The 144,179-nt window shown below is 40.2% G+C and overlaps 2 long non-coding RNA genes across 2 annotated transcripts; one reads left to right on the forward strand and one right to left on the reverse strand.

The window, feature by feature from the left end:
- Positions 1–19,355: 19,355 nt before the first annotated feature.
- Positions 19,356–33,037, forward strand: LOC116784763. Its single transcript, XR_004356235.1, has 3 exons — positions 19,356–19,422; positions 27,825–27,891; positions 32,894–33,037. It is a non-coding gene; the product is annotated as an uncharacterized LOC116784763 (long non-coding RNA).
- A 17,258-nt stretch (positions 33,038–50,295) lies between these two features.
- Positions 50,296–61,175, reverse strand: LOC116784705. The gene is made up of 4 exons (XR_004356210.1): positions 61,075–61,175; positions 58,463–58,661; positions 54,462–54,556; positions 50,296–50,658 (listed from the first exon to the last, which is right to left on the reverse strand). It is a non-coding gene; the product is annotated as an uncharacterized LOC116784705 (long non-coding RNA).
- Positions 61,176–144,179: the final 83,004 nt, after the last annotated feature.

Raw genomic sequence — 144,179 nt, forward strand, 5'->3', positions numbered from 1 at the left:
CTGCATTGGTGTCACCTGTGGCCACTACACAATGACTTCAGCTTTCTCAAGCTCAGATAAATAATTAGTGGTTCATTAATGGTTTTATTACTGGCAAAAGAGGAGCCACACAATAAGGACTTTTTGTTTCCACTGGTTATTCCTGTCTCTTTCTTGCCCTGTAATTTTTTTGTACATCTATGACAGTGAAAAAATGTTTCTGTGTGATCAAAGTGTCCCAACTATCCTTAGAAAACCAGATCAGCTCAGTTTCTCCATCCTGGGAATGCAATCCTGCTGCTTTCCTGCCTCTCCGAGGAGGATGTCAGATCACTTTGCTGTGGCTGCCTTACATCTTGGCTGGACTAGTGCAGCTTTCCCTCTTTGGAGACCATCCAGGGAGGATATGCACTGCTTTCAAATTTATTCCAAGTGTCTCCACCACACTTCGTTAACAGAGGCTGGAATGTCCTCTCTCATCTCAGTCACAGAGATCACTGTGCTGATTTTCAGCACAAAGCAACCCACAGACTTGGACATTGTTTCTGCTTCTGTTCAGACAACTTGGTTCTTCCTCTCTCATGGTACCTAAGCATCGTTTCAACCACCAGTAGCACAAGGGTTGCCAAAAATCCATGGGCCACCTTAGTCAGCACTCAAGCTACTGGACTTGCTGATGTCAGATCATAGAGTCATGGAATGGTTTGGATTGCAAGGGACCTTAAAGACCATCCAGTTTCAGCCCTCCTACCATGAGCAGGGACACCTTCCACTAGAGGAAGCTGCTCCAAGACCCATCCAATGTGGCCTTGAACACTTCAGGGATTAAGCAGCTACATCTTCTCTGGGCAACCTGTGCCAGGCCTAACCACCCCCAGAGGGGAGAATTTCTTCCCAATCTGTAATCTAAACACACACTCTCTCAGTTTGAAGCCATTTCTCTTTGTCCTATCAGTCCATCCCTTGTCAAAAGTCCCTCTCAAACAACTCAAAATATACCATATAGAGATGTGAAAGCCACAATGTACATTTACAGGTTATCTGTAAATAAGGAATAGGGAATTTATCCCCAACACTTCCACTATTCCCTAAAACTGGGATTATACCTGTTATGCTTTATTTCCTATTTGTAGCAATATACTGGGCTGCCTAGACCAGCAGGCTGCTGGAAACACCAAAACCTCACACACCACATCCTATTGTGGCCAGTGGCTCCATCCTGGAAAGCCTTTCTGGCTGCTGCCACAACAGAGGGAGGGATAAGGGAACAGGAGGCTGCAGCTCCTGCTTCTAAAGAGGGCTGACACTGGAACAGCAATCCCCACCTTCCTTCTCCCACCTCCCTGGAGGCAGCACGAGCATCAGCTGAAGGAACATGTGTGTTTGCACTCGGATGGATGGCTGGGCTGGGCACACAGCTGGGATAACTCAGTGCATCCCTACGGATGCTAATAGAGCCTTGCTGTCTTGTGCTGCTAAAGAGCTGGATCTGTGAGTATCACACAGGGATTTCTTGTGGATATTTTAGGAGAGAAGTCATCTCAGTTGAGCTTAGCCTTCTAAGGGAGGGCTGTCAGGTCTAAACTAGACAAAGAGGATGTTGAGCATGTCAGAGAGCTATTTGTTGTATTTATTTTAAAGCTATTTTAAAACTAAATCCATACTGAATGCCTTAAAAAATTAGATTACAAGTTTGCAAACTTTATCCCAATTTTCTGACCTAACTTTCTCCCCTATATGGGAAAACAATTTAAAAATAATTTCAATCCTGTCTCAGGATTGTTTCTTAAGTGGATTTAAGATTCTAGTAGTGAATTTACTGTTTCCTCAACATGTTTATCCTTTTTGAAAATCTTAACCAAAACACTAACCTCCTATCACATCCTTCTTCGACTAAGAGCCCATAGTAAATACTTAGGGGTGGGAAGCTTAGACCTGATTGCCAACAACACTAAGAATCTCTTTTGTCAGCCTATCAGTGATTCCTGTCCATTGTAGAAAGATTTTCTTCTTAAAATATGTAATTTTAGAAAAATTGGGGTAGTGGGAAATTTCAGCATACGGCTTAGATCGTTCCCTTGCCCCCTAACAGGATCAGCTACAGTTAAGTGATTCCTGTTAGATGCTTATCTAACTTGTTCTTAAAAACTTGTTAAGCTTCAAAAATCCCTCAGGACAGTCTGTTTCAGGTCTGCAGTCAGCACATTTTAACTGAGATCTCTCCTGAATCTCCCTGGTTGAGTTTTAAGTTTCTTAGTTTTCCACTCCTCAGAAAATATAGAATCATGGAACAATTCGTGTTGGAAGGGACCTTAAAGATCTAGTTCCAACACCCCTGCTACAGTTCATTTTCCTCCTTTTACATATTCAAAGACAGTTGCCATGTCTCTGCATAAATTTTTAGTCCATTTTAGACTAAAATCCAATGAAAGACTTCCCATTAAAGAACAACATTGAGCTGGAGATATTGATAAGGAATGAACAAGCAGAAGTGTGTGCAAGGTGCTGCATACCAAAACAGAAGAGACATTTAGGATCCAAAACACATCCTGGCTGGGGTGACCTTATTGACTTACAACAGCAGCTGCTCAGAAAAAGGAGTAAGAACTTGGATACTTTGGATACAGTGTTTGGAAAATGTCCATATCGATATATTGCATTTTCATATTTGTACTTTCCGGTAGATTTTATGCTGAGGGAGGAAGAAAACTACAAAAATCTGCAGTGGAAAAATTGATATACCATCACAGGGTATAACTAAATGCTGAAGTTTTAATCTAAATGATATTTCACAAAACATGGATCAGGATTTACAAGTAAAGGTGCCAAAAATCCAGCTCTAATGTTAATATTTAGACAATAAATAGGAGGTCTGACTTCTGAAAGAGGCAATATTTTTGTCAGTCCCATTTAAATTAGGTGGACAGCTTTTCTAAAGGCTGTACATAGGTTGGGGAACCCAAATATGGATGGAAATTCTAGATTCTACTTTTAAGAATCTCACCTTAGAGCAGCAGAACAGATGCTGCCTGATGGAAGCACGAGAACCTTGCCACCAGCACCCTTCCAAGGGATTGAAGCACCAGGTTTTAATAAACATTAAGCATTTTTTTCTTAGTTACACTGCATAGGAAAAATGATGTGCAAGAGGGTATATTGAGGAATTTCTTCCTTTTATTTCCATATAATTCTTTTTCCACGTTGTCCAGTGGAAATGTCAGTCTCTCAGGTCTGTACAGTGCCTCATTCCTCCACTAGGTTCTATTTTCATGCCGGTGATGCTCAAGAGAGGATGAAATGTCAAAGTGTCAGCTCAGAGCCACTTCCCCTCACCACACAGTGATGCAGCACATCCCATTCGTACAGCAGTTGCATCTGGCTTTGAGAAACTCCAGGAATTTGAAAATAAGGAGCTTCAACTCTGTAGGCTGAGGGAGTGATGAATCTGACCTGAGGTCATCACACTGCTGGAACCCAGAACAAGTTCAAACCACAACTGATCAGCGTGAACGAAAGCACAGCACAGAGCACGGAAAGAGAAAGGTTCACAAGAGCAACAGGACTTTGCCAGTGATGATTTTCTTACAGAGTTGGAAGTTCGAAGCTTAATAAAAAATGGTCAATTTTCTGATTCTGTGATTTTTGGTTTGTGGAGGAAAATTAACTAACTGAACCATTAAAAGCAGGGATGGGTTATAAACCTCTTATCTCCTTTCCTTCCATTCCTGGATTTTACTAAGTAGCATTGTTTAAAATCTCTGGGAATATCCTGATGTCAAAAGCAAGTTTTCTGTGGACCTGGGTCTTTTTGATATTTTTAAAAGAGATTTTTTTTTTTTCCCTTACAGAAAATGCTTATTGTCTGCTGTCCAGTGTACAGGAGATCATGATTTAAAATCCTACTTGGCCACAGGATCCTGGTGTAAGTCAAGGCACCTTTGTCTTTCAGATAATTTCTTCCCCATAAAAGGTCAACCATGGAGTTCTGCAGTTTGTGAACACTACGGTTGCTGCAGAGATGAGGTCCGTATAGGAAGATAAAGCTCTTTTGACCAAGATAGATATTGCTGGAGCAGAAAATATGATCATTCATTTATCTTTATTGCTACATGGTGGCTCAGGTTTAGTAATGATGCTTTGGAATGAAAAGATGGAAAGCAAAGATGATGGGTGGTTATATATGACCTTAGTGGTGAGTGACATGAAAATCCATGAATACCAAAGCCCAAAATGTTGTCTTCAGCAAATATTCTGTTTTATAACCATCTTTAAAAAATGTATTCATCACGTGAACCCACATAAATACTTTTTAATAAAAAAGGGAGTAAAATCTGTGTGCTGGACCCTTAGACACTGATTAGGTCTGAACCTATTACCGAAATAAAAATGTTCAGATGCAATTTCAGAGGAGTTGAAAAGATTCTTATTAATGGTCCTCTCCCCGCTTACCCTTTAGGTTTCCAACAGCAATTTCTTTTAATCACTGGACTTAATATACTCCAAGGTACTGAATTCCATGTCAACTGTAAACAGGCAGCAAAACATTTACATGTTGGCTTCCTTCAGCAGCTCATATTCAATTCAAGGAGTGAACAATGAAGCAGCGCTGCTGTGCAAGACCCAAATTGTGCTGCTGGCAAGAAGATTCTCAAATAACTGTGGATCTCCTGGGAGAAGGAATATTATACTACGGAATAGAGAGTATTTGCCATAGAGCAAGCCAGTCTGTGGGCTTTTATCACTCTCCTTTCATTCTGTTTATTTATTTGTTTGTACTGTCACCGATGTCATCTGAAACCAAGAAATGCAATAAGGTTAAATCTATTGCAGGGAATTATTTTGATCAGCCAATTAAATGAACCAGTTCACCTTGCCTATGATATGCCAGCAAACGTGAGTATGAGCATTTGGTGCAATCAATCTATTACACATCAATTTTATGGCTGTATAATGAGGTTTAATTGCAGCTTTATTAGTCTGACTAATATTAAGTGCTGGTAATTGCTTTGCATTCAACTTGGCGCTCTCATTTAAATTACACATCCAATATTTAACCATAAATGTAGACCACCTTTTTGTCTAATGACTTTTTACTTCCCTCCTTGTGCTACAAGAAAAGCCCATTTAGGGTGATTTTCCTCTCTTGTACATGTTCTCTGGCCCTGAGGAACAGAGGCTGGAAAAGCTAAATGTTGTTCTTGGTAAATGCACAGGCCTTTGGCATTTGAAAAGTGAACTTCAAATTGCCTTTTGACAGAAATATAATATGTTTTTTGTGTACTAATGAGGACACTGCTAAGGTGTGTAAACACATTTGTAGTCCCACTGAAGTCTATGGGACTACTCATACACTTGAAGTTACGTATATCCTTGGGGGAATGGGAGGGCTAATGCTTGCTACCCTGGGGCACACATGGAAAACAACTCTGGCAGGATGCAGGATGGATTTTGACTGACAAGCCACAAACCCAATGTTCTTGCCAACCAGGATGTTACAATCACAGGCTTGGATGCTCAGACTAGGCTTTAGGAGGAAATTTACTGAGCTTCAGTAAATTCCTTGGTACAAGAAATGAGGAAACCTTTTTGCAGACCTAGTCTTGTTCTGTGGCTTCCTCCCATTTACAAGGACCTCATTGAGGTGATGAATTGCTGGATTGTTCGAGTCAGCAGCAGTTTTGTTATTTCACTTGGCTTCTCCTTGATTTCCTTTTTTTGTTTGAAATAGTCTCCGTTTGATTTTGCAGGGATGAGCTCAGCTCACTGAACAGACATGCCAGCTGCCATTAATATCATCTGATCCTCCAGTAACAGCTGGCTAATATCACCCTGCAAGCACCTCATGAGCTAAAAACAGTCTGTATTTTAGGAAAAGAGGTCTAGTGCTGTATAGTGCTGTAAAATTATATATAGTGCTGGGGTGAGCCACATGGCTGGTTCTGAACTACTGAAATTCTGATCAGGACAAAGCAGAGATTGAATCAGTAAGAATTTATTGTATTTTATTACAGTTCTCTTTCTGGATCCATGAAAGAGTTAATATACTAGAGATCTCGTGAGAGTCAAATATCCACTGTTGGATGTTTACTGGGCTACAAACCAATTACTGAAAATATCTTAGAATCACAGGATGGTTTGAATTGGAAGGGACCTTAAACATCATCCAGTTCCACAGCCCTGCCACAGGCAAGGATACCTTCCACTATCCCAGGTTGATCCAAGCCTTGAACATTTCCAGGGATGGGGCAGCCACAGCTCCTCCAGGTAACCTGTGCCAGGACCTCACCATCTTCACAGTCAAGATTTTCTGTCTTATATCCAATCTAAATCTCCCCTCTTTCAGTTTGAAGCCATTCCCCCTTTTCCTATCACTCCATGCCCTTTTCAAAAGACACTCTTCAGCTTTCTTTGAGAAATATACTTGCTTTACAAGTATCAGGAGCTGAAAACCTGTGGACCCAGAGCCTTCTGAAGCTGGGGCTTAAACCTCCCAGTCACTTGACAGGAACCCAGGCCACAGCCCTTCAGCACCTTTGGTAGTAGTGTCATCCTTCAGCTGAACACAGGGGGTCAAATATGTTTATTCTGTGAAAAAAAAGAAGCCAAGTAAAACTTTCAGACCTCATCATGACCCAAAGCCTGAGCACCTATGAAACTTTATATCAAAAAAGGCTGTTTGATGATGGAGATACCCATATTTGCCATGGTAGCCTAATATTTTACAGTAGAAGGAAGAGACCTGGGCTTCAGGACAGCTTTAGCCCTGGTGATTAGAAGACATATATTTGCACATCCCAAGAGGATACTGTATCTACCACCTTACAGGGAATTCCCATTAAATATGTTTCCAAGAAGTCAGATGTTGAAGTTCAGGTTGGATGGGGCTTGGAGCAACCTGATCTAGTGAAAAGTGTCCCTGTCCATGGCAGGGGGGTTGGAACTGGATGATCTTCAAGGTCCTTTCCAACCCAAACTCAAATTCCATGATTTCATAATTTTGTGATCTTGAGCAGCCATTGGCAACTCCTCACTTCCACTGGCTTCCTATGCAGTCAGCATGTGGTTGTCCTGAGAAGCCTTGAAGTTTTCCAAGACTTTCTGAGACGCTTTGCTCTTCTCAACTCAATTAATAAAACATATAGACAACTGACTCTACATTCCCTTCCTTCCCCTCTCCTTCACTTCCATGACTAGGAACTGAAATTACTGTATCCTGGGTTTCATATTGTGTTCCCCAGCACCAGCAACCTTGACTGAGAAGCCATGTGGGACTATTTGCACCATTTTGAGCTCTGTTACCTGACACTGAAAAGCTTCACCACAGTAATGAAGAACTTCAATATGCAGTTGACCTGAAAGTCAAAAAAGTGTTTCATCGGGGCTGACATGAGTAAAATCTCCCTCCTGAATTTTTGCTGATGTTTCTGAGTGCTTGGGCAGCAATCAGGCACAGGGAGCTGGTCTGTGAGTGAGAAAATGCCATTTTGACACATCGCTGTTTGGAGCTGAGCTGCATTTTTAAGTGTGGGTGTCAGTCTCTTCACTGTCACGTTAAATCCTTACCCATGGTGATTCCTGCTCATCCACGCTGACTGCCAGTGTAGAGGTCAGGAGGGAGCTTCCCCCCTCCCCATGGCAAGTTGGCAGGGCATTTACGTGTGAGGGACTAACTCACCTTCCTTGCAAGCAGTGAGCTGAGGTTCTCAGTCAGGAGCAAAAGGCCAGAACAAAGGTCTGACATTACAGATGGACAAACATTTGCAGCCCTCTGTTGCTTCCTGTTGCTGTTTTAATTTTCTTTGACAGACATTGCCAGACCATTTTAGTCCAGCCCAGCCCAGCTCTGTTTCTGGCAGGCAGAAGAGGAGCAGTGGGAATCCCTTGACAGCAGGTAGGAACCAGAATTCATCTTAGATCTCAGCTACACCTTGGACTTTGTGCCTTGGACCTCAAGTATTCTTTTCAGGGTAAGCTCTGCTCACACATTCCCCTCAAATTAACCAGGATGATTTTTCTCTTTCCCTAATGCAGGTTATTGTCTCTGCAGAAACAACCAGACACCAACAAATAAACCCCTGACTAAGAAGAATCCTTCAACTACCTCACAAAGATCCCTCCCATCACAATCCTCTGCAATGTGCAACACACTAAGTTTAAAGACAGGAAAAAAAATGTGTGTCAGGGCTCAGGGGCAGCCTCCCAAATCATGCTGGAGACTATGGCAAAACCTGAATTTGTCGGAGACTAAGGAAAATATCTTTATATATATAAAGATATATATATCTTTTTGTATCTATATCTCTATCTATATCTATATCTTTATATATATATGTGCCAGGTTGGACAGGGCTTTGAATAAGTTGTTCTACTGGGAGGTGTCTCTGCTCATGACAGGTGGATTGGAATGAGAAGATCTTTAATGTCCCTTCCAACCCAAACCATTTTTTGTTACTATGCTTTTGATTTTATGATTCTACGATTCTATGATTTTGTCACCTTTGAAGGTCCTTTCAAACCCCAAACCTTTTATGTTTCCATGATTTAGGGGAGCTAGAGATCCTGATGTGCTTAAATTCAGATGTGAAGAACCCATATTGTCACTAAATATATATATATATATATATATACATACATACATACACACACATACATATCCTTGTTCTAGATATTTAGTCAATGCATAAATTAGGGAATTACCCAGAGTCAGGCACAGAACTTGACTTTGGAATTCATTTGTCCAAACTTCTCCATTCCCAAACAAGTCTTTAGCCCAGAAAAAGTAGTTCCCAGACATGTTCTGAGAGCTAGCAAGAGCCAGGGACTATTCCCATCTACAAATTTGGATGTGAACAGCTTGTTTTGGGAACTAAGAGAACTATGGAAGTGGTCAAAGCATGTCAAGTGGATTTAGTGCTAAACAATAGGCCCCCTGCAGTGATTCTTTTAGCAACAAAGATGAGGTTGTAGGATAAAGGACCTATTAATTATTTTTGAAATCCAGAAAGGAAAACTTTCCAGGACCAGATCTCAGGTGCTACAGATCAGTATCAGAGCTGTGCTGGTTTACACCAGCTGAGCAGTTATCTTGCATTGTTAAAAACAAACAACTGGACAAATATGGAGCTGCTTATTGTTTTCTTCAAGAATCATTTCACCCCTCCCATTCTTCCTTCCCTCCATGTCTGAAAGTATTTACCACTGCACAGTGAAAGCAAATAAACAAGGAAGGTTAAAATCTAAAAGCACTCATCCAAGTTAATTAAGTTCAGCCAGCCTCAACTACATCATCTGGTAAGATCTGGCAAGTGTGTGTGTGTGTGTGTGTGTGTGTGTGTGTGTGTGTGTGTGTGTGTGTGTGTGTGTTCATGCCTGCCTGGGTATCTCTTCCTCTATTTGGGAAGTATCATCCAAAAGTGCACCCACTTTAAAATACATTATTTCCATGTCTGGTTCTGAGGATTTTTGATTTCTTTCCTTTCCTTTTTTTTTTCTTCCCCCTTGTCTGTTTCTGTTCTTACAGATGCTTTCATATTTTTCTCCAAGTACCCATTATTACATTTTCCTCCTTTTATTTATGATGCCTGATTCCCAGTGTACATTATTGCTGCTCTGTTGGTACTTTATTAAATACGATACAGATACAAGAGTGAGAGTGAGGTTTTATGTCCCACACATGGTGTGTCGTAATTGTGGCGTTTTTACTTTCCATTAAGAAGTAACTCCAGGAGGGGAGGGTGGGGGATTCAGTTCATTACTTCTATAAACCAAAGAAGCAACCCCAGACAAGCTTGATGAGTTGTTAAGTAGTCTTTAAAGAAGTCTTTAAATCACGATTAGATGTCTTTCCTAAAGAGACTCCCCAGTTCAGCCACAAGTTACAGGCCTGAGGAAGGGATCATTGGTTAAATCCTGTGCTTTACAGTATGGAAAAAGTCCAACTACAGTAAAATAATGGTTCTTTCGACCTTTAAATTTATGAGAGTGTAATTAGAAGATAGTGGTTTTAGCTAGCCAAGGACAGTATAAAGCTATAAACACATTCATGATGAAAATATAAATTTATTTATTGAACTCTTAGTCTGAAAAAAAGGACTTGGGACCAAGCGAGAACAGGTAGAGCATAAGAAATCTTTTTCTGGATCTGTAGTCCCTTTGTACCTGGAATTTGTCTGAGAAATTTCTAAGAATCCCTTCTTTTGTGTCACCTTTGAGCACTTTGAAATTTTAAAGTATTTTATGTCCACACTTCACCCACCAGGGAAAGATTGGTCCTATCCCACCTCTAAGCTTCACTATGGACATTTCAATGCAGTGTTGCTTTGCTGAGACTCTCAGAGTCTAAGATCTGAGCAGGACCCAGAGACTTTCAGCTGCATCAGTGTTGGAGTCCCGGCACTGCTAGAAAACACAGAATGATAATGAAATGGGATGATTCTTTGGTATTCATTTTCCCATTATGAGCTCCAGTACTGATCAAAGGCAGAGGGGTGCCAGGAGAGCAGAGCACTGCAAGCCATGAAATGGCCATCACCCAATTATTTCATTGCCAGAACCCTGGCAAGGCAGGACTTCTCCTGTGATCAAGCTCCTTGCTGAATTTTGGCCACTGCCCCTGTTTGTCTTCCCTCAGGACCACTTTGCATCTGAGGACTTTTTCTTTCATCTGTCCAAACTCCATATTTCCTCCCAGTTTTGGCCTGACCCCAGTTCTTTCCTTTCCTGCCTAAAATTCTGACAAGCCTTGACTGCAGACAACATTCACACAAGGATCAATAACTAGGTCTTCTTTCCATGGTGGGACAGTCCATTCTCTCCCACAGATCTCCAAACCACCACTCCAGAGACATATGAAATATTAATGTGAAGCTTGGGTTGCACACAAAAAACCAAAATGAAATAGACAATAAAAATACTTACTGAGCAATCAGGAGGACCTTCCTAACTCCAAAGACATGAAATGAAGCTGTCATGAGAAGAAGAGTGGTACCAGTTGAACAATTTGCTTAATTTCTCTACATTTCTTCCACATTTATAGAACCTTCCCTGTAAGTGTTGTTGTCTGTGTGAGCCAAAGAAGTCAGAAGAGAACAGGCAATGGCAATCCTACAATTTTTTGCTGCCCCTTTTGTTCACACTTTGTTTTGTCTCCTCATTTAGAGGACAGATCCACATCTCAGGAATGTAATATTGGAGAAAAAAGTAGCAAGCACACCTTAAAAACAAGATCAGAAGTAAGGACTCAAAACATGGATCTCTAGAGATCAGATTAGTTTGTTGTGAGATTATGAGAATCTGTATTTGAAGCTTTGAAGTCCTTAAAGTCATTATAGTTTAATAAAGTGACTTCGTATCCTTCATTTAATGTCTGGATCAACAAGATGGGGTTTTCTATTTCCTTGTAACAGAATGTAATTTTGGTGAGTTTACTGGTGTCTTCAAGTTTTACCCATCCAACTAAAAGGAAAGAAAGAAAGAGACCTAACTTTGTATTCCAAAAAAAAACCCTTTAAGTGATAAAGAGATGTTCCAATTGGACTAAGAAGTTTCAGAAACTATAAACCAACATGCAATTGCTAAATCCAGTTGAGTTCAACCCCCGGATACCTTTGATAATCTCTGCTGGCTCTCAATTCTATGTGCCAGAATACAATTTCCACCATGTTTTCAACTATATTTAACCTATCAGACTCAGTCATTTCTCTTTGGATCATTTCAGTCATCCTTATGTAATATTGTGCAGCTGAATGGATAATCTATCTCCTTTATTTCCCTTCCTTTTTACCTCCTTCAATCTCCCCTCTCTCCATAGTTATATTCATTTCAAGTGGGAGTCAGGGTTAAAGCACTTAAAGCACTTTAGAAGGTCTTTTTCTAAAACCTTAATCCAAACAAAGGACCTCTGTGAATCAGCAAGGGGTAACTGAAGCAGGAGAGGTCAAAATCACCACAATTTCAGTCAGAAAACACCTCCTGTGTTTGCCAGCCCACAACTTCTTGCAACTTGTGTGCTTTTAATAGTAATAAAACCTGTGTTGGATGCATTCTCAAAGTGTGGGTCTCATAACCCCTTTTCCAAAAGACCTGAAGAGGCATTTGCTCAAATAGTATAAAATCATAGAAACATAGAATATCCTGAATATTGGGACCCACAAGGATCATCAAGTCCAACTCTTGGCCCTGCACAGGACACCCCAACAATCCCACCGTGTTTCTGAGAGTGTTGCCCAGATGCTCTTTGGCATCTCTCAGGCTTGGAGCCATGACCACTGCCCTGGGGAGCCTGTTCAGTGCCCAGTCACCCTTTGGGTAAAGAATCTTCTCCTAATATCCAACCTAAACCTCCTCTGACACAGCTCCAGTTGTTTCCTCTGGTCCTGTCACTGGTCACCACAGAGAAGAGGTCAGTGCTGCCCCTCCACTGCCTCTCATGAAGAAGCTGAGCTGTAGATCATAAAAAAATGAAGTCTTAAATGTGAACTTAAGAGTTAAGTTTTCTGATTTGCACAAAAATCCATCAAGGACCCCAAAGCAGACAGCACTGAGATCTCCAGAGCCCACTGAAATGATGGAGAGTGAATCCAAACAAACTGTACAAACCACTTAGAGGTAGAGGTAATATTGGCTGTGTTGTTGTCAGCCCCTCTCCCAGTTATCAGCAGCAGAGCTGCCGCCGTCTGCTGAATAACACATTTGTTTATACAGTAGATTGAGAATACAGTAGATTGAGTTTGCTCAGCAAACTCCTTGGGGGTATAAACAATGTGTTTCTGAAGAGGCACAGTGTCATTAGAATAATCAAGACTTGTAGGTTGATAAACAGAGTCACAAACAGAAAGTACTACACAGGCTCTGGAGTGCAGCGCTGTGCTCTGTGTCGAGTCCCCAGGATGATCTGTTCAAACAGCTTTTCCTGTGGTGCAGACACAGGTTGCCACGTGCTTTATAGGGGAAACAAGGGGAAGAAATGGTCATGGTGCATTTTTGTTGAGACCTCATCAGCAGCTTGCTGGCATGTAGCAGAAATCTTTTCACTTCAAAAGGCCCAAGCCCTTTTATTTATGCAAACCATGCAAAATGTATCAATGTGGAAGGATGTCTATTTCCTTTATCAGGGAGACCAGACCAAGGCCAAATTCCTATTTTGTTATATTTATATTTTCCTCATACGCTGTATCAAGGACACTGTCCCCTTTCATCTAAATTATATCATAGGATATCCTGAGATGGAAGGGACCCACAAGGATCATCAAAATCCAATTTCTGATCTTGCACAGGACACTCCAAAAACCCTCCATGTGTCTGAGAGTGTTGTCCAAATGCTCCTTGGGCTCTGTCAGGCTTGGTGACACGACTACTCCCCTGGGGAGCCTATTCCAGTGCCCAATCACCCTCTAGGGGAAGAACCCTTCCCTAATATTCCACCTAGACTTCCCCTGGCACAGTTTCATGTCACATGAGTTAATTAGGTCTACAGCAGCCAAGACTGTGATTATCTAATGAGGACCAGCATTTGGCCTGGGTATTTTCAGCATCCTAAATGCTGTTTCTGTGATCCTTTGACAGCTTTAATTTTGTGACTTCCTTTTGAGCCCAAAGGGTGAAGAATAGAGGGATGTCCACATCTCTGGAAATGTTCAGGGCCAGGTTGATGGGGCTTTGAGCAACCTGGTGTAATAGAATGCCTCTCCTTTTTGTTAGAATCAGATGATCTTTAAAATCCCTTCCAACCCAAACCATTCTGTGATCATATGTGTTGCATCCCTGTGCTGTGTTGCTCTTTCATACCATAGTTTAGCACCACGAAAAAGCATTTCAGGGCACTGAGGCTGTCTTGAGGGAAAATGAAAGTGTTTGAGAGTGAAAATCCTCATGGTACAGTGTTTTTCTTGAGAAAACTCTCTTGCACAGGAGTAAAAAAGCAACAGGATGTGGAGTGAAGCAGAGCCTGGAAAGAATTGTCTTGTAATTTATGGCTGTACTGTGATTTGCCTAACAAAGAGAAACTGGGGGTGAACAGCTAAATGCAATGATGACAATCAGGTGTTAACCCAAGGTAACACTGTAGGAAAATTCTCAAAGATTTCTCTTGGATAATCAAGTCTTTTAGACTTCCCTTAGAGTTGCAATACGGATTAGATGATGTGAGTTGATCCTGAGAGAGCTGGGGATGTTCAACCTGAAGAAAAGGCTCCACCATATAGCACCTTCCAGTACCTACAGAGGACACACAGGAGGAGGAGGGACTTTTTGCAATATCATGTAGTGATAGGGCAAGGGGAAGTGGCTTTAAGCTGAAAGAGGGCAGATTTACTGGATACTGGGGAGAAATTCTTCCCTGTGAGGGCGATGAGGTCCTGGCACAGGTTACCCAGGGAAGCTGTGACTGCCCCATTCCTGGAAGTGTTCAAAGCCAGGTAGGACGGGACTTGGAGCAACCTGGTCTAGTGGAAGATGTCCCTGCCCATGGCAGGGGGTTGGAGCTGGATGATCTTTAAGTCCCTTCCAATGCAAACTATTCTGTGATCCTGTGATTCTATGAAATAAGACATATCTTCAAAAATTACTAAGTGGGATTTAACTCTGATTTCCCTGTCATGGAAAGTAGAAGATGTATAGAAATATGTAGCAAATATTACCTTCTACTTCACCAGCTATATCAAGTGAAGTTGCTATGACAACAGTGAATTGAAAAAGTTCTTTATGACAGCGTCATTTTAATATTTTTTCAAACAGTAAGACCTCAAGTGTGCAACATAAACCAAAAGTCTGCATTTTACACACAAATTTTTTTGGTGCTGATAACGTGGTGAGCTGTTAAGATTAATGCAGTCATCATGAGTTGTTTAAGAAGGGAGAAAGGAAGATAAGGAGACATAAAATTAGTAAAAACATGCCTAAGGCTTTTGACTTCTTGACTTTAGTCTCCTTCTCACAGCACTGTGATGACTGACAGAAATCCTCTGAAGCCTATTAATTTTGTTTTATTCCTTCTGTCCTGTTTTTCCACTTCACTTAGTGCAGATTCTTCCTCTGAAGGTTAAAGATATCTCCTTATGTATATTGCATCTCTTCTCAGAATTCATGTGCAGTTAACTGAGTTTTCTCAGTCTCCTGCTCTTAGTCTCTTACTCTCTCCCTTTGGCCCTCTCCCATTCTTCCCATTGCCCATCCAGAAAACAACCAAAAGGCAGCTACCAAAGAAAGGAATTCTGGCAGGAAAGAGTTCAGGTGAATGGGGTAGTTGTGCTGCTGTCTTCAGGAAGAGATCCATCCCTTACAAACTAAAATAAAAACCTCATGTAATCCAGGGTTCCTTCTCCAAAACACTTCAGGAGTTGACATCTGGATAAAAGACACAGAATCCAGAGTGATTTTTCAGTTGTTCAATTTTACCTCCAAGGCTCAAGTATTGCCGTATCCCACTATCCACTCACCTATATTGCCCAAATTATTTTTGATTTCTCTTCCACGTTTGTAATACTTGACGTACTTCAGACCTTTTCTCTTTGTTTGGTGTCATATAGAATCACAGAACGGTTTGCATTGGAAGGGACTGTAAAGATCATCTAGTGGACCTTAATCTTTATACTCCTTAGATCTGCACCATTTGATCCTCCTGATTCAAACTCATCCCTGAGTTCCCTTCTCTGGGCCTTCCAGTGTCTCTCCTAGTCCTGCTGTAATGTCAGGTGCCTTCTCAAAAGTCACATCACACCACCTTTGTGGAGCTGATGTCTTGACCCTCATGAAGCCAAGTCCCTTCCAGAAGATATACCTACAACTTGTAGGTGTTCTATATTTTCCATTAAGTTGTTCTACAAACCTGATCAAACCCTTTCTGTAACATCTCTGTTCACCACACAAGCTTGTGAAATGTTAAGGAGTGGTGTGTAGAGCAAACATTGGTTCCCATTTCAGGGAAGTGCTGCTGCCTTCTCCTCAGTGGCTGAAATAATCTGGGTGTATTGTCTCTCCCAGTCTTTTTCCCATGTGTGTCTGCATGATCAGAGGCCTGCTGGCAAAAATAATCCTGCAAATTTGAGGTGTTATCCCAATGATCTCCCTCTTCACCTGTTTATACTGGGACACGTGGGCTTTGAGCCCACACCAGCTGGACGTGGAAGCTGACCAGGAACAAACCAGCTCCTGTCTACAGCTTCTACTACAGATGGATGCCAGTATAACTCTTTAGGATGCTCTGGCTACAGTTAAACTAAACTAAACAAGTCCAGGATACATTTCTGAGTATTGACCCTCAATCACAGACACTGCTAAACTGCTAACACAGTCCCTGCTGTGACTTTTTGACTTCTACTACTTCAGACAAATGAAATTGTTTCCTGTTCTTCAAATCTGCAGGCACATGCAACCAAAAGTAACCACCTTGTTGGACTTTCCCAAATATGTAGCCTGGGGAATTTCAGCCAGAGGAATGAGTTCTGTAAGAAGATGTTTTATTTGAGTCTTTACACTGCCTGAATAACAGGGTTGTCCAAAATAATGGATAAAATAAGAGTCAACATGAAGGCACAAGAGGTCTGGGATTTTTTTCCCTGTTCTGTATATCATCTACCTTTGTTCTGGACAAAATATATCATCCCATTTTTTATATTCTACATCTCTTAGAAGGACACAAGATTCATCTGGTTTAAAGTACTCATATCCTCCCCACATTCCTGCTATTTATGCACAGAGCAGGAAACACGTGTGAGCAAACTCTTATAAAAAATAAACAATAAAACAGGGTTTCAGAGTGGAGAATGGGGAAAAAGGGGAAAGTTTGGATCTCTCATGTTCCCTTAGGCCAGTGGCGAAACAGCACAGCCAGTTAGATGAGACAGCTGCTGCAGCAGCTCCAGTGCAGAAAAGCTCTACAGCCAAATAAGTTTGGGATGACCTAAATTCCCCTTGTGCTGTCACCAGCTCTCTTCATTAACGACACAAGATGATTCCTATGCTTTCCCCAACTCCTGCCTCCCCATCCTTCCATTGCTGGTGGTGTGTCATTTGCTGCACAGATGTTTCTCCCAAGCTAATGCAAGGTTATTTTTCAAGTGACTTCTTCCAGCAGATGTTCCCCAGTTCCCAGGTGTGTGCGTTGTCCTCTCCACTGAGCCGAAACTCAGCGATGCACTTGACATATTGCAGCGCTGCTGCCTCTTTGAGCTGCAGGGTCGGTGACATCGCGCATCACTGACACCTCTGCTCCTGCCAGGCTGCTTGGTGACACCTTCCCTCAGCAACAGGCCTCCCTGCTCCTTGCCCTGCTGGTTCTTCACTACCTGGGCTGCACAAAGCAGCTTTCTGTGCTGCCTGAAATGAACTTATATAATTGCTGCGGAGCGTGTGCCCAAAAAGAAGAATTAATTTCACCTATTATTCAGGCAGCCAAGTTCTATTTCCCTGTAGAGTCAGAGAGGAAAGCCAGATGAAATAGCTAAAGGACATTTATAAAACAGTGTTTTGAACATAAGACCTTCTTCTTCCTGGTACCTGGGGAGTCAAGGTCACGTAACCAGACACTGTAGGAAAGCTGGATAAACCACTAAGTTCTTTCCCTCAAAGCCCATAATCTAAGTCCACCTTAACACATCACTAAATACAGGTATTTGTGCCTGTCCTCCTCTCCAATCTGCAACTGTTTTCCTGCACAGTTCAGATGCTTTCCCAGCTTTCATCTCTTGGCATTAATTTAACTTTTTTTTTTTTTTTTTAGACATCGCAGGGGTGCAGACTGGCTCGCAATGACAGCCCTGTTTGGTTCAGCTAATATCTGGGCTAGCTTTAGCCTCAGGCTATGGAACAACTCCTTGTGAGCCTTCTGTGAGATAAAATGATAAGTAGAATCTTTAATTATTATTATTTTTAAATTGATACTATATATTGAACTCAAAGAAGCGGTAGTCTGTATTTAATTAGAGAGAGAAGAAAACCTGACAAAAAATTTCCTCCCTTCACCCCTTCCCCTCATTTTTCCCATCTGAACTCAGTCCCTCAATCAGGTGGCAATAGGCAGAAAAAAGATGACGCCAAATCCCTCAAAAACTCTTTGTAGATAGACAATCTTGGGCCATAATAGGAACAGGACTATAGCTAGGGGATGCTAATATTTTTTTTCAAGCTCTCTGTCTCAGATCGGCACCTTCATTTCTTTTTTTCCCATCATGCTGAAGGCACAGCTCTGTCCTCATCCCTGGATCAACAAAATTCAGTATTTTAACTTCTCACTGCTGAGCTGCAGCAGAGGAGAAAAGGACTTGTGTGTTTACTGCCAGGCAAGCTTGCAGAAGTGGGACCAAGACAAATCTCCTGCCAGACATTTTGGCTACATCCCTGCTAGTCGGCTAAGGAAGTGTCAGGATCAGCTCTCCGTCCCTGAGGCCACCTGGCACAGCCCAGACATTTCCTTAGTGTTAAACAACCTCACCTCCAGAATAAAGTAGCCAAGTCCAACTTGCCTACTGGGGACAGTGCCTGGTGTGTGCTGGCTCCTGAGCTGTGCCTGGGAATTGTCTGGGGCGGCACAAGCCTGGATCACCAGCATGCCAAGGACCTTCAGAACAGTCTCAAAAACTGTCAGATTCCGGTGTTTGCTCCAGTGCAATGGTGCTGATTTGCTAATTGGCACAGCCAGAGCCCAGGCAGGTGTGCACATATCCATGGTTGGACTTGATGTTCCTAAAGGTCTTTTCCAACCTTAATGATTCTTTGACTCTATACACAGACACACACACGTGTGTGTGCATGCAGTAGGCATCAGTGGGGAAGCATGTGACTTTTCCTAATTACACCATAGCCTCATCCCCTTCCCATCAGCTTGTTGAAGTCAAACAGCTTGTGTTGGGTGAGCAGTTGCTTTTATAGGTAGATTTTCCATGTCGTTGCTTGCTTGGTTTTCTTTTGCTAGATTTTTTTCCTCTTCTGCAATTCACAATATTGGTGCCTACTGCTTTTCACAGATTCATTTTACATCTTTATGAGTCATTATAGAGGTGGCCTTCCAGTATCTGAAGGGAGCCTAGAGAAGAGATGGAGAGAGACTGTTTACAAGGGCATGGAGCGACGGGACAAGGGGGAATGGCTTCAAACTGAAAGAGAGTAGGTTTAGATTAGATATTAGGAATAAATCCTTTGCTGTGAGCATTGTGAGCCACTGGCACAGGTTGTCCAGAGAAGCTGTGGCTGCCCCATCCCTGGAATTGTTCAAGTCCAGGTCGAACAGGTCTTGGAGCAATCTGGAATAGTGGAAGGTGTCCCTGCTGATGGCAGAGGGTGTAACTAGATGGTGTTTAAGGTCCCTTCCAACCCAAACCATTCCAATATTCTGTGATTATGACATCTAGAAGAATGAATATGTGTTGGAAGTTAAGTCAGCAGGAACTAGGGGAGCTTGAACAGCAGTGCTCCACCATGGATGACTTGATCTCTCTCAAGTACGTACAGGTGGGGAAAGGTCATTAACATCTGTGTAGACAAGTGCAGACAGATGTAAACTTGCGTTTTAAGCTGTCTAGACATGAACCAACTGCTGCCTACAGTCTGGTGGACACCACCATGATCTGAGATTGCATTTCCATGGCAGCCTGAGCCAGTCTGGCTGTATCTATTAAAAAAGTCCATCATGAGTTGAGTACAGGCACGAGTCTTTGTCCCTTATCATCTCTATGGATACACTTAGCAAAGCTGCCATAGTTTTGATCCAAGTCAACCAACACACCCAGTGCCTGGTGATAGTTCAAGGCTAGCAGGAAAGAAGGATTTGCATCAGTAAACTCTTGGGTTTTGTGTGTGGTAGGACACGGGAACAATCAGTGTCTTGTCATGTGGCTTCAGAATAACTAAGGAATGGTTCTACCGATTTGTTACTGTAGATATTCCTCAAACACTGGCTTGGATGGTTCTGTCACATGCTGCTATCCAGTCACATGCTGCTATCCACCTTGACTCAGGTAATCCAAATGTGGGATTGAGTGATCTGACTGAAAACTAGTTCAAGGCAAGAAACATATCAATTTTAGCAACCAATGCCTGTTGTTCACCACCTTTTCTCAGTGAAAGAAGAGAGAGCAGGTCTGTGGACACAAGACTAGGGAACAAAAGAGCACAGAATCATAAAATCATAAAATGGTTTGGGTTGGAAGGGACCTTAAAGTTCATCTCATTCTAACTCTCCTGCTGTGGGCAGAGAGAGGAGACCTTCTGCTACCCCAGGTTGTTTCAAGCCCCATCCAACCTGGCCTCGAACATTCCCAGGATGGTATCACTCTGTACTTGGATTAATTTAGTCTTTTCTGTATCTGCTGTTTGACTAGAAGAACTGAACATCCCCAAAGATGCCCTGGGAAGTTCCGTGCACTGCATCAACCGGCGGCTTTATAAAGAATAAAACTTCCTTTGGACCATCTCTATCAGGCCCAATAAAATCACACGCATTTTTATAGCCAGACAAGCAAAATTCTAAGTCCTAACTAAACTGCCTTGCCCTTAAACAGGCTTCATTATTGCAAGGTTGCTTCAAGGGTTCAAGATCTGACTGTGTATCTGTCTTCCGACTCTGTTGCACATACAGAGATATAAAAACTAGTCATTTTAGAAATATATTCAAATTCTGCTCTCACATATAAATACACCTAAATATGAACAAATTTTAACATATTTTCTAACTGTATTTATAAATGTAAATATACAGCACAAGTATTTAAAGCACCAGGATTAAAATCTTTCCTTAAGCAAACTGCCTCCCACTGAAAGGACACCAAGAGAATGATGGGGAAATGGGAAGCATTTGAAATGGAGGGTTTGAGTCCCTTAGTTTGTCATATTTGAATGACAATAGCATTAAAATACAGCAAATTAAAATATCCAGGTGTTCTAAGAGACTGTTGTGCTCACAGGAGAAGAAGCAGCAGAAGTGAACAGATAATTATTAGAAGCAAAAAATGTTATTGCTCGTTTGTTTTTACTATTAATTACAAATGCTACTACATCCTGCTACTAACTTATAGCACTCATATACAAGTGCAGAATTAAATCAGTCCATTCAAAATATCAGAGCAGGAAAAACAGCCTTATTTTTAACTTATTCAACAAATGCATCTTTGATGTTCCCATTTGTCCCCTTTCCTAATCTTTTGAAAATAAATAAATAAATAGATTCACGTATACTTAGATTTTTAGTCCAGAAGGGACCATTACAATCATCTTGGTTGTTTCTTTCCCAAAAAGAGACCTTATAATTTTATTCTTGTGTCTGACCCATAACTTTTCTGGGTTACCCTGTATCCTTTCAAGCTGTATATTTTTCTGATTTAAGGACTTCAAGCAACACAGAATCTCCTATATCCGTGGGTGAATTGATTTGATAGTTAATTACGATCATTGATAAGAATTTTGCTGCTCTTTCCAATCAGAAATCTTGTAGATCCAACTCTACAAAATGGGATTTTGGGCATCATTTTCTGCCAAATCACAGAGTCCTCATCCCTCTATAAATTAGTCATGCTCATCTGTAAAGGCTTTGGCCTTCTCTCTTAGTTTCTAAAATTACATTGATTTTGTTAGTGTGTTCAATCAGTCTTTCGATTTTACAACATCCAACAGTCTTTGAGCAGTAAAGGAGAAATTTTTTCCAGAGAGTTTGTGGAAACTGTTCAAGGTCAGATTGGACAGGGGTTGGAGCAACCTGGGGTAGTGGAAGGTGTCCCTGCCCACGGCAGGGGGTTGGCACTACATGGTCTTTATGCTCTCTTTCAACCCAAACCATTCTATGATTCCATGACTCAACCTCCAAAATACTTAGAAGTCCATGAAAACTCACCTGTACCTTACCCCCAAAAGCACTTTGCCTACAAAGTTTTTAAGGATTTTGAGAGCTTTAGATGAAAGCCATCACATAAATGTGCATTATTGCACTGCCATTATTACTGTGCTGTCATTTTGTCTTTGGCCTTTTGGAATAGTTTCAGCCTGCTCTAGCTCTTGCAGTTTAATTTCTTTTCTTTAACACCCCCCATTGAACAAAGGAAGTGTGGGGACATTAAAAATTAAGACTGTTTTTTCTGTATTATCGCTATTATTGCTGCAGGTTCATAGATTACTCCATTATGGCTCCAACTCATTAAATGAGAGCCAAGAATATGCAGAAATAACAGGTAGCATCTGTGTAAAGCAGGACTTGGAGTACTCCTTGCTGAGCAAAGATACTCAAGGAAAAGCAGTTGTTAGGTGGTGGTCTGATCCTACTGGGTGGACTGTTGTACCTTTAATGAGCTTTAATGGGGTTTGCTGCCTGTGTGCTTGGGAAAGAGAAAAACTCCATCTTCAGTTCCTGCTCACACCAGAGCTGTAAGGAATGGGGAGCAGAAGGTAAAGAAAGAGTGATTAAGCATTGGAGTAGCTGACCAGGGAAGTGGTGGAGTCACCATCCCTGGAATTGTTCAAAAATCATCTTCTGGCATCTTCTGAACCTTTGCTCGGTACAAAGACCACAGAAAGAAAGTGTTTAGATATTTAAAAAAAGTTTGCCTTGAAGGCTCTTATGGAGTGAAAAACTCCTTTTATAATCAGTTCTTTCTCATCCTTCCCCTAAAATAAGGGAAAAGGAAAGGCTGTGTAATGAACTTGAACCTAAGATTTTGAGATTTCATGGAAAAAACAACCAGGTCTTTTCTTTGCTTGAGACCCACTGAGAAAAAAAATCACTTTTGGGAAGATCATTCACACCACATGAATTAAAACCTACATAAAAATTTTTGCAGAATGACAACTGTTGATACCAATTTCAACGTCTATAAAATCCAGATACAAGTACAACTAGTGTGAGAAAAGTGTCCACCATTGCCACCACAGAAGAGATTATTCTTCTCTTACTTTAGCAATTGAAATGTTACATATTTCATTTAAGTTAGTCTTTTGGAGATGGGGTAAACACCCTCACAGAGTTGTTTGCCCATCCTAAAATAAATTTCTGAAAGTGATAAGGTAAAACAGTCTCTGGAGAAACATTTCTTTTACCTTTTCAATAGCAGGAGCCTAATTAGAGAGTCTAATTTAACCTAAATGGCTAAACTAGCAGAAATGAATCTCATATCTAGCTCTGCACATTCAATGGTGACTGAAATCTCTGTATCTGACCTCAGATCTGGTTGCAGATCAGGCTGAAGTCATTCACTGGTTGGGACCAGTAGTATTAATAATACTCAGTATTATTATGTGTTATATAACAATAACAATAATGGTTAATTATTAAGGGGACTGTTGTTGAAACTAGTGAAAAAAAACCCCAAAACATTAGTAACAGAAAAACTACAAGAATTTTTTTACAGAAGGCAACCCCAGCTGAAAAACAACTCAATGCAGCTGAACAAAGAACACTTAGAAGATTCAGGCTGCCCCAGTGCAAATTAATTTGATAGCATCTTCTGATTACTGTGTGTCTGACACAGTTTTAGCCTAAGATACAATCTGTCATGCTGGATTGCCACTGTGTGTTCTACACCAGGGAAAATATATATCAGTAAAATTACCATCTGTGTCATTATGTGACTACATAAATTTCAATCTCAGCATATTTGTTAGTTTTAATTCCCAGATATATTTTTTTTCTCTCTGAAACTGTTATTCATGTCAGCCTGTATTGTATAAACCATACTAAGTCTTTAGGGGTCTCTTCTTCAGATGCTGGAAAAAATCTAAGCCTGTGTTATTCGTAAACTCCAGGTCAGGGAGTGCAACACTTTATGTTTTGGTTTTTTTAAAGTCCATCCTTACAATTAAAACTGACACCAGAGGTTAAGGATCACATCTATGGTGGGTTTAAAGCTTAGCAGCTAATCACTCCCTCCCTCTCTCCCTCTCATTATGTCAGGGTTTCTGATGGGTTTCCATTCCACAAACACCATTTGATTAACCTTACCCATGCTCTAACACCTACCTGTGAAGAGATATGGGCTGCAACATGAGGAATGTGGAAAAGTCAGTGGAGGTTTAATTGGATTAATCCCTGTGTTCTACATCCACACTGGCAACCTTCGTGACAGCTCAGCTAACACGATAATGTGCAACAAAGGGATCTGGTATTCAGCAGGGTCCCACACCTTAGCTGGGGGGGATGCACCTGGGGAAGCTCCACTGTGAAACAGAATAACAGGCAGCTGACAACAGCCCTGCTCTGATATTGTCACAAATTGCTGGATCTGAAGAGCATTTCATTTTTTTGATGAGACTCATACTCCGTTTTCAGTGTTTCAAAGGGAGGGTTTTCAGCTGCAAGGTCCTGCCAGGCATGAGCTCTGCACTGCACCTTTTTCCTTTCATGGGAAAAGGAAAATCCCGCTAAGAGGTGGTCTGAGAGTGTTGGCACAGTGTCTGTGAGAGCAAGAGGAGGTGGAGGTAAGGAGCAATGCTGAAATGCCAGCATCATTTTGGAAAAAACACCTGTCCCACTGGTTCCCAGGGAACAACACAGATGTGGCCACACTGGATGGAGGAGGGAATGTCACCATGGATTCCAGCTGGGACTTTGTCCCACACCCACAGGCAGGAGGAAGAGCCCAGCACACATAAATAGTACAGAGCAGTGTTCCTACAGACATGAGCTGCATGGATGGGAAACCTCTGCTACAACCCTGTGTGTGACAAAGAATGCATTTTACCCTGCTATGGACCTCTTAATCCCAGATATTTTTCTCCTTAAAGCCAGCCCTTAATGAAGATATACCTGTGCCAGTCTCCTTGACCTTTGCAAAATCTCCTGACAGTATAACTACACAGTACAGATTTCTTGAAGTTCTCTCCTTTCCTGAAGGCATGGGACTCAACTCCAGATTAAGCCTGCCACTTGGCTGACTACCTGTCTGCTTCTGATCCTTCTAAATGGATTGGCTCATTTTATTTCAAAAAGTGCTGACTCCATCAAAACTCAGTGTCCAGTTTTATTCCAGCCCACTGCAGACCAACCCGAACAGCTTGATAAAAGATAAGTAGAGTAATTTAAATGACCTGATTTCATTGTCCCACATGTATTATAGATTTCAACTTCCAGATTCTGATGAAGTGCACATTCCTCTGTCCTGAAAGATTCCCCTAAACAGTTTTAGCTCTACTGGCAGCTATGAATGGTTATGATATACCCCATTCATCAAGTCCAGAGGGGGTGAGATTCATTCATCTCACTTTTTGAAATGGAAATATTACATATAATGAGGAATTGTGGTCCTTCTGTATGGTCAACACATACAACATCCATATGGTCTGGATGCCCTAAAACAACTCCTGGTATCTATAGGATAGGAATATGGGAGACTTCATGCTTCTAGATAAAGAACTGAAGATCAGAAGGGGCATCATCTTCTTGAATTTCTTGGTCTGGTTGCTTAACTTTACTTCCTTTGCCTTTTCTACCTGAATGTCAACCACTGTGGATGGTATTGGGAGTTACCAATGATCCAGGTAGTAGCTCTAAAGGAGGTAAAATATGAATCATGTCTAAGCACAGTTGTGTCTTTTTGCTATTCCATAAAGCACTTTCTAAAAGATGAAAGAGGGAAAACCACAGACATTGAAAACAGATCTCTCTCCACTCCTGTATCTCAGTCCATGTTCCTCTCTGAGAGTCAATGAAGTGGTTGGGTACTTTAATGACAAGTTAACTATAAGTTAACCAGTGCCAGGACCAGTTCTTTGAATACATTTCTATCTCCTAGCCACATAAATTATTAGTTTCTTTTAACCTCCAAAAGAAAATGTACCCACTGTAAAAAAAAAAAAAAAAAAAGTCTCTTCCTTGTGTTAATTCCCAAATGGTGTCCAGGAATGGTTTAGAAGAAGGTCAATCACATGAGCCAAAAGTAGAAAAGGCAGTGAACTACCATTTTAACAACAGGAATGACCAAGATCCTTTTCCCATGTTCATATACTAGCACTTTTTTACTTCCTAGTGTAGGTGCAGCTGTATATTCACTGTCATATCATGACCCATTCATGTCTGTAAAGCATCACTGCACATAATTCCCAGCTCATGTGAGTCCCAATCTCATAGGCTGTGCCTATTGTTAGAATATACTGAAGAGCAGGTTGTCATGTTCTATAAGACAGGTCTGAATCCTCCAGCCTAGAAAAGACATCAAGATTCTTTCAGCTCTGTGCCCCTGCTACTTTCTTAGCTTTAGTGAGCCTTTCATGGTCTCTGCTCTCGTGTCCTTTGGGACTTTCTCAGTCTTTTCTCTAGCAGTTCTTCAGTTCCTGCCTCAGAGCTTTTTTGTAATAACTTCTTACCTGAAAGTGTCTGTTTTGCCTCTTTTGAACACACACACACACACACACACAAAATACATATTAGAACAGAAATTTGTTCTGTCAGCTTGAAGTAAGGCATAGAATATCAATCATAAATTCATAAGATAGTTTAGATTGGAACTAACTTCTGGATATCATATAGTCCAACCAGCCATCAACACAAGTCCAGCTACCTGGTTGGTTTGGATCAGGTCCAGTCCTTATGTCTCATGTGGTTCTTTACCCAGACTAATTCTGGTGGGTATCCACTCTTTGTATTAGAACAGAAAAGCATGTGAGGCATTTGCCCCATCACAGAAGTTTATTAAAGAGTTTGGTGAATTAATAACACTGATTAATACTGAGAGAGAAGACAGGACTTTCTGACAGGAGAATCACAACCAGTTTGAGATTGCCCATTAGTTTTACACATGGATTTGGGTATATGTGAATTTGAAGACTGATTTACTGCACAATGAATTGAGACTGGAACTACAATGGAAAAAAGGTGGAGGTGGTGGGTAGAAGATGCTGGCAACACCTCTCAGCATATGTGAGACAACTGCTTTCAACACCTGCACTCCCAAGCTTGGATCTCCAATATACCAAGGGTTTTGATCTTCAGACCATGACAGAAGATGTCCATTTTCACTCTTCCCCCGAAGAAAAGTGACTGGTTTTATAGGGTTGAAGGGGGTTTGTATTTTACTGCCTTATTTGTTTGACTGACCTTTTAACCTGTGCACTAATTGCAAGGGGAAACAGAGAGAGAGATTTTACAGCAACATGAGTTTGGACAGAAATCCTGAACCAAACTATAGCAGTAGTAATAACTCCGAGTTTACAGACATCCAGAAATTATGAGCACATTGTACTTTTGGAAAATATATTAGGTGAGGGATAGCTTGTGTCCCTGGGGTAAGTGTTCTACCTCTTCGGTGACCCATAACTCAGGAGTGTGCCAGGCATTAGCACTTTGCAAAACATCTTCATTCTTCATGAACCCATAGCATTCAGAGCATCTTTCTTACTCAGCAGTGATTTGAGTCATTTTATTTTAACACTAACTTGACATGGTCAGCATCACAGATGAGGGGGAAAGAAAGAAAAGCGAGTCAGTGGAAGTGTATCTAATTTTTTATTAAATATATCACTGCTGCAATCTGACTTGTTGTACTGTAAGGGGAAATTACACACCATAAAACAGTCCAGAGAATGGATCTGATGCATAATACAGGAGCCTGCCTGGAGAAGAATCCATGTCACATAAAGCTGTAAATACATACATACAAATTCAGACACGTAGGCACATTGGGAAAACAGATTTTTACACTGTGTGTTGAATGAAAAAAAGGGAAACACGTTGATATGGCTTTTTTATTTGCCTTAATCTCTGTTTGCCAATATCAGAAGGCATCCCCTTGCCTTTATTATGACAGTCACTAAAACATTAAAACAGAGAATTGTCTTCTGTTGATACACAGGAACACCCAGAAACTGTTTCTGTTCCAGGGAAACAAGTCAGTTGGTTTTTAGCATTTAAAGCTACTTCACCAACTTTTCTGATTTAGGCCAAGGTGCCAGAAAAAACAACAGGACTTCAAAGAATCCCCAGTATTACTTTAGGTTCTGAGGAAGGTAAGCAATTTTTATATTCACACATCAAACAGTCTTAGGACGATTTCTCCATATAAAGCATATAATGTATTATATATATTATTTTATCTATCTATCTATATGTATAGATATATATGATAGAATAATTCTCAGGATTTTCAGAATTTGATCTGAAAGGAAATTTTTCTTAGAAAGACCTTACTATTATCAGTGAATATGAAATATTTCATATTTTATTTTTTGGGAATGGTGTGCAGTTGTGAGGAAAATCTATAAACTGAAAATATATTGCCTTAATTTTTTTCTAACTTAGAAGAATCTTCAATTTAAATAATATATAATTTATTTTTACAGTTTTTAAATCAATGCAATTGATCAGAAGTGAAATTTTTTGTTTGTTTATTTAAGTAAAAGAGTTCAGGTTTGGTCAGCTCTTATGTAAAGAGCACCTTTTTATTATCTCTCTATATTTTTCTTAGACATTTTCCTTTGTGCCAGCAACTGCCAGCCCTAAGTAACCTATTTGATGCTTGACCTTTGCATAATTCTCCCACTTTTCACACTTTTCAATGATTGAATTATTTTTATTATTGAATTGTTAAATTATTATTACTGCTAGATTATATATTGCTGAATTAAAACCTTATTATTTTAAGGTTCTGTGACTTGCCCAACATGACTAGGAAATATGAAGTACTCAGTGATAAGGTCCTTAAATTCTCCCTTTGCACCGTGCATCATAGTTTATCTATCAGATCAAGGTGTCACAGCTTGGTATCAGTAATTAACACCAAGGTTTCAACAATTAACTAAAATTTGCCATTTTTTTCCCTGCAAAAATTTTCCTCAAGCATTTTTACCTCTAACTGTGTTCCTGAGAGTTGTCTGTCTTGAGACAGAAAACAAACCGAAGTAAAGCAAAAACAACAAAACAAGCTTGTTTTGACAGCAGAAAACATTTTTTTTTATTATTCAATGAGATGAATATTTTCCATAAACATTCTCACTTTGAACAAAGAGCCAATTTCCATTCAAAGCTCTTTAAAGGGAAAATGTTCAGAGCAGACTGAGCAGCCTTAGGTGACTGTGTTTCACTGATGGGTGAAGGGAATGCTTAAGAGATGTCATGTTCATAAAGCTTTACAGGATCCTTGGGAAAGGCAGCCACTTCCTAAATATTAGGGGCTAATGTTTAATATTATTTTACCTTTGCCTTTTTCCTTTCCTTGTTATAAATCAGAGCCCTACAGAAGGAATGTGCACTTGTATGTGAAAACTACTGGGTTCAGATCATGCTGGGACTGTGCAGAAATGGAATATCTCAATTTATCTATGAAGAGATAAACACGAGCTGGATAGATCAGTTATGACACTGTCATATCAACAGCAATCAAGGGGCAGCAGAAGATAGAGGATCTTTAATTTTAAGTGATTAATTTTAATGGCATGCAGACTCCCATTAATCCTTACACTGCCTGTCATCCTTGGCCTTAATCCCACAAGTACTAAAGTTCATCTCTAGTTTACTCACAGAGGCAGGATAGCTGGGACTGGGTGCAGAGAGCGCAGAGCTCTGCTCAGCAAAGTTTAGCACCTGAAGAAAAGCCAATCAGACTTATCCCTTTTAAGAAAATCAACTTTTTTTATTTTCTGACACAGTAGGGATCAAGGATTCCTGGTTTATGTGATCCACACAGCAGTTATTTTCTATTCCAGTAGGATAAAATTTGCTGGGATATAGATTTTTCAGAGCAATTTCCTGGTCACGGTGTCAGTATCTTCTGGACTCTACATTGATATCACTAACCATAATGCTAATTTTGTTGCAATGAAATTAACTGTGTAAAATTACAAAAGAACAAGCTACAAGAAACTATATGTAAAGTGTAAATACAGTATAAGAACTATGATATGACACATTCTTCTCACTAATAGCTCTGGCTAGATGCATTATACTAAAGCCTATTTAAAGCCCAGTTTTCAAAACCTGAAACAAGAGAGTAAACCCACATTTTTTGCTCGTGTACTCTTCTTTAGCACCAGTTTCTGGAACTGGCTTGTTTTACCAATGAACCATTTTGTCTGTCAGCTTAGATTAGGTCAAATTAGTTCTCATTTCAATAACTGACAAAGATCATCTTTGACAACATCAGTGACCTCACATGTCCTGACAAGGGCACATAGTCAAAGTCTATAGGAAAGGAAGAAAAGTTTTATAAATTGTGTGCCAGAGGAATGTCAGTATTAAACTAACACTTTGATTCTTCTTTGGGTACATAAAGCCCAGAATGAGAGCTTCGTGTTTTCAGTTGCACTTCACAATTGTTTTTGAAGATTAATAAACAGATAGACAGACAGACAGAGACAAGAAGCAGGCAGGCAGGCAAAGATGAACTAAATAGGAAAACAAGTAATAAATTCATTATCTATTGTTACAAATGTCCTGCAAATCCAGGACTGTAATTATTTTAATTTTTTTTCCATTACTACCACAAAATTCAGGTCTATTATTCTAACAAGAAAATCTTTATAAAACCAGCTTAGGCACCTCCTAATTCAATCCTGTCATATGGTGGGACAAGACACAATCTGGAAATTATAGATGTGTACAGATACTTTTCTCACTTGGGGAATTTATTATCGCTATAGTACATATTCTTTAAGTGAAGCACTTCAGTTTCTCTGCTAAACCAAAATGACGGGAGGTTTTTTGCAAGGTGAAACCCGTTCTCGTGCACGTGAGAAATGCCCTTCTGGAGAGTTCCAAAGAAGTTTGTGTCACATCTGTGGTACAAAAGCCTTTGTGCAGGACCCATTCATGAGGGGTAAATGTCATTTCCAATAGAGTAAGTTGTTCAAGGAGGCAGAGGAATGCCTATCATTCCTGTTTCTCTTGACTAGACCTGACATTCATCTGGTGGTGTCAGGGATGGTTTAAGGATAGTGAAATGCATCTTCTGTCCTCCCATCATTCAAAGGAACAAAATGCCTGATAATCCTTTAACCAAGAAGATGCTTCACAGCAAACATGATAGAAGCCCTCAAAACAGGAAGATTTTAAGACAAAGAATTTCTTATCTCTCAGTGCAAATTAACTTTTTTTCCCTTCTGAAACAACTTAAGTCTCCAAACTTTTAACTCTTAATACTCAATTCTCTATATTTTTGTGTTTACATATCCCATCCTATTGTTTCAGGATATATGAAGGAGTTGCTATTTCCACTATAAGACACGGCTATCTCAGGATGGAATAAACCAATTGTGTTCAATAGAGGAACAAATTCTTTAAATTAAAAATTTGTCTGAAAAAGATGATATTATATCTAACAGAAGCTTCAGGATCAGTTGTAAATCCTTAAATTCTCCAGGAATTCTCCACCTTCTCTGTTTTCTCTGAAATCTGAAAACCAAGCATTAAAGATTTCACATATAACTCAGAAATGTTGTTACATAATTAAAGGTTAATTATTTTTAAAGGAGAATTAAAGATATGGATCTACTTGCATGAATATATGTAAATTTTATGGATGTATAGTATCATGCAGTGCATAATACAAAATACAGTAAAATTTCAGCGTGGCTATGGAGAGATGAGTCTATTTGTGTTCAAGATCAGGTTTGCATGGGTTGATTAGTAGTGCCTTTCTAATTTAAACTATGACACTTTTTCCTGACACCCCAGACTACTGTGTCTGATTTCTAGTTTGCATATAATTGTCATATATACCTAGAATTCGGCTTGACAATTCTCTGACCATGAGCCTGGATATCTTTAATATTATGAACTTGGATCTTAATAATATTAAGACAATATTAATATTCCAGAATTGGTTGTATGAGTATTTTATGTTCTGCTCAGTATTTGGCATGGCTCCTACTGGTGGAGATCCAGTTGCTCACCACCTTCGAACAAGCATCCAAGACAAGGTTACGAGCTGACCCATCCCTGGAAATGTTTAAGACTACATTGGATGGAGCTGGGAGCAACCTGGGATAGTGGAAGGTGTCCCTGCCCATGGCAAGGGGTTGGAACCAGATGATCTTCAAAATCCCTTCCAACTCAAACCATTTTGTGATCCTATGATTTACCACCTTACATGCCACTGAATATTACAAGAACAACCGCAAAACCCCAAGAAAGAAGTTGCAATATACAGAGCTCCACATTCCTTTCAGTTGCTGCTTTCAATTTACTGTGAATTTACCCTTTTGTTTGTTTTTATTATTTTTACCTTTGTCCTCCAAAGTGCATGTAGTAACTAGAAAAATGTTGACATGTAAATTATTAATTAGGCTAAATCACTTAATCAGATTTTGATACATTTGAAGATTCATTTCCTTTCCCCAATTAACCCATTAACCCCTCATCTACCGTTTCAGTAAGTAAACGGGAGGCTGTGTAAACCAGTAATATTTATTAAGTGTTGTGCCAATTAGTAAGGAATATATTTTTCCTAGGCAAGGGCCAAACAGCCCTCAGTCTTTTTTTTTTTTTTTTTGTATACACTTGTTTTTTTTTAATTTGGGTAGTGAAAGTGGTAGGTGTTGAAGGCTAAGTGTTGTATGCAATTGGAGGATGTTCAACTCTACTGATCACTTCAGATGGAAACTCTCAGTAGAAGGAGGAATTCCTTCATTTTGGTCAATCTATAAAATGTCTTTTTGGTACTAATGTGCTTGCTGAACTTCACTGCAGAAATGTCATCAACAAACATCTATTTATCCCAAACGGCACATTTTGAAATGATGATCTTCACAATAAAGGCATGTACACAAAATATTGCATAAAAGGGCTCACTGCCTCTGACAAAGATCAAATAAAACTTGGTTGGTTGATCTGTCCATGCCTATAGGGTATTAATGATTATAATATTGCGCTTTAATGGACTATGGACCCAATTTACATAACATTTACATGTCATCTACATACTTTACGGAATAAAAACCTAGTGATTTCAGAGGGAAAAAAATATCTAACACGTACAGATGTACTCTTCAAACTGATTTCTTCTTCACTTTTCAGCAGGAAGATGAGTTTTGACTTCACCCATTCCATCTGGAACCCAAATCCAGAGCAGAGAGATCATTGTTGTGCCCCTGCCAATACTCAGAGTGGGACAATGGCCATTAAATGACCATCAAACCCAATGAGCATTTCGCTTTCAAGGAAATGACTTTTTAAATAAAAATGTAAATGCATTAAATTGTTCCCTTTTTTGAGACATTTCTACTTTTCTGTGTTTCCCAACCTGGGAATCCTTGGCATGGCCGGATACAGAGATTTTTAAACCTCCTCACAGTTGTCCTGCACTTTTGTTCTGCATTTTGGGAAAATGGGAAGTGGGGATGACATAATGGTGGCTCAATCACAGTGCAGACTTTTTGCACACAGTTGCCAGTCACAGAGAACATTTAAGAATATCTGTTCAAGAGAGAAATGTAAAGAAACCCTTTGTTAAGTTCCTGGCGTGTCTTTCTCATTTAAAGCTTGGAAGGAATGCCCAAATGTCCTAAAAAGCTGAGATGTTCAGTAATGTCCCAGTGGTGGCTGAGTTGTCTGCTTTGGTCCCTGGAGGTGGGAGCCATGAGAGGAATCCACAGAAGGTACAGAGAAGCACTGCAAGGTTATTGTGTCTCTGAGCTAAAAAAAAAAAAAAGGTACCTCAGGGCACAGTTTTATGTTTAATCAGCCTGTGCATCTATAAAACTCTGATAAACCAGAAATGAAAATTACCAAGGCCAAAGGGATACCACACTAACCAGGACACATCCTATGCCCAGGATGAAGGTCCGTTATATAAGCACAAAAGCAAAATAATTTTGGAATTCATACAGGAACTGAGAATTTGGATTCTAGGTTCCTGATCTGTGGATGAGGATTTTATAAAATACCTAAAGAATTGCAACCTTCTATTGGAAAACGAACGAGAAGAAGAAAGAAGAAGAAAAAAAAAAAAAAAAAAAAAAAAAAAAAAAAAAAAGAAGAAAGAAGAAAGAAGAAAGAAGAAAGAAGAAAGAAGAAGAAAAAGAAGAAAGAAAAGAAAGAAGAAAGAAAGAAAGAAAGAAAGAAAAAGAAGAAAGAAGAAAGAAGAAAGAAGAAGAGAAAAAGAAGAAAGAAGAAAGAAGAAAGGAGAAAGGACCGGCGGAGAAAGAAGAAAGGAGAAAGGACCGGCGGAGAAAGAAGAAAGGAGAAAGAAAAAGTAAAAAAAAAAAAGTAAAAAGAAGAGAAAGAACAATATACAAGAAAAAAAAAAAAGAAAAAGGAAAGAAAATAGCATAAAACCCCAAAATAATCTAGGACCCAGTGCTCTGGACCTTCTGCTATCCACGTGTAGCAATCTGAAATTCGGATATCGGCAGGAAAGGAACTGCTAGAATTATGTAGCAGGCCGTGGGCGACACGGCTGAGGGAAATTCCATCATCTAAGGACCAGACAAGACCACTGATACCCAAACATGTATATTGTCCTATCTCATGCAGCAGGATATGGAAAGACTTTGTGATGGTGCTGTCAGTCCATGCAGAAACCCTTTGTTTTCTCCCCTCCCTTGTAATCCTTGTTTGGGAAATGTTAACCATCCTCCCCTCAGTGTAATCCAGGTTGCTGGAAATATTAATCCTCTTCCCCACACATGTAATCCGGGATGTTGAAAATGTTAACCATTTTTCCCCCATGTAATCCTTCTTACTGGAAATGCTAATCAATTGGGTTGTCCCCTAGTTGGCATAACCCGACCCTCTGCCCCCGAGACCCTTAAATAGCGTTTCACGTGTTCAATAAGATTCCAGTTTCTACCCCCAAACTGGGATCGTTTTAGTTTTTGGACCTTTACATTCATGGACAGGATGTTAACGAGAGTCAAAAGCAGATTTTTTTCTGATATTCTCATGTTAAATCAAAGGAAGTCAAGTCACCACCTGGGATTTGAAGACAAACTAGCATTTCCATGAGAGTTTTGGCCAGACATACTCTTTACAGCATTATCTGGGACTAAAACCCTAAGAGTTGGTTTGTATTCTTAGTTTTATCATCTCTCACACTGAAAACTGAAGACAAACCTGGCATTCTGCTGACTCAAGGTAACTTAAAGAGGCTACTCCAGTTCATCTGAAACATTCAATCAAGGTCAGGTTGGACGAGGTTTGGAGCAAGTGGAAGGTGTCCCTGCCCATGGTAGGGGGTTGGAACTGGATGAACTTTAAGGTTCCTTTCAACCCAAATCGTTCCATGATTCTATATAGGGTTGATATTGATAGAAGGACCTACAGCATGGAGATCTCTGCATGAACACAAATCCTTTCAAGTGATCCCACTCCAATGGGCTGCATTATTTGTGTTGTGTTAGACCTGATGGAAGTTTATCTGCAGGAATAATGACCAAAAAAGAAAAAACTGATCAAATAAATCTTCAATCTGAAAATTAGTGCGTTAGAATTGTGATATTGTATATTAAACAACCTGTGAAGGGTCAAATGAGCTGGAAGGTGCCGCGTGGTAGAAACTGCTTGAGCACAGCTAAGAAACAGTCCTGACAGAGGAACAGGCTGACTTGGATCTAAAAGACAATGAACAAGCACTTTTGATTAGAGGAGTTCATAAGCAGAGCTTCATCACAACAGATATAAGGAATAAGGAGAATCTCACTGAAAGCAAAGAAATTTGAGAAAAAAAAATGTCACACTTTACAGTTAGGACTAAGAAATTATTTGGTTTCAGCTGATGATACAACCCTGACCCAAACTACGAGAGAGATCTGGAAACTTTAGGGTATGGAGTCACCTTTTACAAATAAAGACATTAACTTTATGGTAGGGAGTACTTTGTCTATAAAGTTAATACAGTCATAGAATCATAGAAAGTTGGTTTGTATTGGAAGGGACATCAAAGACCATCTCATTCCAGCCCACCTGACATGGGCAGGGGGAACCTTTCCTAGACCAGATTGTTCAGAGCCCCTTCCAACATGGCCTTGGACACTTCCAGGGATGGGGCAGCCACAGCTTCTCTGGACAACCTGTGCCGGGCCTCACCATCCTCATAGGGAAGAATTTCTCCCTAATATCCAATCTGTATCTACCTTTCTTTAACTTAAGACATTTACCCATTTCATATCACTGTATGCCCTTGTCCCAGGTCCCTCTCAGCTCTCTTGGAGCCCCTTCAGGTACTGGAAGGTGCTCTAAGATCTCCTCAGAGACTTCTTTGTCTCCAGGTTGAACACTCTCAGCTCTCCCAGCCTGTCTCCAGAGCAGAGGGGCTCCGGCCTTCAGAGCATCTTCATGGCCTCCTTTGCCATTGGTCTTAGCTAAGAAGGTCTGGGCAGAAAGATGCTACTGGGTACAAAGATGAGTTGAGACAGGGCATGGTGGAAGAGACCAGATATGTGGGTAATTCAGGATGTTTTGATAACTACTAAAGGAGAAGAGTGCAAGAGATTGGGCAGGTGCCTGTAAAAGTATGAAAACAGACAAAGAACAGCTTCTTTGTTGGAAGAGTGAGTTGAAAAACGAGTTTTCCAAACAAGAGAACTGTGGAAAGAAATGGGCTGAAAAACAAGTGGAAAAGAAAAAAAAAACCAACAAAACCATTCTGTCTTACAAAGATATTAAGAGACACTGTAGAAAATCTCAAGAAGAAATGGTGTGCAGCTGGTGTGAGAGAACAGAAAATAGAAAGTTCTGTGGACAGAAGGAGGAACAGAAGAGACAGATTGTGGGTTCACAGAGTTCATGGCAGCTCCACAGAGCCATGTGTGGCTGTGGACTTTTGTCGTGGAGAACTGTAAGACCTATGGAATGGGTAGAGAGAAAAAACGTCTGTGTCTTCCGCCAGGAAAAAGCCCACAAGAGACAAGTAATAGACTGTTTGAGAAGAACACACCATTTATCTCTTCTTCTGTAAGTTCCTGGGCACTCTGCTTTTCCCTCTGGGGAAAAACAGGCGTATAAATAATCAATGTGTGACTGGTCCTGCTGGAGACTGGAGACAGAAGTATGAGATTGTGGTGAGATGGGGATTGGCCTCTTCTCCCAAACAACCAGCAATAGGACAAGGGAAATGTCCTAAAGTTGTGTCAGTAGAGGTTCAGATTGGATTTTAGGAAAAACTTCTTGAGTCATCAAGCACTGGAACAGGCTGTCCAGGGAGGTGTAACCAACTCTGGAAGTGTTGAAAAAATTAGTAGACTGGTACTTTGTGATATGGTTTAGTGGGCATGGGGGTAATTGGTTGAAATTGGAATTGATGATCTTGAGGTCTTTTCCAATCTTTGTGATTCTATAATTCTATGAGTAAAAACTTTGGGCTAATAACTCTGTTTAATGACCAAGGTACAGACCATGCTTCCTCCTGCGACAAGTGTTTGAGTTCTGTCACATTTTTTACACTGGAGCCAATACTCTCCTATTGCTATTAGAGTCCATTAGGGTTATTTTGACAACACAGTCACAAGCTGTTGACTTTGAAAATCTGATTAACATATTAATTTCAGTCATTTACACACTAATCAACCTTTATACTTTTTCAGGAGAACAGAAATTGTCCCCTGTATTGTGAGCAGCAGAATTACAACAATGTTCACCACTACCACCACACTTGTTCTGCTTTACAAACCAGACCTTTGATGTAGATTTCAAAGAGCTTTTGTGTAAAATCCTGCTTGACCTTGTTGCATTGTCAACAGCAAACAACTTTTATCTACAATCTCTAGTGACTTTCCTTTCGTTTTTTTTTTAAAACATCAATATGTAATGATACAAAAGGATTTCTGATAATATAATTTTTTGACTGGCAGCAAAATAGCTGCCACTTCACTCCACTGCATATATTATTATGGGTTTATTATCTTGTAATGTTTTTCCTTTTTTCCTTTCCTCTTTGCAGAAAAGGTTTTTTCTAATATCCTTTTAACTGGAAAACATACTCAAGCCCTTTTGCATTTGCTTAGCCTCCACTTATTAAGTCTTCTGTCAGTAAGCAGAGAAGAGAGGAATAAAAGGGTTGCTGGTTGTTCCTAGAAAGAAAGAATGTGTGTTTTGTAGTCAGAGCAGGAATTGAAAAGGGTGGGCTCTTGGGCTCCAATCCATTCTACTGTGAGTTAAGGACTTCATTTTCATTCACTTTTGTTAGGATTAAGGCTGTGCATTTGTATTTCTGTGATGACTGCAATGGCACCGACCCATTCAGGCTGGGGGCTTTCAAGTGGAATGAATACAGCACATGATTCAAATCCCTTGCTCCATCAGAGCTTTACATGTGGGTCTGTTTGGTACAGCAGTGATATGAAGAGTATTTGAGCTGAGCTAAAATCAGTGAAATCGGGATTGTGTAGGTCTCTCCACACGTGATGTACCCCACCACGTCTGATGCACACCTTCTCTGTCCTGTGCTACCATTGCGGTCACCTGATGAAAACCTTCTTTCTCCTCTTTCCTCCTTCAAATCAGGACAGATTCTCCTCACTCATAGCACCATTTACCTTCTCCCAGCACTTCACTTGGGTGGTGCAAGTTTGGCAAATAGCCCCACTGCTGCCTCTCTCAGAAGAGACACGAGAAATCAGACAAAGGCCTGTTGAGTGTATCAGACTTCTCGTATAGAATTGCTCTTTTTGACATAACATCTGTGTTAGTTCAGACTGAAGGTCCAGCCAACCTGTCATTTCACAGATTCATTTCACAGAATCATTTATGTTGGAAAAGACCTTCAAGATCATTGAGTCCAACCTTTGACTGAACAGCACATGGTTAACTAGGCCAGAGCACTGAGTGCCATATCGAGTTTTTTATTGAACACCTCCACCACTTCCCTGGAGAGCCTGTTCCAAAGTTCAGATAAGCCCTGTCACTTTGTTACTGAAATGAGAAATTTTGGTGCAATTCAGGTCCTGGAGTTCTGGGAAGAGCTCTTCTGGGAAATTTGCAGTCTTGGTTTGAGCTACTGCCCTTGTCTAGAGAGTGCTGTACCCAGGAGTGAAATAAATAGATGCAGTATCAATACTTTCAGCAAATGTCTTATTTTCGCAATTTCCCTTTGTTCTTAGCTGTCTTCTTGCCCAAGCCCTTCTAACCAATCAAGTGGATTAACTTCTACGGTGACTTATTACCTTTTTTGGTGGGGACAGTTTCCCATAGTGCAGAGCAGGGACTACACCTCAGTTTTCAAACCTGTCCATTCCAGTAGCTTCTATATTCCCTTGAAAAGTGGAGAAAAATGGTTCAAAATCCTCAGGCTATAAACAACCAAAGGATTGAATGTAGATCCTGGTGTCTCAGTTCCAAGGATTAAATTCCTCTGGTCCCTCAATCGAGTAGAAAAACTAGACCTGCATTGTATCCCTTGCAGGGATGTAGAGAGTGAACAGTGATTTTGACCAAAAAGTCATGATTTGGCTCAGTGTAGGATGCCAGTGCAACTGCTTTCATCCCACTCCTCTTGTTCTTTCCACAGAGGGAACAGACACTGCCCAGATCAAGATCCACCACCATCAGCATCTGCTGAAAGTCTTCAGCCTTTTCTTTTGTGCCGTAAATGCTATTAAATATCTCCTTTTATGTGTTCCATGTCTTCTTAAGCACTCACCATTAAAACAATGAAATTTGGAGGGGAGGGGACGACGACCCCCAACAACGAATCATTCAGTGTAGAAAGGGCCCCAGTCCTGTTAATTCAAATGACATTTTGACAGTAGCATGCTGTCAGCCCAATGGTTGACCTATACAACCAACCTCTAATTATTACTAATTAAAGAATTAATTATTCATGGCAGCATGCGCTATTAGCATAGCAGAGATGTGTTGGAATATGAGTTATGCGCGGTTTATGAATCTTCAGAAATAGATTCTTTAATAAATTAATAAAGGGGCTCTGGGGTTTCATTAAAAGGTGGCTGGAGGGGTTGCAAGCCAGTTTCCAAGGAGACCACAGGTGGTTTGCTTGGATTTTTTTTTTAGTTAAACTTGTTTGGGCCAGATGATTTCCCTTCCCCCCTCCCCCTCTCACTCTGTCCTCACTGCTCTTTCCTCAGGCAGTGAGGAGAACATTTTAATGAAACCCCTGTTGTCCTCTATCGCTTTGATCCCCGTGTGGTCTCCAACCTCCACGTTGGCCAGTTGGAGGATGGTGCAGTTGTGGGTTTTTTTTGTTTTTTTTTTTTTCTATTCTGTTTTTTGTCTATTTTTGATTGAAAGCTCCAACCAGCTCCTCCATGAATAAACAACAGAAACGATAAAAGCACATGGGCAAAGGAAAATAGAACAAACAAAGGAGAAAATAAAGGAAATTGTATAAATTCAAATGACACCATCAGGATAGGAGCAGAGTTAATTACCTTGTTTTCTGTCTGAAGAGCAGATTTGGTGGTTGTTATTATTACTAATTTATACCCATGTTTGTTTCTAACATGATATTTCTAATTCTTTGGGCGTGTTATAGATTTTATTGTTATTAAAGAGAGAGGCGGGAGAAAATTTTCCCTTTTTTTTAATTCTTTTGTTTTCATTCTGTCATGACCAGTGTTACCCAACATTTATTTCACTCTAAGAATGCAGAGGATGATATTAATACCTCCCAGTACTGCTAACAAAACAGTGATATAAATAGCAATAACAATGTTTCCAAGCTTTTGCTCCAACTTCCAGATCTCATTAAAATTCCATCCTTGATTAAGAAAAGCCTCAACAAATAGTACCACATTAAAAAGATAAAATTAAATGTTTCTGATTCATTTCTGAGGGTTTATCTTCCAACCAATGACAGGCATAACGGCCAAAGTGACCCTTGCTGCTACACAAATCCCACCAAAAATTACATACTACTGTCAGGACCAAGCAGATCCATGGTCTTAAAGAGATATGGCCTCCATAAGGATGATTGTGAAGGAGGATCCATTTCCTCTGTCACTGCTCACCAAAATGTTAGGAGAAGGAAGTGCTGTTGGAAGTGATCTCAGACACTGATGTCAGGAAAAGAGGAATTACCTCCATAGTCTGGGGGGGAATTTGGTGTTATGTGCACAGCTTTCCAACAAGATGCAAGATGAATCATACACCTCGTACCTTTGACTTCTTGCATGAAGCCCATCCCTTCTTGGTCAGTTAAAACACAGTTTTCAGACACAGATATTTCCTCCTTTCAGATTGCACTTGATGAATTTACTTGAATTCTTTGCAAGTGGTTCCAATAACCAGCTACTGTGGGGATTATGTGTTCATGTATTAGTTTCTTTTCATGGTAGGACGAATTTCTTTGCTGTGAGAGTGGTGAGGCCCTGGCACAGGTTGCCCAAAAAAGCTGTGGCTGCCCCATCCCTGGAAGTGTTCAAGGCCAGGTTGGACGGGGCTTGCAGCAACCTGGGATAGTGAAAGGTGTCCTTGCCCATGGCAGGGGGACTGGAATGAGATGGTCTTCAAGGTCCCTTCCAACCCAAACCATTCCATGATTCTCTGATTCTATGATTTTGGAGGCAGTGACCACCTATTACTACATCTACATACAGGGTCTAAAGTGATAAGGTTTCAATCTCAGGTAAAGCTGTGGCTGCTCTGTTAATCCAGTCCTACATTTCTGTTGTCTTTTTGATCCTTTTCACTTATCACAGCACTTAGAGACTCTAATAAGGCACTGAGCTTCCACTTTGCTATGTGTGGTATGTCCAGAGAAATGGGATCACATTACAACCTTGCAGCAGTTGGATGAACTTGATCTCCCTGTGTCTGTTTGGCAAATTGACAAGCAGAGCCCATTCCCATTGAAGCCAGATCTTTCAAAGAGTGTGGGTGATCCCAAGTAGCTAAACTAGTAGGTCATAAAATGCCAGTTTCAAGAGCCTAAAAATCTGAATAAAACGCTGTGCTTGGAAAAGACCCATTTCCCACAGAAATGTATCACGTCATGTTACATATTTTGAGACAACTCCTCAAGTCTAACAATGAGTTCTGTGGTCAAATTAAACAGTCAAAATGTGTTAAAGTATGATATCGACATCCCAGTAATAAAACCAATTCCAATTTTACCAATCTTTCAATAACTGAAGTCAGCTAGGATATCCTGGTTTACTTGAATAAAGCAAAATTGTGCATCTGGTGCCCACTTTCCAGATAGGCACATGAACCATTAGGGAAAGGAAGTGCCTCTTATTTTACCCTGAGAAAAAGAAAAAAGTGAAAAACTTTGGTTTCAAATGAAACACATGTGAAATTGCCATTTTAAAATAGGCAGGATAATTCTTGTTTTTCTATATGGATTAAGTCCCTGTCCTGAACAAGATATCTGTCTGGGATGCTTTATAATAATTTTGCTCTTGGCAAGTTTAGAAATAAGCTCAGGACGTAATTCAGAATGGAGTTCCCTAATCCAAATTGGGATTTAAAATATAAAAGGAAAAAAATATCAGTTTAACATCGACATGGAAGATGCTGCGCACCGATCACCTAAAGTTTTAATGAAGTCTAAAGCAAATGACTGAGAAGATTCTCAGAAACCAAGCCAATTTTATTTAAATACCTGAAAAATAATTTATACGCTTAACTTCAGGCACAAAGGCTTGAAAACCTAATGGTTCATCCAATATTACATAGAAAATTAGCATTACTCTTTTCTGTCTATAGCAGTTAACTGGAGCCAGAACAGGGCTGAGATATTTTACCAAAGCCTGCTTTATATTTTAATTTTTGGCTTGCTCTCTGCCAAGGTTTGGGACAGATCTGCCTGGTAATCACCAAAAAAGTGACCAAGAACAGGCTGAGAGTTCACACACAAAAGACCAGGATGGTGCACTCTCATAAGAGGTTCCTGCAACATCTTTACCTCATGTCAGTTTTCATCTTTATGTAAACTGAAACAACTAATTGAAACAAAAATATTTGACCAGAGAAGATGGTTTGAAATATTGTCTCTTTTTTTTTTTTTTTGGGTGGGTGAAAATGTTTTGAATGGTTAAAATGTTTTTTTTTACATTAATGAGATATTTAAAGTTTCACAATTTGAAAACATTTTTTCCATCGTAAGGCACTTGTAGGAACTATTTCTTTTATACAGAGACTGAGAAAAAAAAGGGTTTTAATTACAGAAAAGCAACTCACACAATTCTGCATTTCTGCTTTAATGTGCACACAGAAAAACTGTAGACAGACCATATAGACATGTGTGTAGGTATCATCATATTTTATAACTTAAGGAACAATTTCAACATTTTATTTTTGTCCTGAATCACAGGACCAGTAAAATACTTCCGATTTCCTCTGAATAACTTAATAATATTTATTTATTTCACTCTGTTCCTCAGCTGTCTTTCAGACACCTTTACCACCTGTCAATTAAACTCTTACAAACTCCCCTGGATTCATCCCACGTTGCATGATTTTTGTTCTACATACTTCAGATGTTTCCTACCTCTGGGTAGGAAATATTTCTGGATTTTCAGGACAATATTTGGAATTTCCCAGTGATCTTTACTCCTTCAATATATTTTCCACTTTCCTCCAGATTTATCTTCTGGGATTATTTATTTCTGGTTTCATCAGATATTTTTGATGAAGCTTCTTTAATGGAGTAAGGAATTTCACTTGCTTCTTCTTGCTTTTGTGCTCTGATGATCAGTTTGTCATTAGAGATTTGTGTATGAGAAGCCTTTTTTCTCTGTATTTCGAGCATCTTTTCGCTGAAATGTTTCTTTTTGTCTTTTTTTTTTCCCTGTTCTTATTTATATTTTTTTAATGTTATTTCAACCTAATGAAAACTATGTTTATTTCCTGAAGAAATTTAAGATTTTTAAATTTGGGTTCACTAGCCTCAAAATCTTTGATTTTTTTATAGCATTTTTCTCTGTCCAGCTCATCTGCCCCAAAAGCAGAGGTCTGGGGTGATCTGCTAGCCCAGATGTGGGGCAGACAGAGCTCAGTTATGTCTCAGCTGTAACTGAAAAACAATTGTCCAAACAGTTCCAGCAAGGTTGTTACGGTGTTGCTCATTTAACAAAGATCTGGACCGGAACATGAAATCAAGAGAAATAAATGGATATCCAAGCACTGAAGTTAATTACTAACACAAATGGATGTTTACTAATATATATTGTAGGAGCAGTTTTCACTCTAGGAAAATATTATCAGACCCTATGGGCATCCATTCCCCACTTTTTTTTTTTTTTTTTTTTTTTAATGAGCTCAGGAAAGATTAAAGCCCTAATTAAACACATATTTTATTTCTGTATTTAGGGTTTTGTTTTGTTTTTTAAACTGCATCCTTTTAAAGTAAAACCGACATTCTGGAATTGCTCATATGCCCAGAAGAATTAGATAATCAACAACAGTTTATAACAAGAGTGAGCCAGAACAGAGTATGAAGTTCTATAAAGAGAGTGTGTTTTCCTTCACGTGGCTGGGAGAGATCGGATTCTTTTCTGGGTTTGGAGGTTTATTCTGCAAGTCAGGCTCAGAACTGAAAATGTATTTGCACTTTGAAGTCATTTATCTGAACTGCAGTCAAAGTTGGGAGCCAATTGGTGACAGAGTCAATTTAAAAAAATGTATATAAAAAAATAAAAATTTAATTAAAATTAAATTAAATCTGGGTAGGATAATGATACCATGAATAGACGACTCTATCCAACCTAACCATTGATCTGTGACTAAGCTTTCCTAACTCCACACATGCATGACGTTGGTGCGCACGTATTTCTGATCTCAGTTTCAGTCTGAAAGTGAGTTAATTCAGTCAATAGGATGTGAAAAGTGACACAATGAACCCTGAAAGAAACACATACATTTGACCAGCTGAACTGCTCTCCAAAATCTGCCTCAGTTGCCACTGACAGGAGTGGGGCACACAGCACCTGTAAGTGATTAAAATTAAACCAACATACTTAGTGCAGAGCTGATGCTTGAAAGAAGTTAAAAGGAGATTGTGGTAAATAGCTGAGATTTAAAAGCCTATTTCTGTGACTGATGGAGTTAGCTGAAGTTCATCCCACTCTTCCTGTCCCAAATACCATCATATTCTATTCATATGTGGGTAGAACAGACAAGGTCAGAAATTCATGGTATACTTTAACTAGGAAAATTATGGATACTTGCACTATATCTAAGGAATAGAAAAACTACCTATAAATAACAATGGGGAGGGATAAGAACTTCCTAAGTGAAATAATCAGACTGTTACCCAAATCATACTGTCTACCCTGGTGATGTATAAGGCAAGAGAAGGCTTCAGGAGACTTTATAGCACCTGCCAGTACCCAAAGGGAGCCTTCAGGAAGGCTGGAGATGGACTTTTTGCAAGGGCAAGCAGTGATAGGACAAAGAGGAATGGCTTTAAGCTGAAAGAGGGTAGATTTAGATTGGATATTAGGAATAAACTCTTCCTTGTGTGAGTGGCGAGGCCCTGGCAAAGGTTGCCCAGAGAATCTGTGGTTGCCCCATCTCTGGAAGTGTTCAAGGCCAGGTTGGATGGTCCCTGCCCATGGGAAGGGGTTTGAGACTAGATGGTCTTTAAGGTCTCTTCCAACCCAAACCACTCTACGATTCTAGGAAAGTTCCCCACATTTGGTGGGATAAGATTCTGGAACAGCCTGACCTTGCACCACAAATCAGGGGACCACACTCCTGGCAGTGCTGCCCAACAGTTACAGTGGATGAAGAGCGGTGAGCAGAGTGGATTCTTTTGGTTGCGTGAGCCTAAATAAGAGCTGGTGCTAACAATGTGCCCTGGGGTGAATTACTATTGTTTGTTGTGCATACTGTTCCTAGTGTTGAACTAACTTAATCAAGAAGGGCTCCGTTTTTCTCCTTTCTCTATGTAAAAACAACAAAATAACCATAACTTCCCCAAAGACTTTGCATGCGACAACTATAACTCTCATTATCCTATTTCACACTCAATGAGCTTTTTTTCCTTTAAGAAAAACCACAAAACTCTTTCTATAAATGAAGGCAGAGAACAGTAAACACTTCAAATAATGCCAATGCATGGAAATAATCTACCTTGCAATTCAAATGTGGTAGCTGGTGGGAAGATCTCAGAACTTCGGTAAGGAATTTCCAGACAGGTGGTAAGGCCACACCTTTTCACAAACATGACATTTTAACGAAAGAATGCAAAATTTGTCCCTGTATACAAATACACAGAAGAGATCTATGATGTTATCAAATAATTCTTCAGTGGACTCCTACTTCCTAGTACATCATACATGTAATATCACAGGCAAGAGATCTTAAGCATGAAAAGTACTTTAATAAAAATTAAAAGTTTTATTGAAGATTCCAAATATTAAAAGTAATCAGTAATATTTTTCCTGTCTCTGCAAAGAGCTTAAACTTCTGTTAGTGGAAGCATCTCTGTCACTGAACCACCAGACCAGCTGTATCACCCAGCAACAGTCCAAATTTTTATGTAAAGCACTAAAACAACTAGGGATGCAGATCACCAGGTATAAATCATAAATATATATATATAAATAATTAAATATAAGTAGCTCTGTTGACTCCAGTGTTGTACGTAGGTGGCTCACACCAGATGAGCATTCACAGTCTTCTTATACCTGATAATAAGGATCCGAGTCAGGTCTTGATGACTTGACTGCAAATCCAGTCTAATTCAGCAGGTTTAAATCTAGATTAGCTCTGTGTAAAATGAGATCCAAATTGGCTATGGCTGAGGGATTTACTTCATGTTCCAGTTGAGTTTGATTTGCCCACAATGCCTCTGTTTCTTAAGATATTAAGGAAAATGAAAAGAACAGATTCTTGCTGTTCTTAACTGCAACTGCTAATGAAAACCACTGCAGAGAGAAGTGCCAGGGCTTCTGTGATGCAACATGACAGTTATTTTTAATCTACTTACTATTTGTGGTTTATTCCTGTTGCTACAGGCCAGGGTCTATGATGTTTCAGTTTTGCTTTGTTCTGCATTTCCTTAGTGACAACTTCCTTCTCCAGGATACAAGTTAATTAGTTCACATGGATCTCACTGTCCTCAGTAGCAACACTGAATGGAAACTCACCTGGAAGTTGACATTGTGGCTATCATTGCACTGAGAATACTATTTGTACATGAGGGTTACCTGCCCATACATTTGTTTTTCCATCTGTATGCTGGTTATTTTCCTAGCCAGAGAAATTTTCCTCAGGATAACCCAAGCATGTGCTCAGTGATGGTCAAAACTCCAAAAGATCTTGAGCTTAGTAAGATTGAAAGGTATTGACCATGCTCAGTCAGAAAAAGAAATTCTAAGCCAAATACTTTACTGTTTTTCCCTTTAAGTAGAACCTGTAGTCTATTAGTTTCCCCATAAGATCCTATAGAGGAGGTGCAGAGATTTTGAACTGAACGTTTAAACTACCTAAAAGAGGATGTCGTAGTGAGGTGGAGGTTGGTCTTTTCTCCCAGGTAACAAGTGACAGAATGAGACAAAACGGCCTCAAGGTCCACCAGGAGGTTTAGATTGAATATTAGGAAAAATATGGTCACTGAAAGAGTGGTCAAGAATTGAAACAGGTTACCCAGGTCAGTGATGGAGTCACCACCCCTGGAGGTATTTAAAAGATGTACAGATGTGGCACTGAGCAACATGGTTTAGTGGTGAGCTTGGCAGCGGTGGGTTAAGAGCTGGACTCAGTGATCTAAGAGAGTTTTTTCAACACTAGTGATTCTACAGTTCTATGAAACAACCAAGGGTTTGTTTAACTGTGACTACCTCTCACCTGAGCCTGGTGAAGTCTGTGGACACACTTGGCATAGGAGCATGAGTGCTTGGCAGGGGATATGTGAAGTAAGTGGAAAAGACAGAACAACAAGAAGAGAAGGACAAAATAGTGAGAAAGACAGAGGAATGTAAACACAAAAGCAAATGGGTGAAATCTGCTTTGTGCTGCCCACAAATGAACAGAAGATCAACAAAAGGACTGTTGTTGCCTTTGCTGTTACCGACGGGTAACTTATACCTCAGTGTCCTCATCTGGTATCTGAAGATTAGAATATTTCTTTTTTTTAATTTTTTGTGCTTTTGTAAAAAAGTGACTTTTAAGACTACAGATGTAAATGGTTGATACTATTCCCATGATCAACCACAAGAAGACCATATTTAAGCCCCAGACACGGAGAAAGTCCCCAGACACAAAGCGAGGTGACCTAGAAACACTTCCCTGGTATGTAGAGAGTTTCCTTGGGTCCTGGGACAGATGAGCTGCATTCCTGCTGTAGAGAATCAAGTTCATGCTGAGTTCAGTGACCTTACAAGTCTTTTCTAACCTTAGTGATTATATGATTCTGACCAAGCTGTTCATTTCACCCGAAGAGCGAGAAATATTATGTAGAGAGAGTATAATGCCAACAGCGTGATGCTTCTGGTAGAACCTGAATATTCTCCAACATGACACAATTTGATGTGATGTACTGCATGCACAGGCTCCCATGGGAGTCAGATCAGAACTAATCTGTGTGACACATCTCCATTCCCTTCCTTGCCTTTACTCACTCTACTGTTCTCTTCCCTTTAGACTTCAAGGCCTTGATAGCAAATGTTTCTCACTTGAGCTGGTGAAATCATAGAATCATTTAAACTGGAAAAGACACTTAAGATTATCGATTCCAAATACTTAGATTTGTCTTAGAATTTTAGTTGCAAATACTGGTTACTCATAGTAATAATTATTAAGATGGTTTTTTACCTATCTCTGTGTTATTGTTATCACTAAGGTTAGGGTGATTTCTTTGTTTCCTGAGAAGCTTTTTGATGACCACTTTTAATTTAACCAAGTGTTCTTCCTAAAAAAAAGGGAAGGAGTGGAAAAGTGATGAAGTATTTTATAACTAGAGTTGCTACAATTCTTTAATAATTCAGTGCAAAACTTCCCAATTCCATTAAGGGAATTGTATCAGATCCTTAAACTTGACCTTTCTCTGCATTAAATTTTGCCTTCCTTCCATCACCCACACACTAATCCTGGTGGTTGATCCTCTCTTTTGTCACACTGCCATAGGTTTATGGAATCATCAGACATGCCCAAAGTACTTCCCTCTCCCACCTTCCAATAATCTTAGACATTGATAGGATTTCACACAAGCTTTTCCAATAGATGTCTTCAAATGGTGCTGAATTTCAGACATGCTGTGAAGGTTTTTTCCTGCCTTTCAGGGTGGAACACTCTCAGTCCGTTCTATTTTTTTATGATGTGCTGTTGTCCCTTTCAAACCCCACTGAAGGATCTCAATGTCTGGCAGAGCTCCTGTGAATGAGCCTGTTGTCTGAGGGGGAGAGACAATGGGCCTTATTTAATGAGATTAGTTACAATAGGAAAAACAGCTAAAAGAAAAAAAAAAGGGGGCGAAAAAAAAAGAAGAAAAAAAGAAAAAAAAAGAGGCAATTATAGCAATTGGAGTGGTTGTTAAACCATTCTTTTATGCAAGCTTGGCACCAGCCATACCTTTTCCTGGACGTTTGCCAACATCCTTCACAGTTTAGACCCAGTCGTTGCTTTTTTTTTTTGTTACAATTTCCGCTCGACTTTACAGTTGCAGGGCCGATGGTGTAATTCATTTCCGCTGTGAAAACGCTCCAGTATATTAACACTTCTGCCTGCTCGTAACTTGATCAAAGCCCACATATCTGCTTTAATTTACTCTTAACTGTGGCATTTTTTTTTTTTTTTTTTTTTTTGGTAGTGATGTAGATTTATTTCGAGCTGTGTCACTGTTGAGAATGGGAACCTTGTTTTCAGCAGAGAACCAACAGCAAATCCACTTAGGGAGTATGTTCAGATATGGAGGAACAACTGCAAATGCAGCTGTCACGCATCACAAAAATATCCTGGTGCTCTCTTCAAGGACACAAGCACCTTTCAGAAGGTGACTTCTGCAAGCAGCTGTCTGTGTTACTACTTGGATGGGTAAAGAAATATTTACACATAACATGGTCTGGATAATTGGCATGGGGAGTGGTTACGACTAATTTGTTTCCTTTTCCTCTCTTTTCTTGGAGAAAACAGGCTGCAGCTTTTAGAGCACTATGAGAAGCCCAGTAGTCAAGTGATGACTCTTTGAAATTGGACATGGACAGACTCAGAACCATGAGCAGTAGTAGCTGGGTTCATTTGGTGTCTGAGGGAAGCAGATACTAAATTCAGATTAAAAAAATAAACCAGAGAAAGAATCTTTAAAAAAATACTAAATATGAAAATCTTTAATTTTAATAGTTTCAGGATGAAGGTTATTAACATATGGCTACTCCTTCAGATAGAGTTGTTAATGATCTGATAGCATAGAATCATAGAATTCCAGAATGTTTGGCTTTGGCTTGGAAAGGACCTTAAAGACCATCCTGTTCCAATACCCTGCCATGGGCAGGGACACCTTCCACTATCCCGGGTTGCTCCAAGCCTCGTCCAACCTAGATTTGAACACTTCCAGGGATAAGGCAGCCACAGCTTCTCTGGGCAACCTGTTTCTGTGCCTCACCACTGTCACAGAGAAACATTTCTCTCTAACATCTAATGGAAATATCTCCTCTTTCAGTTTAAAACCTTTCCCCCTTGACCTATCAGTACATGCTCTTGTCCAAAGACCCTCTCCGGGTCTCCTGGAGCCTTTTTAGGCACTGGAAGGGACTCTAAGGTCTCCCTAGACCCTTCACTTCTCCAGGCTGAACACCCTCAGCCCTCCCATCCTTGACTCCATAGCAGAGGTGCTCCAGCCCTTAGATCATCTTTGTGGCCTCCTCTGTTCTCACCCCAACAGCACGTTGCAGGTTGGTTTCCACAGGAAACAACATGAGTTGTTTCTCAGGCCAGGTAATCACCTAGACAGAAACACAATTGAACTCATATTTCTCCACCATATAATTTTTCAATGTATTTTGCAGTTTCTTTTTCCTTCCTCTGATCTGCACTCCGCCAGCACAAATCTATCCACAGGATTCAAACCCCAGCTCCCACTGACAGAGGCAGTTAACAGCCAGAGTTTGCTGTTTCTCTCTACTATCACATCAAAAGCCCCCTGCTAAGCTGTTCATAAGGTTTTCCCTTGTCTCCATGGACTTTACAGACTTCCAGGCCCAAGTTGTTCAGCTCTGAGACCAAGGAACTTGGAAAAGTAGACAGTAACCTACAGTGTTCTAGGAGATGTGAGGGGCTGAGTCATGCTGAGCTCAGACTAAACCACTGGATAATTGCACCGTCTTATTACTGAGCAGTTCCCAAAAACTCCTAGTTTGGCCAAATCTGGGAGGGTTTCACATGAACAACATCCCTGATCTTGTTTTAAGTGATTCCTCAAGCAGGACTAAGTATGTCTTGACGATTCTTTTAGTTTGCTCTTTGAAATAATAAGATCTTTTATTAGAAACATTTCAAAAGATCAAAAAAGAAAAAAAAAAGGAGAAAAGAATTTAAAACTCACCACCCCTTAAAAACAAACCAAATGGCTGTATGTAAACTCTGGACCAAAGGTTTTTCTAGTTTTTCTATTTTTTTTTTGGCTCAACTTTGACAAAATTATGAAAAAAAATAATAGCAGATTTTTATACTAGCGAAATCTATAAAGTAGACACAAAAATTATCTAGAAGCCTGGGAGGGCAGAAAACTTGTGGATTGAACTTCAGTCATAGTAAGTTACATTTGCACACCACAAACTACAGGTTGAAATGTGCTGCAATGGATAAAAGATCCTGTCACCTCAACTGTATATGGTCTGATGGCGGATAGTGACTGAGGGGAAAAGGGAGGATGAGTAGTATCTACGTGTTAAAGGAGGAATCGAGACTCAGGTCAAGGAGACAAAACCTGAGTTTTGTGTAAAGATTTGTGTAAAGGGTTAAAATTACTTGAAGAAATGATCAAGGGGACTTCAAAGAAGGTACAATTCACCAGAGCTGGCTGTGAAGTGTATTAAACTCAGGACAAATATTTCACTTGTGTTGTGCATGGAATGTGATAATATGTTTTTACAGATTTGGATAAAATTTTCTAGAACCAAAAATCTCAAAGCTCCTTTATTCAAATGACCTTTAGGATCAGGCTCCCTTGACATACCAGTAACAGTGGCATCAACAGTTAAGATGGCTCTGAGTGCAGCTTGGCTGGTGTATATGAATGAGCAGTCTCTATCTTTGTTATTCACCAAAGCAGAGATGATGAATCCAAATTTTCTATTGGAAATGGTTCTTGGCCCTTGTTAGGCCAAAATGTACATGGAAATCTTGGGAAGAGGGCTGGGTGAACGTCAGCACCTGGGGGCTGGAACACGAGTGTGATGAGGAGCAGCTGAGGGAGCTGGGGGTGTTTAGCCTGGAGTAGAGGAGGCTCAGGGGGGATCTCATTGCTCTTTACAACTCCTTGAAAGGAGGTTATAGTCAGGTAGGAGTCAGCTTCTTCTTCCCAGCAACCAGCAATGTGACTTAAGCTGAGCCAGGGGAGGTTTAGGTTGGATATCAGGGAGAATTTCTTCACAGAAAGGGTGATTAGATATTGGAATGGGCTGCCCAGGGAGGTGGCAAAATCATAGTCCTTGGAGGTGTTTTAGGAAAGATTCTGTGATTCTGTGATCCATGACAGACCCAAAGCAGACATGGCTCAGACCCGTAGACAATTTAATTCCATGGAATCATAGAAAGACCCGGATTGGAAGGGACCCTAAAGATCATCTCATTCCAATGTCCCTGCTGTGGACAGGGACACCTTCCACTAGACAAGGTTTCTCAAAGTCCCTTCCAACCTTGCCTTGAACTCTACCAGGGATGGGATATCCACAACTTCACTGGGTAACCTGTTTCTGCATCTCACCATCCTCACAGGAAGAATTTCTTCCAATATCTAGTCTAACCCTACCCTCTGCTATTTTGAAGCCATTCCCCCTTGTCTTACCACTCCAGACCCTTACAAATAATCTCTTTCCATCTCTTCTGTAGGCTCCCTTCAGCTACTGGAAGGCTGCAATTAGGTTACCCTGGAGCCTTCTCTTCTCCAGGCTGAACAATCCCAACTCTCTCAGTCTTTCCTCATAGTAGAGGTGCTCCAACCCTCTGATTATCTTGGTGGCCTCCTCTGGAGTCACTCCAACAGGTCCATGTCCTGTCTGTGCTGTTTTTCCCCAGGGCTGGAGGCAGCTCTGCAGGTGGGGTCTCACCTGAGGGGGAAGAGGGGCAGAATCCCTTCCTCCCCTGCTGCCCATGCCATGGGATGAGCCCAGCACACGGGAGGTTTCTGGGCTCCCAGAGCACCTGGCCAGGACATTTCCAGCCTCTCACCCACCAGCACTCCCAAGTCCTCCTTGGCAGGGCAGCTCTTGATCTGTTCATCCCCCAGCCTGCATAGGACTAAGCTGATATTGTTGAGTGAATTAGTAAAGTTGTGTCTTCGGGAACTAGTAGGTCACATTCACAAGCTGCTCATATGCAAGACAACTGTATGACTGTGAAGCAGGTGGGACACTGGGTGAAAATAAACCTTATCTGTATTTCTCTGCAGTCACCATGTAAATATGAATTGGAGAGTTAATATGATAGTGCCATAAGGACATTAATTCAGCATAGTAAACTTGTTCCATTGCATTGTTATTTCTATTTTATATCTCCCTTCATTGTTTTATTGCAATTTTTGTTGGCAGCTTTAGAAAACACCCACCAAGGGGGAGTTTGCCTTACAGACAGAGCCACTCTGGTCTGTGATGGAAATAAAGGACGTGAACACACACAGAGGAAGTTTTAATCATGATCATCATAAGAAATGTACATTTCTCAGCTTGCCCCTGAAATCTCACTCAGCTCCAGGGTTAGCAATTTTGTTTTGCTGCAGGGAAATGGGGAGACAGTTATTTTTCCCACTGCTGTTGAGCATCTGCCCGTGGTCAGGAAAAAGGGAAGAGGGTGAATTTATGCTTCCTGTTCGTTTCAAGTAATAATGAAACTGTCAACAAGTAATGAAAGAGGGGGAATTCTGAGCACGGCTATTTGTGTTCATCAAACCTCATCTCTTTATTCAATCAGTAAAGGAAGGACTGATAGAAAAAGAAAATGGTTAAAAACACTTGGATGGTGTATGAAGGTAGGTGAACTATACGAGGGTGGTGAGGCCCTGGCACAGGTTGTCCAGAGAAGCTGTGGCTGCTCCATCCCTGGAAATGCCAAAGGTCAGGTTGGATGGGGCTTGGAGCAACCTGGGATAGCGGAAGGTGTCCCTACCCATGGTGTAGGGACGGAACAGTGATCATTAAGGTCCCTTCCAGCCCAAACCATTGTATGATCCTGGTCTTGAACACTTCCAGGGATGGGCATCCACAACCTCTCTGGGCAACCTGTACCAGGGTCTCACCACCCTCATAGCCAAGAATTTATTCCTAATCTCTAATCTAACCATGCCCTCTGTCAGTTTGAAGCCATTCCCCCTTTTCCTGTCCCTTCAGGCCCTTGTCCAAAGTTCCTCTCCAGCTCTCTCGGAGCCCCTTTAGGCACTGGAAGGGGTTCTAAGGTCTCCCTAAAGCCTTCACTTCTCCAGGCTGAACAACCTTCTCTTCACTGGGGTCTAAATTAAACCCTAAGTGTTTCCTTTTCTTTCTAATACTAAAACCTCACATTTTAATTCCAAAACCCTACTCCTCAGCTTTACCTGTACAATTAATTTCTTAGATTAATTTCCTTAAGAAAGTCTCATGTTTTCTGGGTTTCTTGAAAAAGCACATTTTCAAATTTATTTTTTCCAGACTGCAAAATAAAATAAGAGAAGATATTGTGAAAAAACCCAAATGAAACCAGAAAGTTTACATTGTGGAATTAGATATTGCAAGTCAGAGCACTTTTGCCTCAGTTTTAAACAGCTAAAATACTGAATTTTCCATTTTCAGGAAGAATGGAAAAGGTTTTGAAGCTGAGGCAGGACAGTGGCAGTCATGTCAGCTGCCACCACGACTCACACACACTCAGTGCTGTGAGTCTGTGCCTGAAAACCCATTATGGAAATCAGCCCCAATAAATTATTTGCTTTGACTTTTCCCATCTCATATGAAGTAACTGTTCATTGTCCAACTAATAAAAGAGAGGGAGATTTAGAAAGCCCTTAATAACCAGTAATTAGCTTTCTATTTCCTGTTATAAAAATTGAACACAGGAAAGAACTGAGTCATTCGTACCATTTTCAAGGAAGGAATTGTCATTTCTTGTATAAATCCTCTCACAAGCTTGTAATTAATTTTAGCATCCAGATTTTAACTGATGGCCAGGATTGTCATCATCATGGAAGCAAAGAGAAGGTAGGAAATGGGAGAAGGAAATAGAAATGTTTCTTGTTTTGTTTGAGATCAACAGAGATCAAAAAAAAATAAACTAACATAAAAAGAAACAAACAAACAAAAAAGAGAACAAAACCAAACAAACAACAAAAAGGAAATAACAAGAAAAAAATGAAAAGTCTAAGTAAAATGTGGAAGGAAGATAGTTCCTCCAAGAGGCAGCTATCCACCCTCATCTTTGGCAGGCAAGGAAATCATTAACAGCAACAACAAGGGAGCATTCATTGATTCATTTTTGTACAACCATGTAGCTTAGTGGCTCTGCACTGTGTGGAGAGAGAGTGACTAATGTTGGAAAAAAACCCACAAAACACCCCTAATATTTCCTTCCTCCATAGTAGAAACCATCTGAAATTAATGAGTCTTATTAATGTAAATTGCGCCACGCTGTCAGACATAAATATCCCAATACCAAAGGGGCCCATTACCATTAACATCAGAAATGATCAACAAATAAAACTGTTAATGCCACAATATTTACTGGACAAATTGACTACACTCCAAGATAGGCTTATGATCGTGTCTTGCTGTTCGATTTCATTTCCCTGCAAGATGCACTAATGCATGTTGTTATGTGCAGCTGTGGCTGCTTTCCATAAAAAATCTCTGTTTTCTATTCAGAGGTGTGGAGCTCAACTTAATCACTGCTATTTTCTGCCCCTTGTGAAAATGGAGCACTTTGGTCTCTTCGGAACTGATAGAGGAAAATTGGAGATTTTTATTAGGAAGGATAGAAACAAGCTTGAAGATTGCTTCTCAAGAGAAAAGAACCCACCAAAACAAAACACCAGACTAATGATTTAAGTCAATCACAAACAGATGTTCTCCTAGAGAGCTAATAATTTTTTTTCTTGATTTTTTTCCCATCAAAAATGCAAAACACAGCAGCCCTTGAGTAAAATATCTGATTTTTTTGTTGACATTTTCTCAAATTTTGAATCTTTGAAATACACCAGATTTGCAACAAGAAAGCACCAGTTTGTCACCAGTAAAATCCACAGAATTAATTTTTCAAATATAACATGAACATGAAGTTGAAAAACCTTGTACAAATATGTTTTGAATTTTATGAAAATAATGAAGGCATCACTTTAAATTTCAAAAGTTCTAAATACATTTTTCTCTAGCTTTCAGACACCTGAATGTCAGTATTTAAAGTATCTTTCAAAAGTTCGAGATGTAGTTCTAACTAACAAAAATATCATGTAAGAGTAGGGCTTGTTTCTCTCTTCAATGCCTGTTTAGCATTTAGTGATGTGGAGTCCTGGTTTATATCTGAAATCTTTAAGCTCTCCTACTGTAAATACAGTGATAGATGAATAACTTGAAGGCAAGTTATTATAGAAGTGATATGGCAGAAAATAAAGAATAAAAATAATTTGTCTATCTGGTTAATTCTTTCCACTGTAGTTATTTTTAAGGGTGATTCCTGTTCAAACAGTACTGTCCCCTGATGCTTCCAAAAACTGGGACACTGACTATAAAACAAGGCAAATGTTTCTTTTTCTGCTTTACTGGTAAATTTAGGTAGTTTTTCATGTGGGGTCCTGCCTGAAGTTCATCAAAGTTTACTCCTTAACTATTTCCCAGAGCCAGGCAGGAAAAGCAAGATTGTGAATTCCCCTGTAATGCAGAGCTTATTGCACCTGAACTCTTTGGTACCAGCCCAGATCTATCCAAAATTGGCTTTAGACACCTAATTCCCATTGATTTCCATGGTTCATGGTTTATAAATTCTGTGGTTTTTACTGGTGATAAACTGGGACTTTCTTGTTACAAACATGGTGTCTTCTAGAAATTCAAAATTTGAGAAAATATCAGCCAAAAAATCTGCTATTTTACTCAAAGGCTGCTGTGTTTTGCACTTTTGATGGAAAAAACCCCAAAACCACAAGACTTTATTATTTCTCTAGGAGAACCAGCCCTGATCTACCCAAAGTTTGGCTTTAAACACCTAATTCTCTTTAATTTTTGTTGGGCTTTGGAGATTCTAACCTCCTTTAGCAAACTCAAAGTCTGTGAGTGTGAGTCATTCTTTAATTTTATCATTAAAACACCAGGCATACATTCCAAGCAAGTCATCTGGGCTCCCTTAATGGTTGATAGAGGAGGATGTGCACATCCAGAAGGAAATTTGTCCCATCTGGAGAGAAACATCTAAGAGACTCTGAAGGAGTCTGCCTTTCCCTCTGGCAGCTGTTGAGTTATTGCCACATGCCTAAATTTTAGACTAAATTAAATTAATCTTTAATAAAATATAAATATTGCAGCATCATTATGGGCCCCAGATTTTTGACATTCTAATTATTTAGAAAATAATAAATCCACCCAAAAAGATACATGCCTGTAGAGCATCAAAGCAGAAAGCCTGTGCTTTGCTGATCTTCATGTCAATACGTGCTTTTTGTGTCCATCATAAATTCAAGAAACTCAATTTTCAACAAGAGATGTCTGAGTAGAGGGTAAATAGGTAAGACAGAGGTACATTGGACTTTCTTCAACCTCACAGTTTGTATATTTAAACAAAGCCAGAGAAAATTCTGGGAGTCAGAGAACCTGTCACAGCAGTGTTTTTATCCATGCAGCGGGTCTCCATCACCCTCAGAGCCAAACTGCTGTTGGGGAGTGCTCCAGTGCTGCTACCCAAATCATTCCTGTGAGTTGTTTTGTACAAACACAATCCAGTGGCTATTCTAACAATTTAATGGGAGGAGACACATTGTGCCAGTGACCTGCTTTTGCAGGTTTACTAGTTCAAAGACAGCCTGAGAGTCCAAAGCTGCATTAAACCACTCATCTGTAGCGGCACAATCAAGGAAGCTTTGACACTGTTGTTAACACAGTGATCCACAGTCAGAGGTGAGAGGACTGCTTGACAGAGCCCTACCAGCAGAGCAGAGTGTTCCCAAGCACCATCCTATCCATATTTGATTGCACACTGCAAATATTGCCTTTTCCAGGCTATGGGTCTTACTGTAGTTCGTACTGCTAATAATAATTGCATTTTTTCTGGTGTTTTTATCCACCTCCTTTTAAACAACTTAGTCACTCCACTTGTGTGTCTGCTGTATGGTGTAATTACTGAAGGTCACAGCAAAAGCCTGAAGCAGAAGGAAGAGCAAACTCAACTGGTGGGGACCCCAATTGACATCAGTTGACCTAATTTTCTTGAAGTCAATGAAGCCGGCAACAGTTGAGGGTTTAGCTCATTTTTCCTAATTATTTCTGCTTTAATCACAACTCTCTCCTCCTTTAAGGACCACCACAGCTGGAAGCTGAAAAATAAATATCAATACAATGATTATAATGAAATAGTTGGTACCTGTTCTGCTGCTTTATGAGAAGACTTCATACAGACACTGCACTGACTCGATCTGGTGGGGGTGGGTAAGAGGCAGGTGTGGAATGTCACATGGTGTCCTGGATTTAGGCAGCATAGTAGGAATAGTGGCTTTCTCCAGACCATACAACCAGACAATCTTGATACTGTGGAAGAGTATCAGTATATAAGGCAGATAATTCTGTATGGAAATTCATGAAAATATGGCCATAAAGGCCGAAAATATAAATGCCTTCAAAAAGCAGTTAAAAAGCTGATGAAGGACAAATTAATTCAGATTTTATGAATCATATAATCATAGAATTGTTTGGGTTGGAAAGGACCTTAAAAATCATCTAGTTCTGATCCCCTGAGCAGGGACACCTTCCACCAGACCAGGTTGTTCCAAGACCCTGCTAACCTGGACTTGAGCACTTCCAAGGATAGGAATAAATAAAGACACAGATTGTAGCTCTGGCTTTTAAAGCCTCTTAAGACTTATGTTGCTGGAAAGTGGCAACATATCTGTAGGAAATAAAGAGAAATTAAGCTTTTTCCTGGTTTGCAGTCTTCACCTGAGGGTCACTCCCAAAATTAGTGTACTGTCAGTGGACATTTTGCTCTAACCCAACTCTATTCTAATCATTCTCAGTAAAGCCCTCTTCACCCTTAACACTAAGATCACTGTCTGTGCTTTCTGGTTGACTTCCATACCTTCTGTAGAATAAGCTCTTTCTGTTTTTTCTTTCTGGAGTAATTTTTTATTTTATATTTTTGATTTTTTCTCCCTCCAGAATTACCCATATTCTCCTCATCTTTACTTTTGTTAGATCCTCTTTTCTAGTAAGGAACTAGATATGGAATGTGATATATATGCACATATATATGTGTGTGTGTGTGCATACTTATATACATATATATTCTGTGCTTAATTCTTTGCAATTAAGCTTGGTGATAATTGTTTTTGTGCATTAGTCATAATCACTTTTTAAGCAGCAAAGCCTATTATTGCTGTCGTGTGTGTTTCAGATGCCCTGCAGATTTGAGTAATTTTGGGTAATGCAGCTGTGTGTGGTAAAAAGATTTTACAATGGCTATAAAATTTTGCCTCATGACATGTTCAGCAAGTGAATCTGTGGCACCATGAAGCAGTTTCAGTACTTTTATTAAATACACAGTACCATCACATTATGCAGTTTTTAAACAAGACCTATCCCTACAGATATCCAGAGGTTAGAAGCTGTAGATTCTGAGGTGAGAGCTCATGAGAAGCAAATGGTTTCTGTGGGGCTAGTTCACTTTGCTTTTTTCCAAGGTTTTGGGTGTGTGAAGTTGGCTCATCTTTCCTCAGATGCCTTGTATGTTGCTGAATGCAAAATGTTAATGCTGCACAATGAACCACTGTAAAGAATATTTGCAAAATTGGTTTGGTTTTACAAACACATGTCACTGCAAAACTGGGAGAGACCTGTTCCACTGGAGGTTAAGGTCTTACTTTTGAGTAAGAGATGGATTAAAGCACTCAGATCTCTTTGTTCTCATCCCATTTAGGTGTCTAGATGTGCTGAGTCTCAGCTAGGCATTCAAGGGTGCTTTCAGTCAGAGAAAAGAGAACCTTGGATATAGGGACTTGTCCCTTCCTAACATCATCTCTGAGACAGGCAAAGAGCTCTCAGAAGGTCCTAGTTTTTATCTACAGGCACAAAAAATGTAAATCTGAAAACACCTGATCTAGATATCCAATATTTAGCTGTCTAACATGAAAAGGAGGTTAATTCCACCATTTTTAATCTTAATCTGAGTCAGATGGACCAAGCGTTAAAGGCCAGGCTCTTTTCAGTGATGCCAGGTGAAAGGACAAGGGGCAATGGACACAAACCGAAACACAGGAAGTTCCACCTGAATATGAGGAAAAAATTCTTTACTGGGAGAGTGACAAAGCACTAGAACAGGCTGCCCAGAGAGGTTGTGGAGTGTCCTTCTCTGGAGATTCCCACCTGGACATAGTCCTGTGAAACCTGCTCCAGGTAAACCTGTTTTAGCAGGGAAGTTGGACTGAATGATCTCCAGAGGCCCCTTCCAATGCAAACCATTCTGAGATTCTGTGACAGTTGTATCACAGCAGTTTTTATCTGTCACGCTTCTATTTCCCTCAAAGAGGTCTTTTAAATAGATTGGGAAACACCAATATTCAACTTCTTCTCAAGTTGTTCCTGAAGAAGCTGAAGGGTCTAAAGGGCACCAGCAACGGTTTTTGTAGCAGCATTTGGAGCATCACTTAATACACATTTAACAAGTTAGTGGCATTTTTTCACTTTTCATCCAGGGCTTCAGTAACAGGATTATACAGCTCCCAGATCAATGCTGAGTATCATGGCACCAACTCAAGGACTGAACTGAGAGATTTTGCTTTTGTCTTAAAAAAAAGCAATATAAGCTTGTCCTCATTCAGTTAATCATAAGAAAAAAGCTATTCACATCCTGATCTTCTGTGCAAAAACCCTACAGACAAATATTGTTGTTTCTGTTGCTGAAATACCTGCTGGCTAAAATAACAAAAGAAAATCATGGTCCACCCACACAATATCTCTAAGGAAAAGGAGAAGTTCAATTACCTGAGTGCACTGTTTGGCATGATTTCCTCCATCACTTTGAACTGCCATTATGCAAAACATCACATTGCAGCTGTGAGTGTGCAGTGCTTCTTAGAATCATGGGATGGTTTGGGTTGGAAATGACCTCATAGACCAACCAGTTTCAATCCCATGGGCAGGGACACCTTCCACTATCCCAGGTTGCTCCAAGCCCCATCCAACCTGGCCTTGAACACTTCCAGGGATGAGGCAGCCACAGTTTTTTTGGGCAACCTGTGCCAGGGCCTCACCACCCTCACAGGGAAGAATTTCTTCCTAATATCTCATCCAAATCTACTCTCCGACAGTTTGAAGCCATTCCCCCTCGTCCTATCAAGTAACTTTCCTTCTGTTCCCTCCCTGTTTGCAACTCCCAACCAAGACAAGTGTATGGTATAAAGGCAGGATTTGCAATAGCAGGAGTTTGGAGTGATTTAGAAGTTATTAAGATGAACTAAGCACATGGTTCATATTAAATTTCTCATCTCTTGGTGAAGACAAGAGAGGGCTAAACATAAACACGTTGTGGTCGGATCAGATGTCACGAGGACTGTGCCTTCAGACATCCTTCAATACTATGTCCTAAATAAACCCACAGACACAATTATTGAAAAGAAATGTGTTGCAATCACACTTAATTAGTTTCAGTTAAGCTGGGGTAGACACACCTTCTGCACTGAACTTTAATCTTCACAAGCCATTTCCACTTTCTTCCTCAGATCACATTCCCTTTGAATACCCTTCTCCACCCCTCACCCCTGACCAGAAGGATTCTCTTTTCTGAAAAACAACTTTCTTCCATTGTATCACTTGCAAGGGCATAGATCACAGTATCAGACAACTCTTAATTTCTTTCTTTCCTGATTTCATCGTGTCTTTCTGGCTGTTGCAAAACAGTGAAAACTGATCCAACACCTCCTCCTCCCAAATTAGGACCAAATTTCCCTAAAAGAAAGAGCCAATTTTGAAAAGAGACACATCCTGATATTAGTTTTCATGAACCACTTGATAAAAAGCAGGCAAGTTTCCTCTGGAAAAATGCTTGGTTTCTTTGACTTGAGTGTCCTCAGTCTTTCTCTCCATACATGGTGCCACACACAGCAGGTGTAGAGGAATCTCCTTGAATAGTCTGCCTCCATATGCAGCATCCTGCATGGAAACTTAATCATTCCAAGAAGAAAAAACCCTAGTAACAAAGTTATCTGTAGAGGTTTTTTTCTCCAGCAATAGATCTCATTTTTAATTTTCCCATCTGATTTCATAAATATTTTTTTTAATTGACTTGCTTTCAGAACAGTTAGACTTATTTCCAGCCAGCTCCACTTTTATGTCAAGAACAAGAATGCCAAAATGCATTGAATTTATAGCTTTTAAAGTATTGATTTTCATTTTGACTATTTCAGATAGATAGAAAGATAGAATGAACATCACAGAATCATTTAGATTGGAAAAGACCTCCAAGATCATCAAGTCCAACCTGTGACCGATCCCCACCTGGTCACGCAGCCCAGAGCACTGAGTGCCACGTTCAGTCCTTCCTTGGACATCTCCAGGGATGGGGACTCCACCACCTCCCTGGGCAGCCCCTTCCAAAGACTGACCACCTTGTCCATGAAGAAATTCCTCCTGATGTCCAAGCTGAACCTCGCCTGGCGCAGCTTGAGGATATGTCATTTTGTCCTATTCCTTGTTCCCTGGGAGCAGAACCCAACCCCCCCTTGGCTCCCCCCACCTGTCAGGGAGCTGCAGAGAGTGAGAAGGTCCCCCCTGAGCCTCCTTTTCTCCAGGCTGAGCCCCCCCAGCTCCCTTAGCTGTTCCTTATATGACTGACTCTTCAGCCCCTTGCCCAGCTCTGCTGCCTTTCTCTGGATGTGCTCCAGCATCTCAATATCTTTCTTGAAGTGAGGGGCCCAAAATTGGACACAGAACTCAAAGTGTGTTCTCAACAGTGCCCAGCACAGAGGGTCAATCACTTCCTTAGTCCTTATCCTACTTTTGATAAATGCAGACACTGTGGTTCACAAGGTGATTAAAATCAGGACAGTAGGTTTTTCATCCTTGGAAATGACAAAACGGGACCCTTGAATAATTTCAAATAATTTTTCAGAATTTTCACAGGTGAAAAAAGAGTTAAAAATATTTTTTTTCCTTCTGACAGTTCAAGCTTTGATGAATCTACATTCTCCAGTGAATCAGATCACATTAAAAAGTTCCCATTCACCACCCATTTCTGGTTTACCCTACTTTAGATCCCCTGGAGCTTTATGAAATATAACATCGCCTGACTACAAGCTCTGATTCTTCTTGCTCTCAACATATGCTTTCCCTTTTCTGGGTTAGTGCTGTTCCTGATGTTAAGATCTGTGAAAACCAAGCAGGGTTAATCACAAGCCTAATATCCAGGTCTCATGGACCCATCCTCTCTTCATCCCATGCCTCCTTTCTGCCACCCATGAAGGTGATGAAACAAAATGAGGAAAATCCCCATTCTTGACCTCAGTTTTGGACACTGGGACATGTTTTAAGGCTCCACCAGCCACCAGTGCTGTTCAGCAAAGTTTGCAGACCACTGCTTTGCTGGAGAATTAAAAGAAACAACACCATGTGCAGTGCTGTCAACACCTTGGCAATATCAGCCTTTCCTCAATTACTTTTGCTTACAAATTACTCCTAATTCTGTTCTTTAAAGCTAGTTAAGAACAAGTGCTGGTAGGATTGATGGGGAACTAACTGCATGATTAAGTAATTACATTTTTAAAGCTTGCCTTACACTAGGACTAATGATTTGTCACACAGTAGCAGAAACTCAAGATAATGAATGAGGAATGTTTACAGGTAGCTCATTTCTTCCACGTCTTTTATCATGTTGTGGCTGATGCCATATCTGCATGTGATTCTCAAAGAAGGAAAATCTATCATATAATCTCAACATTTCTCAGCAATTTATTAGACCTTTGATCACATGTACCATTTTATGTGAATTGTTCCATTATCAGAATTCATTTGTGTTAGAAAAGACTCGATTGGTTTTGGATAAAATAATTTTCTGTCAGAAAATGGAGGTTTCAGTAAATTCTAATATGCTGTCGATGCACATTATCTCAACAAAATCCAGCACATCAAGAATAATTTGACACTGTTTCAATAGTTTCAAATTTAATAATTTTGTCTGTTTTACTTCAATTTGTTGTTCATCTGAAAAAAGGCTTTTCAAGCTATATATAAATGGAGTTTTAATAAAGTTGTTTTGATTTTTCTGAAAAGAAATGCTTCCATAATTCCACCTTCTGAGACATTTCTGAAATTTTGGCTTTTTTCCCCCCTCAATTAAAACAAATGAAAATAAAGAGACAGTGTTTATAAACAAATATTCCAGGCTTTGGTCAGATCTGATTTGATAACCAGCTGAATTAATCTGATGAGATGTTGACTATTATTTACAACGTGGGAGCATTTGAAGGCTTCAAATGCAATTGTGCCCCAGCTGAACGAGCCATGGCACAATTTCTGATGGGCTGGTCCAAAGCCCCAAGATGTTGATGGAAATACTCCTACAGACTTCTCCAGACTTGGAATCTGACTCACAAGGATAACGAATCTCTGCCTCCAGTAGCTTATATCCAGTGGAGAGCAGGTGGAGAAAAAAAGGGACTTACCCAAGGCCAGAGAAAACAACTTATGGTTACTGTTCCCCATCCATAGAATCACAGAATTACAGAATGGTTTTGGTTGGAAGAGACCTTAAAGGTCATCTTGTTCCAAACCCCCTACCATGGGTAGGGACACCTTTAACTAGGCCAGGTTGCTCAGGACCCCAGAATCCAGCCTGGCCTTGAAATTCCAATTCTGTCCTCATTTGAAAATATTCATTCTAACAGCCTCTGCTCTTTTCTTATGTGAACCAGACCTAATTCAAGTTGTTTGAATTTTGGGGGATTTTTGTCTCTTCTTTTGTTTCTTTTTTAAACCACATCAAATCACTAAGGCAGCAGAATAAACAATTTACCATTTAGGGCTCTCTCCAGTCTATATTTTCATTTGTCATCTGTAATTTGTCCTAGGGGATGTCTACTTGCTCAGAACAAAAGAAGAATATGGGATTGGATCTACTTCACTCTGATCACAGAAAACGGAAAGGTTTCAGAATCCACTTTGCTTTAGAGGTTGGAGAAACATATTTGGCGTTCTGATAAAAACCAGAAGTATGGGAGAAGTGGGAACCCTGTTTCCTGTCTCAAGGGCTACCCTCACACCTCACTGCCTTCCTGCTAATCCTTCCAATCCTGTCATCCCGCCTGGCACAGGCAGAGGCAGTGGTAAAGTCATGATTAGTCTCTTCTCTCTTGAACTATGGTGCCTTTAGCATCTGTCCAGCACCACCACTCCTTGTGGTGTATCACTGCCGAATAATCCATGATAACATCAAGGGTTCCACGTATTTATTGTAATCTCAACATGGTAAAGCCATTCCTACTCTACAGTGAAACTATTTCCATGAAACACATCCTGGAGATGCCTGCTTTAGAGATTTTATTACACTTGTAAAAGTGCAGGGAAGAGATTGCTCCTGACCCAGAGAGTTGATGAGCTACACAAAAGCATGTCAGGAGGAGTAACAGATATGTTTTCCACTGCAAACAGTTTGTAACACAATGTGACACAAACTTTAGATATCTTGGGGCACAATTTTAACTTTTATACTCAGAAAATATTAAAAATATTTGCTCCTTGCTTTGATAAGTTAACTGACTTCATCCTCGTAAGGGTAATTAACCAAAGCAGCAGTCATAGCAGGTCTTCCTTGGTGTTGTCAGTAGGCTAAATAAAATCTCCATCTTAAAATAGTTTATACAAGCTTACCATTCTATTCAGAAGAATGCATGGCAACAAAATCCAACAAATAAAATTGTCTATGCTGATAATATTGCAAGAAGACATACAAACTGCTTTGGATGCTGAGCTGAAATGGATGTGCATGTGGATTTTTTGCTGGATTTTCCCCCCCTTGTGTGTTTTAAAATTTTTTCCCTTCCTAGCAGTTACTCTTCCAAACACAAAGGACAACTAAACTGACATCAAGTAAAGTTAGTATTCTCCTGTCATTTCTCTGGACATCATCTGTGACAGTTGTGCTCGCGGTGATTCGGTCCCTCACACGTCACTGTTTTCATGTCAGCTCTCCGTTTCACGTTGCAGAAATCCCTTCTGTCAGCTCCCATTCAGTTTGATAGGTCATGCTTACACCTGCAAGCTGGGGCAGTGCCTCCCTGACAGGATCTGTCACAGCACAGCAGTCACCACGCTCAGCCAAACAGCAACTTCGCTCAGCGGTAAGTTTGTTATGATGACTTTTAGGATTTGAGCTTTTCTTTCTTTTTTTTTTTTTAATTCTTTTTTTTTCTCCCTTTCCTTCTCCCTCCTCTCTGCCAGCGACGCACACTGGGAACTACAGGAGAAATGACAACTTTCATCAATGGGGAGAAAGCAGAGATTTTTCTGGCAAATTCAGGCCAAGAGGATGGTTTGCTTTTCCTGCCTTGCTCTGCGCCAAGACTATTACAGGATGTCACGACAGCTAAAGCATTCCTTGGGTGTGCAAAGCTCATGAACCTTTTAAATATGTGTCTCTGTATTTCTAAGCAGCTCTAGAAATCATTAAAATTAGAGATGGTAAAAGCCTCTGTGGTCATCTGCTCCATCCACTCCTGACAACTCAGGATTGTTCTCTCTATGCAAAAATGGGAATGTCCTCCAGTCCTCTGTCCACTCAGGTTTAACTACATGTAGGATGCCAGTGGATTTTTAATCACACCCACAGATCTCACCCTTGGAAAATCTCTGTCACTATTCAATCCCCATTTTCTATTTTATCCTGCAACAGGTCTTGGTCATTCTTGAACAAGTGGAAGCTGCACAAATTAGAGGGGATGGAAAAGATATGAGATGCAGGACTTTTCACCTTTGTTTATACAGTATAATTTTATTAAAACAAAGAATTTATCTCTTGGTATATCACACACTGTTACTGTTAAATAGTAATTAATTACTGTCACCTTATGAAGATATATATTTGCTTATATATAATATATTTGCTTATTTTACCACAAATATACATTTCAGCTTTTCACTGTGACCATGGAAGACTCAGTGGGGCCATAGAGGACTCAAAAAACCTTGGTTGCTGGACATTGCTTGTACAGGTTATAATCTTGGTTTATGGAGTGGAAGAGTCCCTTCCCCTTGTACTCAATGTACTTGATGGCCAGATAAAAAAGGGACTATCCAAACCCAGTAGCCTATATGAGGTAGAGAAAACTAGTTTCGTGCTGAGGATACTTGTCAGATAGTTTGAGGTTAACTTTTAGTCCTAGTGCTGTAATAAGGTCTTGTGTTGAGATTGAGCAAATCACCAGAAATATGGTCACATCACATGGGGTAGAACATTCAGAGAAATACTGAGAAGAGATCAGAGTAGTCTGATTCTAGAATCAGTAACTCTATGGTCTTGGCATCATACAGCTGCACCCAGAACTATTGTATATGGGGGATGCACATTGATGCCTGACTGTTGTATTTCTAGAGTGAAGGTTAATAATTCTGCATGACCATCACAGTGCTTTTATTCAAACCAATGTGAATCTGCCCTCATTCCATACATACCTTAATCCAGTCAAGCATACATAAAAAATAAAAGGGTCTAAATGTTGGATGCACTGGAATTATTTAATTGTTTTTATCTTTTATGGGCAGATGTCTGTTCCTTTCCTGGCATGGGTCACCCATGGGTCACAGTCCCTGCAGAGTTGCATCTCCTTTCACAGAGCACCTTCCTTCAAGAGCACCTCCAAGAGCACCTCTGCAGTTGTGTTCCCAGTCTCTTCTTCCACATGTCTCATCCATTTCTCCCTATATTTCTCCAAACACATTTCCTCATTATCTTCACCCATCTCCTCCACACCTCCTTTGAGGCTCTGAGCAACCGGATCTAGTTGAAGACATCCTTGCTTTTTGCAGGGAGTTGGACTAGATGACCTTTAATGGTCCCTTCCAACCCAAATCATTCTATGATTCTATGATTCTATGACAATATGTGTATTAATTTTGTTCCTTCTTTCTGTACACATCTGGACTGTGAATTATTTGGGGCAAAGATTTTTCCTTTCCTTGCAACTTCAACACAAAGATAACTGAGAGAGGTGGTATGAAGTCTGAACACTCCTGTGCCTGACTGCCTATAAATAGCCAAAATTTGTCATTGCATCTCCCAATGCAACTGCAAAGACTGCTGGATCAAATCCCTGTTTTCTATATATGCATATGCTTGTAATTTGGCAGTTGACATCTCTTCTTCCAGTGGCTTCTATTGAATAGGTCTCTTGTGAACAGTCTTCAGTCAACCACAGCATCCTCAGTGAAAAGATTAGCAACACAAATCTGCAAGAAAACATATCTTAAATTTTATTCTACAATTTAAAAGACAAAACAGACCAAAAAACTAATCAGGGGAAATCAATGACATGTGGGAGATAAGGTAATACTAAAAACCTGAGCTGAGTTTAACCTCTGTTAGCTCTGCACGATGAAGATGTAGTTTTTCTGTACATCTCAACATTTTTGGCAGACTTCAAAGTCAAACTTCACAGGGGAATCCCAGCACTGGAGTACTATAAAAATACAGACACACATAGCAGCAAAACACCTCAAGAAGTGACATACAATAAGGGGAAATAGCATTTGCCTTTCACTGGGAACGTTAGCTTCCAGAAAAGAAATAATTCTTTGGGCTTTTACCGAGTGATTTTTCCATTTCAGTGTATAATTTCTTTATTTACCATTACACCGATTATCCATACTTAGACTAATGATCAAATAGCTCTCAAGTCCAAGATGTTTGGCTAAGGCAGCCCTCAGGATTTTTCTTTTCCCTTTCAGTCCTTTTTTTTCCCCCCTTTTATTCCAAATTTTTAGGGTGATTATAGGGTGTGTAAGATCGTTAAAGGATTGGCAGCAAGCACAAAAACTCAAATCCCTTATCCAGAGGCTAGAGGAAATGTGAGTTGCCAACATGCAATTCCTTCATTGTCCCACTGATGTCCTGAATTAATGGAGGAACCACGCTCTCTCTCCACTGAGGGAGGAATACAGGCTTCTCTGCTTCCCAAAGACCCAATTTGGGATGAGAACAATTAAACATATATTGAACTCAAAATATTTGATTAATATTTATCAATCTTAATGTTAGAGAAGAAAAAAGCTACAGTAAGAAGAGGTTTTGGTATTTTTTTTTAAGTTATTCCTTGGTAAGAAAGTTGCTTCTTAACCATCTGAGAAGCTACCGAACTTCAAGTCAAAAGACAAATCAGGATCCTGTTTTCTAATAAAGGTGATATTGGAACAGAGCAGAAGAACCACCATGAAATTTAGTATTTCTTATTCTCTTCCCTTTCACATTCATGGTTCACGAACAAAAGGAGTCAGAACAATAGATATTAACTATTAGTTTACTAATAGTTTACTATTAGTTTACTAATAGTTATTAAATAAATGCAGCTTGAGCAGCTGAAAAACGAGCTTCCTGGAGACACCATTGGAGTGGATCCCTATCATCCATTGTCTGAAGACCAAGGAGTTATTTGACCTCCAGATCTACTGCCCATCAGCTGATTAATCCAGATGATTAATAGGTTTTATTTTTAACATGGTCATCACCTTTACAAGGTTACTGGTAATTTTTGTTTTCATTTTTTTACTTAAATTTAAGTAAAATGAAAAATAAGGAGAAAGCCATGAGTTAACTGAATAAAGACCACAGATACACCTTTGGTATAACAGCAGAATTATTGCTCCCTACTCACCACATTTTGAGGTCTTCCTTCTCTCATTAGTACAGAAATTACTCTAAAAGCCTGAAGAAAAACTCAATCAAAACCCCAAACAAACACACAAAACCCAAAAAAGCCAAAACTTTGAATTGGGTTTAAGTTTTCGTTCTTCTGTGGAATTTTCCTGGGGTTTATAATCTCCTTCCCACTGCTCAGAAGACACTTACCACCAATTTAGCACTCCAGCCACCATATCCTTAATTGCTCTCCTGAAACACTTTTAATCATACTCCTAAAAAGGAAGCCTATGGGTCTGTAAGTAGCTACATGTTGCTTCTCCACTACGTAAAGTTTTTTATTTATGACTGAATAGTCTGAAAATTCAAACTGATAAATATTTGGGATAGAAAACAAAGAAATATCTTAATGTCGGGGGGGGGGGGGGAAGTATTTGTGCTGTTACCCCAGACAAGAGATGAACTGTGCTGTCTCATGGGAAATAATCTCCGTTTGAGAGTTGACTGTGGCTCTGTTCTGCACTTTTCCCTGGCAAAGGTCCATGCAGGTGTCAAAGGAAATTCTACCTGTACAGAGAACACAAGGTTTACCTGCTATCCTGCTGGAAAAATCAGGCACAAGTTACCAAAGGCACCTTTGTCCATTTATCTTTTTTAAAAAAAATAGAACTTCCTTCTCTTTCATCTTTAAGTTTTTCTGTTGTTTTGATCAATTAGGATTATTTTGTCTCAGGGGGTTTCCACCCTTTTTTATTTCTTTTTTTTTTCTTCTCACTGTACACTTCTCTTCCAGGATTATGAAGAAAGGGTCACACTGTGGGTAGTTCTGATTTATCTGTTTTCTTTACTTATCATATTCTATGTTTTCCGTGTTTTCAGTTTGAGTGATAACTGAAAGAGAAGTATGGGCAAAAAAAAAGTGAAAAATCAGGCAAGAAATAAAGTTTTTGAGCTAACAGATACAGACAGGCTAAACTGAACTTCTCTAAGGAAACCTAAAGGTCATTTTAGAATCAATGTTAAGAATTTCCACCAGCAGCCAGTTCTGTGCTCCGTCCCCATGAAACAATTTGAGTAGATGGCCTAAATTTTAAGTCTCTGTTCAGTGAGGTTTTCAGACCACACATCTTTTATGAAGTTCATCTGAACTTCCAGTTGTTGAGGTGCAAAGCAGCAAATGGAGAAATGTTTTAATCGTAGAATCGCAGAATCATTAAGGTTGGAAAAGACCTCTAAGACCATCAAGTCTAATCATCAACTCAGCACACTGTTTTCATCATTAAATCATGTTCCCAAGTGCCACAGGCACATGTTTTCTGAACACTTCCAAGGATGGTGACTCTACCACTTCCCTGGTCAGCATTGTTCCTGCTGAAGCTCGCTTTGGAGAGGAAAGGGGTTTGCAAAGAAATGGGGAAAAAAAGATAAAAGGGATTTTTTTTTTTTTTTAATGAAAACCAAATACTCCAGAGTCACCGCTCCACTTCAGGCTCCTTCTGCATCACCTGGCTTAGCAGAGTTGCTGATTTTTGAGGCTTACAGTGACTAAGGATGACTCATGTCGCCTGGAAGCTGCCCTTCCTCCAATCCAACCCCAAGCAATTTTTCCTCAGATGTCTTTTCAAAGGCAGGAAAATCACTTCTTCATATCTAAGCTGGCTCCTTAAACTGTCTAGGAATTGGTGTCTGTTGCTCTGCCTCACACGAGTGTTATTTTCCTTTTCAGTTATTAGACACATGTGTTTATTTAAGGCATGCCATGTGCTTTCGAGGACACTGTTGGACACCAGCAGTTTTCCTGGCAGCTCCCAAACACTGTGGCTTCCTTCCCTAACCTGTATGGCCCCTCTGGCCCTTGGTGCAGTGGTGTCAACTGGTGTGTGGATGTGGAGGGAGGCAGGTGGTGCCAGGGCTGACACAGGGGAGCACCTTCCTGTAGGGTTCCTGCTGCTCCACTTAAAAACCCGTCGTCGTCTGAAACCTGCCCCCTCCAGCAAGGGTCTGATTTCACTTGTGAGCAGGAACTGTGCCATTCTAACAGATGGGCTCCAGTGCAAACAGCCAAGGAAACATGTATATTCATTAAAAAAACCCCAACAAAAACCAAAAACCAAAAAAAACCTACCCTAAAAAAAATGGGTACCGAGGGCATGAATACCAGCCAAAAACATCAACATCTCTCCGTGTCTTCTCTTGAGCGTACAAATCCATGGCTGAGGAGATGTGTGGGCGCTGAGCTGAATTCATTAAAAAAAATTAAAACAAAATGCCTGGCCACGTAAAAAGGGATTTTAGAGCATCAGGAAATGGGCAAGGTGCCCTGAGAGAGAGGAAAAAGGAAAGAGCAAAGTAATATTCAGGAATAGGCTGAGCCAGAAAAATGCATGGGGTCTGTCTGGTAATTCCCAGAGCCTGTGACCTGTCTGGGTGCTCAGTTCATGCATTTGGTTTGGGGGCTGGGAAGAGGGGTAGGTACAATGCTCTGTCTCTTGGGCTTTATTTTTTTCCCATTCAAGCTATTTCTCCTTTAGTAAGAAAAAAATTTAAACAAGGAAACAAACAAAACACTCCAACCCAAGAATTTTAGGCTGATTTAACATTTAGGACTCACAGAGTTGAGTCCTTCAGGTCCTGGGGACATGAGTCCTGGTGGATTTGGGGTAGAGAACTGTGAGGTCACAAGTTAGAAGATCAAGGAGAATATATTGGATTGAACTAAAAACATTAAGAGGAATTGTGAATGAAGGTGAGGAACACATCTCACCTGGAAGACCTGCTGGGAAGCTCTTCCTAGCACCAAGTAGGCAAAACAGGCCAGCAAAAGCCAGGTCTAGGCATGAGAAAACCACAAGGGTGCTGAGCCTACTGGCATGGAAAATAGCCTGAGGAACACTTTGCTTAAGGTATAAGCCTTGAAAGCCAGTTTGGTTGCTGCTGAGATGGAGGAAGGGTCTGCTTAGGTGGAATGTCATGAATTTCTCTTGCACATCTCATCCTTGCTGGCAAAGAAGCAGCGAAGGAGCCTTCTCCTATCCTTTTCTTACTAGCAACACATAGAATCATAAAATCTTTAAGGCTGGAAAAGACCTTGGACAGCACAAATAGAAGACTTTTAACTCAGGTTTAGTCAGCCCGTTATCCCCTCAGTGAAGTAAAGCCTCTTAATTGGGTGGTACATCCCTCATACTCAGCAGAGAGAGGTCTCACTCTGCCTGTTTTGGAGCTTGGAAACACACTCAAATTTTCTACTTCCTTGAAGACTTTTCTGTTCCTGGAACAATGGGATGATGTGGGACAGGCCTCTGCTTTTGAAGCTGTTCCAGCTCACACAAAGCAGCTAAAGAAAGGCCCGCAAGCAGCTCTCTCACGGGACTGTGCTAATGTAAGAGTTATGGCTTTATATCCCTGAAGTTAATTCATTTTTCATTGCCTTATGAAAAGCTGAATATTTCAGCTTTACCTCGAAATGTGAGGGAAGTCTTCATTACAAGGCACCATGGGCCAATTCAGAAAGTGCTGGGATCTAAACCTTTCCCTATATCACCGTGTGGTTTTCAAAGGAAGCAAGGAGTCAACAAAAAAGTTAGAGGAACATGAGGTAGTGTTTGAGCTCAGGGGAGTACTAGACACAGAAATATTTGCTAAGATTTTAGGCTCCTATGAGCTGAAATCAAACAGCATTAGAACCTATATTCTCTTGAAAATGCTACTGGATATAAAACTGGTCAAGTCCTCCAAAACCTCAGTCTGACATGGTCCATGGCAATGGGTTGGAACTAGATGACCTTAACCTTCCAACTCAAACCATTCTGTGATTCTATGACTATTGGTAGTAGGATCTTCTCAGTGCTCTGAGGAAATTCTGAGCTCTCAAAGCTCCTCTGCGTTCAGCAAAAATCTGTTATCTCCTTCAAGTCTTTGCACTTTAACCTGTAGGAAGCCACATCAGTGCAAATCTTTGTTCTTTTCTCCCAATGAGCTAAAAATCTACTATTGTTCATGGTGCCAGAAGGTAATACTCCCTCCCTACAGTGCAGCAGCTATTATTATTATTGTTATTATTATTATTATTACTCACATCTTTTCCCACTGTACCCTCACTTCTCCTAATGAATAATAATAACAACAATAATAATGATAAAAAAAAATCAAAATTCTGCCCTTTCTAATTACAAATCACCACCTGTGGTAAAATTATTGAAAAACAGATGAGCATTTCATTCCAGCAATAGCCTTAAAACAAGCAGCAGTTCCAACTGCCAGTGTGATGTATAGACATGGTGCAGGGCAGATGAGGGATTAATTAGGTCTGTCCCTGCACATTGCCAGGGGAGCACTTCTGTAGAGGTGATTGAAAACTGGAAAGAGTGGCATTAGTCTTCATTGTTGGTTAAAGGCAACAAAAATAAAGATGCAATTGAGTTGACAAAGCTTCCAGGTATGTGGCTGAGTCATTTGGAGGTGTCAAAATGATCAAACCATAATTAATTAGCTAAAGTGCTATATTTAATTCCTCAACTTTAATGAAGATTTCTGCAGCTGAAAACAAACAGCAACACCATTCGTTTCTGAAGGGAAGGAGTGGAGAGCACCGAGGGGATGATGCCAAAGTTTAACGGTGCCTTTATAATCAAGCCCATGTTCTTAATCTTATTGTCATCTTCTGTACAGACACAAAAACCCAGTGCTGTGTGCATTCATATTAGAACTGCAATTATGAGACCAGAAGTGACTGTGAAACCAAACGTTTATTATTTTCAAGCAATAAAACAGAATATAGGGAAAAAACCCCTGAAAACAAAAAGCAAAACCCAGTATTTTTTAATATTGATCTCCAGGGTTGACATCATAGAGACACAGAAGACCTCAGTGGCAGGTAGTCTAAATCTGTGTCTCAGAAACTGAATGCAGCTTGTTCCGAAGAGAAGAAATTTGAGATTTATGAGTTAAGAACTGAAAGAGTAAAATGTGAGATTTGATCCCAGTTCTGCCACAGTCTGAGACTGTGGATAATCCTAACCTTGGGATTTAGGCTGAGGGAAGATCTGGCTGAAACCCCCAGGTAGCACTTCCTGAGTAAGTATTTATTCACAACTGTAAGAGGTTTCTTTGTTTTTAGCTCTATCACCTTCCACCACAATCCATAATGTGCCTTAATTGAGACCTGCAGAGACTGAACCTCAAACATTCCATGATATATGTCCTGTGCCACCCCATGAGTGGACATCAAGAGCTCTGGAATAGTCATTTTCCCACGCCATGCACATACAAAAACACACAAACAAATGTGCTGTTGCACCTGTGCACTTACTTCTCAAACTGAAAGTCACTTTTTCCAAAATACTTATTCTTCACATGCCGGATTTATGCAGGAATGGCTCTTCTTGGGTGATAAGAGGGCTGGAGCACCTCTGCTATGGAGACAGTCTGAGAGAGTTTGGGCTGTTCAATCTGGAGTAGAGAAGCTCCATGGAGTCCTTAGAGCCCCTTCCAGTACCTAAAGGGGCTCCAAGAGAGCTGGAGAGGGACTTTGGACAAGGGCCTGGAGGGACAGGACAAGGGAGAATGGCTTCAAACTGACAGAGTGCAGGGTTAGATGGGACACTGGGAAGAAATTCTTGGCTGTGAGGGTGGTGGGGCCCTGGTACAGGTTGCCCAGAGAAGCTGATCTAGTGGAAGGTGTCCCTGCCCATGGCAGGGGGGTTGGAACAAGATAAACTTTAAGGTCCCTTCCAACCCAACCTTTCTATGATATGATGATGACTTTACATTGAAACACACCTTCCGTTTACCTCTTTTGTAAAACAGGGATCTTTCTTTGGTAATCCTGGGCATGTAGATGGCAAGTTTTTCAAAATGATGCCTGGCTGTGTAATGGGCAAACGCAGCACCCTGAATGAACAGCAGCTTCCACAACATCATTGACATAATCAGAAATAAGAGCTGAAGAAGCCTTGATCCTGGTGCATATATGATAATAGCACAAATGGCTTTAATCAGTGAAAAGCATCATCTAATGTGTCATCAGCATCTAATCATTTAATCATCAGTGTCTTAGGCATTAGACAGTATTTTGAAATGTCTCCTCTCCAACAATCTGTGGCTTGGATAAACCGTATGGTACAAGATTGTGATGTTCAATGACTCATTCCTGCTGCTGGCATTCCCATCCTTGTATAAACCAGAGGGATGGGAAGATGCTTTCTCCCACAAAGGAATTACCGGATTAGCTGACAGTCAAGGTCTTAGTAGGAAGGCCGGTTAATGCATTGTTTCATCTGCAATGCTAAATGTGAGCAGTGTTTCGCTCTTACCCAGCAGCTGTTACCTCTTCCATAAGCTGTTAAAACTCCCTCGTTATTCCATGCAGCCAGGCCAGGCCCATTTCCTGTGCAGTTGTCATGTCCTTAATATATTATGACATTACAAACTTTATTAGTATATTTGCAGTGCCTTTTTATTTTTTATTAGCTCATGGGCTGCTTGCGTACACCCTATTTGCTTAGTCTTTCAGAGCTCGGCCTATAAAATGGCCAAACGTGATCCCATCTGGAAGCCATTAAAGATCAATAGAGATGGAATCTGAAGAAGAAAGAATGGGGGAGGGGGAGGGGGAGAAGGAAAAATCTACTATCAAAACAATTGTGAACAAAAACCTGTCAGCTTCTGTTTTCAAATCCAGGTGTGATAAACCTCGTCACACTTGCGACGTGACAAAAAGCACCATGGTCTTGTTAACATCAGGAACAACTAATCTAGTTGAAAGGAATCATAAATATGATTAAAGCCCATGATTTCCTGGATTCTTTGGGAAAATGGAAACCTTTCTAGCATCATTGTGTTCTTCTGAAGTGCTGGGCTCAGAGGAGCAGCTCAGAGGACCAACTGCTTCTGTGACAGAAATATGAGTTATGGTGACATGCCTCTCTACCACTTTCATGGCTATGTCAAAACATCTGCAGACATTAACATGGCAGGATTGTGCCCAAAATGAAGGAATTTCATGGTGAAATGCAGGTTATGGCACCCAGACTTTTAAAGCCCTATATGGCCCCAAAGAAAATTAACTCTGCATCTTCAGTACTTAAATATTTTGGCAAATAAGTAGGTCTGCAAAGGTTTTGAAGTGTTCCTGCACAAGATGAAGTGCTTGGCCCCACAGGCACCACCAAGGCAGTTGCCACACAGAAAGGGAGAGAGGATTGGAGGTTTTGCAGGAGGAAAGGGGATTGTGAACATGATTCTTCCACGGGCTCATCCCTGACCCAGAACAAAACTCAGCTTTGGGCACGGCACCCAGCCAGCGAGACACGCTCAGGGCTGGCACTTGCCTGTGGTGTGGGCACCGAGTGTTTCACCCATTGTGGTGAGGGCTGTGCTTGTTCTGGGCACATCTCAATAGCTGCTGCCTGGGGACCTGAAACAGCGAAAACAGAGGCAACCACACTTACCTGGGCTGTGTGTGCTCCCCTCTGACTTCAGATGCCTCCAGCACAGACAGCTGTGTCTGCTTTAATCACTTTACAGTCACAGAGAGAAGCAGACATTTCCAGGGCTTGACCCACCTGACCTGCTTTAGAAACGTGCCTCGGGATGAGACAAACTGTATCCTAGAAGGACCTTTTCCCCTTCTGTGTCTCTGAAGGCAATTCAGGTGCTTAGGTCAGGTGCAAAATCCTGCTCTGGAGACAGGTGACACCCACCCAGGATCCCTGTGGTCAGTGGTTACAGCTATTCTAGAAAACTAAACGCTGCTAAATTTGATCCAATGGTCACCATCTACCTCCGACCACACAATCAAATTCCCTTCACTCTAAACAACTGTGGCTATTTCTAAAATACTTGCTAAGGTGGTCTTTGCTTAAATCTTGTCCCTAAGTAGGAGATCTTTGAGTCTATGCAGGAACTAAGAAATTTGCCCAGAGTTTAAGACTCACCCCCTTGCAGAAATATATATTCTATGGAGTTTTCTCTCAGTGAGGGACTACAGAGAGGTTTGGAGTGACTCATTTTAGCCTTGAGAAGAGGAGGCTCTGGGGGAATCTTGTACATCTACACAGTAGGGGAGAAAAAATTATAGAATTGTGGAATCACAGAATGGTTTGGGTTGGGAGTGACCCTAAAGATCATCTAGTTCCAAATCAGACAGAGATGGACTCTTCCCAGCGGTATCTGGTGAAATGGCAGGAGGCAATGGACGTAAACTGAAATACAGAAAATTCTGCTTAAATGTTAGAACCCCCCTTTTTACTGTCAGGATGACCAAGCATTGTAACAAGCTGCCTAGAGAGGTTGTGAAGTCTCCATCCTAGGAGATATTTAAAACCCAGCTGGATATAATCCTGGGAAACTCCTTCTAGCTGATCTCTTTCTCTGACAAGGAGAGTCATCCTAGATGATCTCCAGAAGTCCCTTTCCACCTCAAACTCTAATTTTGTGCTTTTCTTCTGGTGTAACAAATGGAATCCAACCCCATAATGCTGTCCTTGAGTTGGTGTGCTGAAGGACTGTCATATCTGGAGGAGTTCAGCTTCACAGGAGATATTGTTTTGGCCAAGCAGAGTATGCAAATAAGTTAATTAGATCAGTGTTCAAGGGATGTACCTGAAACACTGTTCCAGTCACATCACCCAGGCATATTTAAATACTTTTTACCAATGAAACAAATTTAATGGAAGCTGCAGTCCAGGTGTCTCCATGGCGTATTCACTAAGGCACCTTGTTAGAGCTGTTTACGTCCCTCTTCTGACTTCAAGAGAGAGATCTGGACCTAGTAACACAACATCTTACATGTATGTTGTAGAAAACAGAAAAATATCCATGTCATCTCTAATTTTTAAGAGAAGCTCTTGAGTTTCATTGGAAAATATTTAAAAAGAAATGTAAACTTTTTAAAATTAGATACTTGGAGGAAAAAGAAAAAAAAAAGCAAATTCAGCCTTATATTGACTTCACACAAGTCTTTTTCATTTTTTGCCCTCTTGATTAGATGGCAAAGTTGAAAAATCGGATTTAAAAGAGATGTACTCCTGAGTCCTAAATTTGTGCCTTATCTGTTGTGATATAGTATGGACAAATTTGGTGTGACTACTGCTGCTAATCATATTCTTCCTCTTTTGACTGACAGTTCTGGGGACAGTTTTCAGCAGTGTTAAATCTACTTTTGGAAAAAAACAAACAACCCAAAGTGATAGAATGCAGCTCATCTTCTTACTCATCTTTTCTTCCGACTTCTGATGCACCCACAAGTTCTAAGGAAAATTTCACTCTCAATAACTGAAAATCACCCTTCTAAACATTATGCAAAATAATAGTAATTATAATGCAACACTGCTGCTGCTGATGATGATAACAGTAAGAGGAGGAAGAAGAAGAAGAAGAAGATGAAGAAGAAGAAACTCAAAGTTTTATACCTGCAATTTGGTATTTAGAGGAAAAGGGTGTTTTCTGTTAGGCCATTGATTGTTAAAAAAAATCAAAAGGGAGGTCTAAATAACCATCCTGAGTAACTCCTAAGGCTTTTAACTGGAGCTAAAGAAAACCATTCTCTACACTGGACACAGAAGCTGTCTTAGAGTTAAAACATTTTGAAGCGAACTAGAGAGAGAGAGTGTAGTGTGCATTTAAAATCATAATATTCAAAAAATTCAAAGCTTGAACTTGATGATATTGGAGGTCTTTTTCTAACTTAATGTTTCTATGTTTCTACTGTATGATCTGTCCAGGAATACGAGGGATTCAAAGAAGAGTGATGAGGCAGAATTACATTTAACAATGGGAAAGAAAAGCAGGAGATTCATGTGACAGCGCTTTGGTACCAAAGCAATGGCCACTGTAGGCAGAAAAAGCAGACCACTGTTAGATTTTACAGGAGATTCCTTGACAGCTGAGGTCACCAAACTGCCCAGGTAAAAGGAAGCACCTGAGAATATTTGGGGTTTGCCAGGAACGTGCAGTTTAAAAATACTGCCCCTCAATGGGAGAAAATGTGTTTCTATTAAGGGACCAGAACTGTGTTACGCCTGTTGGAATTTTTGCTTGTGCACAGGAATTTAGCTCCAGGTTCATGTCTGTCACTAAAATTGACAACTGCCTATGGCTCTCTACAATTGAAACGTAGATCTTAAATTTCACATCATTATCCAAATAAAATATATCTGCCAAGGGGGACTGGTATTACACAGTTAGAGAACTGTGATACCAGTTGTCTGATTAACATATTGAGAGGAATATAAGAATTTCTCACCTATTTTCCAGAGGGAGACTAACTGGGGAGCTTGTGGTAAAGAGACTAATTGAACATCCTCCCTCTGCTAAGTACAGAGATGCCCAGAAATATGTCTTCTCTATGCAAGCAGGTTTTCCCTCTGCATATTCCACTTGCTTTTTAGGACAGTAAAGAGCAAAATCATTAAATCTTTTTTTTTTCACTTCTTTTACTAAAAAAATTTTCGTGTTAAAAAGCCTGTGAATTTTCATAGAAAGGTTTCTTATAACTGCATTAAATTGCAAAGAGATTGTGTCTTACACAGAGAAGTTGCTTTTGGAAAGAAAAAGTTCTTTTTCAGTGGATATCAATGAAGTGGAGATCAGAGAAAACCTGGCCAAGCTTCATTCAGACCCTGAAATATTAATAACTGTGACAGCTGTGAATTTACACATGACAAGCAAAGTCCAGTTCAGAACTGGATCCACATTTCCTGTGTAACTGAGGTCAGGATTTTGGATCAGTTCATCAAAGCAGCTGGTCGTGGAGGATGCTCTGAACCAAACCTGCCTCTGAAGTTCTTTCAGAATTTGTGTCCGAAACACTCGTGACATATCAGAGAGATCCGTTTTCATCTCTTCTGTTTTGCCAGGATTTAAGAGCTACAAAACTGGGTCTGAGGACCCAGACACAGAGCAGAGTGTTGCTGTAAGTCAGCTGAGTCACAGTAGGAGTTTCTGTGCACATTCTTAGCCCGTGACATACATGAGCTAATGAGAATCATGTTACTTTCTAGTGAAATAAGTTTAAACTGGCACAAATTACCTGCACAATTGCCACAGATGAAAAACATGCCTGCAGACTGTTGACACCAATAAGTTGATGTATCATCTCCTCTATCTCACCCTGCAGCCAAATGGACCCATTCCAGGTTTATTCTACCTTGGACAGTGAATAGAATTTGACCCATACGCAGGTCTGCGCAGGTATAGTTCTTCTACTTTCAGCCTCCTAAAAAATAGAGACTGCCACAAAAAGACTGCAGCCAGTAGGTCAAAAGAAGAGATTATTTCTCACTCTTTGGCTCTCAGGAATAGTCTGAATATTCTGCTTTCAGGTATCTGAACAGTCTGCCCAATTCTGTACTTCTTTGTAGAAGAGAGAGATTGAAAACTGGAGAAAATCCAAGAACAACTGCTAACACAGTTAGAGCTTCAACATGCAAAGATGTGTGAAAAGATGTGGAGGGAACTGTGTTTAGCTTGAGAACAGGAAGCTAAATAGGATTCTAACTGGTTTGCTTGCAATTACCTAAGGTAGAGTTTTTGAGACATTAAGTCTTATTTCTTTTTCCTTGGAGGTGTTAGGATCCTCCTTCTTGTCATTTGCTTTCTAATAGTCCTCAGGAACCTTCCACAATGGCTGTCACCTTTCAAAGATAAATCAAAATATCCTTGAAATTACCTTGTCCAGATCTGCACTCAAGGGCACATCCCATCAAGTCCTATGGACATGGGTATGTTCAACTTGTTTAAATGTTCCTTAACCTGATCCTCCTCCTCTGAAGGGGAGTCTTCCCTACTTTGGAATTTCCCTCTGGTCTTGGGGTCCTGAAATTCATGAAGGGCATCTGACTGGTAAATATAGATGAAGAAGGTATCAAGTACTTCATCTTTTTCTATGTCCTTTGTCACCAGGTTCCCAATTCCATTCAACAGAACCCTGACCTTCTCCCTGGTCTTGCTTTTGCTGCATATGTGATTGTAGAAGTTTTTCTTGTTGAACTTCTAAGCACCTGTGAAGTTCAACTCCAGGGTTTTTTTTACTGGCCATGTCCCTGCCCTTGGACATTGTCACTTGTCCCAGATCACCTCACCCTGCTTCTATCTCTTGCATTCTTTCTTTTGAGTTGTTTTTGAGCCTTCGATTTGAGTTTTGTTGGGAGCTCCTTGTTTATCCATGCAGTCCTTCTGTCACCTTTAGAATAGAATATTTTCAGTTGGAAGGGACCTGTAGTGATCATCTAGTCCACCTGCCTGACCACGTCAGGGATGACCAAAAATTAAAGCATATTAAAGGCACTGTCCACATGCCTCTTAAACACTGACAGGCACGTGGCATCAGAAACCTCCCCAGGAAGCCTCTTGCAGTGTTTGGCCACCCTCTAGATAAAGAAATGTCCGGTCTAAGACTACCCTGGTGCAGCCTTGAACCATCCCCAGGTGTCCTATCACTGCACAGCAGGGAGAAAAGCTCAGACAAAAGAAAAATCATGATGATAACGTCTGATACTGTGCTGTGTCAGGCAGACTCAGTAATCCTCGGACAAAAAACATAGGAATGAAGTGGACAATCAAGTAACTAGTTTTGCTTTTGTGCATTGTTAAGATTAATATCAGTCCACCATGGCTCATTTGCACTGCCTGGTTCTTAGAGGGGTGTTATAAATTGGATGTAGTTCAGAGAATACTCTAAAGTGGGATAATTAAGGGTCTCATTTTGTCTAATGGTCTGCAAAGAAGATTGTAAGAAGGTTTTCCTTTAGAATATGTGTTTCATAAATAAAATATAAAGTATTAAGTAAACCTTTTATGTAGCTGAGACTTTTGATAGTCGATGCCAAAGTTAGTCAGGGAAAAACAAGAAGAGAACACCAAGGCTTATCATGGCCAAGACACGACATAAACATCAAAAAGGTGGCATGAGTGCTTCCATTTTTGGTATTTTCATGTAAAGAAAGGTTGGCTTACCAAGGGATGTGTTTTAGCCAGAAATGGATAATTGGCTCAAAACAGATGTTAATAGGTAAAACTTTATCACCTGTTTTACACAGAAAATTAGATTCAACAATCAAATGTGTTTTTTTTTCTTTTCTGGCTATAAAAATATGTGATTGCTTCCAGAGTCAGAGCATTGCTTATTGAGGGGGTTTCATGTAGTTTGCAGAGGAAAAACATTAGAAAATGAGTAGCCAAAGGAAAATCTGCCATTAGAGAATCTCCAATAAAGAGCTACTCATGTCCTGCAGGAGGCTGTAGTTTCTCTGGGAAAAGGAATGTCTTTTAACATATACCAAAACAGAACCCATCACCATGCTTTCTGAGACCTTGCAAAGGTTTAAAATAAACACAGTTCTTAGTTTCTAGTAGTTTCAGAAGCCCTAGACAGGTTCTTGTGTTCTAACTTGGTTGTCTTCCATAGACAGATTGGACTCCAGACACCTTCCACACTCACAAGATGGTGTGAACACTGTGCAGGTTAGCAGGGAAAAAAAAGGAGTTTGATAGTAAGGTGTATTCTGCACATTAATTCTAGAAAATACTCCTTTGTGGTTTCTATTGGTCATTTGGGTCTCATTTTTAAGCCCTTATTAGAATAAAAAAAGGAGTACTGGGAAAACAAAGAAAAAACAAAGATGAAGAGAGAAAATGTTCTGTTATGCTGAACCCCTTTCCAATTTAGTCTCAGAAAGAGTCATTTCCAGTCACGGGAACAGCAAATACTGAGTCACTCCAAGATCTTGATTCACTGCCATTTATCTTCTGCACCAGAAGGAGACAACTGTGATTGAACATTCACAGTGTCAAAATGCTCAACAAATTATTCTGATCTTTTTAATCTCTTCAACAGCTTTTTTGGTCTTTTGACAGTTCATTCTATAGGGAAGAATCAGGAATTTTCTCATCTGTTGTAAAAGTAAATGATTTGAACCTGCAAATAATTTCAGACTTGGTGGAGACACAGAGACTGTGATGAGCTGTTAATGTACCAGTATTTGACATCTCCTCCTGGTCGTAGGGTACTTTATAGCAGATTTTTTTTTTCTTTGGTTCTTATTCTTTAACTATGGAATGGAATCACTAAATATGGGTTTGCAAATGACAATACAATTATATAGGTTTATACATCAGAGATTCATAGTGTAACAAACACTTGTAGCAGTTGAGGGTTGGAACTACGTGGTCTTTAAGGTCTCTTCCAACCCAAACCATTCTGTGATTCTATAATACAAATATCCATATTTTACAAAGAAAACAAAAGACATCCTCTCAAATGTGAATTCTGTGCCACAGAATGCCCAGGGTAACAGCAGGCCAAGGCCAAAAAGTAAATCTGAGCTTAATCTCATCTATTTGTAGTTATCTCTAATGCAGATCTGAATTCTGCATGTATGAGTGAAACACCAGAGATTCTCGCTGTACATAAAGGATTATGCAACTCTACCTCATGTGAAAATAAATAACTAAAATATATTTTGGTTTGGTTTTTTTTTTCCCCACTGTCTTGCAACCTCATATGATAGAATCTTCTTGAGTATGTGCAGGAATGCAGTGCAGCAGGAGATGAGGACTAAAATATGCATCTCCTGATGCATGGAAGAACCTCACAATATTCTGATCTTTGGATAAAATGGAAACTGAGAAACGCCAGAATCAATGTTTATTAGTGTATAAAAAAGAAGACCCTGGATGCTGTTATTATGGCACATCCCAGGAAAACAGGCAGCACCTCACTGTCCTTTCTGACATCCCATTAGAAGTTACTGGAGGATTATACGGCATTATGGCATGTATAGGTGAAAATTATTTCATAAAGTCCCACCATTTTTAGCACAAGGATTATTTGTCTGAGGGTTTTTAGACCTAGTCATGGAAAGATCAGGGTGGAGAAAAACTCCTTAGGAATGACATGAGGATTGTGCCACTCAGAGCAAATATCCTACAAATTCAGAGGGGAAATTCTATTTGGCAAACATTGATTTTTTTTTTCCATCTTTTTTTTTTTTTTTGAGTAACCAGGAGCAGCGTGTGAATGATGCTTTGCCCTATTTCCCTTCTTTAATCCAGTCTTTGGGAGTTGTCTCCCATTGAAATGCCAGGGGAAAAACATCCTACAACTCAGGATACTGCACTATATCACCTCTCACTTTAAAAAGAAAATTAATTTGCTTTTAGGAGCCAAACTGCTTATCCCAGCTAGAGGACACTTTCTCTTAGAAGTTTTTCCTCTAAGCCAGGTCCTCAGCTGGTATAAATCTGAGAAGTCTGTTTAAATTAATAGACTTACATAGATTTACATGATCCAACTGCTTGATTTCAGCTAAACTCCTCCTGTCAGAAGGTAATTATTGGTATAAGATTATAAATCCTTGACCCACACTAAGGCAAGCAGAGAAAAATCTAAACTGATCATTTTTTTTTTCTTTCTTCTTTCTTTTTTTTAATTTAATGTATCAGGAAGGAAAAAAAAATCAAATGGGATCTGCAATTAAATATATATAGTCCACAAGGAGGTTTACAAAAAGAAATTAGTGAGATGGATAGAAAGAGAAACAGAGCACATATTGAAATCCTGTGCCCTATTTGCTGAATGCAGCTTTTGTGAAGCCTGACAGATCAGAAGGAAACTGGAAGCTGCAGTGCTCTGTTTATCCAAAAATAAAATATTGCATAGGTCAAGCAAGCACAATGCAATTCTCCCTCCCTTTCAGCCTTGACCTGAAAAGCCAACTCTAATATGCTGAAAGCCTTTCAGGTTCCCATTCCAGGCAGGGGCTGACAGCTTTCCTCAGCTATGCCAGGAATAAGATAGATTTACAAAAATTAATCAAGATCCAATTTAGCAAGAGCTTGAAAACACACATAGCTCCTTTTACCTTCAAAACTAGGCACTCACTTATACAAGTTAATAAATTAGTGTGAATTAAAAAAAAACACCATCCCAAATGGAAAGAAATCCTGTGGGAGAAACTTTCCAGTTACATTATGCAGAAATGTACCCCAAATTAATTTGAATTAGTTTTATCCTCTCTTTCCTTTTTATTCTTCCATAAAAATTGGTAAAAATACTCCTTCAGCAAATTAAAGTTTAAAGCTTCTGACAATCAACACAGTCCTCACTTTTGTCAAGACAGATATACATACATATACATATTTAGTGAAAGGGAGCAAATGCTGGAGCCAATCTGGGCCATTTTAAACTCATTACAAATTTCCAAGTAATTTATAACTTTCTGATAGCAAAAAAAAAAATCATGTCTCAGGAAACCTTGCTGGGACCATCTCACTCATTTCTCTTAGACATGTTTACAGTTATCTTGTCAGAACATATGTTTATTCCTTCATTCTTGTCTGATCAAACTCGGTTTCAATCTGACCTTTGGAATAACAGGCTAATATCCCTTTCATTCAGGACTGTAAAATCCCTGATCCCTCAGCAAACTGACAAGCAGGGAGGATACTACCAACAGGTGAATCTCAAAAAATTTCAGAACTTCCTTTGGGTAAATCTTCAAAAATACATCTAAAAATTAGGTGCAAACCCACCAGTGAGCTCAATAGTGCCAACAGAACTATCAGTGCAAGGACTAAATGTGGAAAAGGGATATGGCTGACATTGTCCCAACCATCCTAGTGGTTCTTTTGGATTTGAAAACTGGTCCATTGAGTTTCCAATGAGCTATGGCCTGGAGAAAAGGAAGCTCAGGGGGGACCTTTATCACTCTCTACAATTCCCTGAAAGGAGTTCGTAGCCAGGTGGAGGTCGGACTCTTCTCCCAAGTTACAAGTGACAGGACAAGAGGAAGTGGCCTCAAGCTCCATGGGAGGTTTAGATCAGACATTTGGAAAAATTTCTGCACCAAAATGTTTGTCAAACCTTGGAAGGAGCTGCCCAAGGAAGTGGTGTAGTCACCACCCCTGCAGGGATTTAAAAGATGTGTGCATATGGCACTTGGGGACACGATTTAGTGGTGGGCTTGGCCCTTCTGGGTTAACACTTGGACCAGATTTTAAACACATTTCCAACCTAAAAAATTCTATGAGTCTATAAATCTATGAAAGGCCCTGAGGTCCTTGCTAGTTTGTTGTACTAGTGTATCTGCTGTTCTAATTTTGACATGAAACGAGTATGAAAAACATAAACTACATGAAAATAACAAAGACAAATTAGTTGCATTTGTATTACATTGTATTTTATTTAAGAATAAAGGCAAAAAAGGGAGGCCTGTTGGAAGTACTTTCTATAATTTGTTTGGTTTTTTTTAAAAAGAAGTTATTTTTCCACTAGGTAAATCTTGAATATCCTCACACAGACTGAAAAAAATCCCAAAACTTAAACCTAAAATTTAAACTAAGGCAAAAAGCCTAATAATGTCTTGGTGTTTTCAGTTAATTTACATGGGACTGCCCTTTTCTCTTAGGCAATGTGGGTGCAGTATCCAATGACTGCTATGGCTCTGAGGCATATTTGCACCTTCTTAATCTGCTGGTGTTTTACAGTAGATTATTGAAATGTAGAATCACAGAATCGCATGGTTTGGGTTGGAAAAGACCTTAAATCCCATCGAGTTCCAAGCTCCTGCCATGGACGGGGACACCTTCCACTAGACCCAATGGTCAGTGCTGCAGTTGGAGTAAAGCTGGAGAGAAGCTGAGACTGAGCACAACAATTGAGAAAGTGTGTGCTATGCCTGATTTCCCCACATTAGAGTTCTAGAGCAGGATTGGGAGAGTCTACACCCATTCATGGTGGTCCTACACCCTCCTCTCCATTTCTTACCTGCCATTCACTCTCCAGCAGGACACATGGTGACAGCAGCAATAATAAGAGAAGACCTGCAGAAGCTACAAGCCTTTGAGGAAACTGAGACACATCAGTTATAAAATCCAATGATACCTTTTTTCCTAGGAAAAGCAGCATGCTTTGACTTTTCCTGTCATTTTATTAAAGTCAAGGCAATCTGTTGACAAAAGAAAATAAGGCAAAGAAAATAGAGAAATAGTATTAAGAGCAAATTATTGCCAGGCATAACTCCTTACGCTGTCACTGAATCCATGTCTGTATCCATGCTATTAAATGCTGATAACTGGATCCAGGGGCAGTCACGGAGACACAGAACTCTTCCACTGGAAAGCAAACAAGGACAGAGAACTAACTCAGGATGATGGATGCAGTGTCCAAGGGGCCAGGTTTTTCCCAAAGTTACCACTGCTTTTTTCCAGAGAAAGGAACAGGTTTGGAGCTGCAGTTAAAAACTTGCTCAGTGATTGGAAAGAGTGAAAGACTTTGTGGGTATTGGTGTTGCGTAGGGGGAAAGCTGGGCTCAGGATGCACAAAAAGCCTTGCTCTCAGAATTTCCAAAGTCTATGTTGAGCAGTGAACCCCCAAACACGCACCAGTATTCAAATACCTTCCTAAGGTCCAGTTGGACTCGATGATCTCAGAGGTGTTTTTCAACTCTAACAATTTTATGATTCTATAAGCACATTTCTGTAATCATTGCAAGAAGAAAAGCAAGGACAAAATAAGGGAAACATGAAGAACATAAACCCTCAGTTTATTTTCTCTCCAGAGTGTCCCAGCTGCAAATTTTCTGTTTCTTTGGACAGGAGCTGTCTGATGCCCTGCGCTGTTGGCTTTTAAAAACCATTAACAAATCCAGTGGCCAAAACACTCCTTTAAATGCTTAAATTAATTGTCATAAAATATCAGGTTAACAGCTCTATGGGTACCTGATCTTCCACAGATAAGATTTTTCCTCCTCGAGCTTGTGAATATGAAACTTGCACCCTGCAGCCGTGGAGAGCAGCCCAGGGGCAGCTCTGCAACGGGGCAAAAGCACCATCCTTTGTTCCACAGACATTTAAAGTGGGAATCTTTTGGTTCATACTTTTGTCTCAAGGTAAGCAGACAGAGATTACAAAGCAAAAAGGCAGAGCAAACAAAATTCCATGAATGAATAAAATGAATATTTTGTATTAAAATAGTATTTTAAAAAAGGTTGAAACTTTGAGAATTCTAAGATCTCTCTAACATCTTCAATCACCTCAGAAATCAAAACTCAGGGATGTGCACCCATGCACAAAGGCTGGAAACTCTTTGGATCTGGTCCTGCTCCTAATGACGGGAGTCTCCCTCCTTTGACCGGCGCAGGATGGGGCCCTTTCATTATCTTCCAACCAGCCGATAATTAGCAACTTTCGTAACAATCCTGTCAGATGAGCAGCCTGAGGAAGGGAAAGGAATCTATTATGCGGCCAGAGCCTTCTGTCTGCCCGATCTTTTAAGCAGATTGAAGTGGGGCGGCCGTCGCGCACAAGCGCCCCAGGTAAAGCCGGCGCGGGGCTCCTGGGGGGTTATCAACCCGGCCAGGGCTTTCAGGCAGAGCAAAGCCTTCCGCCGGGAAAGGTCCTCCCAAGTGCTGGCACCGCATCTCCAGGATTATCCCCACCGCACCGACATATCATCTGGCTTTAAACTTCAGCGCCTCTGGCAAAGTATATACTCAAAATGCCGCTCCCTCCCCCGCCCGCTCCTCCCCATCCCTCCTTATCCTTTAGTCCCGTCTTTCCCCCCGTTCCCGAGCAGCCACGGGCTGCGGCCGGCACTGCTGCCAAGCACCGGGCTGGATTAGCTGCGAGCCAATAGCTGGGGGTCAGGATTAAGAGGCCAGCATGCACTTTAATACAAGCTGCCTATAATTAATGGCATTATTAATAGCTTGACTGAAAAATTCATTAAAAAATCCATTAAAAATAAATACCCTTTTACAAAAGGCATTGCCTTGGGTAAGAAAAACAGAAAAAAAGATAAAGGAAAATTGATTGGTGGTTTTCAGTTTGCAGAAAGACAGACCATAGTTCAAGCTGATTAAAATTGAACATTTTAGATTAAGCACCCTTGCCAAAATATTCTCTGTAGTTACTCAATATGAAAATATTATGAGATGTCACATTTTACATTTTTTATATGTGAAGGTTTCAGCATGAGGCACATCCACCACGTGCACATGCACTCAGATGTGCCCACGTACATGTGCCCACGCTCAGACTTATAGGTAACTTCTTTCCCAAGATATTTTTTCTCCTTCAGGAGCATCAGGAGTCCTCCTGCATCAGAGGTGAGCTGTAAGAGATTAACTCTGAGACTCGACTGCAAAGAGTGTTTTCAAATGCTGCAGAGCTCCCTGCCAGCACATATCTTCAAGTCTCCCTTTCCAGACCTAATTGTTGCATCCAAAAAGAAAAAAAGAAAAAAAAAATCAAAAATAAAATGTATGCCCTTTTGTTTCAGATGTGTATTTCTCTTCAGCTTTCACTTCCCAGTGCTCATCAGCTTTCTGAGTATGCAGACCAGGGAATTAAAAAAACAGCTAAAAGTGATTCTCACATATACTAAGACCTCCTGATGCCTCCCTAGAAGTGCAAAAAGCCAGGAAGAGTGAGTAAAAGGATAATTTATCCCATTTTTTACTCCCTTTTACACTGCCTGAGTGGTGTAGAGCAGACTCACACTTCGGACTTTAAACTTTGCTTCCAAATCCTCCTTCTCCAAAATGAATTTTACGAATTTATGGGCAAGATGGCATAATAACAATAATCCTGCATTATTTTTCTTACCTTCAGCATTGAAGCTGGAAATCCTGTCAAAGTAGACTCTGATTTATGACTCACAGGTGAAGACCATGCTTGGACACCAACACGAGCCATTTCTAAACCACCAGCTTCTGTCTTATAACCCCGATGTTATTTCATAGAGTCATAGAATGGTTTGGGTTGGAAGGGACCTTAAAGATCTCCTTCCAACCCCTCTGCCTTGGGGGAGTTGCTCAAAGACCAGGTTGCTCAAAGCACCATCCAACCTGGCCTTGAACACTTCCAGAGATGGGGGATTTACTGTGTTTGAAAAAGCAGGATAATATGTGAAGGATTATACCAGACTTAGAGTCTAAATAGTGATTGACAGCCACCAAAAGCAGATGCTGGAGTGAAAGAGAAGCTCTGACAGAACAATCCCCTAATCCCCAAGAACCACAGCTTTGTTTAAAGTAGCCAAATCAACACGAGATAGAGCAGGATCCCCTTTCCCTCTCCCTAAACAGGAGCTGCTTAAGGATGTAAAACCCAGTTATGGCTTCTTCTGCCAGCTTTGCTGCTGCTCCCAGCATCCCTGCTCCTCAGTTGGCACCACCTCTGCCAGCCCATAACACAAAAAGTTCACTTTCCATCACTGTTACACTGAAGACACAGAGGGTGACTCATGACTTAGTGTCTCGCTTGCTGTTACCATCTATTGGGCATCCAGGGTGGAGTATCACTGAACTCTCTCACACTTCATCCCAGGAAAGCAGAAATATTACTCCTTGGCTCCACATTCCTTCTTGGCTCCTCGTGTTGCCAGCTGTTACGTTTAATGGCCATCAAACTGTTTGTGCCTCGGAATTAAAAGTCTCCTGGAGGCTATGTTAGATCCCGCCTTTCCTCTGGAGAAACACAGCGATTCCATGCTCCGATCGCCCCTGCGCTGTCTAATGAGTATGGTAAAGTTGTTTTCGAGGCTGCAGCGGTGTTTTTTTGCCCTTAACTGCATGTAACAAGCAGTAAAAATTTCACTCCAGGACTTAACTTTCCCAGAAGATATTGTAACAGATAAATGCTGCAAGATCCCATAACTGGGCTGGTGTTTGTTGTTGAGTCACTCCGGTTCTTTGATCAGTGCTGTTATTTTATGCTGTTAGAGAAAATAACAGTCAGAAAACCTGACTCCCCCAAATTATATTTTTAAAATTAGGTGTTAAAACATTAGCTGAAACCTTTCAGAACTGGGTGCTCAGGACCTATGGACACAGAACTCACTCCAAGCAAAAAAAAGTCACAAATTGGAATGCATCCCGTATTTTCAGATCTGCAGACTTGTCATCACAAGACTGTTTCAAAAACTTTTCATTAAAAGAAAAAAAGGAAACCTACTGAATCTAAATGTTTGATAGGAATGAATTTATTTATTTGAAAAACTTAGTTTTTTCAAAATCAAAAAAATGCTCATCAACTTTAAAACTACCAACATTAAGCTTTTCATGTCCAATTTTCAATTTTCACTTCATAACTTCTGGTGAACTAAAACAGATTCTCTACTATTACTAATCTGTAATTTAGAATTTTCATCCATGTTTTTAAGCACAGAATGTTTTGAACACCTGCCTGTCATCATCTGCTATCATATTTGGGTTCCTTTAACATGTTGGTCTCAGGTCATTCAGAATGTGAATTTGACCCAAGGACAAAATTTTCCTCTGCAGTAAATCAGCACAAATCCTGTTCATTCCCAGTAGAAGGTGATCAAGTTGATTTTGGTTTGATAGTATAATCTAAGCAAATTATTTTTGTTCTCGGTGAGGTATGACCACCTCTAGTGGTAGAAATCATCCACCTGCTAAAAGGCCTTTGTAATTTAAGGAAAAAAGGTGATATGGTACTTGGCAAAAGGAGATTAGGAATAAATGCTGCCCTGTGAGAGTGGTGAGGTCCTGGTACAGGTTGCCCAAAAAAGCTGTGTCTGCTCCATCCCTGGAAGTGTTCAAATCCAGGCTGGATGGGGGTTGGAGCAACCTGGATAGTGGAAGGTGTCCCTGCCCAAGGCAGAAGGGTTGAAATGGGATGAGCTTTAAGGTCCCTTCCAGCTTAAACCATTCCATGATTCTATGACAGGGTTAATTTAAAGCTATCTCTGTATACTGACATCAGTTAAAATTTCAGTTATTTTTCTGTCATAAAAAGGGGTACTGGACTTTTTCTAAACCAAGAGTTGCAGAGATGATCATCTCCCTAAAACCTACACTTCAAAAATCACAAGCTCCTGGTTCATTACCAGCATATGGAGTAGAGGGTTTCCACTGAGACATTCCTTAACTGATCTACTCTCCTCTGTGAGAGGAGCCCCTCTGTGCTCCCAGGTTCCAGTCACATTCGGAACTAGCTCTGGTACCTCTTTATGATATTGCAGATCTTCTGAATTTAGCCCATAATTCTTTCATTCATCCTGGTGACCTTATTTTACCAGACATTAGGGGTGGGACTCATTTGATTGAATGTAGATCATTTCAATTTATATTTCTATACCAAATCAGCCACAGTAAGTCCTCTCCACAGTCAATATGGGAAAACATATTCCAGGATTTTTAATTTTCTCATCCTGAAATAGACATTTAAAATTTAAATTACATTTTGAAGATGGCTATTCCTAACCATTAAATATAGTAAGATTTTAGAGTAATTAGCTCTGATCAGCTATATGTAATGTCACATCTCAAAGTTAAATGAAATTAATTGAACCTCACCAAAAAAAAAAAGTAATCTGTATTATGAAAATTATTCTGCAGCGTGATTTAATGGTAGATTGCATGCAGAAAAAATACATTGCATACATACCTTTAGACAGATATTTTTAGAAACTGCAACAAATTATTGACAGAAATTAAATGCTGTTGGAAAATTGGCACTGTGTTTACATTGAGTTTTGGGTTGTGTGACGTGATATTAGGAGAGCAACACAGGTGCCTAAGTACAGGCTACAAGTTCTGGTAGTGGTCCAGTAAAGCATCTGTAACAACTGCACATATGATGAGAGAGACCTGAGTATAAAAAACAGGTAGAACACCCTGACACAAAGGTGTTGATGCATTTAAATATCCTAATTCTGTTAGAAGCTATTTTTAAAAATGACTTTAACTCTGAAAGAAGTGAGATTCACACAACAGAAACAAGCGGGCAGAATTCCAGGTTTGAGTAACTATCGTATCCAACATACCCCAGGCTGTGGGTGTCTAAAGAGTGATCATCTCACAGAAGGTACCACTCAAATTAGTGTTTCTGGCAAAGGGATACAACACATAAGCAACCTAAGGTGAAGCATTTGCTTCATTGCTGTTATAACCCGAGGGCACAGTGCAATAAAGAGTATGTAGCTGTGAAAAGCATTGGGTACCGGAAGAGATTGCTGCTGATAGTGAGGAAAGCAAGTAAAATCCAAGTTTTAAGAAAGGATTTGAGAAGTTTTCAGGAGAGGTTACCTCTCATGGCTAATCTCTACCGCAACGGTTTGATCATGGCAGCCAGGAAATTTTTCTCAGGTCTCTGTCCATAGTCTGAGGTTTTCAAATAACATCTTGAAATAAAAGGGAGAAATTTAATGTCTTCCTTTTTTTTGACAAAGAAATGATTCGATAGGGATCTATGAGCTCATACCAAGGGAAATGGGCCATGTTTTATCTGCAACAAAGAAGAAAAGTGAAATAAAAATTCTATCTGTGGAGATTGTTACCTACAAAGACTGCATAAGGTGAGACTTAGCGAAATGAAGCCAATGGGTGGAGCACCTGCTAGACTGAATTTTGGCTAAAGTTCTTTTCTTTGCATTTCTTTATCAGCCTGTTTCTGGCTAAGCCCCTCTCCAAGTAGAGTTCCCTCCAAACAAGCTGGTGCTCATTTCTCTCTCGGATGCTCCAGAGAGGAAACACAACCAGCAGAAAGAAGCTGGAGAAATGGGATCTGTTGCGAGTCAGGTCCATTCCAGGGGAAAGAGTCAAGATGTGGGGCTCGGCTGCTGTTTCCAGGCCTACAGTAGCCCTTGACTGTCTCACAGAATAGCTTCATCCCGTGCTGCTACAGAGAACACAACCCAGAAAAAGGATGTTCTTTGGTCCTTTATACAGCAGAAATCACTGTAAGAAATTCTACAGCCTCTATAATGGACAGGCTGGTAAAGGACTTGGGATGTGTCTTGTCTCTTCTGACTATAAACTTTCATAAAATCTGTTATTCACCTCTTGTTCTCTCTGATCAAGGTCTACTGCAGGTGAACTAAGTAGGGGATTTCTAGATTGAATATTAGGAAAAATTCCTTCACTGGAAGGGTGGTCAGGCATTGCAACAGGCCGCTCAGGGAAGCAGTGGAAGCACCAAGCCTGGAAGTGTTCAAAAATATGTAGGTGTGTTTAGGGACAGGGGTTACTGATGGACCTGGTAGTACCAGGTTAATGGTTGGACTTGGTGATCATAGAGGTCTTTTCCAACCATAATGCTTCTGTGATTCTATAAATCACCCTAATCAACAAAGCATCAGAGTAGATTCCAGTCTGGCTCTTTTTCAGGTGATTTTTCTCAAGACTCAGTATTATCCCCCAAATAAATACTTTTTTTTTTTTTTTCAAGAAGAAAGAAGAAATATATTGACTGATCTAAACACTAAATTTGACTCTGACAGGAACATTTCATTCCAGTCGTCTCTTCTGGTTAGTTTATATCTGAATACTAAAAATACTTTTTTCTCTTTCTTTTTTTTTTTTAATCTATCTAGAAATAAAATTGCTCCTCCGAATCTACATTTTTTGTTGCTTTGAAAATATCAAAATAAAATATATCTTCACTGATATAATTACTGACTTACATGTCTGCTAATAAATTGCATCACTGGACACCAAAATTAGCATTTTCAGGCTCCTGTTTGCCACAGAAAGTTCTGGTTAGTGTGTGCTATCATTGCTCACTGGAAGCTAAATGATGAATTCAAAGTTTTAAGCAACTTTCCAGATATGTACCGGTTTATAAAGATCTTTTTATCCCTTGTTCTCCACTCCAGGCAGCAGTGATATGCACATCACTTCCTTCATCATGAAAAACCATTCTCAAACTGAGGCATTAAATAATTTTTGAACTGGAAGCCAACTTTGTTCCCACTTCCTCCTCCAGCGAGCACATTTTGTGTCCTGCCCTCACCAGGACACACCTTAGTGTTTGAGAAACATCACACTAAACCCAAGTGCACATCAACTCCTTCTCCTGGAGGACTCCAAGCCTGGAGATTTAATGAGTAGGGTGGGGGCTCTCACAACGTTACCCACTGGCTAAATAATCCACTCTCAGCTTGTGCACACGAATTTGATACTTTTCCAGCATCAGATAGAGTCTCAAAAGGATTTCTTTTATCTTTGGCCTTGTTCAAACAAGATGTCTGGGTGGTAATATTTCCGTTCTCTCTCAGCCCACAGAGTCTGAACAATAACACACTTCACACGGGCTCATGGAACTGAGATAAGTGTCATAACCGAGCCAAAATGCTGAAAATCACAGATATCAAGAGAAACATCGGTTCATTGAAACTTTTCCTTTGCCAGTGCAATGAGTACAACTGGGATTGTACTGCCATAAGTCTCTACAAAACCATGTAGAGATTAAAGACAGGTTTTTCTTTCTGGCGAGTCGTTCTCAACTATTTTTGTGATAACCAGTTTTATTTTCTCCAAGCAAGCTACTCTTCCGAGATACTGACAACATGGGTGATTGACTAACCCGCATTTTAAAATTCTGGAAGTTTAAAATTCCCTTTAAGTGGGAATTATTGCACATTATGGTTCTCCAATTAAACACTATTTCAACTCATCAACTTCATGTGCTATCCTAGTGCATCCCAAGCAAGCTTTCCTTCAGTTCCTAAATACTCATTGTTCAAGCCTTGACAGTTACTCTCTTCAAATATTTGCATACCATTATTATGCTTCTGTTAACCATCTATGAGCAAAGCTATATTTATTCTACCCTTGTACTCGTTCCTAATAATACCACCCTTCCCAGCTTTGATCTCCTCCTTCTTCTTGAAATAATTCTTTCATGTTGTCAGCATCTTTTGATTTTGATGATGTCAACAACAAAAACTTATCCCAGGTGAAGTTACCAGAACTGATCCAGAGGTTCTGCCTTCCTTAACTGTGATATAACATGCTCCTGAATGCAAAACTTTGGGATTGTATCAGAGTTCCTTATCTTTATCAGTCTTCCAGCCCAAAACTACACTGGTTTGCAAAACAGAGAACCTTCTACAAAGGGCAGTTGAAGTGAGACAAAGTTGCTCAGAGCTGGGACTAAATCCCTGAATCCTGAGCCCCTCATCTCTCAGCTGATTTTCCTACCTGCTGGGCTGTTCTCTATGTAGGTAGTGGCTCTGTGAAGTGTGGAAATATGAAGTTTCTTTTTCCTTTCAGTACTTAAGAGGAGCTTACAAATAAGATGGAGAGGGACTTCTTTCACTGGTAGATAGTGACAGAAGAAGCAGAAATGATTCTAAACTAAAAGAGGAGAGATTTAGCTGAGATATTAAGAAGAAATTTTTTACTGTGAGGGTGGTGAGGCCCTGGTACAAGTTTCCCAGAGAAGCTGTGGCTGCCCCATCCCTGGGAGTGTTCAAGACCAGGTTGGATGGGGTTTGGAGCAACCTGGGATAGTGGAAGGTGTCCCTACCTGCGGCAGGGGGATGAGAACTAGATGATCTTTAATGTCCCTTCCAACACAAACCATTCCATGATTCCATGATTACACAAAAAGGAATGCAAGGCAAAAAAAAAAAAGGGCAAGGCTGCTTAGAGAGGAAAGGATTAATTTAATCTGGTGGTGTTGGCAGAAATTCCCTTTGTGTTAGGACTTTAGCTAAAACTAGGAAATGAAAGTCATGACAATGTTCTTCTATTACACAATATTGGTCATTAACAGGACACCTTTTCCCTTTGCAGCTTGGCCTTTGGAATTGAGGATTCCTATGTGGTTACGGCACATTTGTGGCATTTCTAATTAGAACAACAGAAATTTAACTAAATGCAAATTATTTCCACAAGTAACAACATTTTTATTTTTCAGATGAATATTCCTCTCAGCTGTCTGCCCAACCACTTTGTAGTCTGCTCTCTTCAGGCCTCCATCAGCAACTGAGAGACATTAGTGTAGCTGCATGTGTGCTACTCTGTATGCAAAAGATATCTATGAGTATTAACTAAATTTGCAAGAGGAATTAGGATCAGTAATAAATGCTTTAGCAAAGAGGCTTTTGGGAATAAAAAAATATATCTTCAGGCAAAATTCTCATAAACTAGACATCATCTTTGATTTACAGTTTATAGTATTTTCTTCCCTGCGTCCAATATTCCCAGCTTCAGTGCTCCTGTGCTGCTTGGTGTGATTGACTGTGTAGGGGAGGAGGGCAGCTCTGTAGGCTAAAGTTAAGTCAATGCAATCATGAACTTAGGAAAATAAAGAACATCTTAAACTTTGTTTTATTCTAACCAGGTCACTGAGGCTGAAATCCATTGGATTCACTTACTGCTAAGGAACTTCCAGGTCTTAACACACAAATACTGTGCTAACAATAACAGATTCAGTGGCAAAACCCAGTCATTTTGCTGAAAGAGCAATATGTGTCCATGTTTACATTGAGGAGGCAAAGGTGGATATTTCTGGGATGTTCCCTTCCCATTCCACATAAAACCAGCAGTTCATCTCAGGCTCAGTGGGAGTTTTACCTCAGGAACAATTTTGAGACCTCTCCTTAAGTTGTTGTCTACCTGCACTTCTATAGATTCACAATTCATGAAGCCAGAAGGGACCATTAGAATTCTCTTGCCTGACCTTCTGCGTAATAAGCTGGTTATTACGATCTCCTCTGTCCTTCGAGTCTTCAGATCTCACTGTCCCTTGTCTTTTGAAGAATTATCTCCACCAGGATTTTTTCCTTTTTCTTTTTTTTTTTTTCAGTTTTAAGTGACCTTATATAATGGAGCTTCCACCAGTGACAGGTTGTTTAAAAGTCACTTTAAAACTCTTTTTCCCCCCTCTGATAGTCAATCTCTATGATCCTTTAATTAATTTAATTCAATTCCTTGTGGCAATGTCCACACCCTAAATAATTCTTCACCCTCTTTGGCATTTAAACCCTTCAAATGGCTCTAGGCAATTTTTCAGTTTCTTTTTAGCAATTTCTTTGCTAAGTTACATTAGTTTTTCAAATCTATCCTTACAAGACAGTCCTCCCCAGCCTCTTCAGTAATGTCTTAGCCTTGCTCTTCACTGGAAGAGCTCCAAGTTCTCATCCCGCATTAACCCATCCAACCCAAACAGAGTATAGGCAAAATCCCAAATTTGACGAGTTCATTTAAACTGCCACTGACTTCAGTTAAGTTTAGAGCACGGTTTATAATCTGACTGGTTCCTTTTTGTGACTGATACAGGGAAATGAGCAGTTCTGTAGTTGTAATGTTATCTCCAAGAAAACATTTTATTTGCTATGTCCTGACATAAGCACCTCATGGCTATTATGCAGACCACTTTTATCTCAAGTAATTTGCCTTCTTTTGCCTGAGTCTCAGTTGCCACACAATTTTTATGTGTGAATTATTTTTTTCTGGGTGGTTTACCTTGAGCATTTCAAGTTGAATTTTATTTCCCATTTCTTGCCAGTGTATTCCCTGTGATTCCTCCATTATTCCTCTTTCCCCTAAAGGTGACTTCTCCATTCCTGGTACGGTCTCACTAAGATACATTTTGTGTCTCTCAGTTTTTAATGAAGTGCCTTCATTTCAAAGAGATATCAACTGAATATATTTGGCAAATGCAATTATAACATGCTATTTACAATAGCCTTCTTCCAGAGCATTAATGAGAACTTCTAACTTTTATTTTGTTATGTGGTATAAGCAAGAGGATCTCTGGGACAGTTGTAGAGTCCTCCACATTATTCAAAGGAGCTCTGGTTTTCATTAACTTCTTGCTGTGGATTTTCATTACATTTTCAGTCCCCACAATAGAGTTATTAGTCAAGCTAGTTTAAATTAATGTGTTGAACTAGATTTTGAGCATAACAATTTGCAATTACATGTGTTACACACTAATACATAAAATACTCTTAAGTCCATATCAATATCTTTCTATACTTTACCATTCATCCATGGTACACATATACCTGCACATAAAAATGTATTATTTCCATCTTAGGAAATATAAATATGTGTTTATGTGTGTGTATGTGTGTGTGTGTGTGTGATGTTAAGCAGCTCTCTGTGTTTAAGTACATACACTAAGACACTAAGCACATCTGTAAAATAGCCAGTTGCCTAGAAAAAGTGTATAAAAAACTTCAACTTTAGTCACTCAGTGCAAAAATAAGATTAAAAATCAAGCTGGCAAATTCAAAACCAGTGAAAAGTTGCATAATTAGATTGTGGAGTTTATCTCCAAAAGAACTCCTAAAGCTAAAACCTTAACTAATAGAGAAAGGTTGAGGTAGTTACTGGATACAATATTGGGTACTCAAAGGTAAAATATTTGTTGTGAGTAGACTTTTGTAAGGATAGAAAATTGCATCAGTCAGGACTTAATCACCATCTCTGTAAAACTGAGGATACAGGAGGGACATATGACTGTCATGGTCAGCTCATCATAGAGGACCCAATTAAATTGCCTAAAAGTGTACAGATAATGTCATCCTTAGTTCCCTGGGGTATCCAAGACATTCTTATGGGACTGGTAAATACAGGACCCATAGAAACCCTGTGCTGCTTCAGAGTGACAAAGCCCCTGCAGCTGTGAGGATATACTTGATGTACTAGAATATTCTTCTCTGATATAACCATTGTTATTGCATCATCATAAGTTAAGCTGACTCTGGATGGCCCTGGCACAGGTTGCCCAGAGAAGCCGTGGCTGCCCCATCCCTGGAAGTGTTCAAGGCCAGGTTGGATGGGCCTTGGAGCAACCTGGGATACTGGAGGGCGACCCTGCCCACGGCAGGGGAGTTGGACTAGATGATCTTTCAGGTCCCTCCCAACCCAAACCACTCTGTGATTCTAAGATATTATCACCTGTGATCCCTTTAATTAGTTTATTCAGATTGCTTTCCTTAGGAAAGAAATCTCCTCTATCAATGTTTGAATTATAATAAACTTTATTTGGTTACCTACCTGCCTGTCTGTGTATTTCCTAATTATGCTTGCAAGGTAGAAATCCATAAAATCAGACTTGACTGTGGCTGCTTAACACTTGTTTTTTTTTTTTTTTTGATGATACAAAGGAATTATTGTACAGGATTAACTAATTTGTCCAAAATCAAAGAGGAAGCCTGTGCTGCAGCTTGGAACAGCTTGCAGGTCAAAACTTATTTTCTCTCCCTGTGTGGACAGAGAGAAATTAAGTTAAGGGGAAGAAAAAAAGCTATGGTAAAGCAGTAAAATTAAGTTGAAATCAAACTTTAACCCTTGGTGCCTTTGAGTACTGAGCACTAGGCAAGGACCATTCTCCAGGCCTGGACACAGTAACATCCATGGCCAGCTCCACCTCCTAAGCAGGGCCCAGAAATTTTGGGGAACAATTCTAGATGCCCAGGAGCCACTCTAAAGCTTTAACAGTAGACAAAACTGTAGCACCTGACAAGGTTATGAAGTGTTTAATTCACCTTTGTAGCTTCTGGGTCTGGTCAGATATTTGCTTGGTCGTTCTTTCTTAAAGAACAATCTAATTCATGAAACAAAATTTGATTAGGTATTTTCTAAATGGAATTATAATGACTACAGATTCTCATTTTGTAGAAAAAAAGAAAAATAAATAAAAAGGGAAAAATTAAAAAAAATACTATTGAAAGTGAAGTGTCAAAACACATTATTTTAATATTACTAGATTAAAAAGTTTATTTCCCTGTTCTAAGCAATTTTTTCATGTCAAAGTGGACTTTATTTCATATGAAATACCAGGAATTAATTTAGACACAAAATTTTTTGCGTGTCTGACAAACTGATAGTTTGGATTTGATTTGGCTGACTGATGGATTGATTTTTCTGTTGTGGTTTGTGAAAAAACAAAGGGAGATTGTCCCATAAAGAGATTGGGTTTTGGGTCCCCCCCTCTTCCTCCTTTCTTGGAAATGCTTTTAAAACTCCATCACATGTTAAAAAAGCCAAAGGAACCCTATAAGGAAAACAGATATTATTTTAAAAGATTGGGGAAATCAAGGAGAAAGTTGTGAAGATGGGATTTTCAGAAGCACCTACATGAGCTGAGATCAGAATTCTCATGTAAAGTCATATGGGTTTATGTATCAAAATGGACCAAATTTACTTAACACACTGGTGAAATATTAGGAAGACCTCTGTGTACATGTAGTTTTATACTTTCTTTAATCTATCATTTTTCTGACCTACCGTGTCCTAATGTTCCTTTCCACCAGCTTTGTCCTTATTCAGGGAAATTCCAGTTTTTTAAATGTTTCTGCATAATCTGGTTGCCATCCACTGCAAACACATCACAGGCCACAGAACTCCACACACCTGACCTGGCATTTACTCCAGCCCACAGATTCTCAGTGCAACCCATAAAGGACATTTGGCATTGCTCTGCCTTGCCAAATCCACCTCAGGGTTCAGCTTCATATGTTCTCTTTTGCATCAGTTCCTTTAAAGATGGTACTTTCTTTAATGAGCTGTCAGAGCTAAGCATTTCTCTGCAGTTAAAGGGTACTACACTTCCTTTGGATTTGTTCATGCTAATAATTATGGAACACAACACTGTCCCCATCTGCAAGCTGGGAGTTAGTGGCAGGTACAGCGCACGGGAAGCTCGGAGTGTCGGAGCCATCGGGTCATCTTGAACAGGACCACTTGATGCAGAACACATAAAAGTGAGGATTTGTCACACCAGATTGAACCAATGACCCCCTCAAGTACCACTGGCAACATTCTGGTCCTGATCTTTTGAGAAAAGGCACAAAGATGTCCCACATGTTGCCTGCCCAAGGATCAGGGAATGGATATAAAGAGAATTTACTCTATATTCTTCCATTGTTACTTTTACTATCTCACTGAGAATGAGACAGTTTTCATAGAATCATGAATAATCACAATTGTTTGAGTTGGAAGGGACCTTCAAGATCATCTTGTTCCAACCCCCTGCCATGGTCAGGGACACTTTCCACTAGACCAGGTTGCTCAGAGCCCCATCCAACTTGGCCTTGGACATTTCCAGAGGTGGGGCTTCCAAATACAAGCTTTTAATTGTCCATTGGAACTATTTCTTTCCACAAAAGGTACAGAAAAAAAATCCATTAAAGTTACTTTTCAATACACAAGAAATTCCGTGAAATATTCTGATAATACCTTTCATAAGGATTTAAATACGATTGCTCCTACAAGTCAGCATTTTAAGAATAAAGTGGCTTTTGATATCAAGATTTGTTTATATTTCAGGAAAAAAGAGAACCAGCTCTAATCACACTTTATCTGCTTTTCCTTTTTAAGCTGCTGTCTTTTGGGTAGAGAGATCATTTTTACAAAGACTTTTTACAGTAGACCCACTAGGCATTATTAGAATCAAACTGATGATATTCCTCCTTAGGGCTAAAGAAATGGAGATAAGAGAAGTAAATACAATATTCAAGGTAATTTTTAATAAAACTGAAAAAGAAAAAAAGTCTTCAAATTTAGATGATTCCCTTGATCCTGAGAATAAATGTAACAATTTGCCAACCAAACTAATTTTCCAAAGCAGAGAGGGTCGAACCAGTAGTTTTATAACAGGATGAGTTTGCAGGTTTAACCACAAAGAAATAACCATTTCTCTTTCCTGTAGAAGTTGATATGAAAAGAGGGTGGATACCATGAATAATCATGATTGCTTGAAGAATTTATTTTGAAACTGCTTCAGAGTGAAGATTAAATTTTTTTAGTAGATATTTTCCCAGTAAGTGTTTAATTTTCTCAGGAAAGAGGCTTGAATGATGCAAAGTATCCTTATTTTATTTTATTTATAAAATTTATTGTATTTAATGTAAAAATAGAGGTTTTTCTCTTTTTGTCCAACCTGACACTACATAAAGATACAAATCTGTCCATGTATCTATCAAATACAAACCCAGTAATAATTCAATCTACTCAATTGTTTTAATCCATAGATATGGTAAAGTTCCTGACCTGCCTAATTATTGACCAAGATGTAGGCCAAATCTTTGCTTACATATTCAGAAGGCTAAATAAAACAATAAGGTTTTGACCCCTCTGAAACTAATTGGGAAGAAATAAAAATTCTAATGGTTTCAGGACTGGATATGGATTAGTTTATTGGACTGTTTAATTTTAATAAATTTAAATTATTTTTTATTTTCAGTTTTTTCTTTTACCATAAATTGGTTTAAAAGTCAAAACTGAAAATGTCTTCTGACCAAAAAAACCTTTTTTGTGTAATATTGTCCAATTGGGCTATTTTTCTACTTCCTATCTTTTTTTTTTTTAATATTAAACTTGCTAAAATATTTTTTTTTTGAGTGAGAAAACCTGTGGATTCAAAAAACAACCAACCCCTTCCAAAAATTTTTGTTGAAAATTTTCAAAACCCTTCTGTTTATTCATTGCCCTGCTATGCTAATGCCTTACTTCCCTGTAATCCTGACACAGGGGTGTTTTTTCTCAGGATAGACACAAAGCCTGTGAGAATGTGCACGTGTTTGAGCTCCTGCAGCCTTTTAAGCTGCAAGTGGCACCATTAAACCCAACAAAACTGTTCACAGGCCTATGCTACAGTGCCCACTGCTTCTAGCCTTTGTTCCCAGAGCTGATCCTACTGACAGAAAAGGAAAACTTTGCTAATAACTTGACTTAAATGGGAGCCAGCATCAAATGGGACTCCTTCTCCCTAAAGGCTGGGATGTATGTGCCAGGTGAGGAGTCAGAGCTCACAGTTATGATTAATAATCAACTGTGAGAACGGAGCTGCCTCCTGAGGGCCATTCAACCTGCTCCCTCCTGTACCTGTGCCTTCCGTGACTGTAGAGAACAACCAGCTTAGCCTGGATCATAGAATCATGGTATCCTTTGGATTCAATGGGGTCTTAGAGAACACCTCCTTCCAAACCCCTGCCACGGGCAGGGACACCTTCCACTATCCCAGGTTGCTCCAAGCTCCATCCAACCTGGCCTTGGACACTTCCAGGGATGGGGCAGCCACAGCTTTTTTGGGCAACCTGCGCCACGACATCACCACCCCGAGAGGGAAGAATTTCTTCCTAATATCTAGGAATGTTTATCATATTTAATTTCTGCCAAACTAATGTTGAAAGGATTAATCTCACATTATTCCTTTACTGTGGTCTGAGTCTGAGTCAGTCTTGGAGGTGCCAACCGAGATCTTTCACTGACACCCACAGGCTTTGCCTTTCATCTTTCCCCCACTGCCACCCTTCAAACAAAAGATCAATACTCAAACCCTTTCTTTATTTCCCTCTGTCAGTTTAGATGCAGCTTTCCCCTTATAGGAAGAGGAAATGCCAAAAGTGTCACAGTAAATGCAATTACCAGCGTCTGGTTAAAGTTTGGGGCTCGGGGTTTTTTTTGTTTGTTTGTTTTCCTCCTTGCCCAGCTCCCACATGTAAGTGGGAGCTCATTCCAGTGAAAGCCTGACGTATTTAAAAATCCGTGAGTGAGACGATCCCGTAAAAAGAGATGATGTGACAATAAAGCAGAAGTTAAGTGACACCAAAGTCCCCTTGTCTCACAGGCACATGCACACCCGGAGTCCCATCTGCTGGCTCCCGATAACTCATTTGCACGGGGCACGACGAATGGCTCCGTTCGGAGCAGGCGGAATCAGCTGCAGCACACGTGCCTCTTGCTCTCTAATTCTTTATTGTTATTCCCTGAACTCCGGTGGCCCCAAGCAGCGGGAGACAGGGACACATGTAACAGCTCTCACCCTCTGGCCCAGATACCAACCCCCTTTCTTTTTTTTGTTAGGCTGCAAACACTTCCCAGGACTCTCATTCAGTACGGTGGAGCCGTTCCAAGATTTCGGCTGACACTCACACGGAGCTCGTTTTCCGTCCCTTTTAGCACTGCCCCTGCTCAGGAGGATAAAACACTTGCAGCCCATCCAGGTTTTCAAATGAACAAACCTTCAGCAAAGCTTCACCAAAAAAAAAAAAAAAAAAAAAAAAAGGAAAACATCTAGGAAATCCATCTCTGTGTCACAGCAGCAGCAATCGGGAGCCAAGCAGGACTTTTTTCCCAAGTAACAAGGAGGTACTGCCCACACTTGGCTTAACTGGGCTCTGATTTACATATATAACTCTCCGTGAAGAAGAGGTATCCGCTCTCTTTGACCTTAGTAAATCAAAAGCAGACAGGTCACAACTTTAACTTATTTCGTTGGATACCAATCCACCGACACAGAGAACTGTATAAAACACATGCATAAAACATAACCCAGCTCTGGTCCCCACCATCTGACTTGGTTTAACCCTCTGGTTTTTGTATTTTAATGGTGCTGAATTTAGACCTGTCATTTCGGTTTCTTTTCGTGTCTGTTGAATATATTTGGCCAGAGTTTGTTCTCCACATTTCCAATAAGGTCAGTAAGTAACTCAGTGTTTACACAGATGTTTCACAGAGAAGAATCTGTCGTTAATATTTAAATTGCATAAGTGTGTCTGCCACAGAATGTATATATTCTTAGCTGCATAGGTACGGGTATATAGAGGTATATTGATCTCCATATATATATATATAGAGAGAGAGAGAGAGAGAGATTGATCTGCATATATATATATATATAAAATACACACACATACATATATATACACAATATGAATATAAAGACACACACAGGTGCACAGATTTACCTGTAATATTTGAGGTACTATATCAGATTTCAAGAACTATATATGCATATACCTACTCTATAGATATATGAAGGTACTTTGGAAAGCATCCTTTTCCTTATCACATAGGGTTGCTATTATTTATTATCAATCATCATATGATGATAAGGTATTACTTCTGTTCAAATAGGTGTAAGTATCTTTCAGCAGCTTCAGGCTTTTGATTTAACAGGGAAGAGAGATGATTTTGGTGACAATGTTAAGGGTCTGCTTTTTTGTTTGCCTGAAGTCAAATGAAGCCTTACACCAAGCAAATTTAATTGTTTTTACAAATTATTTTGGAATAATTATTTATAATAATAATTATTATTCATAATAATAATTATTGTTGTTGTTATTATTAGCATCAGAACAGGCTTTTTGCTACAGCAGTGCCTTAAAGGTGAAGGAGCAGTGGTGTGACTGAATACATCATATGTTGCCTTTCCAATGTGATGGCTTTGGAAAACCTGAAAGAAAAAAATAATTGCAACTCTTTAACACAATTTGTTCAGGGTTTACCCCTTTACAGGATCATAGAATGTCCCAAGTAGGAAGTGAACCATAAAGATCATCACATCCAACTCTTAACCCTGCACAGGACAACCCCAACAATCTCTGCATGTGCCTGAGAGCATTCTCCAAATGCTTCCTGAGCTCTGTCAGCCTTGGTGCTGTGACCACTTTCCTGGGGAGCCTGTTCCAGTGCCCGACCACATTTTGGGAGAAGAACTTTTTTCTAATATTCAACCTAAGCCTCCCCTGACACAGCTTCAGCTGTTTCCTTGGTTCCCTATTTTGGGGTGACCCTGAAATCTCCGGTCCCAAATTGCAGATATTTCAGAGAAATTGCGCCTAAAATGTGAGAGAAGTAGTCACCACACAGCCCTGTGAAATGCAATTAATTACCCCTAAACTTAATGGAACGAGAGGTTAAAATTAAATACTTTACCCTCATAATTTTTGCACAGGAATGTTCAGCACAGAATCACAGAATGGTTTGGGTTGGAAGGAACCTTAAAAATCCTCTCACTTCAACTCCCCTACCATGGGCAGGGATGTTTCTAAAGACAAATATATCAGGGCTATGTCTGTGCTAGTAAGTGAGTGAGGATTTGGTTTACTTCTCATGGCTGGGTTGCCCTCATGCAAACCACTCTTACTCCTTCCTTTCTCACTCTTCCTCACTCTTCTCCCCAAAAAGCCCCCACATCTTGGCTATAGAGCCCCTGGCCCTTGCAATCCCACAGTGACCTGCATCAACACAGTCCTCAAAGGTTCATCACACCTCATGCTTCGAAGAGAAGCTCTCTGCTAACAAACCGCTTGCAGTTACCAATTAAAGCAGCAGCCAATATCTCAACTGGGCTTTTATTAAGATGTGCTAAACTGTTTCCTCCTTCAAACATCACAGAAAAGCTCTGTTCTCACTTTTATCCTGCTAGCTCAGAAGTGCAGAGGGAAGAAAAGGTTTACACTGGGGTGAGACATTTGCAGCATGAAGGTCTTGGGTCCAGCCCTTGCTCCCAGCATTGTTTCTGTTACACGAAATAGCTGTTTAATGCAAAATAAAGAATCCTTTGAACAGGGCCTGGAGCCCACACCCACCTCATGTGATAAACTCATGAGTCACGTTGCTTCTTGCTCTTGCTCTTGCCTTCCCAGGGAACAGTTCATCCTTCCCTGCAGTTTGAAGCTCCTATCCTTCAGCACTGCCACGGAGCTTTACCAGACCCAGTAAGGGTGGATGATGCTGAATTGATCGCTGAGCTAAAACTGATGGTTGCCAAGGTGCACGTGGCCTCCTGACCTAATTCCGTTTGTGATTTGCAGGCAGGATGTGCTCCTCTCTACTGCTACATACACTGCCTGACTGCAGAAAGACTGATTTCCCTAAGCTGAATCCAACCAGGAAAAAAAAAAAACTGCGTGGGAGAGAGAAATGTAGCCTCTCCCAGAAAGGATGGATCTTCTGGCAGCTCTTAATGCTGTTTATTAAACATGCCACAGAATTAAGCATTCTCAAAGTCATGAATTAAGGTTGTTCAGGTGAAAATGATAAATGAACCCTGGTTTAAAGGCAAGAGGAGTATATCTTTAATATTTAAAGGCCAGACACCACAAGGTAGAGTAAATGGGAAAACTGTTAGGGAGGGGAAACAAACAGATGGGAAATAGCCTGTATCAATACACCACCAATGGGGACAATCATGATTATTTCAGCTTTTCGAGGACAAAATAAATAACCCAATCAATGAAAAGCTTCGCTAACAGAGAAGTTGGTAAAACATGACTGCTGCCTACACAGAGGTAGGGAGAGAGCATAACCCTGCACATCTGACATGGCTACAAGGGTCCTCAGCACTCCTCCATCTTCAACTGAATTTCAGTTTCGATCCCTGTCTCACAGAAAATAGAACGGAAAGGATGTAAACAGGGTAAACAAATACAGCTATAAATAATAAAAGGATAAAAAATGGTCCACAAGTAGGGGAGGTAAATAAGACACTTGTATTGGTTTTGATTTTTGAAGAAAGAGCTGAACTGAGACTTAATGGGTTTTAAAGGTGAAGCTGTTTAATTAACAAAAGAAAGCATTTTACATGTAATTAATCCATAGCATTTGGTGTCACATTCCATTACTGCAGCAAAATACCCAGCAATATGTAGGGATAAGTTGTGGATACCCCATCCCTGAAAGTGTTCAAGAACAGGTTGGATGGGGCTTGGAGCAACCTGGGATAGCAGAAGGTGTCCCTGCCCATGACAGGGGGTGGAACGAGATGAGCTTTAAGGTCCCTTCTTACCCAAACCATTCCATGATTCTATAATTCTATGAAAAACTTCACTCACATAAGCACTGTTTGTGTCAAGTTGTACTTAAAGCAATCCCAACAATTTGCAATCAGTTTCATTCACCAGTAAGTAGATTATTAGGATGAGTTCTTAATATTTACCTGAATTTCACAGTCCTTTTTTTCTTCCCCCCCCGCCCCCCGTGCCTGCAATATTAAAATTGTTCACACATCTTCTTTGGCTTTGGCTTACATGTTTTATTTAAAAAATGTCACTTATGTGTTGTTCAGTATGAAATTATCTCTGCCAAGTGCTGTGTGATGGTGTTCAAACCAGACCTTCTGTGGCATCTCCTTCATTACAGGCCCTTACAAACAGGTTAGAGGATCAGCTCTGAGAAACAACATAGGTAGAGCTGATCCTGCCCTAGGGCTGGGGCATGGAAGAGGTGACCTTTTGAGGTCCCTTCCAGCCTTTGGAGTCTATGTTTCATTACTCTGATACAGCAAATTGCTGGGCCCCATTAAAATGATATAACACACATTTCTGGAGGTCCCAGGAGAGCTCATTAGAGTGAGGTGAGATTTTGGTTTAACCCTCTTTTTTTTCAATGTAGAAACCAACCAAAAAGTAACATGTAACCAACAAGACAGAAACACACAGATAAACAAATATCCCATATCTATTGGAATCAAACCACCTTAAAATCATCCACTTTGGGGTCTCCTTCTGATACATCTTACTCTGACTCCAGTTAGAATTTGATCACTGGAGAAGATGAACCTGATGTTGAGCAATGTGTAAGTTTCTAACTGAGATTAAAGTTTTACTTCTAGATTCTCTATTTCAGTAAGATCCAATTCTGAAAAAATGTTTTTTCTTAGTCTAAGCTGCCTGTTCAAGCGAGCCAAGCCAGGCTACCACACTCTGAGTAGATGTTATACCTAGAATAACTGTAGCAAAATAATACAAGAGGTGATCTTTGAGCATCCACAGAGAAGTGGGGAGAGCTGGGGTGACCATGGGGGTAGGAGAGTAAGTGCAGGGAGGGTGTGAGTCCACCACAAACTGTGTAGGCTGGGGAAATTATCATTACTGAAGTTCTACTATAATTGCACATTTAGAAGGCAAAACCAGAAATGTTTTTTTATATTCACTGAGTGGTTTAAGTGTCGGCCGGAGGCAGAAATGAGCCTCTTTACTGTAAGAGCTGACTGAGTTTAGTTTGGAGTTTAAAGCTGATCATGTTTTATAAACTCAATTTTTTTTTTCCTAGACACTGATAAAAACTGTAGAGAGCACATCTCCAGCACTGCTCTGTACAGGGACTAGTTGGATAAAGACACAGAGATGAGGGAATGTGGGTCAAAACCAGAGAAAACAGTCCTGACTGCTTGGAAGGCTCATTGCTGCAGGCACTCACTGCTAAGAGGTTATAGGGGACAAATCATGAATTGATCATTTCTGGATTTGTCAGTTTGCAGCAAAATTTGTAGGGAAAGAGCAGTAACTCTTTGTGATTCAGAAAGTAAAACTGTACTTGAACACTTAGAGTGGATAATGAAAAATTCAGGCACTGGAGGAGGCTACCCAGGGTGGAATCACCATCCCTGGAAGAGTACAAAACACATGTGGATGTGGCACTTGGAAATAGAGATTACTGGTGGTTTTGGCAGTGCTGGATTGATGGTTGAACTCAATGATCTTAGAGGTCTTTTCCAACCATAACAATTCTATGACTCTAAATATTCAAAAGTTACTGCCTAATTTAAACCACCAGACATGTGTACACATACATGTAGATATTTGTTTGTTTCTCAGACTAAGCTCAGCTCAATTCACTGTTACCAGGTTTAGGTGATGCTGATTTCATAGAATCATAGAATGATAGAATCAACCGGGTTGGAAAGTTTGATTCATTCTCTTGAGACTAATGGGGCTGTTCATGATGTTAAGCTTCTCACCAACAGGTAAGGTCCTATCTTCCAGCAGCCTCAGGCAGGGCTAACCAGTAATGAGATACCTATTTCCACCCCTCATTTTTATACATTTAAATGAGTACAGGTTTAAATTACAAAATCCAGAGTGGCTTTTCTCTCACCTGTAGGAAGTTATCCTTCCAGCCTTCGATCTTCCTTTTCTCATGCCCCATGTTTTAATTTTCCCCATTGTTCTATAATCTAAATGTAATATTATAGATGGACTACCTATAATTTTAATTTTAATATATATATGTTTAATATATATATGTAAGTTTAATTATAAATTAGAGGATTTTGCCATCTGTTATTACATGTCCACCACAGAATTCCAGGAGCCCACTGGAAGCTGCCAAACATCTAATCCCAGAGCTCTTCTTCATCCAACCCTTTTACATCACAGGATCACTCTTGGATATCAAGCTTCAGCATGCCCTGGCCTCCCACCTCTTCCCAGAATTTCTGTTCTCTGCTCTGCAAAATCAGTCACTTCTTTGTTCAGCAACAGAGGGGACCCTGTACCCAGATAGTTTCAAACACTGTAGGACATTGGATGACACATGGAGACTAAAAGTGAAAAATTATCCAGCCTAAAGTGGCTAAAATTTAACTTTTCTAGTTAAGCTCTCAAATAAGACCTCAGAAGAACTAGGATCTCTTAGGCAAGATGGAGATCTTGGCTCTGCAATGACTGGACTCAAGCCCCAGGATCATTTATTTTCCTGAGACAGAGAAAGGACTCAGCTCGTTTTCACTGTGCCTTCATTCCTTGTCCCACTACCTGAGATGTGGCTACAAACCCAACTCTCAGCTGCCAGGGCCTCCTGAGCAGCTTTGACTTCACTCTTTGATTAAGTCTTGCTTCCCTTGTGAAAAATGTACCTGGCACTTGGTGGGAAGGGGACGAGAACATTTTGGGGAAAAACCTGGATTGCTTATGACTTTCTCTGTCACAATTATCTCCTACTAATTATCTTCTCCCAATTTTAATGCACTGAAGAGGACTACTTTAACTTTGGGAAGCAATCCCAAGTGATCCCAGCAGACCTGAAATCCTCAGCTTCATTACTAATCCTGCATGAGGCTCTTTTCTTCCAGCAACAACTGCAAGATCAGGCCCCTGACTAATGAAATTGCAAATTTAAAATGAGAAATGGAAGATAAGAGTTGAAGAGCATAAGCCAAAACAGAAGGATATTACATTTAGGTGAAATGTGAAGTGAAATAAGAGGCTGTTTGAGAAGAAAGAAGGACAAGGTGCTATCACAAATAGAGAAACTAAGGGAAGGAAAAAATAAGTCAAAGTGAGGGTGGGGAGAAACTAAACAAGGGAAAACCAGAAAGCTTTTCTCTGCTTCCAAATCCACTTCTTTTCGTTTGGCAGAATGATTTCTATTGGTGTAAAGGTATGCAAGAGTCAAGCCTGGGAGATTCATTCCACCTCATTACAAGCACAATTAGACACCTTTGTCATATTACCTCAAATTTTCTGGGTCATTCTTGGCAGAGTTTATACCATTCAGACCATACAATTAGAAATATATCATTTGAATAATGGAGAGTCAAACTTACCTTTAAAGCATCTCCCATCATTTTGGAATAAGAATTCATGAGCATTCTAATTTCTCTTTGCAATATTATTCAGAACCCATTTTTGTTTTCTTATCAAAGCTATTTCAAATCATGAACTTCACTGTGTGATAATTTGCTTTATAACACTTTTATTTCTCCTTTAAGGTTTTTATTATTAATGAGAATGCATTTTTTATAGCACAGAATACTGATATCTTTACTTATAGACAGTAGGAAAGTGTCATTTGATCATCTAATGACCTCTGGTGGATGAATCTAATTGACTCGCAAACACAAAATGTTTCACTCTGGTTTTAACTTGTATTGATTGTATTACTGCAGGGCTGTGCACAGAACAGCTTCTCTGGGCTGCAGAAATATCCAGGCTTTAAAAATAATCCTATCCAAACCAGGAAGAAATGTCCCATGTCTCAAAGAACCTCGAGAGCTAAAACCGATAAAAATCTCTAATAATAAATACTCATCAGGTCTAACTTTGTCCAATTTTCTTCCTGTGATCCTATAGGGAATGGATTTAAACTGAAAGAAAGTAGGTTAAGATTAGGTATAAGGAAGAAATTCTTCCCTATGAGGGTGGGGAGGCCCTGGTAGAGAATGCCCAGAGAAGCTGTGGTTGCCCCATCCCTGGAAGTGTCCAAGGCCAGGTTGGATGGGGCTTGGAGCAACCTGGGATAGTGGAAGGTGTCCCTGCATATGGCAGGGAGTTGGAGCTGGATGATCTTTAAGGTCCCTTCCAAATGAAACCGTTCCATGATTCTGTGATTTCAAAGGCTCTTTTTCCTGTGCATTTGTTGGCAGATACCTGGGCAATGTGGTTGCTCCTCTTTTCCTTGCGTGCACACCTCTCAAGCTGTATTTTTACACCACACACTGTGTATCTCATCACCTCTCCACCTTTCCCTGAGAGAAACATTTTAAATACCTCTTTTCAAAATACAGTGAGTTAAATTTCACTCAAATGAAGGGATGCTCTTCCTGCAAACTCTGGTTCTCTCTGGTTCCCTTGGAAGGAAAAAATTACAAAGCAAAGGGAAAGGTAGTTCAGTAGTGTTAAATCTTTATGTGAAACGTTTTAGAAGCGGAGGTACATGGACAATCAGTGAAAAAGTTAAATGAACAAGTCTTAACCTGCAGATCAGCATGCAGAGAAATCATAAAATAATGCAATCACAGAATTGGGTTGGAAGGGACCTTATAGATCATCTCATCCCAACTCTCTGCCATGGGCAGTGACACCTTCCGCTATCTCAGGTTGCTCCAAACCCCATCCAACCTGGCCTTGAACACTTCCAGGGATGGGAACTCCACAGCTTCTCTGGTTAATAAGACCCTGTTTATAAGCCAAGCACTTGGACTCAGGTTTTAGGAGCTAAACATTAGGAGAATTAAAGCTCTGATGGGGAGCGTCTTCAGGTCTCTTCACAAGATTTTTGATCTCTGATTTGGGGAACACACGATGCGATCTTCTTTAAAACAGTGCAAAACTAGAGGAAAACCAGTGTGGATTTACACCAGTGTAATGGGAAACATACACTGGACCATGGTTCTGTGGTTACATACAAGAGGGAGAGCAGGTTAGCAGTGTGTATTAGTTACACCATGGGATAATAAGGAAACTTGTGAAAGATATCCTTGCAAAACTACATTATGGAATGCATGAGCACCTATCACTAATGAAGAGAAAACAAAGTAATGGAAAAAACAGCAAAGCAAGGAAAAATCCTTTCCAGTTACACTTTGTTTGCTAAACATTTGAGGAGACTGTAGAAGCTTTTTGATCCTCTCAGGTATTCCTAAGTATTCCTTAAAAGTAATGCTATAAAAACAGAACCATTAAAAAAAAAAGGAAACAAAAAGAAAAATAAACAAAAAGCAAAACTCTGCTCCTACTTTGCATTTACAGCAAGATTCCCTTATTTCATTCCGTCTGTCTGAGACTTCCTTTAAAGGGCTATAAAAATATATCACCTATTTTAATGTGGTTTTATTTTTAACTGCTAAAACATATCAAGTGGGACTGTACCCAGCTCCTCCAGCAGTTATGTTCAATTAATCCTTCTTCCCTTCTATGTTTCCACCAAACACGTGTTGCTGCCTGAATGTGAGCTGGGCTTACAAGGGGGGATTTCAGGGTGCAGATGCTGTGTGTGTAACCTGGAGGGGTAACACCACAGATGGGTCTGAACAGCTTCCAGTGTCTTCTAGAGGGGTTCTTCACCTAATGCAGAGACTTTTTTATCAAGGACTCTGTATCCAAACCCCCTGTAGAATAACCAGAAGGGTGGGTGCCTGTTCTTCCAGCTCTGCTGTTAAAGGTCTCGGATGCGATTCCCACCTCACTTTAATCCACAGTGTAAACCTCGAGTTATCAGATGGAACAGCGAGGGCAGTGGAGGTTTGTACTCTCCCTGCGCTGCACTCTCCCCTTATACTCTGAATTTTTTATAGTCATTCTACAAAATGAGCTTAATTCTGGCTATATCTGTCTCAAAACAGATGGACATCCTGCACAGAGCAAATCTTTCCCTTGTCTGAATGACTTGTCTCCCCCTCTCCTCTGTTCCTTGTTTTTATTCCCGCACGCAACCCTGGCACCAGCATAAGGCTCTCTTGGAGAGAAAACAAAATCCTTTAACAATTCCACCAACCTAGAAGTCTCACTGGGGAGGAAATGGGAAACCTCTTCCCCTCCACTCTTGCTACCAGCAGCTGAATCAATGGAGGTCATTATATTCCTTGCCCAAGAAGTCAAGGGGTCAGGAAAGAGCAGCTTTGTTGAGGAGTTGCTCCAGCCCGATATTGTGGATTTGAACAATGAAAACAGAGCTGAATTGTGAGAACCCATGTGAGATTATTTAAGGCAAGATAAAGTCATTTTGATCATTGCTATTGCAAGTGGGCTTTGGATCATGAAGGGCTTCCCTTTAGTTAGAGCTCTGGATAGGATTAGGGTGCTGTTCAGGGTAGGAGGAAGGAGCAGAAGACATGCTGAAACAGAGCTGCCTCAGCTCTAGGCAATGAAAATTTACCTCCAAGGGAGTAGATGGATCACCAGGTGACACTGTTTGGATTCCTCAAGCAGTCTCCTCACATCAAAGGACCAGACTGATGTGATAAAGGGACTTAAGATGAGGTTTTTACCAACTCCAGGAAACTTCTGACTTGCCATGGGGAAATGGTGATGCCTTCAGTCAGGGCACTGACTCTTGGGGCATTGGAAGAGTCAACTGGTGTTTCCTTTTGTTTAACTATCTGCCTTGTTTTCCCAGGCTGAGACACCAGCTACTCCTGCAACACAGGACCTGCTCCTCTCAGAGGTTCACCTCTATCCTGGTACCACTCCTGGACAACTGAATTGCTTGGATTGAGTTGAGTCATCCAGTTTTTCTCTCCTTCCTTCCTTCCTTCCTTCCTCCCTCCCTCCCTTCCTTCTCTTCCTTGCCTTCTTTCCCTTCCTCCTTCTCTTCCCTTCCTTCCCTTCTTTTAACTCTCTATATAGTTTATATTAAAACCAATTTAAATTCCAACCCAGAAAAATAATTTCTAGTAAAAGGGAGATATTTCCCCCCTCCCTTTCTTTTTAGAAGCCTCAGCTCTGGACATTTAGTACATTTTTTGGGTCTCACCAATTGCAGCTGGAGAGGTGAGCATGTTGGAAACAATCTCCTCAGGAATAGCTCCAGTTTGAGCCATCGGCATTTTCAAATAATAATAAAAATGAAAAACATTTCCTCAATAATTCCAAGCCTCCCCTCATCAGGATTCCTTTGACTTGCTTCCAAAGCTGGTGGGAAGTTACATGATCTAATGACAAAATGTTTGAGCTTACCAATGCTTGAGTTTTTCTCTTCATCTGGAAAACAAGTGAATGTGCTCTCACAACTCTATTTTGTAGAGAATGCAGAGGAAGGCACACCTGGATTCATCCCACATTTCTTTCAGTACCAAACAACAGTGACCATCACCATGGAGCCCATGTTGGTGCCTCTTATCTCTCTCCACTTACCATCTTTTGAGTTATTACATTTCCCTTTAATACGTCCCACGAAGATGTCCAGAATGAAATTATCTGTCCAAACCCAGGGGAGCAGGAAGGATGCACCTTCCTCCTCAGACACAGAGCAGCACCTTGTCTGGAGCAGAACTTGGGTGTGTGACCACAACCAGTGGCAGATGACAGGCAAGGCATGGAGGAGCACACCCTGCTTTCAGTTTTGGCCATGGCAGGTCTGGTCATATGTGAAATCCTTGTGTCAACGTGAGCCCAAAAATTTGAAGAGATCAAAGCCATTTTCTACATGACTTGGAGGAAGTTGCCCTGATTTCATTAAAGTGGTGATAAACTCGTGAGGGGAACAACAAATTACGATGGAGTTGATTGTTGGTATCTTTCCAATATTCAGTTTTCTAAAAGGGGATTGCAAATTGGTTACAAGTACCTAAAATTATTTTGAAACTCTGGACAGAATTTTTTTTTGTGTGTGTGAGATATTCAAGCGCCCAAAATTGGAATTTAGGCACTGAGGTACTTCTGAAAATCCCAATAGATCTCTGATTTGTATCTTTAGGCATCTCATTACTTTTAAAAATGTTGTCCCTGGTGTCAGAGAGAATTGGAGCTTTTACATATCAAGCTCTGGTGCACAAAATGTGCAAAAGTTAGAGGGATTTTGTTGTATCGAAGGGATAAAAACATAAAAATTGAAAGATATCAGCTGTCAATTTAATCTCAATCACAAAACAACACCACAGTCACCCGTTTTTTGTTTCTTTGTTTTACTTTCTAAAATTCTTGTAATTATATGCAAGTACCTCTTACGCCGGAAATTGGTTCTCTTAGACAAAGAATCTGATTTTTTTTTTTTAACTGTACCAAATATGCAATTGAAAAAAAAGTGAGCAGTTGGAGTGTGGAGAAAAATGAGGCTACATCTGTAGGATTTTGTTCTGCTTTTAGTATCAAATCACCAAACCCATTACATTATTTATCCTACAGGCTTGTGCTGCAAACACTGAATACAATTCATACCCTAGGAAAAGAAATGTGTGCTTTTTAATTGCCCCTGATTTGAACAACCATTAATTTCATTAGTCCCTCATTTTTTTAATTTTTTCTTTTTTATTTAATATGGGGAAGTAAACCAGTTTATTTTAAAGCATGGCTATAAACCACTGATTTTTTAAAATCCTAAAAACTGTGCATTGCACTATACATATGCCTATGCATATGCAAATACCCACCCACACATAAACCAAAACTGTATAATTTATATTAGAAACATCAGTGTGCACAAACAGAAAAATATTTTCTTCCTTATCACTACAGCATCCAAATCTTTAAAAATAGGAGTTTTTATGAATCAAGGGCTTTCGAAAAAATACCTCCCAGTGAAGTCATACTTCTGTCCTGTGTTTGAAACCTCTTGGGTTTGTCATAGGCTATAATTCAAACTACTGAGTTGTAAAATTAATCTTCTTGCAGTGATTTTTGTTTTAGTGCTGCTTTATTTCACTGATTGAGAAACTCTGAGCAGGAGGGGGATAAGTTTCATGTGCATTTGTGGGATGTAAGGGGGAGACTTATTTTAAGCAGATCACACATTTCTTTCCCATTAACTCCAAGTTCCATTTCTCAGGAAAATCTCCTCATTTCTGTAATATTATTATGCCACATTCAGAACCCTTAAACCCTGTATTTAGGAGCAAACTGTCAAGGCAGGAAATATCTTCTTTAATTTTTGGATGGCTTTGTGTGTGTTACCGATGTGTGAGGATGTTGGGCTGTGCCCCTGTGGTTACATCTCCTCCATGTTATCTACAAGTAAACTTTAACCTGTGTATATTTTGGGAAGGCACATGTATTCCCAGGCAGGGACACTGAAAGAGAGGGAGAAAACTCACTGATGATGGCTGGGAATGATGACAACCGAATTATTTAGCTGATCTCAGCTACTTCAGAGCCTGATCCTACACAAAGCAGCTTGGCTCTTGCTGTCAGCAGAGCCTAAGTTGTGTTGTCCCGAAATCTGCTTATTTCAGCTTTTCCCATGGTGTTGGAACACTTCAGAATTTCCCTCCTTTGCAGAAGATTCTCCTCATTTGAGATTCCCCATTTGAGTTTAATTTGAGATCCTCATCTGAGATTCCCTGCAGCCAAAACGTTAGATGCCAGTGGTGTCTGTCAGATCCATACAATTCCTGTTGAGGAGTTGCTCCAGCCTGATCTTATGAATTTGAATAATGAAAACAGAGCCGAATTGTGAGAATCTATGTGAGATTATTTAAGGCAAGATAAAGCATTTTGCAGCAAGCAAAAAAAAAAAACCAAAACAACAGGTGGAGTATTTTGGATATTTTACCCTGATTTCATCTCACTCAGATAATCCAACCCTCTCAAGATGTTTATTTTGTTTTCACACAGCAGTGCATTTGTCCAGGATTTTAGGTAATGTGGAAGTTATTGGTGGGGTAAAAATAGCTTGTCCAGAGATGTGAGCTTTGTCCTTTGTCCTCCCAAGGAGTTAAATCTGGGGGGCAGGGGGGGGGGGGGTGGGCGGGGTGGAAAAGGAGAGGGAGAGGAAGAGAAAAAAAATAAAAGGTTAGTGTTTTCTGTCCATTAAAGAGAGTATTCTGCTCTGAAACCGAATTGGTCATGCATTCTTCCCGTGTTTCCTGGCAGAGAGGAGACTGACTGCAGCACCTGCCTTCCCGCTCCGTCCCCTCCCTCCCCGCTGGATCTGTCACTTATTACCCCCCTCGCTCACGGGACCGAGGGAGCTTTGAGACGCCGATTTTCCTTAGTTAGCTCCATATGAAACTCCTCCTGGAGCATAACTGGAAGTTGTTGGCCTTTTTTTTTTTTTCTTTTCCTTTTTCTTTCTTTTTTCCCTACTTTTTTTTTTCTTCTTCTTTTTTTTTCTTCTTCTTTCTGGTTTTTTTTTTTTTTTTTTCAGGACCAAACTGCTCGTGCTGAGTGGAGGGTCTGGATACCAGACAATTTCGATGAGGGTGAATGGACAATGCTCTGTTTTATTCTTATCCCTCACATTTTCCCTCCAGCAAATGCCATCAAAAATCGTAAAAAGAGTCTTCTCCTGTTGCTGAGCAGCTACTTTCACACTTTTTTTTTTTTTTTTTAAATCCATTAAAAAATTCTCCTCACTAGTTTCCATTTAACATTTTGGATTACCCAGTTTTCATGCTCCTTCCTCATATTTATCTCCAGTTCTTTATGCCTCAGCTCAGTCATTGCATCTAGGCAGGGAAAGGTTGACCAAAAAATCCAATAGCTCACACAGGAAAAGACAATTCTACTAAAAATGATATTTCTCTAATTTGGTCTCAAATTTAGGGACAAAAAAACCCCAGGTGGTTAATACCAAAATTTTCTGAAAACTTCACCTTTTCATTAACTCAGTAACAGGACTATTTTTAAAAAGCCAAATGATTTTCTACAAAACAGGTGAACAAAGAGTTTCCACCTCAAAACAGAAGTGTTTCTTTTTCTGTTAATTTCCTTACTGAATATTTTCAAACTGAAAAAATTTCGAAAAAGGTAGTTCCTAAAATAATTTCTAGAAAAGATTCTTTTATTTATAATCCCTTAAGGTTGTTTTGGTTTTGTGTCATGTAGAAGCACTTTCTTGGGATCAAATCCATCTCCCAAGCACCTCACCTGTGAACGGTCCAGGGCCATCCAGGAGAAAGATGAAAGGTTTCAGGTGGCAGCAGGGTCCCATTTTTCCCATGTCACTACTCATCTAAGACAGTTTTTGGGGAAGCAGGATGTAAAATCTGCAGGTGACATGGATTAGGTGACATGGATTAGGTGATGTGGATTGAGATGGTTGCAATCCACCAACAAAACAGGACTGGTCTGACCATGTCTCACTTCCTACTCCTGCTAAAGTCACTCTCACCCTTTCTCTGCCCCAGATTCTGCTCATGGCAAGAGAAGGAGATAATCAACGTCCTAGCAGAGGCAGGTGAGGTTGTGCATGTTTAAGGACTACTTGTGGAAAAGAAAAATACATTCCATTTTCATCCTCTGAAGGATGAAAATTATTTTAATTTCAATGGTCTTGTAAAACTGAAAGGAGAGAAACCTCTTCACATTATTTTTGATGGCACATTTTTATTTTGCTTTTTCTAGAAACAAAGGACATTTTGACCTGTTTAAAATACAATTCATTTTCTTAAGTATGTCAGAAACTCAACTTGGTTTTTCTTTATGACTGAAAGAAGTGGTTATGGAAAGTGCAGTAAAATAAGATTGCACTTTGGAGAGCGATGAATCTGTATTTCTAATAAAATACATGTGAAAAGACAAATTTATGTCATTCTTATGATTTGTATGACCTAACAAAATGCTTTGGACACTGTTGGCTGAAGAGGACTAGAGGAATATCACATGGTGTGGAAAAGAGCTAAAGGCTTTCAACTCTTTGTTTGCTGGGAGAAACAGGGGAACTGAAAGCTGACTGCAGGTGGATCCCATTAACCCTGGAATAACACATGTCAACAAGCTGCAATTTTGGGAATTTTTAAATATCCACCCAGTGTCTCCGCTGCATTTTTCCACTCTGCTTTGAATACGTGTGCTGTGGATTTGTCTCCCGAGCAGTGTAAACAGATAAGGAGATGGATTCACTCTGTATCCAGGTGTCACATTCTCTTCCACCACAAAATTCTCGAGTCTCTGGCAGGCTCATATTGACTGAAAAAAAAAGAAAACACTTAAAACATTAATTAAGATGACTTAAGAAGAAAACATGTTTGCATTGTCCTCTGGAATATCCATCTTCAGGGGTCACCTGTGGCCTTTTATCTGTATGTATTTCTGTGGTTGATTTTTTCCCAATAAAACAGTGCGTGCACACACCCCACCAACCCCACCAATGTCATTGAATTTTTGTGTGCTTGAAGGGCACTTTCCCTGATGAGATCCAGTTGTGTCCAGTTTGGTGCTGCCAAGCCCTTGGCAATCTCTTTAGATTAATGAAAGGTGCTCCTTGTAACCAAATCCTCTTTCCTGGGGGTAAGCCATTCTCCACCTTCAGAACCATCTCCAGGAACATGCGAGGCTGAAAGATAGACAGTTCTTAAATATTTTCATCCTGCTCAGATTGATATCTCTGAACAGATGTTAATTATAAGGAAAGCAATAGTTGAAATGCAGATGGTATAGAAAATGTCTGTGTAGTTTCAATCTGTGGTGCTTTTTATAATACCCAACACTGTTTCCATTCAAACACTGGGTCTGTAGGAATGCACTGCAAGGTTTTAAACAGAACACCCCTACCCCCTTGTGGCATAATGGCATTTCTGGAATGGAAATAAACCTGTATAAAAATTGCTTCTTCTGGTTATCAAAAACACCTTAATCAGGTGATGAAGCAACCCTGGACAACTGTTCCCTTCCCTGCTTACGCTGAGCTCTCCAGGGCTCAGCCCAGCTATTCGTGCATCCTACAGTGGGAACTCAAACCTTTGTTAAAGAAATCAAAGAAGACCAAAGCTGAAAACTCTTCTTTTTTTTTTTTTTTTTTTTTTTTTTTGCTTATGTCCCCTCATTTATTTTCCTTTCTGTTGAGCTTTAAATGTCAGTCCTTGCTGCTGAACCGGCTCAGCTTTTGCTCATGTATTTTTCAGGGGGTTACAGTGCATTATGTTTCCAGGGCATGGCATGTGGTGGAAGGTTGGTTCAAGACGAATTCAGATGGGTGATATTTTCACGCAGAGCAAGGTCACAGTGAGCAATAAAAGTCATCTCAAACAGATTTCAGCACAGATGCCCAAACTGGCCAGATCAGAGTACTCCTCCCTCATGCAATGGCAGAGTCACTTTATCTGCTGGGAAGTGAAGCAGCACTGTAACTCCAGTAATAGTTACATTAATAGGATAAACATTATGGAGTAGAGAGTCTATTAAACATGAACACCTATCTCAAATTTGATCAAAAATTTTCGTTCTCTTGACTATATTAAATAAACTCATGGAGGGAATGGTTTTTAGAGCTTAAACCCAGATAGAGTTATTTTTTCTTTTGTCCACACAAATAGTTCGAAACATCCATTATCAAGGTTGGGCTTTCAATAGTGACAACTACTTCAGGACACCTTCCTGCCTTGTTTTTGATTTTAAAGAGGTCAATTTTGACTTTTAGATTAGTGTAAATCCATATTTAGTCAGCTATAGGGGAAACTGTGGATAAGTCTTTTGAACTTTTGGATATGATCACTCAAAACTTTCTAACTTGGAACATTCAGATGCTCTGCTACAATATTTCTATATCAAAGAATTTGTGGCTTGTGCCTTTAAAAAAAAAAAAAGTAAGCATCACCTAATATGTATGTGATAATAATGAAAATCCGGAATTAATCTTAAAAGGTAACAAGAGACTAATCTTAGCAGCTCTGGTTCTTTTCCAGATTTTGAGATACATATGGGTTTGGTGTCTTCCAAAACCTTCCTGTCCAAAGCATCATAAAAGCTCAGTCACGTTTTATACAAGAGTAAGTTGTTTGGCTTTTCACTTGCAAATAAAAGATTGAGGGCATCATTTTTACATGGGTGACACTACAGGTTCGGAAACCAGAAGGTAAATCAAATGTACCTGGAATCTACTCCTCTAGTAAGGGTCGTGTTTTTTAAAATGATCTCCTGCTTTTTGAGGCCTGACTCCTAAGAATGCTTGAGCTTCAAGATATTTCAGTCTACCTACCATCCTCAAGGCCTTTTTTGAAGAAGGATGAGTTTTGATTTTACATTGAGTCTCTTTACACAAGTAACAGCAGACGTGTGCAGTGCTTTGCATCCCTGTCCATGGATGAGGGGTTGGAACGAGATGATCCTAAAGTCCCTTCCAGCCAAAAGGATTCTGTGATTCTCTGGTTCTACTTTGCCCCCCTGCACATGGCTCAGAGGAATTGATATGAACAGCAACTTTGACTTCTTCATCTTTCCACTTTTTTTAACGTCCAAGTGTTAAGAATAAATTTAACAGAAATATCCTCCTAGTCTTAGAGAATAAAGTACGTATCAAAATATTAGCTGAGACATTATTCTTTCCTATCTTACTAACTAACCCCTGGCTGCCATTTTTGGACACTTTCAGTCATGTAATTAAAGCATTAGCTAGATTTTTTTTTTCCCTTTCTTTATAAATTTCCCAAAGGACATCCCACTCTTCTTTCTAAAAAACTATCTGAAATTTGAAGTAGAGAAAAATTTGATTTTTTCTCTTTATAAAGATTATGTTGGGATTGATGTTTAGGCAGGTAAAGGGGCATTTTTTTCCCAAACGTGGATACAAAAAATGATAACAGACTGTGATCTAACAATTAAGCATATTTGTGGTTTCCTTCAGAGGGGATTTACTGAAAATTGAGCAAACTGTGTAATTAAGATGTGGTCATGTCTCCAAGACAACTTCCTCAAGTTATTTTACCTGCCCTATGCTGCACAGCTCTGCCCTTCCAAGCTGGAATCACTCTGGCTTCTCTTGTACCTGTGGCTGGACTTGGTGGCTTCAGACACATAAATCCTTATTAAAAAAATCCCTTCAGAGAGCAAACATTAACCCACGAGTCCTATTTGTTAAGAACCCTGACCTTCTCTATCTAATTCCTGAGATTTTTGGTAGAATCACAGAATCACAGTATAGGTCATGTTGGAAGGGAACTTAAAGCTCATCTCATTCCACTCCCTGCCACGGGCGGGGACACCTTCCACTGTCCCAGATTGCTCAAAGCCTCATCCAACCTGGCCTGGAACACTTCCAGGGATGGGGTAGCCACAGCTTCTCTGGGCAACCTGTGCCAGGGCCTCACCTCCCTCACAATAAAGAACTGTAAATTCAGGTAATTTTATTTTTCTGGTGTTTACTGCTCAGTGTCTCAGCAGCCAAAACAGGAACCAGAGCCATGTACTTGCAGCTTAGATGGACAGTTTTTTTTTCCTCAAAGCTCAATGCAATGAATGGTTAAAGGGAATAGCCTAAAGTCAGGCTTTGCTATTCTTTAAATCCTCATGAAGCAGCAGCGTGCAACACAAACCCAGGTTTTTTAATCCATTTTCAGAAAGAGAAAAGTGTTAATTTCATGCAGTAATTTATTTGGATCTGGTTAATGTGTCCCTGTTCGAAGCATTGCACTTCACTGTTACACAGCTGCTTCAGAGGTGACTAAATTGCATTGATGGATGACTTGATATTTTAATAGATTAGCTTCAAAAGCTTTCCATTTTTTTTTAGCATGAAAGATGAGAAGGTAAAGTGACATATTCTTCTCTGCTACTTTATTGAGGAAGCTGGTTCAGTGACGAGGATATAGGTGAACCAAATATTTCTGACATTGTTTGAGAACATGTCTCCCATTTATTAAAAAAACCTCTCTGGGTTGGTTTCTTAAACTAAACTCAATGATAGCATGCATCAGTCAAGATCTATTAGATCCAGAAGACACGATAACATTTATTAAAATTATGAGCTTCGTGCTTGTTCTGTTTATAAAGTTTAAACATAATTTTCCCAAATTAACCTGCCCCCCTTTTTAGCAACACCAAAGCATTTAATAACAGAGATAATGAATGAGAAATTCTTTTGAAGCAGTCACAGGAATGTTCATATCAGTTATTTTGACATGTAAATAGTAGCTCCTATTCCTTCTCACTCTCTGTGTGACCTGTATCCATGTTCTTCTGAAGTTGTGGAAGAACCATGAGAAGAGATAAAAAAGATTTCAGACAGTGCTCCTGCCTCTGCTTTTGCTGGGAAGGCTCTACCCAGAGACAGGACAAGAAGAAATAGCCTCAAGTTGCATGAGGGGAGGTTTAGGTTGGACACTAGGAGCAATCTCTTCACCAAAAAAGTGATCAGGGTCTGGAACAGGATTCCTAGGGCAGTGATGGAGTCTCCTTCACAGGAGGTGTAGATGTGGCACTAGTGGACATGGTTTAGTGGTGGCTTGCAGTGGTGGAGGGAATGGTTGGGCAGGATGATCTTTTCAGGACATAAACCAGCTTCTAGTTCAGTAGTTTTAAATCACTGAGGCAGGACAGTGAGAAAGGATATATGTAGAAAGCACTGTTCATATAGCAGTACGTATTTGCACATACACGTGAGACATATATATCACATATATATGCATGTATAATCAGAATAAGTGCTAATATGGGCTCTAAGCCATTAAGAAGATGGTAGAAGAAAGGACAGATTTGAGAAGAGATACAGGAAAAAGTCAAACATGGATGTTGAAGGGGGAAGCAAAGGAGCAGAAAGAAAACTTGAAGAGGTAGAAAGAAAGCTTCAAGATCCGGAGAAACAGGAAAACAAGAAGGTGACAAGTAGGTAAATGAGCATGAGGAGAAAAGAGCAGTAGTTCTTGGAAGGAAAGTTACTGGGAAAGAAAAATAGCAGCAGGGATATGGTGTGGAGGCAGGGACATAGGGGTAGGAGATGGGGAAAGTAAGAGTAGGTAGGGTTGGGAATTCAGAGGGAGATGCAGGCGTAGAGAAAGAAGCAAGATCCATGCCAGGGGAACAGTTCATGAAAGATAAGGAAGAAGCTATAGAGATAGCAGCAATGAGGCTTCCTTTGGGAAAAATGGGACTTCTCATGCTGGCTGATCACAGTTTTGTCTCTCTCCTTCTCTGAAATGTCCAATTTAGGCTGAAGTTTGGCAACAGATACAGAGAAGACAGACATTGCTATTATTCACTGTATCATAATTATAAACTTTGCAAATTCAGAGCTGTCTCTTCAAGCAAAGCAATAGTCAAAAAGTTTCTCATCTAATTCAAATATGGTGCCAAGAATGGCAATGAATAAACCATCTCCTCAAGGAGATTAGGATAGGAGAGGATAGGATAGACCTGCAGGTCCTAAAATCAAGTCCTTCTGCAACTGAACTAGATGATCATTATAGGTTTGTCCTATCCTATCCTATCCTATCCTATCCTATTCTATCCTATCCTATCCTATCCTATTCTATCCTTAGTAAAATATATGATTAATTTATTATATACTATTGTGTATTTTTCTTTGCAAATAAATAAATAAATAAATAGGTACTTTCTTTTGTTTAATATAGACCAGCAAAGGAAAAAAATAGGCAGGATAAGTGTGTCCAGAGAAAGCAAAAGAGGAGGGTTGTGCAAAGCAGAGGAAGGGAAAGGGGTAGCCACAGAACTAAATTGACAATAGAAAAAAAGTGTTTTAAAGGGCTTAGGAATGGGTGTATTGTCCAGAAAGACTTTAACCCCGGTAAAAAGTTTTCACATTGGAAGAGATGGGACAAAGGCTGCTGTTGCTAATAAGGAGAATGGAAACTTTGTCACATGGGAAGGGACAAGGAGAGCAGGACTGCACTAGCTTTGCAAAAAAGGCTTTGAAGGAGTAAATTCACAGAGGAGAGAAGAGAATAAGAAGGGAGGGGAGAGGAGAAAAGCTATTTAAACAAATGGACAAAGCTGGCAAAGGAACAACTACTTACAAACAAGCAAACAATCATTTTAGGCTGGAAATTGGGTTTCCAACCACCAAAGAAAGGAAACTCTGGAACAGCATTTTAGTAAGACCACTAGGACACAGCAAATGTAGCTAAAGATGGGACTTGATGAAGTTAACTCTAAAAGGCACCATATGATCTGCTTGCTTGAGTGTTAAAGGGTGAGTTAGACTCAGTGATCCCAGCAGTCCATTCCAACTCTATGTTCTTTTTATTTACACTTCTTCTGTCCTGACAGACAAAATAGCAGCTTGTGAATACACGTAATTTTGTCAAAAGGAACCAAATGCGTCATTCAAAGGAATTAAATGCATGAGTCAAAGTCACCCTGAGGTGGTTTTAGCTTGAGCAACTAACTTTTGAAGGGCCCAGCTCTTCTCTTGTGGTTGTGGAATCCTTGCTGACATCCTTAGGAGGCCCATGTGTGGACAGATTGCTGAATGTGAAACAGAAATTGGCACAATGGATCAGAGAAGAGAATATAGCCCTCAGCAAATCTCTTTGTATCTTGCTGACCTTGGCAAATATACAGCTATTTTTCCCAGGATAAGATGTTTTTTAACCATCTTCTCCAGCAAATAGGGCACAAAGATGGGAATATATCTTCAGAGACTTCCAATCTTCTCATTGCTTGCACATATTTATAGAATATTTTCATTTAAGACAACGGGAAAAAATATAGAATCTATTCTTGGCTCTGAGTGGCCTTGGGTAAGATATTAAGTGATGCAAATCCTGGAAAGGACAAGCAGGGTCAGTGTTCAGCTGGGAAAAACTGGTGGTGAACATGGCCAGAGATGATAGTTGAGACAGCAGTGACACAGCAAGGCTGCAGGATCTGCAGGAAGGCTTGGAAAGGTGGTCCCAGAGTCATAATGTGGAATTCTGGAGAGCAAATTAGGTCAGTGAAAACTGCCATGTAGAGTCCCTTGGCAGCAGCCAGAGAAAGGGAAAGTGCTGTGAGAAGCTGATACACCTCTAAAGAAAACCAAAAAATGCTCTGGAATAAGCGCTCTGTTTGTGCAGGAAGAGCAAGAACCTCATCAGGTCTGCTTGGCTAATCAAGGAACTTCTTGATGAACTAAAATACTGGAAGGGAGCAAACACAAAGCTAAAATAAGGAAGAAAAACAAAGGAGGGGCATCAAAGCTTTGCTTGGGCTCTTAGGGATGAAAGGAAAGACCAAAGCCCAGCTGGCAGCAAGACAGAGAAGAATAATAGCAGCAAGAAGGGAATCCAGTGGCAGAAGGAAGTTCAGGGATAATACAGACCGACCGCTGGACGCAGGAGATAACCTTCTTTGTTATCAGCAGTGTGGAAAAGGCTGAAGTGCACAAGGACTTCTCTGTATCAGTTTTCAAGATTGCTCCAGACCTTTGTATGTGCTGACATAGCTTGACAGGGAGAGGGGCAGCCAAGAGTGAGGAAGGAACAGACAAGGCACTAGTCAAAGAATTTCGTTGCTGTGAAATCCATGGGATCAGGTAGGATGCTCTCAAGGATACCAAAAATGTCAGCCGATGTGGCTGGGTGAGGCCTCTGTCTGTAATTTAAGAAAAATTGTGGCTATTGAGGGGAGATGTTGGTGACTGGAAGAGACTAATTTTTTTCCCATCCTCAAGAAAGGCAAAGAGGAGGAGCCAAAGAACTACCAGCCAGTCAGGGCTGTCAGGCTGTGGGTGGATATCAGCTCTTCTGCCGGGTACACAGGGATGGGATGTCTGGGAATGCTTCAAAGCTGCACCAAGAGAGGTTTAGACCAGAAAACACATCTTTACCAAGAGAGAGGTCAAACACTGGAACAGGTTTCCTGGAGAGGTGGTCCATGTCTCAAGGGTGTCAGTGTTTGGAAAAGGATATTAGCAACATGCTTTAATTTTTGGTCAGCCTTGAAGTGGTCAGGCAGCTGGACTGGATAATCACTGCAGGTCCCTTTCAACTGAAATATTCTATTCTATCTCATCTAATTCTATTCATCTGTTGAGGCCAAATCTGGAATATTATGTCCAGTTTGATGCTCCAGTTCAAGATGTGCACAGAGAAACTAAATTATAAGGGTTTTAGAGAAAATGACCTACAAGGAGACTTTGCAGAGGCAGCTCTTACTTAGAAAGGTAAAAAGGAGTCTAGGGGGCAATATCATAACAACCCAAATGAACTGGACATGCAGCTACAAACACAACAGACTAAACCATTTCTCAATTGTCTATAGACACAACAGCCAGGACCATGGATTGCACCTTGAAAGGTTCAGATTGGATGTCAGGAAAATGTTTTTACTGCAAGGTTGTCCAGTACTGGAATCATGGCCCATAGATGCTCCATCCTAGGAAGATTTTAAATCTTGGTTGGAAAAAGCTCTCACTAAAAATGGTCTAGTGTTAGTGACAATTTGCTTCAGGTGGACCTCCAGACAATCCTTCCCCCTTCTTCTCTGTGATTATGGGATTCCTCTGCATTGGAATTTACGTGTCTCCAAAATGGTGAAAAAGATTTCTTTGGAAAATATCTCAGTAGCTACTGACAGGAAAATACACTATTGTTAAAATAACCAACTACTTGTATCAATATAGCTAAGTTCAATACTACCTTTCAATGCAATATATACCCATATTATTTTCACCATAAATCATATTTTTAAAGAGAATGTTTCAGGATGAAAATTTAGACTTTAAAGATACAAAGCGTGGTATTTTAGCAATTTTGCCAATTTCAACCCCAGCAAATTGAAAATTAGGGTTTTTTGCAAAATTTCAAAATAAGAGGAGTTTAAAGAGCTCCATCCTAGATTTCCCTTACAGTCAGTAAAGAAAGAGATTCTGCAGTAAAGAAAGAGATTCATCTGACCTGTTTTAGGCATCTACTCTAAGCTGAGACGAATCACTTCCACCAGTGCCAATTGCTTTGCAATGACTATAAAAAGGAATCGAGGGTGACCAGCTCCTGTGGAGAAGTCTGCATTTAACTGCATGCATCTTACCCAAACAGAAGCATTCTAACTCAATAATAATATGAATTTTCATTTAAGTCATTATATTCGGCAAAGTATTGTTGAGTTTTATGGGATGTGATTCTTGCCATTTGCACTATGACCCTCTGAAAACTGGACATTGTGCTGTTCCAAAGGCATTAAAACATGAAACCACCAAGATTTGGGGATGTCTGAGGTAATCACCATTCACACTCAACTGCTGAATTAAAGCAGAAATTTAGGACAACCATGCTGACCTTACTTTGAGCAAAGGATTGGCCCAGATGATTTCTAGAGGTCCTTTCCAATCTAGATTATTCATTATTCCATGATTCTGTGATTAATCTTTATGAATTTGGCTTAGTTTGTTTGGTTTTGTTTTTATAAGTCATTTATACTTCAAGCTTCCACAGCATCTCAATGCAATGACTTATGCAATGTGATGAGGTTTTACAAAAAGCAAACAAAAACCTGAAAAAAAAGAAAAAAAAAAACAACAAAACAAGAAATGAAACCTTCTGTTTCTTTTAAATCTGCTATCTGATCATTTAATTAGACTTTTGTTCTCCCTTCTCTCTACCGCATTGTGTTAAAAACAAGCTGGGTTGTACAGAATGCATTAATGTTACTGGAATTGATTGTTATGAGGAAAATTAATTGGGAATGATCTTCACAACCAAGAAAAATATTTAGCTTTCTGAACTGTCCTTGCATTAGATTCACAGAAAAGGACAAAATCTAAATAATCACAAGAACAATAATAACAACAAAATAAGACAAAATAATTCCCCAAAACTGATTTGGATCAATCAGAGTAGTTTACCACAGTTTCACATTTTTTACAGTAAACACCATGATTGAATGGATATTTCCAGATGAAACATGGAACTTTGTTTTAAAGGCTTTTGAACAGGAAAGTGTGGTGAGAAGTGATGGTGTCTGCTGTGGGCTCTGTCCTCCAGTGATTCCTGGGCTCCCAGGAGAGACAGGATCCTCAGGGCCTATGGGATCCCCAGGTCAAAGAACCCCTCTTGGAAAGCTTGGCAATGCTTGGCAATCAGACAAGTAGAATCACCAATTTTTGGAGATGGAAACTTTGACAAAAGTAAAATATTCTCATATTAAGGGATGTGTACTATGCAATGGAAAAAAAAAAAAAAAAAGTCCAGAAACTTCCAGTCGGATTTAGTTGTTAGCTGTAAAAATCCAGCGCATATAATTAATAAATTGCTCCCTACTAAAGCCTTTGTACAATTTAGATCTGCTTTTCTATGCAGAAAATATATTTAAAAAAAAAGCTTTAAAAAAAAATTATTTTGCGATCAGAAAAGGAGGAAACAAATCCCTAACAAAGCTCTTATTACACTGAGCAAAGTCTTCTGGAGAAGCAGAGAGTAGCTGAGCAGGGAGCTGCGCCGCAGCCGGCTACGAGAAACCAAATTAACGCTAATTATATTAGGGCTCGCTGCGGTGCGAGCTGTGTGACTCCAGCGAAGGAAGGAGGCGGTGGTGTCACTAGGTGGCACAGTTCTGACACATTTACACATCATTACCCAGCGCTAATGTCACCTCGCAGGGCGCAGGGCTGGGGGAACGAGGGGGTCTCCGAACATCACTCAGCGATGTGTGATCTGTGAGTGGAAACTGCTTCTCGGCTCCCGACGGGAACGAGATCCAAGCTGAGCTCTGTCAGCCGGGCTTGAAATTAACAGCAAGAAGTTGAGTGTTTCGCAGAAATGGTGTTTAAATCTCAGCACAGCTGGGAGATAAAGGGGGGAAAGGGGTGGAGGAGTCGGTAAACACCTGCTGACTTTGGAACTCCTCAGCGATCGTCGTAAAATCATAGAGTGGTTTGGGTTGGAAGGGATCTATATCCATCTATATCCTGCCATGACCAGGGACACCTTCCACTAGATCAGGTTGCTCAGGCTCCCATCCAACCTGGCCTTGAGCCCTTCCGGTGATCAGCTTGGGTGATGTGGCCTGTTAGAAACACAGAATCATTTAGGCTGGAAAAGATCTTTAAAGTCGTTGAGTTCAACCATTCCCCCAGCACTGCCAAGCCACTACTAAACCATGTCCCCAAGTGCTACATCTACACAGCTTTTAAATCCCCCCCCAGGGATGGTGACTCCACCATTGACCTGGGCAGCCTGTTCCAATGTTTGACAATACTTTCAGTGAAGAAATTGTTCCTAATGTTCAATCTAAACCTTTCCTGGCACAACTTGAGGCTGTTTTCTCTTGTTCTGTTGCTTGTTTCTTGGGAGAAGATTGTCATGACAGGCTGAAAGGAAAACATTACTGGGTAAAGCAAAGAGATAAAGAAACAGTTTTGGCCAAATCAGAAGCCAAAAGACAGGGTTTGGTTCAGAACAGTGCCATGGGAATACCATAGACTCATAGAATCATATCAGAGAATCCCTGTAGCTGTTGGATCATTATGACTTAGAAACATCAAATTTTTTGGGGGGCAGCACTAGCCAACCAAAGGATGCACCTCTTCCATCCATGTTTGACTTGCAAACCCATTTGTCAAAGTCAGCATTTACACCTTAATTACAACTAGTGAAGTGTGTGCTCCTGCTCCCAACTGCAGCACATACTTACCTCATTGTCCAGACTTCATTACCAGAATGAAGTCATAATAAATACGCTTCAAAAGTTCGAAAAGGGACAGAACCAAACAGCATCTAACTTGGCTTTGCATTCACCAGTCCTGATTTGTCAATCTGCTGGTCAGTCGTTTTGTAAAGGGATGGGTTTCCCAAGATTTTATCAAAGGCTGATAAATGATTAATAGCAGGAATAAGTGTGCTATGGATGTAGGGCTTCTGAATTATAAATGGCTATAAGTGCATTAACAGAGGATATTAGAGAGGCTTGTGTGCCCATTATTTACCCACTGGGCATGGCAAAAATGGGTTAATCTTTAATAAAGATGATCTATTAATTACCTGTGACCCTTTACAAAGGATTTGTCTTCAACATGGAGGTATTTCTATGGAAGTCTGTGGAGCTGCCTTCTAGAAACCTCTGACAAAACAAAGGGATATTTCTCCCAAGTACTGACAACAGTTGTGGACAGCAATTTTTATTCCCAGCATCAAGAAAACCACTGTAGAGCTTTGGCTCTCAGTCAAGACTGGCAGCAACAATAGGAACTTTTCTTTTTTTTTTTTTCAAAGCTATATTTTTGTTAAATAACTTTCCAGGACGTGACTGGTAGATTTTAAGGGGCTGATGGCTCCAAGCTGCCAACTTACATTTAAAGTTCCTTACTAAGCAGTGCTTTGCCCAGGGCTGTCATCCAGTTAACAGGAATTTGCATGGAAGGTTTGTTGTCCAATGACTATGCTCAAGGCCATTACATGGTGTCAAATCTACGACCTCCAGACCTAAGGGTGTAAATTCAGGTTTTGATTCCGAATGTATGACCAGTTTAGGGTTGTATATTCAGTGGAGATGGTCAGATGCCCCCAAAAGGCAACACATGTAATGTGAGAGAAGTTAAACAGCAATAAGGTCATATTCTTCTCCAAAGGCCGGTTCAAGGGACTGTGTTAGAAATAATTATTAAAAATTAATTTAAAAAATATTAATAAAATTTAAAATTAAAAACATTAGAAATATTACTAAAAATAAACCTTAATGAGCCAATCTTGGGTTGGTTGTTTGGTAAGGAGAACCCTTTGGTCAGGTTGAGATTGATACAAATCCAATTCCGTCTCCTGTGAATGTACTGCAACGTACAGGCCCTGGAATAATCTTTCTAGAGAATAAAAGCCACCCATCCTATTGAAACTGGACCAAAGTATAGCCAAAACACATCATGGATGGAGTTCATCTATCTACAGCTGAGGTTGTTGAAGACACAACTCTACCTATCATCTGTGGAGAGGTGTAATATTTCTGGGTTACTGAAGTAATCTGAAAAGAGTCATCTGAATAAGAAAGGGTCATCTGGAGAAGAAACAACTGGATCTGAAAGTAGCCACTTGTTTATAAAGGCAGTCTAGACAACCAGTTCAGACGCAGAACCCTTCTTTAAAGTTACATGTAATGACATTTATATAGAAACACAGAAAGATGTGATAATGCTCATACATGTTGTGTTAGATAGTCCTGAGAGTGCAAATAACTTGTGGGGCAGAACTAAAAGATGGTCCCTATCAGCTGAGTGCTCTAATTATGGCCTGATAGTCTGGTGTTGGTTGTGGGTGCCAGCCATAAGTCACTCACATGGCCTTAAGCACCTACACAGGTTCAATTCTCCCGTGCAGCTAATTCAGAGTTTGATGCTGAATGGGGAATATCTGGGTATTTTCCTTAGCTCTGGGACATCCATAATTACTTGAGAAAATCATGACTTAGGAACCAAGCTTGGAAACAGAAATCTCACAAATGTCAGAAAGACTTTTGAATGAGAATTCATTATTATGATTTAAATGTGTGTTTTATATGCATAAGACTTGCCACTTACTACATGTGTGTGTGCTTGCTCACACATGTGCAGATATGTATGTATATATATTAAATGCATAACAGTAATTTATATAAATATAAATATAAATATATGCATATATAAATTTGAGGACAGAACCATATTTTTCACCAATGCTGATACAGCTCCAACCACAACAGGGTTTCAGGCCATTAGTGCCTACATGTGATCACAGCAAAATGAAATACCATCAGTGGCTGTGTCTTTCAGAGAGCTGAACAGTGTTCATATCAGAACCTGCTTTTATTTAAACATTCAAAGTAATTTTTATTTTTATCTTTTATACCCACACAAGGATTTGTTTTAATTCTGCTCTCTCTTGTAGCTGCCTGCCTCTTCACATTCCTCCCCACCTGTCTTCGAGTTGTTGTGTTTCTTTTTTTTTCTCCTCTCTTAATCAAAATTAGAAAGAGATTGTGTGTGTCTGTTAAAAAAAGAGGGGCTTGGCTAAAAATAGTTCCCCAAGCCAGGATATATTACAGCAAACTGCTTTTGCCTCTGGATGTTAGTGGAGTTTCCTTTGTTGTCTTCTTTGATTGTTTCATTTATATGGCAGGTTAGACAACAGCAGACTCCTGTTATTGCCTTTTCTCAGCAGTGAATTTTCTTTTATTTATTTATTTTTAAGGCTTGGAGCCCCTGAGGACAGTCCCTCCCTACCCACAGCTGGTGACAGGAGGAGGGTTCTCAGTGCGTTCGATACTTAGAGCTGAGAGCTGACTGGTGAGAAGATTAACAGCAAGGCCATTAAGTGGGATACAGTCTCCATTTTTAAATTGCCTGGGCCTTTAATAAAAGGAGGAGGGAGAGGGAAAGGGAGACAGAAAGAAGTCTTAACACTATAGTATCTTCTGTATGCTCATAATCCATTCTGCCAGATGCTAAATTACTTCCCTTCCCCCCTCGGTGCACACACCCCACTTTCTCCGTGCCTGGTGTCTGATGCTGCATCTCATTGCTGGGAAAAGAGTCCTGGAATCCAATAGAGGAGGTGCTCTGCTAAAAGGGATGATTAGTGACCCAGGGTTCTGCACCAGAGAGTGTCTATGTGACTCCAAGTTTCTCAGCCCCCTGGGCTGTTTTAGGAAATTTTTTTTTTCCCAGGAAACTTTGCACCATTAGCAGCTTTCTGGCCTCCCATCACTCTTCTGGCTGATGCTGTCAGAGTAGGAAATGAGGATGAGCAAATCTCTAAGAAAGAGAGGAAGAATTTGAGACTAAACTTTCTCAGGGCAGTCAAATAGATTACTCAGGAAAATATATAGGAATCTCCTAGGACTGGAGTTAATATATGGAAAGGATTGGAAAAGGTGACTTCTCTCTTACTGTGCACAGAGTAGTGCTCCAAATTCCCGAACACTGGACTTTCCTAGATCCAGCATTTGTCTTTATGCATATGCTGTTTTGATGGGGTTATGAACCATTTCTGAGTTGGTTACCTACCCAGACATCAGAAATGCTGGTGTTAAGGAAATCTGGGAAAGGAGGAGCTGATTCCTTGCCCTGTGAGAGACCTTAGAGGTTGAATAGCACGAGATGCTCAACACCCATCCTTTTACAGGGTATTTCTGGTTTTCAAACACTGAGATACCACAGAGAATCTTCTGACTACATTCATATTCACAGGTTCCTGAGCATACTCTTGTACCCTAGACCTTGTCAGTTATGTTGGACAGCTAAATTGTTGTGCTTCCTCCAGTTAGTTGTGACCCCCAAAATGCTCAAGCGCAGATTAGGGGTTAACAGAAAATCTGATGGTGACCATGTTCCACAATTTTAAACCCTCTAAGTATATGCTACTGCCTTATAAATTAAAGCCTTTACAATGTGGGTCCTTACTGAATGTATAGGTGAAGCTCTCAGTGAAGCTTATATATCCACAGCAAGACCTTAGGAATTATAATTGCCCAGGGACAGATTGTCGGACAGATCCAGAAAGCAGTTTTTAGGTGAGAGGTAAACCCAAAGTCACATCTAACATCCAGTGTTCCTCCTCTGTGTGGGCATGTTGCATTGGAAGCAAGAACCAAGCTGTTGACTAAACTTAATTAAGACAAGAGCAACTCAAAAGACAATTTTGCTTATATTTTCCATCCTCTAATACTGTCCAGATTTGGATATCTTGCTTTCCTAACCACTAATACAACTGAATTTTTCAAGCTCTACTACATCCTCTTAAGAAAAAAAAAAAAAGATCGATCATATTTCAGAAGCTCAAGACTGTCATTGCTGCCTCTCTGAGTATTGTCAATTAACATTTATTATCAATTAATCATAGAATCACAGGACACCATGATGGAAGAGACCTCAAGGAACATTTGGTCCAACCTTTCCTTCCCCTTGTCTTTTCCATGTGAATCCTGGTAAAAAAGGAGTCTCCATCTTTGTAGTACCCTTTAAATACTGGAACATGGTGACAAGTTCTTACCTAAGCCATCTTTTCTCAAGGCTGAACAAACCCAGTTCTCTCAGTTTTTCCTCAGATAAAAAGTCTTTGTGTCCCTTCTGTGGACCCTCTCCAGCCTGACCAAATCTTTTTTGCACAGGGGGGACCAAAACATTATTGCAGGTATGGCCTGACAAGTGCTGAGAAGAGTGGGATAATGACTTCTTTATCTCTACTGGTGATGACTTTGTTGATGCAGCCCAGCATCCTGTTGGCTTTCTGTGTTGTAGCAGCACACTGGTCACTCCTTTTGAGTTTGGTGTCCATCAGCACCCCCACATGTCTCTTTCCACAGAACTGTTCCCCAGATGAGTAGATGGCAGCCTGTGATGCACTCCTGGATTATGTTTTCCCAGGTTCAAGAGCTTATACTTGTCCTTGCTGAACTTCATAAGGTTCTGATTAGCCCATTCTTCCAGCCTATCCAGGTCTTCCTGCAGGGTGGCTCTTCTGAAGTGTCCATTTCCCCACTCAGTTTGGTATCATCAGCAAACTTTAGGAGGGTACCCTACATCCCATCATCCATATCACTTATGGAGATATTACACAGCTTTGAGCCCAATATTGATTCCTGGGGGACCCCACTTGTGGCAGTTGCCTGCCTGAAAGGAGATATTTACCATCACTGCTTAACAGTCTTGGGAGCTGCTTAACACTCAGTTCCCCACCCACCACACAGACCACTTGTCTAGACAGTAACACATCAGTTTCTCAAGGAGGAAGCTGCAGGAAAATGCATCAAAAACCTCAGAGAAATCCAGGCATTCAGTGTCCACCCACATCAACCAAGCAGGTGACTTTGTCATAAAAGGTAGTTGAGTTTTCATTTGCCCTTGGTGAATCCATACTGGCTTTTCTCAGTCATGTGTTTCATCTGACTTGTGATAGTTCTCAGGAGGATTCGTTCCACAACTTTCCTGGGGTCTGAAATAAGTCCTATAATTTCCTGGATCCTCCTTTAAGCTCTTCTGGTAGATGAGGCTAACATTAGCCTTCCTTCAGTCTTCTGGAATGCCTCATGACTGATTGGATACTAGGAAGAAATCATTCCCTGTGAGGGTGAGGAGGCCCTGACACAGGTTGCCCAGAGAAGCTGTGGCTGCCCCATCCCTGAAAGTGTCCAAGGCCAGGTTGGATGGGGCTTGGAGCAACCTGGGATAGTGGAAGGTGTCCCTGCCCATGGCAGGGGGTGGAACCAGATGGTTTTAAGGTCCCTTCCAACCCGAACTATTCTGTGATTCTATAAATCTCTAATTCTATGATCTCCACAACTTCTCAAAGACCATGGAGAGTGGCCTCCCAACGATGTCAGCCAGTTCTCTCAGCACCCTCAGGTGGATTTTGTCAGGGCCCATCCATTTGCAGGGGTTAAGCTCCTCTAATAAGTCTTGACACAGTTACTGGCAACAATCCTGAACATCTATTTTAACTATCCATAGAACAAAGACATCAAAAGAGGTTCAGGAAAGACTCCAGAATTGCAACTAGGCATCTACCCTTCCACCAGGAAGGTCCCCCCTCTCTCTCTTAAATTTCTTGCCTATATTTTCTCACGTGTTCTATAAGATTTTAAGTGTTGGATATTCTACGGCTTTCCTAGATTTTCTTTTCCAATGTTTCATTGTCCTTACATTCAGAAAGTTCATTTTTTGGGGGAAAAATGGGAGGCCAGTTCTTAACCTAGATCTCCTTGTAAAAGTTTTAGAGCACAATTTCTTTCCCATAGGATATGAAATAAACCAAATTACTCTTTAAAATTACAGAGCTGTTAATTTATTTTTTTTAAAATAAGATCTCTATTTTTGAAAGAAGCACATGGATTTTTCATGGTGTTGCTCCATTTCAGAATGTCTCCACCCTGAAAATTTGAATGAAAATTAGATTTATTTTACTTTCCTCATCTTCGTTGTTTTAATGACAGTTGGAAAATGGAAAAAAAAAGACTCCTGTATTTATTTATATACCAACATTTGCCCACAGAAAGAAATCCTGACAGTGCAGCCAGGATTTCTGAAGTGGAAATTTCAAAGAGGGATGTTCCAACAGAAACTATTCCTCCTTTCTTGCTGGCTTTACTACAAACCAATGTGCAGTCACACCCCAGCCTTGCAAGTACTGACACATATGCCTGGTTTCAAAAAAGGATGGAGATCATGTGTCTAGAAGGGGGGACTCTCAGGTACAAAATAAAGCACATTCAAAAGCCTGAATAGGATAAAAAACTTAAGCAGTTACATCCTGGCATCCCTTTAGGACCAAATTTGATCATCTTCACTTCCATTTACTAAGTGCTTTGCTCAGCAAGAAACATTACAGGTATTCTAGTCAGGTCTAGTCTCATCATGGTGTATTTGAAAGCCTTCCAGTATTCCTTAGTGCAATAGGAATAACATCAGTAAATTTTTATTCTCTCGAAACTCCTCTGCTGGAAGAAGCCTTGAGTGGAGGGTGTGTTTTGTTTTGTAACTTTTCAAAAATGCTGTACACGTGCACGTGCAGACACCTACAGGTTTGTGTTACAGAGCATAAAGCAGAGTCTCCTGGTTTCAGTGGAAGAATGTGAAGATGGATTGGTATTCAGTACTGATATGATAATGTCTGTGTATATCTTTAGAAGAGAGAAAAAAAAGAGAGCAAGACAGCAATTAATTTTAAAAAGAAGCCTATTTGAATTTGATCCAATATTTTATGCAAGAAGGATGAAAATGTCTCTACTCAGCTGCTCCTACTGGCAAAAACAACCAACTCAAAGTATATTGCTGTTCAGGTTTGGCCTGGGATATGAATAATTGCCAAATTCTCTCCTGGGTCAAGCAGCAACCCAAAGTCTACTGTCAGAGGCTGTGTACTGGGGAGCCAGCCCTGTGTCATGACCACACTCAGAGAAAGGTTTCAACACAGGAGGGAAATAAAAGGGAACACCTAATCATACAATGATGGAATGGTTTGAATTGAAAGGGACCTTAGAGATCATCTCACTCCAACCCCCTGCCAAGTCCAGAGACACTTTCCACTAGACCAGGCTGCTCCAAGCCCCATCCAACTCTGGCCTTGAACACTTCCAGGGATGGGGCAGCCACAGCTTCTCTGGGCAACCTGTGCAGGGCCTCACCACCCTCACAGAGAAGAATTTCTTCCCAATGTCCCACCTAACCCTGCCCTCTGTCAGTTTGAAGCTCTTCCACCTTGTCCTGTCCCTTCAAGTCTGTGTCAAAGTCCGTTTCCAGCCCTCTTGGAGTCCCTTTAGGCACTGGAAGGGGCTCTAAAGTCCCCCCAGAGTCTTCTGCAGGCTGAACAACTTCAGCTCTCTCACCCTGTCTCCAGAGCAGGGTGACTTCATCCCTCAGAGCATCTTCTAGTATCATTGTACCCTATGGTCAATCTGCAATGGGAAGAAGAGGTAAAATTCCTGTGTGTCATGAGCTGCAGTAGAAAACAACATGGTCACAAGCAACCCACTGCAGCCTGGGACAGTCCTGGGAAAGTGATTTAAGAACACGATGTTGGCTTGGCATCTATATCCAATACCAAAAGGCCAGCAGACACCTTTTCTCACTGTAAAAGACTGTCTGGCAGGGAAAGGAAGACTGACTCAGATCTCCAAGGAAATTTCTAGGCTATGGTAGGATTTTATCCAGTAGATATCACCCCTCAGACCCACCTTCGAGTCCATGCCTAAAGTTACAGTCTGGACTTAAACAGCACTACAAGTTTACATCTTTAAGGTGTCATGTATTGTTAGTGAAAATTCAATCAACACAGCTTTAAAAAACAAAAGAGGAGATGGAAAGGAGTCTTCTGACAAAGTCACTTCTCAGAGGGCGCGGTAGAAGCCGGTGAAGCCCAGCCTGCTTTAAATGACAAAAGTTGGGGGAGCTATCAGCCAAAAACACCCTCCCCGAGCTGGCAGCCAGGTTCGAGCCTCTTCCCCCTTCCCCATCGCAGAGCCTTTGTCCTCTCGCCAGAAGCCTGCCCGCAGGCAACAGCCAGCTTTCTAATAAAGCAGCTCCTTTGTCAATGACAGCAATGATTATCTCCTACAGCTGCCCGTGGTGTTGCATTTTGTAACACAATTTGGCCGCCTTTGGCCCCGGTTAGTTCTATTTAACGTACTGCAGGGGGTTCACTGTTTGATCTCTAATTGATATAATTGACTGGGAATAATCAGGGCAGCTTTATAGATTTTTATTGATAGCTAATTTTCCTTCATCCATTGTTTAATTTGATAAGACTATAACCTAATTTATTGCCACTCTGATAGGGATCCATTACCCTTTTGACAAATGCTTCTGGGGCCCACTTGTCAGCAACTGATTTGAAAGAGCTGTTAAGCCTACAGAGCCCATCATTAGTTAATGGCAGTTTAGAAAGCTAATGGCATTATAAATTAAGATCAATAAGTACATGGAAATTACAGTTGTTCAGCAAGACACCACTATATTATTAAACAAACATAATCCTGTACCTTTGGTTAATGCACACACAGGGAGCTTCCAAGTGAGTTTCAGAGCCAAATAAAGCCAGGTGATTAGCAAAGGAAGAGCCCTTCTCTGGTGCTGGAATTGCCAGATTAATTCCTAAAGGATCTTTGCAAGAAAAGAAGGAAGGCAGCACTGCTTTATTTTGCTGTATAAGCAACTCGAGGCCTCAAAACACCCTCGCACAAAACAATACCCCTCTCGCTTCCTCGGGTTTTGATCTGCTCCAACAGCACTTTCAAATGCATAATACAAAATCAGCAAAGGAGAGGCTCCTGGATTTATCCCAGGGATAAAGAAAAGCAAACACAGCATCTCTTGATACTTTTACATAGCTTCCTCTTAATTCCTCACAAGGCTTGATTGGCATTGAGTGATGTTTGATCGCTTTGGACCAAAGCAGGATGATGTGCATGTGGAGATTTGTTTCCCAGCAAGGCACTGTGTTCTAATGGATACAGTAAAGAACAGGATGTCAGAAAGCCTGAAGTCAGGTTTGACTTCACCACTGACCAGGTACAGGACATTAAACAAGTCTCTCTCAGCTGCCTAGATAGAGGCTGTCTTGTTGAGGGTTCAACACAGATAAACTTCAACCTCAGTCATGTCTCTAGATCTTTGTGGAACATAAGTAACTAGGGCTGAAGCAAGCATGGGGCAGAAGGGATGAGAGAGATGGGATAAAAGGGAGAAACACAAAAAGTCCTGCAATAACCCAAGATCTAGGAGACTGGTAGAAGACAAGGTCTTCCCACTGACCATCTGGGATGTCTATGCCAATGCATTGCTCATTTAGATGAGTAACTGAATGCTCTTATGGACTCTGGCTATGGACTGGAAATGGAAAACTGAGGTTTTCACATACCTAAATTTCTCTTCTGCCCTCTGAGAGGGTCTGATATTTTCAACATAGGGACTCCTGATCCTGTCTTGGAGCTGACACTCCCTTGAAGCAGATCCTGTGTGACTCTAGTTTTTATCACTGTGTATTCAGCTTAGTTGGCACAGGGTTTGCTTTGCTTAATATGTAGGATGTAAACAGTAGGAGCTAATAAGAGAATCCAGTGTCCTTTCCTTTGGGACAACAACCTCTGTTAAAGGAATGGGACACACAGCTGAGGGCAGCTTGCAGCTTCTGCCATCCACTTTTAATCTGCAACTACAGGCCTGGTAGAGCCCTCAGGTACCTGAGGTTAGGTGGGATGAGTGTGGTCATGTTTTTTGGCATGGTCATCAACTCAGCTCCAACAGTTTCCATGTGAAAAAAGGGGGGTGCATCAGCAGACACCCCAGGATTTGAGTCAGCAGGAGCCAAGGTTTTGCAAGAGAAGGGAAAGCAGGTCGATACCTCTCAACCCAGTCCAAGATATGCCTAAAGTCCACTTTGAATCCAAGATTAATCTGGAGACTGGTCTGATGATGATTTAAATGTCCCTGATACCTACCAGTCTTTGTTACATGAGAGCTCCTCCAGCAGTGGATTGGTTTCATGAGCTGCTACTTGACTTCATGTCCCATTTTGGTGCCAGCTGGATGATTTGGTGCTTGTATAAGTCTGAAATCTCTTTTCATGGTGATTCAATTCTGATGAAAATCTGAAGGTCTGGCTGGAACAACCCTCTACTTGTTTCAGAGTGGGTGAGGACAGAATCAGTCTCCCTTGCTGCACCACAGCCCTTGCCCTGATCACTGTCCCCCCTTTTGTCATCTCAATCTCACTCAGCCATGACAGGTAGGTAAATCTCAGTGATCCAGATACAAAATCCTGATACATCAAGCTCCTTCTGAGTGTATAATTTCATTTTTAAGAGGATGAAGATAAGACAAACTACTAAATTTGTCAATAGCTCATCCATATTGACAGCAAGTTTGCCTGATTTACAGATCATGAGCTTACAGGGTAGAAATATTATTGGGAATTTTAAATGTTTCCTTAATGAAATAATGGCTTTTCAGTCAGAAGTTATTTACAGATATATATAGTTAAATATAGTGATATATATTGTTATTTTAGGTACAATTAAGCCAGATTTGCTTCAAAATTACCCTCTTAAAAAGGTTTATTTCTTCCCATTGACTAAAGGAGGAGCTTAGGTAACTGGATCAGGTTTAGGAATGTAATTCTTTGACACCTGTATTATAGCAGATAAATATCCTTATTTATCTGGTAGAAATGATGGACACAAATCTACTACAGGGTTTTCTTTTGTCAAAGAACCCTAAAACACCTATAATGAGATATAGATGTGTTATTGATGCTAAACATGCAAGGCAGGGCTGGAATAGGTGAGGAAGGGGGGGAAATGAAGTGACTCTGTCACTCAGAACAAATGAAAACACAGGAAATAAACAGTGAGACTTTAGAATTGGTAGTTTCTTTTGAAACATGCTTTTTCCCCTTCAATGTAATAAATTGATAAACACAAATAAATAGCCATTAAAAATATATAAATATTGATAATTAAATAAATAAATTATAATTTAATACCTCTCCA

This window comes from Chiroxiphia lanceolata, chromosome 3 (genome assembly GCF_009829145.1).
Source record: "Chiroxiphia lanceolata isolate bChiLan1 chromosome 3, bChiLan1.pri, whole genome shotgun sequence".
NCBI classification, from domain to species: domain Eukaryota; kingdom Metazoa; phylum Chordata; class Aves; order Passeriformes; family Pipridae; genus Chiroxiphia; species Chiroxiphia lanceolata.